Here is a 115,881-nt window from a genome sequence, read left to right on the forward strand (position 1 = left end):
TAAAATTTCAGAATAGCACCTATTAATCTTAAAGCTGTAGATCTGGTTATTGCCAAGTGAGCTCTCCAGGATAAAGGTTCACTGAAGGCAGGCCAGTAATCAGAAAATTCTAGTTGGGGGGGGGGGGAGCCGCACAGAAAAAAAATTGGGTGGAGGGCCCCCCCAGTGGCCCCTGCTCTCCCGCCGCCACTTTTCTCCCAGCTGCTCTGGTGGCCCCACCCCCTCCACGTGGCACCTCCCACACCCACCCACCCACTCACCAACCCAGTGAAACAGTAAAGAGCGGGCTCCTGGTGCTCTTTCAAGGTGCCCCTCCCTCCCCCGCTGATCACCTTATCAGTGGGAAAAGCTGCGCTGAGGCTGGCACTTCCTATGCTGCCTTTCCAGTGCGCTCAGCACGTTCAGCCTCAGTGAGGCTTTTCCCAGTGATCAGCAGGGGCGAGGGGCACCTTGAAAGAGCCCAAGGAGCCCGTGTTTTACTGTTTCACTGGGTTGGTGAGTGGGTGGGTGGGAGGGAGGGGGAGGTGCCATGCAGAGGAGGGTGGGGCCGCCAGAGCGGAAGAGAGATTGGGGCCACCAGAAGAGTGGCAGTGGAGAGAGTGGGGGCCAGGGAAAGGAGGAACCATAAATGTATAAGGGGGGTTGGGTGGGGGGGCTGTGCCCCCCTCTGGCTATGGGCCTGATTGAAGGTGACTGAAGAGTTACTGCCACCCAGGGAGCAGGCTGATTGAGACTGCCATTGGGGCCACCAGAAGAGTGGCGGTGGAGAGAGTGGGGGCCAGGGAAAGGAAGAACCATAAATGTATAAGGGGGGGTTGGGTGGGGGGGCTGTGCCCCCCTGTGGCTATGGGCCTGACTGAATGTGACCCCTAGATATTTGAAAGTGCTGCACTGATCTATGGCAGGGGCATCAAACTCATTTGTTATGAAGGCTGGATCTGACATAAATGAGACTTTGTTGGTCCAGGCCGTGTTGGGTCAGACTATGTGTGTGTGTCATGAGCCCTGACGAGGAGGAGCTGGAAGGGTTAACAGACCTGGAAGAGTTGCCAGCTAGTTCCTCAGCTGAACAAACAGCAGCTGGTCCATCAATCACTCTCCAGGCACCAGTGTCAGCTGTTGAGGATCAATCTCCTCCAAGCTCTCCTCCTCCCATCTCAAGAGTTCAAAGCAGGCTCCAGAAAGAACTTTCAGAGCGAAGACATGAGGTAGGCTGATGCTTCAGATCTCTCAATCCTGAGTTCTAGCAGAGTTACTGCCACCCAGGGAGCAGGCTGATTGAGACTGCCATATAGCTCCCACCCAGGACCTGGTAACCTTGTGGAAGCAACAAGTCTATTCTCTGGCTTGCATCCATGCTCCTTCCTGATCCTGACCTGCTTGATTTCCTTGGAACCCTGACCTGGCTTTTGGACATTGACTTCTGATTCCGGTTTATGATTCTGCATTGGTGACTTGGCTCCTGCTTGACTTCCTGGACTTTGACCTTGGATTGGCTTTCGACTCCTGCCTACCTGCACCCTGAGAACGTGACAGAGTGTACCTATCTAAGATTAGGCAGCAGAGATATAAACTTTTTAAAGGACACAGACAAACATGACTAGAGATTAAAAAAAAAAACTTAACACATGCTTAAAACATTAGCACTTGTTTATCTTAAAGGTGCTTTCTTTTTATTTCTCCCATGGGATCCAGGGAAGAGGGCAAAGGAAGCTCTGGCTCTTTCCCTCCCTCCCCAGGGGACCAGGTGGTGGAGGCAGGGCCAGTCAGCCCGCCCACTAGACAAACTAGGCATTTGCCTAGGGTGCCAGCAGGGCGGTGGCACCAAAATCAGCCCTCGCCCTCGGTCCCTAGGCAAATTCCTATTTGCCTCCCCCTCCCTCCCAATTTTAATGCCTGGGTGAAGCATGGTGAAGTGCTGCGCTCCCAGGACTCTTTCAAGTCCACCCCCCGCTGATCAGCTGCTTGACAGGTAATGCAGCATGGAGGATGGTGGCTTCTATGCTGGCCTTCCAGTGTGCTCACCAGGATCAGCGCTTGGGCAGCAGCGGCAGGAAGGACAAGGAGTCACTGAAAAAGCAGCCACTGCCTCCTCCCCACTTCCTCCCTGGATCGCGTGGGAAGGAAGTGGGGAGGAGCAGCACCGGCTGCCACTTTTTCAGCGGCTTGCGCATCCTTCCTGCCACTGCTGCCCCAGTGCTGATCCTGGTGAGTGCATAGGAACCGCTGGCCTCCACGCTGCTTTACCTGCTGTACAGCTGATTGGTGAGGGAGCAGCCTTGAAAGAGCCCAGGTTGCACAGCGCTTCACTGAGCTTCACCCAGGCATTAAAATTGGGAGGGTGGGAGGGAGAGAGAGGCACTGCAGAGGGGGGTGGGGGTGACGTAGGGCGGGGCGGTGGGCAGCAGGCTGCCTGGGGCACTATGCACCCTACGGCTGGCCCTGGGTGGAGGAGCCTCAACCAATTGAGAAAATAGAGGTTTTGCGCTGTAGCTCCTGTGCAATTGAACAAGCCTTGCAAAGCGAGCTGAGATGCAAAAGAAAGCAAGAGAGAGGGAGAAGGAAGCAGACAACAGCCAGTTGCTCAGGGGCCTGATAGGAGCCCTCTGGGGGCCTGATTCAGCCCCTGAGCTGCATATTTGACACCCCTGATCTATGGCGATTCTGTCTATGGTCCACTGAAATTTACAAGTCTTTTTTCCTAATGTCCATCAATTTGGTCTTGATGCAATTGATGTTTAAGGTCTCTTTAAAGAAATGACAACATTTTAAGTATCTGCTTTCATTTTTTTAAAGTAATTCTCTATTCCTTTTTGTTGCAAGAGTATTTTTTCAGCCCCCCTCCCCATATCTCCATAATGAAAAGGGGTTACTTAAAACAATAACAACACAAGCTGGTAATTCATTAATGCTAATAGAAAGTTAATTAGAATGTCATGATGCTATATGTCAATTGCCATGTTTAAAAAGCTGGGGGGAATCCTCTGGTGGTGGTGGGGATGACAGCTGAGGGAACCAAGGTATGGAAAGTGCTGTGCAAACTGCAATAGGGGTGCTCTGCTGACAGGTACATGGCTTCATTGCCATGTGGAAGTGACTCCTGAGTACATTTATGCCAGCAGTAAGTCTATTCATAGTCCTGATCTATCAGAGACCTCCTACTCCAGTGCATGGTTAATGCTCTTGTGGTGATAGCACTAGGCAGTATCTCATGCTGGCTCAATAAAGGGCAAATTTGGAAAGAAATGTGGATGTTCAAGGGATAGTAATCACACCAGTCAGAAGCAATCTACTACTAAGCTACAGAATCTAGTCACACAAAGTCACGGTTGTAGCACTGTGCTGATTGTGCAATGATATACTGCCAGCATATCTGCAGGCCCCTCCCCACATTTCTACACTGTATCTATATCCTGCCAGAAACTGTTGAGGGAGGCAGGACTTGAGACAATGTACAGAGGAGGTATGTGTAGGAGGCATGTGGAAGCAACTGCAGCAGTCCGAGACAGAGACTTTGTGGGGCAGATTGTCCTTACACTCTTTGTTGGAGGAGTGGAGGCTCTTCTTTCTTTGTCCCAAGGCAGAAAACTTATAATGGATCTGAGCAGAGCAATGTTAGCAATATGCAGCAATAATATATGTTTCCATCCTTGCTTGTTCGTGCAAAGTACGCTTTCTGTGGGGTTTCTCAAATATTTACCACTCCCTCCACTCTGAACATTGCCACTGCTGGTCAAATACTTTGCATAGCATAGACACATTCATGGAAGATAGGTCCATCAGCTGTCAGGAGCAAGGGGAACCTTCATGCTCAGAGGTAGCAAACCCTGAATACCAGTGCTAAGAAGTGGCATCAGTGGAAGGTCTTGGCTTCTACACCCAGTTTAATGGCTTTCCAAGGCAAATTGTTGGACTCTGTGTGAAACAGGATGTTAGACTAGAGGGACCACTGGGCTGATCCAGCAGGACTGTTATGTTCGTACGCTGAGCACATCTTGCTAAAGACTTCCAAAACCCAGGTCTAGTTCAGACTAAATAAAATAAATGAGACTGATTTGATATAAAAACATTGAATGAACAGAAGTCAAATGAGGAAACAACAACTTTAACACTAAGAATTGTGCTCTCCTACTAGCCTTCTGGTCAACATTTGTCAACTCCTTCTTGTACATTAACCCAGAGTTAACAAACTGGTTGAATTATAAATCTGCTTTGGTGAAAATAAAAAACCTTAAACAAACAAGGATGCCAGTTTTAAAGCCAAAAGGATAAAGTTCAGATGTGTGCAAGTATCTGGTCTTTACAAATTAAGAATTAGTGGCATAGGCTGAACAGAACACAAGATTTTGGCTCTTCCCTTCTCAGAATGTTATCCGATGGCCCACAAGACCTCTGCCAACATATTATTAGAGAGAAATATACCGGAGTTACACAGGAACATTGAAACCCAACATTATGACAGTCAAGTAATTAGTATAGATGCATATGCAAAACTAAGAACTATGAATCATAACCGAGATGAGTTTATCTGTCAGGCCACACCTATGTATGCATACCTCTAGTGATTCCTAGTTTCTGCACTTTTTTTGGGGGGGGGGCGGTATTAAGTCAAACCTTTAAAAGAAAAATTAAAAATACAAAACTAAAATGAACTAACACATATTACTAAAAGCAATATTTGTAGAGTACCTGCCAATAAAAGCACTGGAAGCATTTCACAATAAATTGAGATGACAACATTTTGCTTGCAAACACACAGTTAGCATTGTTTGGAAACAAAAAAAAAAGGCTTCTGCCATCTGCTTTACAATTTAAAAGTCAGAAAATTAAATAAGGAAAGGATACAGAAAGGAAAGGGAACAAAGGTGGAAAATCAGTAGATCAATACCAATGCAAAAAGTATGTTCCTTTTCAAACTGTCTTTGTGTTCCATTTCAGTAACAAGTTGCTAAGGGATTTTTTCCATCATTTCAGACAAACTCATTTTGGTATTGATTTGCACTTAACACATAGTACAACAAATGGGTCATTCATGACTTAACAGGTGTTATAACTACTGTCTACTGGTAAGAATTACTAGCGAAAAAGAGATCTGCCTACCAAGCACATCTTGCTCAGCCCTCCTGTCCCGGAAAAAAGCAATCTTTCACGCTGCATGTAGCATCCTCCAGCGCAAGCTTCGAGACATTCAGAACGAGTGGTGGACCAAGCTTGCAGAGAGAACCCAGCTGTGTGCAGACATTGGTGATTTAAGAGGGTTCTACGAAGCCCTGAAGGCAGTATATGGCCCATCATATCAGGCTCAGAGTCCCTTGTGTAGTGCAGACGGCCAAGTGCTCCTCACAGACAAGGCATCCATACTGAACCAGTGGTCGGAGTATTTTCAGGTTCTCTTCAGTGCCAACCGCGTAGTTCAAGATTCAGCAATCCACCTCACCCCACTTCAACCAGTGAAAACAGAGTTGGATGAGATCCCCACCCTAGAAGAGGCTGTTAAAGCCATCAAGCAACTGAAAAGTGGCAAGGCAGCGGGAGTTGATGGAATCCCACCAGAGATCTGGAAGCATGGGGGCACAGTACTACATAGCACACTTCACAAAGTACTTGTCACCTGCTGGGAACAAGGCAAACTACCACAGGACTTTCGCGATGCAATCATCATCACTCTACACAAGAACAAAGGGGAAAAGTCAGACTGCTCCAACTACCGGGGGATAACCCTGCTCTCCATCGCAGGCAAAATCCTTGCCAGAATACTCCTGAACAGACTGGTGCCCACCATTGCAGAAGAACTCCTCCCCGAGAGCCAGTGCAGGTTCAGAGCTAACAGGAGCACCACCGACATGGTATTTGTTCTCAGGCAGCTCCAAGAGAAATGCAGGGAACAGAACAAGGGTCTATATGTGACTTTTGTCGACCTTACCAAAGCTTTCAATACCGTTAGCAGGAAAGGCCTGTGGCAAATCTTGGAACGTTTAGGATGTCCCCCAAGGTTCCTCAGCATGATCATCCAGCTACATGAAGACCAGCGAGGCCAAGTCAGACACTGCAACGACCTCTCGGAGCCCTTCCCAATAGGCACAGGTGTAAAGCAAGGCTGCATTCTCACGCCAACTCTCTTTACGATCTTCTTTAGCATGATGCTTCAAAGAGCCGCAGTAGATCTAGATGATGACGATGGTGTCTACATCCGCTATCGCACTGATGGCAGCCTGTTCAACCTGAGGCGACTAAAGGCTCACTCCAAGACAATGGAAAAACTCATCCGAGAGCTACTGTTTGCTGATGATGCTGCACTCGTCTCCCACTCGGTATCAGCTCTGCAGCATATGACGTCCTGCTTTGCAGAGGCTGCCAAGCTATTCGGCCTAGAAGTTAGTCTGAAGAAGACAGATGTTCTCCACCAGCCTGCACCCCAGGAAGATTATCACCCTCCCTGCATCACTGTGGGTGAATCAGTTCTGAAGACAGTCCAGCAGTTCAGCTACCTGGGGTGCATCATCTCCTCAGATGCCAAGATCGACAAGGAGATTGACAACAGGCTGGCAAAGGCAAACCGTGCATTTGGCCGACTGAACAAAAGAGTGTGGAGCAACAAGCATCTGAAAAAAGGCACAAAGATCAATGTTTACAAAGCGGTTGTGATGACAACCCTCATCTACGGCTCCGAATCGTGGGTTTTATACAGTCATCACCCGCGACTCCTTGAGCGCTTTCATCAGTGCTGCCTTCGCACCATCCTCAACATCCACTGGAGTGACTTTGTGACCAACACTGAAGTCCTCAAGAGGGCGGAGGTTACAAGCATCGAGGCACTGCTGTTGAAGACGCAGCTGCGCTGGGCAGGGCATATTTCTAGGATGGAAAACCATCGCCTTCCCAAGATTGCTCTGTATGGCGAACTTTCCACTGGCCATCGAAATAGAGGGGCACCAAAAAAGAGGTACAAGGGCTCCTTGAAGAAATCCCTTGGCACCTGTCGCATCAACCATCACCAGTGGTCTGACCTAGCCTCAGATCGCAAAGCATGGAGGCACACCATCCACCAGGCTGTCTCTTCCTTTGAGAACGCACGCATAGCTGGTCTTGAGGACAAAAGGAGATTGAGGAAGAATCGCACTGCTACAGCACCAACCCCAAATCAGACTTTTCCCTGCAGCCACTGTGGCCGGATCTGCCTGTCCTGCATTGGTCTTGTCAGCCACCAGCGAGCCTGCAGCAGATGTGGACTACTGCACCCTTCTTAAATCTTCGTTCACGAAGTCAAGCCGAGAGAGAGAGAGAGACTGATAAGACCTCAAATACGGACATTCAGAGAAAAAATTAAATGTCCAAAATTCTTTTTTATCTCTTGCAGAGCAGCACTGGTCAAACTGCTAGTCAAATTTGTTCTACAAGAGATAAAAAGGATTTTTAAACATTTAATTGGTTCTCTGAATGTCAGTGTTTGCAGTCTTGCCAGTAGATATTAGTTATAACACCTGTTAAGTCATGAATGACCCATTTGTTATACCATGTGTTAAGTGCAAAGAATAGTAATTACATTTATATGCCTGCATTGGTATAGATTGTTATTGTTAATGTCATTAACAGTGCTTAACAGTGCTCTTTGGTTTTATTCACTCATTGCATTGTGCCCCTGTTGTTTGTATATGCCATTTTAGTTACTAGCTGCTAGTGGAATTTATTTATCTGTTAATACAAACCCACTTGTCTCGGGTTAGCAAAGCATGATTGAGACGCTTTTGAGGGAAACTGCTTTTTTTCAGCCCCTTCATGTTGCTTCTGAATCTCTGCGGTGTGCTCTTTAAAATATCCATAGCGCTTCCTACAGTGCCACTTTCCCCCTTGCCCTTTTTTGCTGTGCTATCTTCCTTGGACTTTAAAAAAATGTTCCAAGCTGAGCACTATAATGCAGCAAAAATATTGTGCAGCAAAAAAGGACAGGGGGAAGAAAGTGGCACTATTTGAAATTACCTTAGTGCAGAGGTCTCCAGACTTGCTTAACGTAAGAGCCACATAGAATAAATGTCAGATGTTTGAGAGCCACAAGACATGAATGTTGGATGTTTGAAAGCCACAAGACAGGAAGGAAGGCAGGGAGGGAAACAGATGGGAGAGGTGGAAAGAAAGCAACTTTAACTTTAAATGCATTCTCCAAGCCGCTGGCTTGGAGAAGTATTTAAAGAGGGAAATGCCTTCTCCAAGCTAGTCGAAGGGGTGGTGGGCTCTTCAAGAGCCACACAATATGTGTGAAAGAGCCACATGTGGCTCCCAAGCCACAGTTTGGCCACCAGCGCCTTAGTGCTTCAGAGACGGAAGGAAAGTCGGTGTATGAAACCCCCGTTCCTGTATCACTTTACTTGGTATTGGGCCAACAAAGTATAACATCCGGTTTAGAATGGTAATGTGAAATGGTCTGTGTCCTTGAACACTGCTTTGAAATTTATATTTGATTTCTTGATGCCCTTGTTATTTCTTGGCACCAGTAGTGAGAGCCCTGAGTGTTCCACAAACTCAAGTACCAGAGCAGCAGTTTACAGGATTGTGCCATAAATGTGAAATCTATCATCTCCGACACGCTGCTTGAACACTTTACCAAGTGACCCTGCATATGTTTGTTTTATCTGTACTTACAAAAGCCCAACCCTGCATTCTTTTCTATAATCTATCGTTACAACAGCCGAAACAAAAGGAGAAGTCAATGTCTATTTCACAATGAAATTGAAATGACAACATTTTCCAGGTAGCATACACTGTCGGTGTGGTTTGTAAACTTCAAAGAACGTAAGAAGAGCCCCATTGGATCAGACCAGTGGTTCATCTAGTCCAGCATCCTGTCTCACACAGTGGCCAGCAATTTACCCTGAAGGGCCAACATCAAGGCACAGAGGTTGAGGCCTTCCACTGTTGTCTCTGCTAGTCTATCTGCAGTATAAAAGAGGTTCTTAAGTTAAATGACTATATATATTTATGTGCTGGTGAGAAAAACAAAAACAAAGTTACCTTAGAACAAATCTGTAATGGATTTATTCTGATTTTCACCTTTCTAAACTAAGAGAAGCCTTGGCCCTTCTGAGAGAGAGCAATCTTAAGCCCTGACTTTTAATGGCTTAGAATGGCAACTAAGCACTATGCCTATGTAGGTGGGAAATACATGGGAGCACAGAAATAGGTGGTGTCATGGGTTTGTCAGGAAAGCAGAGAGACTTAACATAATATTAAATCCATAATATCCCTGGAGTAACAAAGGACCCTCCCAACTTCCCCCTAAACCCTGAATTCATGACATAGCTTAAGATACCAGCAAAGTCTTTAGTCAATCACAGCTGTTAAACACTATATAAATCCCACATAGGGCAGCCAGAGTTCAGATGATGGCATATGTGGCTCTTTCTCTAACTTCATGCCAGGCACACTTAGAACACAGGTGAAGGGATGTACACAGGTACATAGAACACAGGTAATGGGAACTCTAGAGGAAGGGTACATTGCTGCTGCTGGGCCTCTTGCTGGCCAAAGGCTGAGCTTTGTCTTCTTGCTGGTATGCCCCTTAGTAAAATTCAGGACCATGACTGATATATTGGTGCCTTTTCCCAGGAAACTTTTCTGGAGGGGAAGAAATGCCTTTGCAATTGGGCAATTGTGTGTTCTGCTGTTGCTGCTGCAGTCCCTGCACTCCCCTTGCCTGAGAAAAGGCTAGTGCACTTGAGCCCTGCCACCCCAAGACCTGAAGGAACTTGGGTGTTCTACTGGGGTTGCCACTTCTTAGTTAGATCCTGCAGTATGCAGATATTGTGCCTGGAGTGCATGGTTTTAGAAGAGGTCCCAAACTGGCATCTGAGGAGCTTCCTGGAATATATTCAGGCAACTCAGTAATGCCATACTGCTTCTTACAGGAGAAGGTGCTGTGCTTCCTTTGGTTCTTTTTGTCATCTGTATGTGGGCAGCAGTCAAGGTGTCAAGCTGTTCATAGCCGAATTTATATGGAAATACAAAAAAGCAAGATCCAGACTGCCAATTATTCACAGACCTAAGTTACATGGGGGCTTGGCTTACCCTGATATTATTTTATACTCTCTCTCTCTCGGCGTGACTTCGCGAACGAAGATTTAAGAAGGGTGCAGTAGTCCACGTCTGCTGCAGGCTCGCTGGTGGCTGACGAAACCAATGCGGGACAGGCAGATCCGGCCACAGTGGCTGCAGGGAAAAGTCTGATTTGGGGTTGGTGCTGTAGCAGTGCGATTCTTCCTCAATCTCCTTTTGTCCTCAAGACTAGCTATGCGTGCGTTCTCAAAGGAAGAGACAGCCTGGTGGATGGTGTGCCTCCATGCTTTGCGATCTGAGGCTAGGTCAGACCACTGGTGATGGTTGATGCGACAGGTGCCAAGGGATTTCTTCAAGGAGTCCTTGTACCTCTTCTTTGGTGCCCCTCTATTTTGATGGCCGGTGGAAAGTTCGCCATACAGAGCAATCTTGGGAAGGCGGTGGTTTTCCACCCTAGAAATATGCCCTGCCCAGTGCAGCTGCGTCTTTAACAGCAGTGCCTCGATGCTTGTAACCTCTGCCCTCTTGAGGACTTCAGTGTTGGTCACAAAGTCACTCCAGTGGATGTTGAGGATGGTGCGAAGGCAGCGCTATACTACAAAGCTACGATCTTGGCAAGTATGACCAAAACGTTTCACTTCAGGTCTTTTCCAGAGTGGGTTTCAATTGAAGAATCCTATTTCAAACCCTGTAAATATTATGAATTACTTTGGCTTAAACAATTACACAGACCTTATTGGCATTTAAAAAAAAAACTTTACTAGAGCTCTAATATCTACTTGGGATTTGGAAAGAAAAAAGCTGTCACCTGATATATCTCTGATTTCATCTTTTATGGGTCAACCATGGTTTCTCCCTGCCCAATCTTCAGACTCATTCCGAACTTGGAAAAGAGCTTCCTTGGCTTTCCTAATTGATGTTACCTCTAAGAAGAAAATCATTCTAAAATCTGAGCTGGACCAACAAACAATGACTCCAATACCATGGTTTGAACACCTCCAGGTTCAGCATTTATTAGATAACCCTAAAGTTAAAAAGGCTATTTCTAGGCCTCCAACAGATTTTGAATGTTTAGTTAGACACTTGAAGAAATCTGTTAAAGGTTTGATTTCCAATATTTACCATAATTTAATTTTATTGAATAGTACTATGCTTTTACACTATACTAATTAATGGCAGAAAGATTGTAATTTAACACTAAGGATAACTGGGAATCCATCTGGGCCTCTAAAGCATATAACAATCCATAAACATTTCCCGACAAAATTACAGAACAATATCGAGATGGTATTACACTCCATTAAGATTCTCACATCAGTAACAACTATTCTCTATTGCAGGGGTGGTCAACGGTAGCTCTCCAGATGTTTTTTGCCTACAACTCCCATCAGCCCCAGCCAGCATGGCCAATGGCTGGGGCTGATGGGAGTTGTAGGCAAAAAAACATCTGAGGAGCTACTGTTGGCCACCCCTGCTCTATTGTGCTGGGGAAACTGTGGCAAAACAGTTTCCTGTTTCCACTGTTGGTGGGATTGTGCTTTAGTTAAATCTTTTTTGTAAAAGACCTTACCAATGTTGTGATCCCAGAAAACCTGGAGTTAATCTTACTCAACCACTAGCATTCTATTATCACATCTTCACTGAAAAAATCTTTAATAACCATTTTCCTTACTGCTGCCAAAGCAGTAATCACTCAATATTGGAAAGATCCCGAAGTCCCATCTACTGAGATTTGGCTCAGTAAAATTTGGGACCATCTTATCATGGACAAGATCTCTTCAGGGCTGATCCACACTGATCCATACTTGGCATATCAACAGTTTGTTGCTAAGTGGTTCCCAATTTTAGAAAAATATTTACAATGATCTGGTTTATATAAACTCGTTCAACAGATGTAAAATCTATAAAGAAATTTTGCTTTATTGAACCATATCTAATAAAGGAACAGTGGCTCAGTGGTAGAGCATCTGATTGATAAGCAGAAGGTCCCAAGTTCAATCCCTGGCATCTCCAACTAAAAAGGGCCCAGGCAGATAGGCATGAAAAACCTCAGCTTGAGACCCTGGAGAACCACTGCCAGTCTGAGTAGACAATACTGACTTTGATGGACCGAAGGTCTGATCCAGTATAAGGCAGCTTCATATGTTCAAAGGTACCTTGGTATTGGATTCAACAGTTCCTCCTGGAAATCAGGATACATTCTATGTATCTATCTGATGCCCTTCATGTTATTAGTTGTGATTTATGCCTTGCTTTATTTATCATAACTGTAACCTGATAAGTTTCGATGTGATAACTGTAAGTTTCCATGGGATATGGATTTAACTGAAGATTGTAATGGGTGTTCCTGCCAGACTCATTGGAGCCAGATTAACCGAGCTTGGGGACTTGGGAACAATGGGCAACAGGATCCAAATCCCTGCTGCCCTGCACCAATCACAGTTCCCTGCTGGTTTAAAATGATCCAATAACGTGCTTGCGTGGGAACGCAGAGTTGTATATAGTTGGCCACACTGGCCCAGTTCAGCAGTCCTTAGCAGAGCAGCCTCCACCATGCTGTATCTAATAAAGAGCAGTCTGTCACTGATACCTTGTCTCATCTATGCATAGATGAGCCGCCCAGAGTCCGTATGTGGAGTGGGCAGCGTAAAAAGTAAATAAATAAATAAAATAAATAGAACCCACTATATTATATTATATGCCCTACCTTTTGTTCACTTCTATATGTACTGCTGACGTTGTTGGTTCTTTTTCTTTTGTTGCATTTGCTATACTTTGTATAAAAGACATGCAAGATCAACAAAAGGTGTTCATAGCTGCATCAGCACACACCATTTTGCTGATTCTGTCTGTGTGTCCTGGGGCCATTGTTAGGTACTTACATTGTTCTCCTCTCCATTTTATTCTCCCAACAACCCTGTGAAGTGGGTTAGGCTGGCCCAAGGTCACCCAGCAAACTTCCATGGCAGAGCAGAGATCTGAACCTGGGCCTTCCAAATCCTACTCTACTTTCACTACCAACTTATGTTGTATCTGTAAACATTAGGGGTTTTTTTTCCTTTGATAAATTAATTCTGTAAGATTATTTCAGTTTGCAGATGAAGGATGTCATTTTTGATTTTATGGGTTATGCTAATTTCCCCCTCTGCATTTCATTCTAAAACTGCATCTATTCTAAAACAATGGATCAAGATCTGTGGCTAATGCTCTGCATATCATTTTCATACACCGATATAATCCAAATGGAGATAATTTAAGGAATTTGGTTTATAGAGGTTATCTTGCATATCAGGGGCAAAGGCTCACAAAAATGTCGCCCCAATGTAATACTAAACACAATGTTTGGGGTGCCCGTCTTACAAAGACATTTTCATTGTATTTTATTATCTTGGCAAAAAAGTCCATCGTAGCCTTTCTTCCAGGGATTTAGGGCAGCAATAATCCCTATTTTTAATATCTCCATGAAGTGATAGCGAAGATATCAAAGTCACGCCGGTCAAGGTTTCCTGGTTCAACAGGGTTTCCCCTACAGTCCACTGACTACACTTCCGGCACCTCAAGCATCCAGAGCTTGGAAGGATTTGTAAAGCACCAGGAAACGTTTTAATTATATTTGATCTTGGAAGGATTTGTAAAGCACCAGGAAATGTTTTAATTACATTTGATCTGAGAGCAGTGTAGTTTTGGTGGTCAGAAAGAAAAGTCGCTATACTTGAATGCCTCCTTCTTCCCATGATAATGCCCACTTGCTTAAAACCATCGTTCTGTTTTCTTTCCTGTTCTTTGAAAACCGCGGAGTAGTCCTATTTCTAAAGCGCAATAAAATATGCAAATAAAAGCTGTAATCTTAAACCTACTCACCCGGAAGTTATGAACTAATCTACTTTTTATAAAGATGCTTAATAATCACGGCAGGGCTTCAAAAGCATGCATTAGTATAGCTCTTCTAATGCTTCTGCTCAAAAACAAATATTTGAATTATTTCAACAAGTGAAATGAAGATTACAAGAATGGAGCGGTAAAGAGTTTGTTAAACGTGGCAAAATACACGAACTAATAAAGCTGACCTAGAGGAGAAAACATATAAGGTGTAAACCACTTATTCCTTTCACACCCTTTATTATACATTCCGTATTGCAAGCAAATTATTTCGGTAGTACTTCATCTGAGCGCAATCGACACCACACTCTCCCTCTCCCGCCTACCAACTTCCCAGCTGCATTCTTCAGAAAGTCCAACCCCCCTGCTTGCTTACGTCTACATTCCACGTGATAATCGCATCCCAGAATCCTTCCGCCAATATGGCTGCCCCCAGTGATAGAGGCGCACGTTTTTGTGTGCTGCTTTGGTAAATTATCTATGTTCGGTAGCTGTCTGCTTAATATACATCTCTGTCTCTTACACACAAAGAGGTTGCTGTTCTCCAGATCCTCAGAAATATGAAGACCAAATCGTCTTCTCATAAGTCCGAGAACACGTACAGGGTAAGATACAGAAAGTTGCATTATGTCCTGATATGCTTGGGAGGTACTTAGATCTTCTGGAAATCAATTTACCACTATGGATCAAAAGATTAGTTTTTATTTTACCGAAGAGGCACCAATTTGATCCATGTCTCTAAAAATTACTTGAGATTGTTATTGAATCATAGAGGAGCAATGCAACTTTTAGCTTTCTTTTGAAATGAGTTGTAGGTGACTCTAGTGCTTGCAAAACAATGTTGTGCCAGGATTCCTCTGTTCCTAGTGTCAAAGGCCAGTCAAAAACTGTATGCCCCCTCCCCCCAAATTAGGTTCATTTCAGAGATCAATATAATCTCAGATGTGCAGCTGGTTAGGAGTCTTGATTTGTTTTACCCTGGTCCTTGGGATACAGAAGAATAAGATGGGATACAGAGAAATAAACTGAAATGAATGGAGAAGCTGTAGTGGGCAGAGCAGTTTAATTTGCTCAGAGAAGTTCCTGCACCCAGAAATGTTTGCTGAACTTAAGAGACTTTTTTGAGTATTATATATTGGGATGGGAAGGAAGGTACATCTTAGACTTAGGACATGTGATGTGGTACACTGTAACCTGGCTGTGAATACTGGATGCAGAAGGGCCTGTCACAGTACAAACAGTAGTACTAAATAACATTTCCAGAATCTCATTAATTTGATTCTCAGTTATTGTGAACAAAAGTTAAAACTATGTAGAATTTGACTACTTACCATTAGATGTGATACTGTGTTTCTCTTGCAGTTTCTCACCTTCTCAGAACGATTAAGCAATGTAAATATTGATATTATCCATCGCATTGACCGAACAGGAAGCTATGCTGAGGTAAGGAATTTCTGTTACTGTGCTCTAAGTAAAGATCATATGTATGTTAAGGTATTTCTAGCCACTGCCTTCCTTAGGGATGCATATGGGGGGGGGGGGGTGTCAGAGGGAATCCCTGATGGAAGAGGTGTTTGTTATGGGATGTGTTGCCCCCCCCCTCCTCATACTAGCAACAATTAGCCAATCTTTGGCTTATGCTTGCTTGTCATTTCAGTGTGCTAGTTGTTCACAATATAAGAAAATTGATAACCTTGATTTCTAAGGCATTTGCCCAAGATACAGGAGTCACCCCATATTTAATTTTTCTTTGGCTGATATCCTTATTCTGCTTTTCATGCTGTGGTATACAAGCACTATCACACAAACAGATGTGTTTGTAGCATTCATATCAGTTGATTATATGTAGTGGTTTCCCTTACATAGCTGGGGAAGTGCGATAGCAAGTTCCCATCAAGCCTCACCTCAAATTCAATTGAACATTTCATGCATAAAACTGCCTTAAGACTTGGGCTGCAGTTACAGTATTTTCTCATAAGTAAGGCAGCCTTGGATTTAAGATGACCTCCCCTCCTCCCAAAAAAGAGAAGGTTATACATAAAAGCAGATCACCTTGAATTTAAAATGATCCTTCCTTAAAAGGTAGCACTATAAACAAAGTTATTTGCTATGTAGAAATTAGGATATAAGAAATCATATAGACTACAGGAAAAAAATTCTACTTTTTGTGCCTCTTTGAGTGGTAACCATTCACATTACTAGATCATGCTATTTCATATTTTAAAAGGCAAGAGACCAGCTTTTAAAAATTTCCTCTCCCCTCAGATTTGAACTACTATGCAAAGACTTAGATAAACTGACCAACTGCTAAACAGAATTATGGCCTTCTAAAGCCATTATTTTAGTAAAACAATTGCTGTAAGGTAGTGGCTAAGAAACTGATAGTGCAAATCTAGAGTCACTTAAATTTAAGCCAATTGATTCCAGTGTGTTTAGAACAGAGTAACTTTGTGAACTGCATTGTGAATTACAAATCAGAAAGCTCCTATTTTGAATCTTATCTCTAGCTTGATGGCCTTTGGCAGCCCATTCTCTTTCATTCTCATTCTTAGAGTTCTCCTGCCGTTAGTGCAGTAATACCAACACTGATCTATTTTTACATGGCTGTAAGGATTATAAATTCAGAATCATCAATATATCTAATCCTTAGTGTGGCTTCTGTGTTTGGATACTTAAATCTGGAGACGGAAACCATGGACAAACAAGACAGATCTTTCTACAAACCTGAAAATTGCCCCAGGTTTGCAGAAAAGTATGATATCTCAAAATAAAAATGAGGGTAATTCCTCCAAATGATGAAAAGAATCCACTTTAAGAAATGGATGCCCTCAGTAACCATTGCTAGGCAGTCATAACAGTATAGCAAACCTTCAAGCCCTAGCTTCTGTAAGGAGAAGGCAGGGGGAGCAGTCAGGACCCTTTCTGTTTTGATCTTTGGGGAAGACTCACTGGGGCCAGGCCTGCCAGCAACCACCAAGCAACTTGCTTCTGCATGACTTGCATTACTCACTTGGGCTTGGCTCCTTGCTACTGTTTAACAGCAGCCACCCCATGAAAGCCACTGTGGTGTAATGGTTAAAGTTTCAAACTAGGATCTGGGAGACCCAGGTTGTAATCCCCACTCTGTTATGGAAGCTCACTCATTTACTTTGGACCAATCACACACTCATGAAGCTGCTTTATGTTGAATCAGAGCATTTGTCCATAATTTGGTATTTTTTTCTCAGACTGGCAGCAGCTCTCCAAGAAGTCAAGCAGAGGGCTTTCACATCACCTATCGCTTGGTCCTTTTAAGTGGAGATGCTGTGTATTGAACCTGGGGCCTTCTCCATGCCAAACAGATATTTTACCACTGAGCCACTGCCCCCCCCCCCCCTCGCAGCCTAATCTACCTCACAGTGTTGTTGTGAGAATAAAATGCAGAAGATAATGCAAGCTGCTTTGGACCCCTGTTGTGGAGAAAGCTGGGATATAAATGAAGTAAATAAATAAATATAGCTAAAGATTGGGGGGCAGATAAAAGGTGGGTGTGTGGGAGAGAAGGAAGCAGGGAGAAAAGGATGTGGGGCCTGCCAGGAAGAACAAAAGAAGAAATATTGTGGTGAGGGGATACAAGGGAAAGTGAGGTATCACCCACAAGTCCTTGTGGGTTCAGCTGGGCCCAGCTCAGCACTGTGCAATTTGGCTGGCAGGCCTGGAGAGAGGCTGCCAGTTCCAGGGGGCAGATAAAGGTAGATAGACTGGTGGATGAAAAGAAAGAAACAAGAAGGAGAAGGGGAGTCATTATGGGGGACTCCCGAGAAGATAAAGAGGAAATAGTGAAGTAGGGAAAAATGAGATGCCTCTTTAAGTTCTCGAAGATCCCCCCCACTTTTATTATTTGTTTGACTGCTAGAGAAGCATTCAAACATGCAGCTGCTCAGTTGCAACCCAAAGCAATACACTCCAGGAAAAGCTTTACTACTTGTTTATTTAAGACCAACTAAGCATACGAAAGCTTACATTCTGAATAAAACTTAGTTGGTCTTAAAGGTGCACTTGTTTACTGCTTTGTTCTGTTACTTCAGACCAACGCGGCTCCCTACTGGGATCTGTCTACTTGTTTATTTGTATAAATAGTTTTTAAATAACTAGATTAATATTTTGAAAAGTAATTTGTACACACCAGTTTCAGTTCAAGAAGTACAAGGAAGAGATCAGTGACCGAGCAGCAGCTTTGTGTCATTATTGAACAACTTCTCTGTTAACATTCCACTGCTGTTAGCTTATGGCCATCAGCAGTGACTGGTTGCAATCCGTATGACAGCTTGAGCCCTTTTTGAATTTTTTGGTGGGGTTATTTTTTGAGAAATGCTTCAGAGGGTTCTTATGTAAGCTTTTTTCTTTGGAGGATTTTGCCTGAGATGCTTTATGTGTATAATGTGAAATAAGACCCATTGTGAAGAAAAATACAATGAGCTCTAGAAAGAGACTCTGGGAGAGTGCCCCCCACCCTTGCTGTTTTCCCACACACTCAAGTGAAGGCATTCACTCCCCCTTCACTTCAAGGACAGCTGATCTCTGCCATCTGGAGAGCAGTTGTAATTCTGAGTGATCTCCAGCCCTCATCTGGAGATTCAAAAATACAAAATATTGTGCAAAAACAAACACTCTTGACTGGTGTATACAAAATTCTATTGTCATGAAATGAACAGCCTACAACAATGGGCATACATTCATACAGTATAAATAGACAACAAACGAAAGTCTCAAAACAATATTCCAAGGAGGACCCCACACAGTGTCTGAGTTTTCCAAATTGAGTACTAAGACTCAATAATAAAGTTCCACAGGAGTCCCTCCGTTGCTTGTTGACTTCTGAAGGAAAAATTCTAGCCTTCACGCAAACCCCGGCTTCAATGCGTGTTGAAACCCTCGCTGTCCCATTTAGCTATGGCTATATTGGTGAGATGGGATAGGGGAATCCTGATTATTATAAATGTATACCTCCCACCTCTAACAAAACAGACATCTATAGAAGAAAACTGGGCGTCACTAGACCAATTTATAATAAATCTTTCCCTGGAACACCCGGAAGCTCAAATCTTACTGGCAGGGGATTTCAATGCCCGTATGGGAATGAATGATGCCTTCTTAGCAAATAAATTTAATTCCCTACTAAATGAGCAGAAACAAGGCCAGAATGGACTTCCCTTCACAAGAGATTTTAAAGATTGTAAGGCAAACTTTGCCGGCCTATGTTTAGCTAAATTAGCAGGAAGAAGAGAGTTCCATATCCTAAATGGGGCATTCTATGGCGATCATCCTGGCGAATATACTTTTATGTCTGGGAATAGAATGAGCACTATTGATTATATGTTGGTATGCAATTCTCTATTACCTCTGATTAAAAATTTCCAAGTACTCCCATACTTGGAGGGTGACCATCTACCTCTATGTCTGCAGATAGCTCTCCCATTAAATCCTAACCAAAATGAGGTATGTTATACAACAAGGATAGGAATTATGGGGAAAAGAGTAAGGTGGGGTGGGGAATTGGATAAAAAAGTGAAAGAAATCTTAACTCCAGAAAATTTGCAGAAGCATGTGTTAGTGTTCACAGCTTTAGAGGAAAACCAAGACCCGTTAATAGTTTACCAAGATATAATCCAGGAGATTTACTCAATTATGACTGTGCCAGCAGGGAATAGATTACATCAGCATTATAGGAAAACAAAACGTTGGTTTGATTCTGAATGTGTCCAAGCAAAAAAAGAACTAAATCGTTTGTATCATCTTGCTATGAGAAGTAGCATAGAAAAAAGGGTAGAGACACAAAGTGCCCTAGTGAGCCATAAAAAAACGTATAAAGGCATTATTCAAAGGAAGAAGAAAGAGTATACTCGGAAACTATGGGAGGAACTTATACAGGCTGTAAAACTAAAAAATTCTGCACTTTTTTGGAAATTAACAAAGATTGGGGGGTTTAAGATAGCCTCTCCCCTGGACATGTTTATTCCGGCGGAAACATGGACTGTTTTCTTCCAGAATTTATATGATGACAATGTCCAACCCTCTTTTCCAGGTAACATAGAGAACTTCCCTCAGTGGCCACCAGTTAGTACGCAAGAAATAAAAGCCCATATAATGCAACTGGAAAATAGAAAGGCTCCAGGTATAGATGGCATACCAGCTGAGATGCTTAAAGAGAATGTAAATTGGTGGGCACAATTTCTGGCATCTTTTTTCACTTATGTTGATCAAACAGGCCGAATCCCAAAGCACTGGGGGACAGCTATAGTTGTCCCTATTTTTAAAAAAGGCAATCGAAATAATCCCGCCAATTATAGGCCCATAAGTCTTTTAAATATAATAAGTAAGATCTATACAAGACATCTTTTAGAAAAGCTAGAAATATGGATGGAACAAGAAGAAATTATTCCCCTGGAACAGGCTGGATTTAGGAAAGAAAGGTCGACAATCGAGCACTGCCTGATATTGCAACAGCTAATTGGGAAGTACTCTGCCAGAGGTACAACTGCTCTATATGCTGCTTTTATTGATTTAAAGGCAGCATTTGATTCCATTTCAAGGCAACGATTGTGGCAAAAACTAGCGGCTGCTAATATTGATAAAAGGCTGCTATTTCTTATTCGTGGACTCCATGAAGAATCATTTCTTAGAGTGAGATGTAATATGCAGGGATTACTTACAGAACCAATAAAAACTCAGAAGGGTGTAAGACAGGGTTGCCTTTTGGCCCCCATCCTATTTAACTACTATATCAGTGATATGGTGGAACATATGACTGATACTAAATTTCACCCCCCAAAGCTGGCTCTTCGCCATCTTTCAGTACTGCTATATGCAGACGATGTGGTACTGTTATCTAGAACACCTATTGGGTTGCGGAGAGCATTAGACAGCTTTGTTAAGTACTGCGAAAATGAACGGTTGGTAATAAACTTTGAAAAAACAAAAGTGATGGCATTTGGCAAAAAAGCCAAGAAGAGGTATTGGACTATGAAAGGGAAGAAAATAGAACAAGTAACAAAATTTACTTATTTGGGAATGGTAATTCAGAATACAGGTGCCTATACTGAACATTGTAATATGAGGGTGGAGAAAGCTGAGAAAACAATGTACGCTATCCTGAGATTTTTTCGCTCTAAGGGGGCCTTCTATGTTCCGGCAGCACTGAAACTGTTCCAATACAAAGTGTTAACACAATTGCTCTATGGTATTAACCTGGGCATTTCGGCTAAAAAACTGAAGGCTCTCGAGAAAGTGCAATCTAAATTTCTTCGTAACGTTTTGCAGCTTCCGCCAGGTGTGTCAAATGCCCTTTTGCGTTTAGAAACTGGGCAAATGAGAATTGAGGCCAGAATTATGTTATCTTCGGCATGTCAATGGCTAAGGATCCATAAAAACAAAAAAGGCCTCTTCCCTTTAATAACTCAAGACCCCTATAGGCCAAGGTGGCTGCAATTGGTCAGAAGCAACTTAGAAAGTATAGGATTCTCACTTGAAAACCTCTTGGCGCAGAGCTATGCCAAAGCAAAAAGTATTATCAAACAAAGAATCTGCGATATAGAGAGACAAAGGGATCTAGAACAGGCCCCCTCTTTTTTAGCAGCTACTGAGACCAAATATGTTATGAGGACGGCCAAGTACTTTTTTTATTTGGAGGTACCAGCCCACAGAAGAGCCTTTACGTTGGCTCGATGCGCAGCCATGCCCTCAAAGGTGCTAGAAGGGAAATATAGAAAAGTCCCGTATGAAGACCGACGCTGTCCTTGTGCTATGGGAGAGGTGGAGTCGATGACTCATATGTTTTTTCGATGCCCTTTCCACCAGGTACAGAGGGATAGGTTTGTTTCCCCGTTTGTAGTTAAACCAATGGCAGACGCGGACGAGGCATGTTTGGAGAAACTTTTGGTGGATGCAAGTCCAACTATCTCTAGACAGATAGCCAAATTTTGCCATTATCTTGTGAAGTTCCATACTAAGAAACAAGAAACTGCATGTCTTGTATGATCTCTTGGAATTTTAGTTTATAAATGTTTTTATATACTCTGATTTAAAGGATTTATATAAATTGGAACTGACTTGAATTTTAAAATTGGTTCAATTATATTTTAGTTATCTTGGATTGTATAGGTGGGGAAATGTTCATGTATTTTATTGTATTTTATGTTTTTTTGGGAGGGTATTTTATACTATCTTAGGTATTTTAGGAGGGTTTTATATGATGTGTTATAGTTTTTATATTGGTCTATGACTGTAATAAAGTTCATTCATTCATTCATTCATTCATTCATTCATTCAACCCCGGCTTTGATTGCGTTCCGCTGCTCCTCCAGCTTCCTCGTAAGTCAACTGTAAACAACAAAGCTGACCGATAAAAACCATCCTAAACCAAAGCAATCTTAACAAAAACATACAGAAACAGTTGATAAAACAACCTGAAACCTCCAGCCAAGTTCTCTCTCAAACGCCCATTTTGGTATCTTAATTTGCGGCTTGGGCTAACAGAGCCACGAATTACTGAGACTGATCATAACTTAGAAGCCTTAAAATTCTTTGTGATTCAGAAAATTGGTGAAATTTGTGAAAGTAGAGGTGGTGATTTACAAAGGACCATGTTACAAAAAGAGACACGGTGGATACATTGTTTAAACACTATTGAACCTTCTGGCCTTAATCAATACAATGATTTTTCTTGTTATATATAATGTATTTTGTTTCTTGGGTATGTTGTTAGATTGTGGTGAGGTCTCCTTTAAATGGTTGAGTAACAACAGCTGTGACCATCCTTTTTAAAAAAATCCGTGGGCTCTGTTAGCCCAAGCCGCAAATTAAGATACCAAAATGGGCGTTTGAGAGAGAACTTGGCTGGAGGTTTCAGGTTGTTTTATCAACTGTTTCTGTATGTTTTTGTTAAGATTGCTTTGGTTTAGGGTGGTTTTTATCGGTCAGCTTTGTTGTTTACAGTTGACTTACGAGGAAGCTGGAGGAGCAGCGGAACGCAATCAAAGCCGGGGTTTGCGTGAAGGCTAGAATTTTTCCTTCAGAAGTCAACAAGCAACGGAGGGACTCCTGTGGAACTTTATTATTGAGTCTTAGTACTCAGTTTGGAAAACTCAGACACTGTGTGGGGTCCTCCTTGGAATATTGTTTTGAGACTTTCGTTTGTTGTCTATTTATACTGTATGAATGCATGCCCACTGTTGTAGGCTGTTCATTTCATGACAATAGAATTTTGTATACACCAGTCAAGAGTGTTTGTTTTTGCACAATATTTTTGTATTTTACATATAGTGCTGCCACTGTTCTTTCTCATCTGGAGATTGGCAACAATGGTTCCCCAGGAGGAAATGGCTGGTTTGGAGGTTGGAGTGCATGGCATTGTACCTATATGAGGTCCAACCCCTGCCCAAACCTCACCCTCTCCAGGCTCCATCCCTTAAATCTCCAGGAATCTCCTACCTGGAGTATCTCCTTCCCTTTATCTGCCTTTCTAACTTCAGCTTTCCATTGCCTTCCTGCAACCTCTATATAGGAAAACGACACTCTTTCTCCATAGTGGTGAGGACCAATTTTGTTCTCATCTCCCCCTTGTGATCTTCACAACAATCCTGTGAGGTAGGTTAGGCTGAAAGTCTGTGACTGGTCCAAAATCACCCAGTCAGCTTCCACAGCAAGAACCTGGGTCTGGCAGCAAGAACCAGGGTCCACTCTGGTAATTTCCCACCAACCTGGAACTGGCAGCCCTAGTCAGAACTGGCCCCAATGAGTTCTCCCTCAGAGGCCTTTAGTGATACCTTTCAGACCAATATCTCTCTGATAATGTTGTTGGTCTTAAGCACAGGACTTCAGTCTCTCACGCTCTGTTTTGCTGTCCCTCCCTCCCTCTCTCCCTCCTTCTCTGGGAAGCAGTGCAACAGGCAGCTCAACCAATGGGAGGGTAAGGAGAGCCAGCAACTGCTGGAACCAACGTTGGTTGCCTTTTACTGACATAATCAGCTTGGCTGGCTAGCAGCAGCCACTCAGGCAGGAGAGAGGAGTGGATGCAACCAATGGCATGCAAGTACTCTTGATGGATGGTTTGACGGGCCAGAAGTTGATGCAGCACAACCCCAACCAGTGAGGGAGCTTGGTTTTGCTAAGATAAAACAGCTTTTCTATATATAGGATACATTGAATAATGTTCTTTCTATATCTTGATAGGAGGTTGAAACTTATTTTCATGAAGGACTTGAGAAATGGAGAGAGTTGAACCTCACTCGGCATTTTGGTATGTATATTTTCCTCCAAAGTGTTTGACGTGGATGTTTCTTCCTGTGAATTGTATAAATGTGGTACTTTTTTGAGTGCTTAAGTTTGAATGGGAAATGCATGTTGAGGCCAAGGGTTTGTTCTTCTTTCAGTCCAAATTAGCTGATGTCTCTCATATTGAAGCTAGCTGGAAAAAAGCATTGATATTTTCTGTTGTTTTCCACAGTGACATTCTATAGGGAAGTAGTCAACAAATGCCAGTCTTTCAACCAGCTAGTTTATTTTCAGAAGGATATTGTGCAGAGCCTGAAAACTCACATTCAGGTGAAAAACAGTCTTGCTCTTCAGCCCCTTTTGGAGTAAGTGTAAATGTTTAAAATACATTTTCCGGGTTGTTTGTAGGGACAGGAAAAGACCAATAATATATGTTCCAGTCATGCCTTGAGGAAAAGGAATATTGTATTTGTAATATTTGAAGTAATAATATTTGTGATATTATTTTTTAATATTCTAGAGTGCTTCTTATTGATCTTTTAAATCTGTATTTTTAGTCACACATGTTGCTTTAAAATATTTTTATTCTAAGATTTTATAGTAATCAAAGTTGCCCTGATTTGTAAGCCTTTATCATATGTTTCCAAATGGAAATTCATGCCTCGTACATTGTTGTAGGTGCCTCACAAAACTTGATTACATGGTATTGTCTGTGATTAACCCTAGAGATTGAGATAGTATTACAGTCTCTACACATTGTGAGACTTTAAGATGTATTTCTAGAGATGTTTGTAAGCACTGTTGAGTATGCATACTTAATTATGATGTGCTGTCACTGACATTTTCCTCCTATAGTTTGGTGGTTCAATTGGCACGTGACCTACAAACAGATTTCTATCCTCACTTTCAAGACTTTTTTTTGTGCATTACAAAATTATTGGATACTCAGGACACTGAACTGCTGGAATGGGCCTTCACCTCTCTTTCCTATCTTTACAAATACTTATGGAGGCTAATGGTCAAGGACATGTCCAACATTTATGGGTAAGCTTTGTCTATCTATCCAAAATAATATGTGTATGATGCTAAAGCAAAAGGCTTGTTAACCACCTGCTGTTTGCACACTTCTACTGGGGGTTGGAGTAGAAAGCATTTTTGGTCCCTTTATTATTTATTTTATTCATTAAAATGTACTATTTATTTAGAAAGTATTTATTTAGAATATTTTTGACATTTATTTAGAAAATGTCAACTTTGATTTTTTCAAATTAACGTGATAACTCATTTTCTTGATTTTTATGGATGTGTTAGCAATTTCGTAATTATAAATAGGCCAACAGAAAGGAATAAATTGCCTTCTTTTTTCTAGGAGGCTTTCTAAAGTAGGTAGGGAAGTCATCAGGCAGGGCTGCTTCTCTTTATGTCTTGTCTGGAAGTTAACTACCTGATAATTCATGTTGTCCCTTCCAGTTCATGTGTTACATGAATGAATATGGAATGGAGTTTCCAAGCTGAAAGAGGCTACAAGGTGACCAAGTCAGATGCTCTTTACTGGGGCAGGGTCACCAGCACCACAGGCAGACAACATAGTCTGTGTATAGACTGCTGAAGGATATTGGGAGTTTCAGATGGAGCCACCCCTCCCCTCCAGCCAGTGTATGCCATGGCTCCTTGCTCTATTTGTAATTGCACCTCTGCTCCAGCGTCCACTGAGGCGTCCTGGTTTGCCAGCACGAGCTGTTTTGCCCCGGGGCTCCATCTGTCTGATTCGCTGCTTTCCAGCCTCATCCCTCCCTTGCCTCAGACCAAGGATCACACTTTGCACATGCCCAGAGACACCCCACACTTCTCTCTCTCTGGCTTTGAGGTGGAGCTGCGGCAAGGGAAGGTCCTGTGTCCTGCCTCCCCTCACACTCCCCCATGCTTGGTCCTGGCAGACATGAGTGCACCATCCTGCTAGCCCAAGGGGGGGGGGAGCTGGAGAGACGCTGCCAAGCCCTGCTTGCCAGGAACAAGGACGGGGAGCCCCCCCAGCTGCATGGCTCCCCACCAACTGCTCATGGGACTTCCGGCTCTCTGGCTGCAAACAAGTGGGGAGGATGGTCTGGCAGACTGGAAGGCTTCTTTCCCCTGCCCGCCCACCTCTGTCGATTTCACATGACTTTCCTGCTTCTGACACCTCAGCTAAGCTTTCAGGCCCAGAAACTTCCCTTCCCGCTCTCCCCCAAAGAAAATCCTGGACAGGTGACGGCGCTGCTCCATGGAGCTATCTGGCCTCTGCCTCCTCTCCTGAGTTCTGGTTCAGAAAGTGAAAGGCATGAGAGCCAGTTTGGTGTAGTGGTTAAGTGCACAGACTCTTATCTGGGAGAACTGGGTTTGATTCCCCACTCCTCCACTTGCACCTGCTGGAATGGTCTTAGGTCAGCCATAGCTTTCGTAGGAGTTGTCCTTGAAAGGGCAGCTGCTGTAAGAGCTCTTTTAGCCCCACCTACCTCACAGGGTGTCTGTTGTGAGGGGGGAGGGTAAAAGGAGATTGTGACTGCTCTGAGACTCTGAGATTCAGAGTATAGGGCGGGATATAAATCCATAAATATAAATTATCTTCTTGTGTTTAAACAAATTTTATTAATCCGCAACATATTGTTACTATATTCTAACAGAAAAATAAAGACATTACGTTATAAAAACAATACATCGCACTTTCACACCTCCTCCTCTCCCCCCTTTTCTTGACCCCCGCCGGTGTTACTTAAAATTGTTAAAAAAAAATACAAGGTAATTTTATCAAATCAAAAATCTTCATTTTTAAAATAAAGTCTGTAAATCCATCTTTATTTTTTCTCCTTAAACCTTTAATTCTGAAAAGTTCTTTAAAAAATATTTAGTCCATTATTCCAATACAGTTCAACTATTATCAAAAATCACTAAATATCCCTTTACCTTCCAATGTTTTTCAACATAGTTTTGAAATTTCTCCCATTCCTTTCTGAATTTCTCCATATCATAGTCTTTTAAAATTCTTGTAAGTTTATCCATTTCACTCCACGAAATAGTTTTTAAAATCCAATCGCATTTTTCTGGTATTTTATCTTGCTTCCATAACTGTGCATATAATGTCCTTGCTGCTGAAAACAGATACCACACCAACGTTCTATCTTGTTTCGGAAAACTTTCCATTTGTAATCCCAACAAAAAAGAGTCTGGAGACCTCTTATTGTCATAGCCTAAAATTTTTGACACTTCTTGCTGGATCATTTGCCAAAATTGCTTTGCCTTTTCACAAGTCCACCACATATGGTAGAAAGATCCTTCATGTTTTTTACATTTCCAACACCTATCTGACACCTGATTGATCATTTTTGCCAGTTTTTTAGGTGTCATATACCATCTATATAGCATTTTGAAACAATTTTCTTTAATATTATAACATGTTGATATTTTCATAGAGTTCTTCCACAAGTACTCCCATAATTCCATTTGTATTTCTTTGTTAAAATTAATTGCCCATTTAATCATTTGAGATTTAACTACTTCATCTTCTATAGACCACTTCAATATTTATAAATTCTTGAAATCAATTTTTCATTTTCTCCCAACAGCATTTTTTCCAATTCTGTTTGCTCTTGTCTAATACCTTCACTTTTAATATCCTGTTCCACCAAACTCTTAATTTGTTGCAGTTGAAACCAATTATATTTATACTGTAATTCTTCAATTGATTTGAGTTCCACCTTTCCTCCCTGTATCTTTAATAGTTGATTGTACGTTAACCACATCCCTGCATCAGTTTCTGAAGATAATTTTATTACTTCTGTTGGCACAATCCATAACGGCTTTCTCTCATCACCATACTTTTTATATTTTACCCAAGTACTTAGCAAGTTCCTTCTTATATAACGATGTGAGAAAAAGCCATCCATCTTGTTTTTCCCGTAAAACATATATGCATGCCAACCGAAAATATTTCCATGACCTTCCAAAACCAGCAGTTTCTTATTTAATAACGTCATCCAATCTTTAATCCATACCAAAGATTCTGCATCATGATACAATTTTAAATCTGGCAATTGGAAACTTCCTCTTTCTTTTGCATCGGTTAAAATTTTCATTTTAATTCTTGGTTTCTTGCCCGCCCATACAAATTCTGAGATTTTTCTTTGCCATTTATTGAATTGTTTATTGTCCTTCACAATTGGAATTGTTTGAAATAGAAACATAATTCTTGGTAGAACATTCATTTTAATTGCAGCAATTCTGCCCAGCATAGACAAGTTCAATTTATGAAACCTTCATCAATTTTCCGCCAAAGCTTTTCATAATTATTTTTATACAAATCTATGTTTTTCATAGTAATTTCCACACCTAAATATCTTACTTTTGAAGCAACTTCACACTCTGTTACCCTTTGCAATTCTTCCTGTTGACTCTTTGTCATATTTTTACACAAAATTTTTGATTTTTCTTTATTTATATAAAGGCCTGCCAATTCTCCATACTCTTGAATTTGGTGTCACAAATAAGGGATTTTCATTGATAAACATTACATCATCAGCAAATGTTCTGTATTTGTAAAAAAAGCCTTTCAGTTTCAGCCCCTCTATTTCTTTATCTTCTTGTATTTGCATAAGCAAAATCTCTAGCGTCATTATGAATATCAATGGAGATAGAGGGCAACCTTGCCTTGTACCTTTGCTGATTATCATTTTCTCCGTCAAATCCGCATTTATACAGAGTCTTGCTTGTTGCTCAGTATATATCGCCTTAACCATTCGTATAAAGGCTTCTCCAAGTCCTAATTTCTCCATCACTGCAAACATAAAGTCCCAATTCACATTGTCAAAGGCCTTCTCTGCATCTGCAAAGAATAATGCCACCTCTTTTTCAAGATGCTTCTCATAATATTCAACAATATCTATGACAGTTCTAATATTATCTCTGATTTGTCTCCTGGGAAGAAATCCTGCTTGTTCCTCTTTAATAAAATTATTCAAATGCTGCTTGAGTTGTTCTGCTAGTATCCTAGCATATATTTTGTAATTGTTAAGTAATGAAATTGGTCTATAGTTTTTTACATTTGTGGTTTCTCTATCTTCTTTTGGTATCAACGAAATTATTGCTTCCTTCCATGTATTTGGTATTTTCCCATCAATCATAACATTCATCAATTTTTGAAGTTTTGGTACTAACACTTCTGCTAACAATTTTGCTGTAAAACCACCTGGGTCTGGTGCCTTTCCCATTTTTATTGAGTTTATTGCTGCTTCAACTTCAGTTTTTTCAATTGGTTCATTTAAGATCTTTTCCATATTTTCTGTTAAGGGACTTACTTGAATTTTTTGTAAATACACATCTATTTTTCTTTTCTCCACCTTTTGACCTTGAAATAACTTAGTATAGTATTTATAAAATTCCCTTTTAATTCCTGCTTGGTCAGCAATTTCTTTACCTTCCAATACAATTTTAGTAACAAATTTATTTTCCTTTTTTTTTTTTCATTTGCCAAGCCAGGTATTTTCCAGGTTTATTTGCTCCTTCAAAGGATTTCTGTTGTAGTCTCTTAAGGTTCCATTCTACCTCTTTATTTAACAAATATCTCAATTGTTTATGCAATATAGTAATTTCCCTTATTATTTTCTTTTTCCCCGGTCTTTTTTTGAGTTCCTTTTCTTTTTTTTCCAATCTCTTTTTGAATGTCCAGCATTTGTTTTTCTTTGTCTCTTTTATCTTTATTGTTCATTGTAATTAAAATACCTCTAATTACAGCTTTATACGCATCCCACACAGTTTGGAACTGAATGTCCTCATTTTCATTTGTTTGAAAAAACGCTTTAGTTTCTTTTTCTAGAGACACCACTATCTCTGTTTTCTGTAGCAAATCTTCATTTATTCTACATCTCCTAGTCTTTTTCACATTTTTGCCAACCACCTCAATGGATTGTGATCAGCCTTAACTTTAGGAAGAATCTCCATTTTTCTTGTCATAAGTCCAAGATCTTTTGTAGTCCATAGCATATCAATTATTGAGAAAGAGTTATGCCTTGCTGGAAAAAAAGTATAGTCACGTACCTTAGGATTAAATTTCCTCCATATATCTTCCAAACTTTCTTGTTTCACTAAATCAAAAAATGACTTTGGTAATTTCCCCTCCTTATTTCTTTTTCCTGATCTATCCAAATCATTTATAATTGTTTCATTGAAGTCTCCCATTATCATTATTTGTTCACTTGGTCTAATTGTTGCAAAATGTCTTTTTTAAAAGTCTTTTGCCCCATTTGGGGCATACATTCTCAACAACAGCGTCTTTTTATCATTTAACATCACTTCCACAGCTAGATATCTGCCGTCATTGTCCTTAAAAATCAATTTTGGATCTAGTTCTTGTTTAACATAAAAAATCACGCTCCTTAGTCAAGGAGAAAAATTCTTTACCCAATTGTTTATTCCATAAAAATTTGTAATCCAATTGTTTGATATGTACTTCTTGTAGACAAATTATATTACATTTTTGTTTCTTGATTTATTGAAATGTAGCCTTTCTTTTTCCCCGGTGAATTTAGTCCATTTACATTCCAAGATATTAATTTGTAATCCATAACGGTTCTTCTCTTTATTCTATATCCCCAAATCCCCTATTTTCTTCAAAAAACTTCCTCAGTTCCAGTACATTTGTAATTGTAATCCTTTTTCCTCCATGTTCAAAGCTTAGACCTTCTGGTAGTATCCATCTGTATCTCACTTCCATGTCCCGCAACTTGTCAGTTAACTTTTTTATAGTCTTCTGTCACTTATGACTTTTCTTGGCAACTCTTTCATGATTCTTACTCTACTTCCCTCAATTTCCAATATATTTTGAAACTGCTTTTTTAAGATCTTTCCCACCATGTCTCTTGTAATGAATTTAATTACCACATCTCTTGGTAATTTGTTTTTCTTGGCATACAGGGAATTAACCCTATATATATAATCATACAGGTAACTAGATTCATCGGCATCCATCTCCAAAAACTCAGCAATGATTCTTAAATCAGATCCTTCATCTTCAGGTACTCCTCTCAAACGAATCTGGTTTTCCATTAACTTGCAATCTTGCAGAGCTGCTTTCTCCTGCAATTTATTAATCATGGAATCTTGAACTTTCACCTTATTTTCAACCACATGTACTTTATTTAATAATGTTGTTTGTGAGTCCTTTCTGAGATCTTCAATTTCTTTTTTTATTTCTGACTTCACCACCTCTAGTTCTTTGACTACTTGCTTTTTATTCTCTGTTATTAACTCCTTCATCACTTTGATCAGTCTTGCCTCCATGGCATCTAGTATTTTAGGCATTTTCCCATCCTCAAGTGAAGCAGTCCTTGCACGTGTCTGTTTTGGCAGCCTCTGCTCTGACATTCCTCTCCCCTCACTGCCAAAATAAGCTTTCCAATTTATCTCTCCAAATTTAAAAAAACCCACTGAATCTTATAGTTTGGGAGATGCCCTTACAATGCTCCCAAAATTGCCGTTCTCAGAGCTTCCTAGCTCAAGATATTAATTTTTAAAGTCTTTAAAATAAATAAAATGGCACCTGCGATTTTTCTAACCTTTTTAAAATTCTCTTTTTGTCCAAAAGGCCACCAAAATTAACACTACATATATTCCAATATATTTCACTTCAAAATGATGATATCTGCCAGCTTTAATAACTTTTAAAGTCCCGTTTTTTTTCTTTCAATTTTCAAAATTATTTTTACCTTCCTTTAATGGCCACCGCACTTTTTCTATGATTTCCCAGTCCTAGAGAAGGCCAGGAGGTCTTTACATTCCCTTCTTCCAAGCTTTTCTTGCCACGAAGTCCCGTTCTCAATGGTTGAAAGATCTCGCGTTACAATTTCTGCGTCACTTCCTGTGAAGTCTTCCAGCTCAGCAACTCAGTGACGATGAGGGTTTTTTACAGAAACTTCAAGTGTTCCAAACATAAGTTGTTTTTCAGCTTTTAACTTTGCTTCTAAATCTCCAAAAAGTCTCAAAATTACCCCCTTTTCTTGTTTATAACTTTGGAATATAAGTCCAAATTTCAATCTTTATCTCATATAAAATTGATTTTAGTCCCGGAGTGAAAGATAAAGATCTCCTTACCTTGCAGCCAAATTTAACCTCAACACCGTTCTCTCCAAAGATGATTATTTAGAAATTGAAATAGTCCAAAGAAGGTTTGAATCTTGATGAGTTTAAGTCAATTTAATGACCACAGAGACCCTTTGTAGACGCTGGAATGCGATTCTTCAATGGGGACTCTTCAAAGCCTAAAAGGAACCCCACTGGGACTCCTCGTTAGCCAAAGTGAATCCCCTCAGAATTCTCCCATGCATGTCTTAGCCTTTTCCCTCACTGAGAAAAGTAGTAGCAGGTGTTGGGGTCGCCTTCTCTGCCCAGAACAAAGGCTCCGGTCCGCTCCCCTTTTGAGAAGCGGCTCAACTCTCCATGATCCAACCCCGGAAGTCCCAAATCCAATATCTTCTTTAAAGTTTGTGGTCCAGAAAGTGAAAGGCATGCCGTTTTTTAAAAGTTTGTGATGTCATTTTGTGCCCTGTGGCCCCCTCACCTAGCATTTTGTCTCTCCCCTCTCCCCCCCCCCCCCCCGCCGTCAAAAAATTTCTGGCTACAGGCCTGGGCAGATCTCATAGGAATGTCAGTGAATGGATAGTAGGCACTGCGCGGTCTGTAGAGAGGAACTCAGTTGATGTAACTGGAAGAGCAAGTTTTCATCAGGTGGAGGTCTTTAAACTGACCCAAGGTGCAAAAAAATAGTTAACGTTAGTTTCTCATCTGCATATCGTAACTTGCTATGATTTTTCCTAAACCAGAATAATAAATATGTGTTTAAGAGAGTTGCTTTGTGTAAAATGATGGATCCCAAGAAGTATCACTTAATTGTCTTTGTGTGACTTTTATTCTTATGTTAGTATGCTTAAAAATTGAGGCTTTCCCATTGTATTTACAGTTTGTACAGCACCCTGTTGGCCCACCACAAACAGCATATCAGGAACTTTGCAGCAGAAAGCTTCATTTTCCTGATGAGGAAGGTAAGGGCAGTGTGGGAACATGTGGACAAGGAGTAAGAGAGAGGATCCCTAATACATTCATGCATATGTCTATTGAGAAGTCTTACTGTGCTCTGTGCAGCTTACTTAATCTCAGTCTTGCTATGCTCTGTGGAACTCACTTATTCTCAGTAAGCGTGCCTAGGATTGCAGTTTATGTTTACTTTTCAGATTAAAGGTAATTATATAAAATTGGATTGCTGGGCACTCTGTTTTGTTGTAAAACATTTAGTGAGGTGAAGAAAGAGTTCTAGACCAGTAGTTCTTCATTTTTTGGTAGGAAATTTGATGAAATTTGATGAAAGCTATAGATACCCAAGAAAGCTATAGATACCCAAGAAAAATGAAGAAAATTGAAATAAATTGTGCAAATAAAACAAAAAATAAACTTTTGTTCTGCCTTAAAGTGAATTTCAGTAAAAGGGCTGCTGATGTTTGACTTGAATAAGGAGTTGAAATTGTGGAGTGGTTTTTGACATGGCATCGCTCATGTCAACTTTGACATCCCATCATTTTGTCTTTTGTTTTAATGGCAACCAGTGCTGAAAACCCAGACTCACAGGGGATGATTGTGTACCCTGTGTACCTGATTGTGTACAGTAGCATCCCATGCCTCCCTGTGCTTGTTTGGAGTGAAACAATGCCTTAATAACATAATTTAAACTAATTTTTAATGAACAGTTTTAAAGGAACAGAAAGGAAATTAGAAAATAATATTTAGTTTTCCTGGTTCACAAGCCTCTTAAAGCCCATCCATATACCCCCTAGGAGCACCTCTGTGCATGTTCAGCATAAATAGTAGCTAAGACTATCAAAAAAACAAAGTGATGCTGGATGGTCAAGGTAAGACAGAGCCAGTTTTCAGTGAAGGCCTGGCATGTTTTTACCAATCACTGCTGGATATCAGAAACCACTATGCAGGATTTCTGCAGAATATTATAGCACTAAGGTTCTTGAGTAAACTTTCAGTAGGCAAATCATTGCCTTAAATGTTACATCTGTTGACTTACTGCTATAAACAGAATGTGTACCATATAGAAGAAGAACCGGAAAAAACCAAACCTGGAAAATAACTTTCTGGCACTAGTTTACTAGTTAAATGTTGAATAATTTCTCCTGGAGGACAACACAAATATCCAAATTGTGCCAGGTAATCCAAGAAGCAATTTATGAATAGGTTCTTATGTATCCATTGGCTTTGTCTTTCCTGTTCATTTTCCCTCCTGGCCTATACCATTATTTAGCATTGGTATGTGAGCTACTGTGTACTGCTTCAAATTTTGATTCCTCAGCATTGGAGAGCTAAACTGTATGAGTACCTGGCTGTATGGGTGAAGGACTGCTTCTGTGGTTTAGGCTGAGAGAAGGCTAATTTTCTCTCAGCCTAACATTTGGGTTTCTGCAGCATTGGTTTTGGTTGGTTCAAACCACATAGACAGCCCTTCCTACAAGCCATTAATGGTATGGCCAGGCATCCATTCAGCTTTGTTTTTCTTTAGTGGTCATGTTCCAAATGTGATAATATGAACTAGGTTTGTCTCTCAGCCTAATGTTTGGATTATTTTTAATGGAAACATTAGCCAACCCCCGAGTTCAGAGGAGAAGAACAGAATAAATATGTAACTAGTGAGTTATGTTGCATAAAATTCTGACCCTCCCTCCCTGGGTCATTTATGTACATTGTAATCACAAGAAGTTAGGAATGTTGTGTGCAAAATTGAAATACCAATGGGATTTCTTACTTGTCTTCATACTTTTGGATTTTTTGTAGGTTTCTGATCAAAATGCTCTTTTAAATTTAATGTTCCTTGACCTTGGAGAGCACCCCGAAAAAATGGAAGGAGTGGGGCAGTTAATTTTTGCAATGTGCAAAGGTGTTAGAAACATGTTCCATTCCTGTGCAGAAAAGGTAAGCATTCTGAGTGTATGATGTAAATGGAAAATTTTAAACGAAGTTGGGTTGTATGCCCTAGTTGCTGACTTATGAAGAGCCTTGTGCGCTAAGGCCTTATATACTAAATAAGGTGACTTTCATTTTGCTGCATAGGATCAGGTTCTGACAAAACACCATCCCTAGGTGAATATAGGTGGAGCAATAGTATTTTCTGTTGGTTTGTGATTTTCTCTTTGTGTAGGAGGCTGAGGAGTGGAGCAGTTGAACAGATTGGGATTTCATTATTCAAATACTGCAGCAAACTACTGCAAATATGAATTGTTGCCATTTTAATGACCACTCACAAACCACATTATGTTGGGAAGCTAGCATTCAGACCTCACACAGATCCAAAGCATGGTTCTTATGGTTGTAGTCAATTTTACAGACTTACGTTACTTGTTAAAACCTATGTCTCTCTTTCCTTTAATTTTTAAAATGCTGGGCCACTTGTTTGTGTGAATTTTATCATATTTTTTTCTTGTGCTATTTAAAAGCCATTGTTCTATAAAGAGTTTTTGAATAAATGGAAAGGCATGTGTAATTTTTTCCACAGGTTATTCCATTGATTCTGAAAAAAATGGGGCCAGTTACAGAAACAGAAATTACACTCCCTTGGATCTCTGTTGGAGAAGCTTTCAAGTGCATGGTGAAGTCAGCTACTGGCTTTGTTTTCAAGGAGCATTTTGATATTTTATTCAGATGCTTGCAAGTAAGTTGTCATTGACAGGAATGCAAAGGGTTCTCTCCTCTCCCATCCCAAAGAGTTATGCTTGTAAGCTGAGAGAAAAAGCATCCAGGCCTGTCCTTCCAGGGTTGGAGACAGTGGAACAATCTATTCTGGTCAGTAGCCTAATGTATGCTGGGCAAGATCCACATTTATGTCACTTAATAATCCTGGGGAATAGATAGAAAAATACTGCTACATAGCCTCAGACAAAACTTGTTTATAGTTTTGGTATGTATTGTTTTAAAAAAATTTTTTGTAAAGCTACTTGTAGTCATAAATAAACATTTTTGTCCAAGATGCAGTAGTGGAGCCTACAAGCAAGTAGGAAAATAGCATTTTAAGAAATAATTGAATGTCAGACTTCTTGAAAATAGTTTTTGTACTTTTTAAAATCTGATGGTGGCTGATAGTTGGTTTATTGGTATTTCTTTTTATGTAAAACAGGAATCAGTGGTCAAACTGCAAGAGAAAATCACCAAGGACAACTGGTGTGAAGCTTCTGAACAGACTGAAAGAATATTACAAGTGTATTTGATCTTAGTAGAATATGCACATGGATCCAAAATACCTCAGCCTGAAGACGTTTGTAAGGTGGGCCAACTGGTTTCTCATGCTGGGTGAGGGTTAGATGTAGGAGAGGAGGCGAATTGGGATGGGCTGTAACATTGTATTTAATTTTCTCTTGCTGATTATATCAAAGTCCAAGAGCAGAGACGTTTGAACAAAAATGATGGTTATTATTTTCCACATCATGGGATGGATTCTCTAGACCTTGATAAATCCATCTTTCTACAGTAACACTGTTGCTTCTGTTAAATTGTTCTATTGCATCATATCATGCTCAAGAAGGAGTGGAACAAGGACAAAGGTGGAATGAACAGAAAGATTTAGAGATGTGCGTGTTTCTAAATGTAATTAAGTATTATATGGCAACAGAGCTGGCTATTTTCTGACTAATTCTCTCACACAAAAAAAATTCTAGCCCTCATGGTTTCAGAGAGTCATAGTACAATCCAAATTTGAAAAATGTACATGTGCTCCGCCCCCACTCCCCTGCCCCATCTTCTACCAAGTTATTGTGGAAACCAGTTTTGCATCAGAACATAGTATGGTATTCAAATAAACCTATGTGATTTTCCCAACGTTTTTATTTGTTTTCTAAACAATGGTTCACAGTTTTAAAAATGCAGGTGAAAGATCCTTTAAGGAAAAATCTGTTGTTTTACGGGTAGCTATAGGCCTTCAAACATTTAAGAATATTCTAGAATCTAGGAGTATTTTCTAGTATGAGTTTCATTATAAGGGAAATGAAGAAAAGGAGCGTCTCAAAGTACACAATTCCACAGATTTTTTTTCTGACAGAATTTTATAGTCTGCTTTTTAATAATACTTCCTCCTTTAATTCCACAGACATTCATACAATTGACAAGCACACTTGACCTCTCCGTTCCCTGCCGTAGTACTCTGCTCAGAGTCATTTCTGTCTTGCTCCTTGCTGAGAATGCCTCCCTATCTGTTTCTTTGACCAAAGAAACAGTGGAGAAGGTAACAAAGTCTACTCAGTGTTAAACCATTATGATCATGGTCTGGAAAATGTGGTTGCTCTTATTTTGGGGGGTGGGTGGGGAATAGAGTGGTGTTAAAAAATCTGGAATGGTTTTCTTAATGAGGCAATTTTGAGCTGTCACAGGAGGATGGAAGCTGGAGATCTGCCTGTGAAAAGATTAGTTCAGATCAGCTCCCTAACTTCCTAGTGCTGGGAGGGGGGCAGGGATCCCATTGTCTCTGTGTAAGGTTTTTGTTTGCTGTTTCTATAGGTCTTCAAAAGTGGATTTGACAGGCATTCTCTTTGGACTTTTTCAAAATCCATGTTTGTGATGAAACAATTTGAAAAGGTACATGAAGTTCTAATGTCTTCTTAAGCGACCTGTTGCAGGTGGGATCTTTCTGGATGGATATGGGTATGGAGAGAAAATGGTGTTTACAGGGATGCTTGAAATTACACTGCAGGAATTATATGTCTATAGATTTGATTCAACATTGCTTAGAATTGCCTTTTCTGAGTCAGGATAGCTACCAAACTGACAGCAAAAGCAAAATACTTGACTGGGTTGAAACCTTTATAGCTGTATAACATGGAAAGGCAGAATTCCACTCAGCAATTGCTACTGGATTTCTGGAGAGTGACTTGTATATCAATACACAAAATGAACTAGTGTGGGAGAGTGGCTAAGAAAATGAACTGTGATCCAGGAGTTCCCTGGTTCAGATCTCAACTCTGCTGCAAAGACAATAAAATGGCTTTAGGCAAGCCATTCTTGCTTTCATCCTCACAGCTGCCCCCCCACCCCCAATCTGCAATATGTGGATAATACTGGCCCACCTTACAGGGCTGTTGTTGCAATGATTACAGCAAGGTAATGGTTGTGAAGGATTTTGAGTGCTTTAAAGTGTTACACAAATGCTTAGCATTGTTCCTACTTGAACTTCTCTGCCTCTTCTTTGTATGTGGTGTCATTATCATTATCCTCCTACTGGGAAAGGGAAGTTGAAGTTACTGTAATTTTTCTTTTGTCAAAAACTGCCAGTTAGCTTTGCTAAAACATGAATTGAATTGTGAATTTCCTGTTTCACAGCATGTACACTACTGCTTTGTGTAAACTCTTGATACACATTTTGATACATGAATAGGTATTGTATGTATATATCTTCTAAACTTGATCAGATTCTCTGGAGAGGTAACATAGAGATTTTTCAAAATAAATAAATATTATATTCCTATCTTAAGGCTCAGCTCTTATTGCACGGTTCGTTTTTAAAAAATGTGAAAAATACTTATAAATGTAAACGGAATCTCAAGTACTTCCAATGCGTCAAGGGAGATGTGGAGGCAAAGCATGTATAAAATTGCTTGTATGAACTTAATCTTAGGTTTGAAGATAACAGAATCATGGTTTTGAGTCATAATTAGATAACCTATGGTACATTTTCAAAGTTTTCTTAGCTGTGCAGTGGAGGCCTTACCTCCAGTGCTCTGTATGAAAAGAAAGAATGTCTTTTATTGGGGGTTGTACAGGCAGTGAGAATGGTTGTACAGGCAGTGAGAATTCAGTTTGGTTGTATAGGCAGTGAGAATTCAGAGAAGTGGAACAGAGATGGGTTCATCCAAAGTAGGATGGAGGGGAGTGAACATAGAGTTCAGGGAAATTTTAAATTCATGTGGAGTACGTTGAAGTATGGCACAGAAGCCCTTGGATTATGTAATTGAGGGAGAATTGAGTGTAGTATTGTGGCTTCTTAGTTCAGTGCATACGTCTGATGCATTGAAAGTAAGATGCATCAGAATATTGAATCTTTGCTCCTCAGAGGATTCTGGCATTCCATGCTTAATTTAGCAAAGGAGCTAGAACTAAAAAAAGGGCCCTAGTATTGTGATAACTTAGTCCAAACACATCCTGCTTCCTTAGTTCTGGTACATTCCAGGTCTGCTACTTGTTTCCTTGGAAGTACCTGTTATGTTTTCTCTTCTCAGCAATTCCTTCCCAGCCTGCTTGAGTATACTGAGTATTGCATCAGTGGAGATGATCCTTTTGTTCAAGAGGAGGCATTGGCAGTTTTGGCTAAACTCATCCTGGAGAAAGCAGAACCTCCCACTGTGGGTTCAATGGCATTTGAAAAATATCCTCTCATCTTTATGGAATCACTTCAAGGGTATGTCTCTTGAGATTTCCATGGAAGCGTGTTAGTGCAGTGTTGCTGAGGAAGTTGTCAAAGCAGTTTAGTGGATATGGGTGGTAATTTGTTGATGGCTTAGCAGTAAGAACACGAATTCCCTGTATGCATTGGTCACATGTTCAAATGCGTGGGAACCAAAATGAAAAGAGGAACATGATTGTTAAAGGCTATGTCCATCAATCGAACTGTCCTGAAACCAGACTGGCCCATTGATATGAGGAATGTTTAGATTATTTCTCAGCTTTTACTAGTTGTCTGAGCCCAGTTTTTGAGAGAATGCTGTTGGATCAGTCCAGCAGTCCATCTGTTTCCAGCATCCTGTTTCACACAACAGCCAACTGCTTACCCTGGAGGGCAAACAGAGCATAAAGGGCCTCCCCTTCTGCTGCCTCACAGAATTGATATCCAGAGTCTTGCTGCCTCTGAATATGGAGGATCCATTCAGTCATGATGGCTAGTAGCCATTGATGGGCCTTTCCTCTATGAGTCTGACACCCTTTTAAACCTGTCTATGCTTGTGGCCACCACTACCTCCCCTGGTAGTGATCACACAGTTTAATTATTAATTGAGTCTGTTTTGAATCTGCTTCCCAACAATTTCATTGGGTGCCCTTAAGCTCTAGTATTATGGAAGGAGAAAAGGCTGGTTCTGTCAATTTTCTCCACCTCATGCATTATTTTATAAACATTTATATTGTCTCCCCTTAGATGCCTTTTTCTAGACTGAGAAGTCCCAGACTCCTCTAGCCTTTCCTCATAGGAAAGGTGCCCCAACCCATTAATAATCTTAGTTGCCCTCTTTTCTTGTTCTGCAATGTCCAGTTCTGTGTACAGTATGCTTAATGAGGCCACACCATTGCTCAGGAGTCCCCAGCTTGGTGCCCATGGAAGCTATGCTGCCTACCAACACCTTTGGTGTAGTGGTTAAGTGTGCAGACACTTGTCTGGGAGAACTGGGTTTGATTCCCCACTTGATTCCACTTGCACTGCTGGAATGGTCTTGGATTGGCCATAGTTCTTGCAAAAGCTGTCCTTGAAAGGGCAGTTTTCTGCGAGAGCAATCTCAGCCCCACCTACCTCACAGGGTGTCTTTTGTGGGAGAGGAGGAGATAAAGGAGATTGTGAGCTGCTCTGAGAGTCTGAGATTCAGAGTGAAGAGTGGGATATAAATCCAATATCATCATCATCTTCTTTCTGGCATCCTCCAAGTGCCTTAGAAAGTGGGTGGGGCTCGATGGGACTTTTCCCCAGCAGAGCTTCTGATTAGCTGTGCAAATTAAAAGATATCTTGTTAAACAGAACTTCTACCTGAACTATTGAAGGAGGTACATTTTGTGGCTAGCTCTGCCTCCTGTGGAAGCCATTTTGAGATTTGCTCTGCCTCCAGTGCCAGCCAGTTTGTTATTGTGCCCATCAACATATACTTGAAATTAGTTTTTTTCCTTGTGTGTCACCTTACACTTACCTACATTGAGCTTCATTTACCACATTTACCCACTCACCCAGTTTAGAGAGATCATCTATCTGCCTTCCTTTTCATCATTCTGAATAATTTGGTATCATTGGCATACTTGACTACTACACTGGTTCATCCATCTCACTTAAAGAATCAGACTTCAGTTACCTTCAGATGAATGAGCTGAATTTTGTTTGACTTCACTAAGGTTGAAATTACAGTCCATACAGATTTTGTAAGATTATTGTGAACTATCACCTTCAGTGATTGAGGAAAGTCTGATAACCAACTCTGCTAGAGGGGATAATAAGACATCCATAGAGAGTGGTGCAAATTTGTCTCTCATTTGAAAACCAAAAAGTGCATCCATTTTTTGACGTAATAGAGTAATTATAGATGCTTGGAGCTAACATGCTGTTCTTTTGAGATTGTATTTGAGAAAAAGAATCACCCATTGGGGTGGCTGAAATAACAATTAACAAATGTTAATTGAATGCATCATTTAAATGACTAAAATATTACCACTTTGCACAGTCATAAGAGAAAGCTGCAAGGAATTTTAATACAGCACAACTTCAATTTTTGTTTTAGGTCTAGTAGAAGACAGCTCAGAAGTAAGAAAACTGAAGAAAAAGAACAGAGGACTCTGCTGGATTACATTCTGTCTTGTCTTCATTTACCAGAAAATAGAAACATGCCTGACCTTTCACGAGCTTGGGCAGCTCTTGTTGTACTTCCACATATAAGGTAAATGAATAAACTACTACACTTTACAGTTAACCTGATTTAACAAATAGAGGCTGTGTGTATAGTCTCTGATTTGTAAATCCAAAGGGAAGTATTACTATTTCTCCTCAGAAATAGGACAGTTAGAACCATGACACCATATTTACTATCATTAGTTGACAGGTTTTGTGGGAATACTGAGGTTGAATCCTGTAGCTGCAGTCACATAGGTTGGAAAATAAGAGTCATAATCTTTTTCATGGTTTGAAGGGAAGAAGGAAGTAGTAATAAGAGGCAGTAAGAAAGACCTTTTGATGCGCTGACAGTGCAGTCCTAAGTAAAGTCACATCCTTCTTAGTCCATTGATTTAGAAAAAAGAATACATTAAAATATAGTGGAAGATGGGTTAGTATATGTAATGAGATACTCAAATAGGGATACTGGCTGTTTATGTCAATACAAAGAACATTATAATGATACACTATTCTAAAGGAGAAATACATTGGAATATTGTGGATATATAGCTATATCTGGTGAAAGTGCTTGGGCAGCCCAGTCCCAGGAACCTCTGTGTAGCTGTGCTTGTGTGTAGAACTAGCATAGGTGGCTGCAGTCAGCTCCCAAAGGGGAGACATTATGCCAGGCGGGGAGGGGGAGCACGGGCGGATGAGTGAGAGAGAAGCCGTCTCCGTGGTGATTCCACCCATGGCCATGCCCATGGCTATGCCAATGCAGGGGTTGGGGGAGGAACAGGGTTGCGTGGGACCATGGGTTTGGCCAGCCCGTAACATGTGACCGGAAGAGGGGGTGGAGCGCGTCACCAACATGCCTGTCCCTCGCTCTAAGTCCATGTAGCAGGGAGCTCCCCAGCAGAGTCCCTTGCCGCACGCGCCTGACCCTAACAACTGAGTTGTGAGAGGCCAGAGCAGAAGTATTTCTAGGAGGGGGGGAACGGCAGTTGGCTGTTGGGGAGGGGGTTTGTCAGCCTGGGGTGGGGGCAGCCTTCGTTTTCAGTTTAAATGAGTGCCTATAGGATATGCCGCTGTTTTTGCAGACGTAATTTTATTCCTCTCGGGGGGGGGCGTGTCATGGCCTGAACTCCTTAGGGAGCCACCTAAGCTTGGCTGCACCCCTGACTCCACCCCCTCCTATGCTGGAGTGCCTCTCTCCACCACACTTCCGCCAACGCTTGGGCACAGCCCTCAGGTGCTGCTGCTCTTGGGCGGGGCAGCGCTCCAGTGGCCCCACGCCAACGTAAGTCCGCTCTGCCGTGGCGCAGCTGCACTTACGCAGGCACAAATGGTACTTGCGCCAATGTAGTGGATCGTCTGCTCCCAACGCACTTTGGCCCCCTCCATAGGATTGTGCTCTTAGTATATATAATGAGATAAAAAACCAATATCCCTGTTCAGTCATGTAACACACATAAATATCATTCTTGTTTGCCATTAGAAAAAAAGCAGAATATATAGGAATATAGAGGAAGATGGGTTATAAATATCCCTTATTTGGGCATGTCAATACAAAAAACATTATTCTGATACACTTTTCTAAAAGTGAAATACATTGAATAATGCAAATTGTTATGCAGGGTAATTTGATAGTTGCTTTCCATCATCCTCTGCAGTATTGCAAAGGCTCCTGGGGTCTAGTTCTGGGATTATGTACTGGTTATTAAATATCTAGGAGGGGAAAGTCCCATTTGGTGAGAGGTTTTGGTATGCTTGATTTTTTCCCAGATCTCACCCAACCTTTTTAAACTGCAGCAACAGATTAAGTTGTACTTCTGTATTTGACAGACCAATGGTGAAGGAGCATATCCTGCCAGCAGTTACAAGTTTCACTGAATATCTCTTTGCTGCTGTTGACAAGGGACAGCCCAGCAAAGGTCAGTGCCTGTCTTCAATCATGACTATCTTGGTGAACAAAAGTGTGTCTCGTTAATTGTGTTGCAGTTGCAGAATTCATGGTGGTGGGGTGAAAGCAGACTCAGGTTGCTTATCTGTAACAACAGAAATGTAGAAATTTAGACATGTAGACATGTAGAAATTTATATATATATATGTATATAAACAGATATTCCTTTAAAGAGTCTATTTTTTTGCAATAAGGAAATGTATGAATACAATTTTCAAAACTACCTCCAGTATTTAATCTCAGGTGCCATTAACCGACTATAGCTGCAGATCTCAAACTCTAGTAAACCAAGGACCCCCATTTTGATATAAGCAATTTTGCCCAGAAGCCCTTTCCTGCTTTTTCACCGACATGCTAGACAACAACTTTCTAAAGTGTGTATGGAAAGCAGGTTTAAGAGAAATGTCTTTGTTGTCCATACAGAGCCTAAAAGGTCAGATCTCAGTGGGTAGTTGGTGTCTTGGACTGACTGACACCATAGGCTGACTTTCATGGAGCCTGAGTAGGTTGTAGCAGTGAAGTGGTCTCCCTGCGGGGAAATGGAGAGAGAGCAGAAGCCTTGTTCTTGGCAGGGGGCTATAGAACTTCTATGGACTTGGCAAGGTTGAAGCCGGTTCCTCGAGGTGGTCCAAGACCTGGGAACAGGAATCTCTGAAGAAACATGGTGCTAGAGGCTGGATCTCTCCTAACTAGATATGAGTGGCTAAATGGGAGCTTTTGAACCAGTAATGTGCCTATCCATCTGCAGGAATGCTGGGATCCTTTTCCTTACAACAGTCCTTTCTTCTCCTGGGAGAGGCTGAAATGAGAAAGGCCCTGGGTTGCCCTTTGTGTTTTTTCTCACTGGGTTCATGCCTTTCCCCTGAACATCCTCTGTCTTTGTTCCCAGTGTTCTGAGGAAGACTCTGGAGGCTCTGGGTTCTGGCTGGGTTCCTATTGTGGCTCCAAGTCAGCCAGAGAACCTGATGTGGGGCTGGTCTCTGCAAGAGGATCCTGCTTTGTTGAATCCCTGGAGACTGGAGCTGGGTCTGTTTTCTGGGGAAGAGCAATGGGGTCTGCCTGCAAAGCATTTAGAGAGGCCCTTGTTATGAATATCTCAGGGCCTGCAAGGGACCCTTTTATGTACGAGGTGACATTATGAGCAGAGCTGGGGCGAGTCATGACAGTTGGCTCTGTAGGGCCACAACTCAAAAGACCCTACCTCTGATCAGTCTCACCCCTTGGAAACTGATCAGTCTCATCCATTGGATTGTAGGGGATTTTGCATAAGAAATGGCAAGAAACTTCCTTGTTGGTCAGTAACTTCTAAATAGAGGTTGACTGAAAAAGGCTAAGAAGGGCCTAGAAATATGTTCAGAGCTGCCCACAGAAACAATAAACGACCAATATCACACAGAACCTAAAGTTTCAATATTCATTTGAAAATCACCATTAGCTGCTATTGTCTATGGATGCACCATGGCATTACTCCTGCTCCTTTCTGGTGAAGTCCTTTGCATTGGAAAACCGAATGAGGGCCAGTTCAGCTTTATGTTAGAATAATGGCTGCATTTGGACTGAGTATCTTGGTGCTGATCAGAGTTCACAAGGCTGTCCTTTTGGTTCCTAGCAACTAACATACTTTTCAGTTAATACTGTGGAGTGATCTGGAAAGTAGGTGATTGCCGATGGTGGTATCTTTGGGACCTCCATCCCTCCAAAGAGGGAGAAGCTGATTCTTTCCCCTTCCCACAAGATGAAGAGTTGTAACCCCCATTCCTGTAAAATTGAAAGGGCTCTGTTTTCACACTAGCCAGATGGAGAAGTATTCTTGCAAAAAAAAAAAAAAACCCCTCACAGACCCATAGGGGGGCTTTGGCTGCAGCTTGAAAATTGTTTGAATACTGCATCTAAATTCTGACTGGTTTTTCAGATTGAAAAATTGCTATGCTGCCACCTCTTCTGGAGTATTCTAAACTGATATTGCTCTGTAGTTTGAAACTACATAGATCTGTCTGGAATACCTATGATAAGGTGTTAAATTGGGGCTCTGGTATTGTTGATATGCACAAACGTACATGATGTATGCAAAAGTTGGCATCTGGCTATTACAAAAACAACTCTCCAGCACCATTGTGGAACTGTTCAGCTGGTTCATGTCCTGGCAAAATGAAGGGAGTGTTTTGCTCTGTACTTGAGATTATTTGTGCAGTTGAATGTTTAATTTCCTTCATGTACATTTGCAGCTCCTTATGTATCTGTTTTTCCATTACTAATAGTTGTGTTTTGTGTTCTGCAGAGTATCACTGTGAACCGTTTTGCATTTTGTGTAGCCTGCTTGTGTTTATTAATTAAATTTTTGGATCTGGGCTATGTACATCATTTCATTAAAAGAGCAGGATTATAAAACCACACACAGAAAAGTACTAGTATAAAACTCCTGAAAAGACAGATGGCAAAATTTATTTCAGTTTAACCTGAGACTCTCAAAGCACTTCTCAGTGTGAATTAATATACAATTTGTTTCTGTTCTCTTGTCCCCCCCAGGAATTTTGTTTGTGGCCTGCCAAGCTGTGAGTACACTGCTTAGTTTATCAGAATCGCTGGAAATTCTGCACTTGTTGCCGGTGGAACACGTAAAGAATTTGGTGTGGTATGTAGCAGAAAGGTGGATTTGACTTCTTTATATATCAGGAACATTTAACTGAACATTACTTGCTTTGTATTTTTTCATGTTAGGTTTTGGTAGCAGCCCTGTGGTGCAGAGTGGTAAAGCAGCAGTACTGCAGTACTGTGGTCTGAACTCTCTGCTCACAACCTGAATTCGATTCCGGCGGAAGCTGAATTCAGGTAGCCGGCCCAAGGTTGACTCAGCCTTCCATCCTTCCGAGGTTGGTAAAATGAGTACCCAGTTTGCTGGGGGGAAAGTGTAAAAGACTAGGGAAGGCAATGGCAAACCACCCCATAAAAAAAGTCTGCCGTGAAAATGTTGTGAAAGCAACGTCACCCCAGAGTCGGAAAACAACTGGTGCTTGCACAGGGGACCTTTCCTTTCCTTTCCTTTGGTAAATTGAGTGCATGGAGTTGAGTTTGAAGGGAAAAGGAGCTAGCCACATCCAATAAGCAGTTGTTGCTTGGCGGATTTACAAACACATCTCCACAGCAGAAGTTTGGTTCACTGGAAACAAACCTCTGTACTACATGGAGAACTGTATGGTGTGAGCATAGCCTTCTGCAGAAGTACTTGTTGGTTAGTTGTGCAGCAAAATTATTATGTGTGTTATACAGAGTAATGTTAGGCAGAGGTCAATGCACACTCCCAGAACTTACGGTCTAAATTGCTTCAGTGGTAGTGATTCTAGTGATGGCTCTGTGATAGGGGGCCCCATCACTATGAATTTTCCCCAGTCACTGTCTTAAGTGTGTTGCTTGAGGCAGCTGAGGCACTTCATATAAAACCTCTTACAACTATTGCAGGTTTGACTGCTGCAAATCAGGACTTGAATTGGGGCATGTGATTTGCTATAACAGCACATGAGCTTGTATTGTATTGTATTAAAATTTTAGTTAGTCTTTATTGTATTTGCTGCTAGTATTTATTGTGTTTTTTAAAAAGTTGATTTTCTGTGAGAAAGGCTGGAAGTATCAATGAGGCAAATAAATCAATAAATGCTCATTTTGAAGGCAGATATGCCTTTGTATGTGTGTAAAGTTGGTTTTTGCCAGGCTTGAAGGCTGCTTAATTGTATGATGATTAGTGAGTGCTCAGCTTTATCATACCCAGTGTCTGAAAGGTTTTGTATGTTATTGGTAATAGTGTTTCTTTTCCATCTGTTTGCTCTTGTATCTGATTTTGCCTCCCATTTTCCTGCCCAGCGCCTTTCCTTCAGAACCATCTGCCTTGCTTTTGGCTGATCTCTATTATACAAGATTAGGATTGTGTGGCTACCGGGAGCATTTGTCAGAAGAGAATCTGATGGAACTGTTTTCTAAATTGCAAAACAACATTTCAAACAATGTGTCCAAGGTAATTGTTGTATTATCCTCTTGTCAGTATTTCCTCTGTATTTCCTGTTTTGTGTGTGGGGGGGATTATTGTTGAGGTAGAATTCTTTAATTAAAAAGATAGCTGGTCTTTGTAATAAGACTTGCTGGAGTTTGACAAGCAAAAAAGAGAAAAAAATGTATTCATATATATTCTCGATTACATTTTTTACTTGCCACTTTTTACTTTGTTTCATTTTGCATCCTTTAACAATTAAAAGGGCTAAAGTGCTTCTTATTAAAAAAAAGAAAAATATATATTCTCAATTACATTTCTTTTCACTATACCTTGCATTTTTTTATAACAGGTACGACTATTAACAGTAAGGATTTTAAGTCATTTTGATGCCTTGCTTCCTACATCGACTGAGGTAATGTTTCAAATTGTGATTTAATGCATGAAGCTTCTGTGTGTTGATGTTGTGCTTATTGATGTTGTGCTTCTGTGTGTTGATGTGTGAGTGTGAAATACATGGTTCAGGTGGTACCTTAAAAGCTTACAGGAACAGTTAAAACATAAATCTTCAACATGGAGATCATTTCTATGTAATTTCAGTTAACATTTTAGTGATTCTGTACAAAGTTTAGGGGGAGTATATAGTTCAATATTGTACTATACCCCCTCTTTAATCAGTAACGAGTTTCTGTGAATGGCTCCCATTTAAATTAAGGGTAGTATTTTCCCCCTCCCAAGTGAAAACGTTTGGTTTCATGTATACAGCACTTGTCAGGTTTTTTGCCTTCCTTCCATTTCTCTCGTTTGTATCTGTCATGTTGGATTCTCTTGTTTTAGCAGCTTTTCTTCTCAGTGTAAGTTATGAATATACGTTGATTTGTTTGAAGACATCTTGTAACAGCAATTGTGTTTCTCTGGTCTGTGAAGGATGTGGGCTCAGGAGAGCTACAGTTTGTGTTTGCCATATTGCTTCAAGCTGAACTTGTGCCAGCGAGTGTCAATGATTATCGTGAGAAATTGCTCCACTTAAGGAAGCTGAGACATGACATGGTTCAGTCCATGATTCCGGAGGGACCTTTGCAGGAGGTAAATTTTCATTATTTAAAACGTTTATTAGTCTCTATTCTGCCTTGCAGAATTCAAGGCAGTTTGCAATGTAAATAAAACAGCAATTATGAAAAATACATAAAAGATCACAATTTAGGACAGCCAATAAAATAGAAAAACCTAACTAAATAAAATTTATCATTTATTTTTATTTATCAAATTTATATCCCGCCCTCCCCTGACAGGCTCATGGCGACTAAATGCAGTCCTAAATAAACCATCTTCAGAAGAAGATATTGGATTTACACCCTGCCCTCCACTCTGAATCTCAGAGTGGCTCACAATCCTTTATCTTCCTCCCCCACAACAAACACCTTGTGAGGTAGGTGGGACTGAGAGAGCTCTCACAGAAACTACCCTTTCAAGGACAAGCTCTGTGAGAGCTATGGCTGATCCAAGGCCATTCAGCTGCCTCCTAAAGATTTAAAGTAAGGTTCCCAGGTGCATCTCCCTGGGGAAGTTGTTGTTTCATAATTGTGGGGCTGCCACCAAAAAGGCCCTGTCTCTCTTGTAACCACCAGATGAGCTTCTTTTCTAAACAAGGCTGGCCTCAGGGGTCTGGTGAATTTCCCCCTGCATTGGAATAAATGGGAAAATATTATTATTATATACTTAGGTTTAGGGATTGTATTGATTTCTGACTCTATACATATAACCTGTTTAATGCTATATATTTTAATACAACATAGATATATAGCCTACCTAACTGCAGAGTTCATATCTCTCATCTCAGCTTCTGAATGTGTGAAATTGTAAGCATATTGAGTTAAATTTAAATTCCTGCAAAAGCGAATTGGGCTTGCAAGGTATGAACGGCTCTTAGTGACCCTGGAATGCTCCCCAGCAACCCCCTCTCTAAAGACATTTTCTTTCCCCTGCAATGATATACATGTGTAAGACTAATTGCAGTACAGCTTATGAGCTCCCCTTTGCTTGACAGTTTTCTGCAACCTGATCTTTGGTCATGTTGAAAGGTTTATTATATGGCATATTAATGACATCAGTAGTTTCATGTTGGATTTCTGATGCTTTAATTTTTTCTCCAACAAGTAACAGCTTACAGTGATTCTAGCTGGGGAGATAGAAAAGATGGAAGGTCCACAACAGGTTATGCTGTGTATGTGCATGGAGCATTTGTGTTGTGGAAATTTTTGAAACAAACACATGTCTCAACCAGTACTTGTGAAGCAGAGTATTCTGCATTAAGTGACACAGGGTGTCAAAATAAGAAGTAGACACATTAACATTCGCTATCAGAATGTCAGGGAGACTGTACATAGAGGTTTGATTATGTTACAGTACTGTTCTTCTGATGTAAATGTAGCAGACATGTTCACTAAATGTTTGAATTTGGACAAATCTGTAACTCTGAAACGAAGGCTGGGACTCACCGCCTGAGTCTTAGGGGGAGTGTCAGCATATGCTTGCTAGTAAGACTTCAGGCTGGAGTCTAATGCACATGATCTATGACCTTCCCTTAGCAGGTGCATACCGGTTCTGTCCATAGTACTTGTGCCTATGCAGAATGACTCAGCACTGTGTGCAGATTGGTGCTTGTATATAGCTATATGTATATAACTGGGAAGAGTCTAAGCAGTGTATCTCTGCTCTCAAACATGTTGTCTGAAGACTTCCGGTTTCGGCAACGCGCTGTTAGGAGCAGCTCGGACCGGCATGTCCAGAGCCGCTTCTAAATCTGACAGCAAAGCGGTCCCCTCTGAGGGGAGACTCAACTCTGGGACCCAGGAAGGGTCCTGGAAGGCAAGTAGCTCGAGTGGTTGAACAGGGGTGTCAGCGGAGGCGGCTGCCCCCAAATCCCAGCTCACTCCAAGCCTCACTGTCTCGATCACCATATTTAAATGGCTCGAGGGTCAACTGCCGGACTTCTATTTTTTCTCTTTTGATTTAAGCGACTCTGCATTAGTGGGACAAGCTGCATCACTACTATTAAGACTGTAAGTTTTCTTTTTTTCTTACTACTGAATCCTGAGGCATTGTCTTTGACAAGCAGGAAAAGCAGAGAACTGGGGCTGAAGCGGAATTCAGACAGAGGCAAAGGTAGAGAAGGGGACTCTCTCTCCTTCTCTTTCAAGGCTTTTAAAAGTTTCTGCCTAACCCAGTGATGCTTATAATCCCTGCATGAGAAATATGAATCACACTAATTTTTAAACATAGAAGAGACTTGATGGCTGAATTTAACTGGTTTGTTTTAAACTTCTTTCTGGAGAAAGATTTGACTTTGGGAAAGTTGTTTGCAAGCATATATGGATGAGAAGGACAGCTGACTTAAGAAGTAATTTGAAGCTTATGCTGAAGTGCTCTGAACAAATTTATGTGAGCTCCAACTAGACTCTTAAATCTTGGTGGCCATTGTATACTGGATTATAAAACATAACCTGATTGTTGGTTGAAGGAAGAATGCCTGTGCAAATTCTCAAAGTGGATTATAATTCTCTGATGGTGGATGTTATGGATATAACCCTTTAATTTTGTTTTTATTTTTTATATGGTTTAAATATTTTTGTATGGTCTGAATATTTTGACTTTTGATTCATTTTTCCATTTTCCCTGTTTTTTATATATCGTATGTGGAGTCTTTCTTATTTTTGTTACTATTTTTGAGGGAGTGTCTGGTCCAATTTGTGTTTTTCTTTTTCTCTTGGGTTGTTTGTTTAATTTTTAATTTTTTATCTCACTTGTGGATTATAAATAGGGCATTCAGCCCTGGATTACAAATTTATACCTTGAAGTAGTTGGATGATCTTGTTGTGACATGGATTTAATTGAACTATCATTGGTAGAAGACCTGTTATAGTGAATTGTTTCTGTTTTAGTGAGTTGAACTGTTTTGGCTAAGTGGTACTAAGGATGTTGTATTAAAAAGATTTTGTTTACTACTAGTCTTATTGTTTTGGGTCTGGCAAATTGTTGACAGAAGCTAGAAGACTTGTTTTTCTTTTAAAATCATTCTATAATACTGGCACTGCCTGGCAGAGATTAGCTTATCTACAATAAACAGGAATATTGAGTTTCAAAACAAACCCCTAAGAGGCAGCATACGAACCATGTGGCTGTGAGTGCAATTACTTTAATAAGGATGGAAAATAAAGCTGTGATTGGCTTTAAAGAAAGAAAATCGAGAAGGTAAACCACCAATATCTTCACCCAGCTCCTCATCTGGGCCAAGGAAATTTACGACCATGCATGGAGATATGAAAAAGATGCAAAATACCCTACTAACTGCCATAGCACAGCTGACTAGTAAAGTAGATAATATAGGAGGGCAGATGGCAGAGATCAAACAAGCTTCTGGAGAACAGCAAACAGACAGCAGAGACCAATAAAGCCTTAAAGGCATTAGATGCCCAGGTGTCAGATAATACACAAAAGGTGGAACAATTGGGAAAAGAACAGAACATACATGACTCCAGGGTAAAAGTCTTCAATCGTAATTGGAAATATACAAAGCTGCCTATATGCTGAGGTTCTAAAACATACCAGAAGAGAAAACTGAAGATTTACAGAAAATATTAAGTGAAGCCTTGGCTGACATTCTACAGGTGACTCCTCAAAGGATGGAAGAAGAGTTTGATCAAGTCAGATGAGTGCCATCAAGCTTTACGAGATGGAATAAACTGCCCAGTGAAGTTCACTTGAAGCTTACAAGAGAGAGGACCAGAGATGAGATTTTGAAGCAAGCAAGAGACAAACCTATGATGATAGCTGGAAATACGGTAAAAATTTTGAGAGAGGTACCATGGCCAGTGAGACAAAAGAGGAGAGAATACCAAGCTTTAACAAGCTTCCTGAGAGAAAGAGAAATACCCTATACATGGCTAATGTTGGAATGCCTTCTTTTTACTTACCAAAAGAATAGGTACAGGATAAACTCCATTTTCAAAGCCCAGAATTTTCTGAATAGAGTGAAGGAAAAAGAGGTGAAGGAAAAGAAGGACGACGAAGAGGAAGAAGAAAGCTCTGGTGAAGAGAATCCAAATGAACCATGGAAATACCTGACAAGACAGAAGACTAAAAAAGATAAAAAGATAGTGTTAAGAAAAATCCATAATGGCATCAATAATTTCTATTAATGTGAATGGACTCAATTCTCCTGTTAAAAGGAGGAAGACCAGATATCTGAAAAAATTGGAAATGGATATAATTTGTTTACAAGAACCCATATTTTAACTAAAGACCAACACTTTTGAAAAATAAGAAACTTGGTAGTTTATTTACAGCAACAGACATGTATAAAAAGAAAAGGGAGTGGCAATATATATTAAGGATAAATTTAACTCACAATTACAGTACGCCTCTGAAGATGGAAGAACCCTATTAGTGGAAATTACAGTGGACAATAAAAGAATCCTACTGGCAAATATTTATGCCCCAAATGATCATCAAGAGAAATTATTTCAAGATCTACATCTTAAATTATCAAATTTGGAATATGTGGAATACTGTATAATATGTTTTAATGCAGTTTCTGACAGACAACTAGACAAAAAAACACATTAACAGATTAAAAGTAAAAGTCTTCAATTGCCAATAAGCTTTTGGAAGCTAGCAGAGGAATTGGATCTTGTTAATGCATGGAGAACAAGATACTCAAATTCGAAAGACTTTACCTATTATTCTCCTAGTCATCAAACGTAGTCATGAATTGATATGTGTTGGCTCTCTACAAATTTGGTCAAAGATTTAGTTGAGACAGAAATTCAAACAAGAATCATATCAGATCATAGTCCTGTAATGATAAAGTTCAAAGGAACAAGAATGAGAAGATCATGGAGGTTAAATACCTCAATTCTGAAAGATAAAGATTTTCTTAAAGAATCTAAGGTTGAAATGGAATTCTTTTTCAAACAGAACATAACACAAGATGTAAAGATGCAAGTAGTTTGGGATACTGCTAAAGCATACTTCAGGGACCTCACAATTAGTGCCAAGAAAAAGAAAGAACTGAAAATTTTCAAAAACTTATGTTGCAAGCTGGAGAAGCTAAAAAGAACTTAAAAACGCAACCAACAAGACAGGAGTTCCAAAATAAGGTTAAAGAAACGCAACACCAATTGAACTTGTTGCTCATTAGGATAAAATTAAGATATGCCAGACAAAACGTTTTTGAGCATGCCAATAAGCCTGGAAGGTGGTTGGCCTGTAGAATGAGAAAAGAGAATGCCAAAAGAATAATATCGGTCTTGAAAGATGAGAATAATAAAGAGAAAGTTCAAAAACAGGAGATATGTCAAATCGTGGAACAATTCTATAAAAAGTTATATGAAGATAAACAAGTTCGCAAAACAGATTTAGAAGATTATGTTAACCAAAATAATCTTAATGAATTTACAGAACAACAAAAAAATTTAAATGAACCAATAACAATAAGGGAACTTGAAGACTTAATGGCATCTCAAAAAAATGGTAAAGCCCTGGGTCCAGATGGACTGCTTGCGGAATTCTACACAATTTATGAGGAGTCCTTATTGTTACCATTTAAACATCTCCTTGAAAAGATTCAAGAGGAAGGCCAAATACCAGCTTCATGGCAAGAAGTTACAATATCCTTAATCCCAAAAGAAGGTGTGGATTTGAAAGATATAAAAAACTATCATCCAATCTCTCTTTTAAATGTGGATTATAAAATCTTTGCTGCAATATTGGCACAACGTTTGAAGAAAGTTCTACAGTCTACAATACATCAAGACCAGGCTGGATTCCTTCCTTGAAGATACTTGAAAGATAATGTTAGAACAGTTTGTAATATCTTGGAATATTATGAGACTCACCCAGAGAAACAACTGGCACTAATTTGTTTGGATGCTGAGAAGGCCTTCAATAATGTTCATTGGCAATTTATGTTACAACAACTGAAAGGTATGGAATGTGGTGAAAATTTCTTGAGAGCTGTAGAATCAATATACTCTTTCCAAAGAGCAAGTGTGATGGTGAATGGTGAACTAACAGAAGCAATTAATATTCAAAAGAGTACAAGACAAGGTTGCCCACTGTCACCACTCCTTTTTATTTTATCTTTTGAGATATTGAAAAACCAGATAAGAGAAGACAAAAGTATCAAGGGAGCGATGGTAAAAGGTGAACAATACAAATTGAGAGCTTTCACAGATGATCTAATTTTTATATTAGTGCAACCAATAGACTCAATAGACTGTCTTATAAACAAGATCACTCAATTTGGTTAATGGGCAGGACTGAAGATCAACTACCAGAAAACAAAATTTTTGACAAAGAATATGACGATGGAACAAATTCATTCTCTTCAACAAAAATCAGGGGTTTTGTATGAGAAAAGAATCAAATATTTAGGTGTACTTATTTCAAATAAGTGCAGCAGTTTAAAAATTGACAATTATGATAAACTTAAAGAAATTTAAAAAGACCTGAAAAAATGGCATGATTTGAATTTATCCTTAATGGGAAGAATAGCCTCAATAAAGATTAATATCCTCCCAAGGTTATTATTTTTGTTTCAAACTATCTCAGTATTTTTAAATAGTGGGTTTTTTCAAGAATTGAATAAGAGGGTTTCTAATATATTTGGCAAGGTAAAAAACCAAGAATTAAACTAAAGATATTGCAAGACTCTAAATTGAGAGCAGGTATGGGTCTTCCAGATTTGCAGTTGTATTACAAAGCTTCTGTGCTCTTATGGGTAAGAGACTGGATACTATTGAATGATAAGAGGCAATTGCCTTTAGAGGGACATGATCTTACTCTGGGCTGGCATGCGTATCTATGGTATCAAAGACCTAAAGGACATTCCTATTTTAAGAACCATTGGTTTCAGTAATCTTTGTATCATGCATGGTCATGGTTAAAAATGAGAATTTATCAAAAAATTCCAAGATGGGTATCTCCAGTGGAAGCATTTACTCATCCAAATCTTTTAAAACCTAACCAGAGTTATAGATATGATGACCTGTTGGGAAAAGACAATCAACTGAAAACCAGAGAGGAGTTGAAAAGCATGGACATTAAAATGAATTGGTGGTTGAGAATGCAAGTTGAATCTAGGCACGTCAAAGACAAGACGATAGGCTTTAACACAGAACACTACCCATTTGATAAAATCTAGGCCCTCAAGAAAAGCTAATCTCTAAACTATATGCATACCTACTACAGATGAAGATGCAAGATGAAGTTGTAAAAGATTGTATGGTCCAATTGATGAAAAAATTGTGTCATAAAATTACATTAGAAGAATGGGAGAGATTGTGGAAGTTCAATATTAAATTAACCAGATCAGTAACTTTCAAAGAAAACTTGTATAAGATGTTTTACAGATGGTACATGACTCCACAGAAGTTGTGTAAGATGTATACTAATATGTCTTAACAAATGTTGGAAATGTGCTAAACAGGTGGGTTCTTTTTATCATATGTGGTGGACATGTGAGATGGTGAAGGACTACTGGAAAATGGTTCATGAATTATTACAGAAGATTATGAAGACGCAGATTCAATTTAAATCAGAACTATTTTTTATCGAACATATTTCCTGAGGACTATTCCAAAGAGATTAAACATTTGTTGGCGCATTTCAATACAGCAGCCAGGATTCTTTTGGCACAGAGATGGAAATCTCAGGAATTTCCCACAAGAATGGACTTGGTGGGAAAAATTCTGGAAACAGCAGAGCTGGACTTTTTATCCCAGCTGTTGGCTGGGAAATCTAAGGAAGAAGCAAGAAAATATTGGTTGAAATTCTATGCCTGGCTAGATACTCAAGACTCCGAAGATTCTCTGGTGTGAACTTATATCTCCTTTTTCCTGTATGCTGTATTACAAGATTGCCTTTATTGGAAATGTCAAATTCAATAGATACTTTAACAAAAAGATTTATAATACAAAATATCAAAATGTTGATGATGCAAAGTTTAGAGATAACAATATGTGACAATCTGTGTATTTTAAGAAAGTATAGCGGATGTAGACTTGTATTTTTTGAAAGTACTGTCTATGCAGATTAAGAATGATTTGTAATCTTTATTTCTTATCCCTCCTTATCCCCGATTCCTACCATATTTTTCGCACCATAAGACGCACCCCCCCCCCAAAAAAAAGTGGGGGGGAAGTGTGTGCGTCTTATGGAGAAAGGTACCGTACGTACCTTCCTCCGGGGGGGGGGGCGATCCGCTGCCTCCGTCCCGGCGCTTCCTCGCGCCTGCCAGCCTGGCTCCAGCTCTGACGCTTACAGCAAGCGCCAGGATCGCTCCCAGCGCTTGCTTTAAGCATCAGCGCTGAAGCCATGCAAACAGGCAGGGAGAAAGCACGCCGCCCCCTCCACAGCCGGCGCTCGTGAAGCGCTGGGTTTGCAGAGGGGGTGGGTGCTTCCTCTGTGCCTGTCTGCCTGGCTTCAGCTGCTGCTTATAGCAAGCACTGGGATCGGAGGGCGGAGAGAGCGATCCTGGCGCTTGCTGTAAGCAGCAGCTGAAGCCAGGCAGACAGGCACGGGGAAAGCACTCGCCCCCTCCGCAAACCTAGCGCTTCGCGAGCGCTGGCTGTGGAGGGGGCGGCATGCTTTCTCCGTGCCTGCGTGCCTGGCTGGGAGACGAGCAGCGAGATCGCTCCCTGCGAAGTGCTGGGTTTGCGATGGGGGCGGAGGGAGTGATCTCGCCGCTTGTCTCCCAGCCAGGCACGCAGGCGCGGGGGAAGCATGCTGCGCTTGCGTGCCTGGCTGGGAGACAAGCGGCGAGATCGCTCCCTCCGCCCCCATCGCAAACCCAGCACTTCGCAGGGAGCGATCTCGCTGCTTGTCTCCCAGCCAGGCATGCAGGCGCGGGGGAAGCACGCCGGCGCCTGCGTGCCTGGCTGGGAGACAAGCGGCGAGATCGCTCCCTGCGAAGTGCTGGGTTTGCGGTGGGGGCGGAGGGAGCGATCTCACCGCTTGTCTCCCAGCCAGGCACCTGCGTCTAATGGTCCGGAGCGTCCAATGGACCGAAAAATACGGTAATTCTTTGAAACTAATAAAAACATTTAAATGATAGTTCAAGCGAAGCACTTTGTCCGGTGTATACCAGAACAACTATAACTTGTAAATCTGTAAATAAACGTTTAGCACAAGTCAGTGTGCTGTCTATTCTTAAGCCTCACAAATCTAGAGCATACCAGCGAATACACCAACAAAAAAGTGCATTGGTAACTTTTCACTGTTATTTCTTCAAGTTAAAGAGGACCAGCTGGAAGCATAAAACAATGTGATTTTTTTTTTTAAATTTGGAAGATAGGCGTGAGCTGATGGAAGGAAGCACATCTATGAATGATCTGTATGTTGATCTTTTATAAATAGTAGTTCTGTTTCAATCTTTAAATAGAAATCTTTGAATCTTTTCTTAGGTACCTCTTCGTTATTTACTGGGAATGCTTTATATTAACTTCAGCCCTTTGTGGGATCCTGTGATTGAGCTCATAACGTGAGTAAATTTTTCTAGGGAAACATGCATATTTGAAAAAGTTAAATGTTTTTAGAAAGACAGGGGAAATAGTTCCATGTCCTAGTGAAGTGAATGGCACATTTCCACTTTAAATCCTGAGCATACTGTCCTACTAAAAAGTACATGGTTTCCATCCATGCAGACAGGCAAAATGCATTCTTTATTTTTCATAGAATTATAGAGTTGGAAGGGACATCCAGAGTCACCTAGTCCAACCCCCTGTACAATGCAGGAAATTCACAAATGCACCCCCCAAAACATTTGCAGTCTTCTCTTATACCTTCAGGCTGATACTAGATAGTGTTTCTTTAACTCATTTACAATAAGTTTGCCATTTTACGAATTCAGAATCAAAAGCGGCCTAGCCGACTTTTCTGCTGTAATAGTTGTCTGCTTGCTGAGAAATTTATGTGCAGAGGAATGTTTAGATTTCCCCCTTTGACCTCCAGTCTGAATTGTTACAGTCAAATCTACCATGTTGGACAGGGTTACTAACTGGGTTGGGAAATTTTTCATGATTTGGGAGTGACGTTTGGAGCAGGGAGGAACCTCAGCAGGGTATAATACTGCTCTTTAAGGCAGCCACCTTCTCCAGGGGAGCTAATCTCTGGAGATTAGGGATGGGCATGATTTGATTTATAAATCCCAGTTTGGTATGAACCAGGTTGGTTCTCAAAGCATGAACCAGGGATTTGGGAGGCCAGTTTGTCCCTGAACCCACCCGCAAACTTCTTCATGAAGGTTCATGCAGGCTTGAAAGTAAGCTCTAAAGGCATTTAAATGCCATTGGAGCCCACCTCCAGGTCTGGCCCGCCGGGCTGAGCTCGCTCTTGGCATCCCAACTTGAGTGAGCTCTGAAGGCTTTTATAGGCCTTATACGGGCAGGCTCCACCCAGAAGTGGGCTCCAATGACCTATAAAAGCCTTCAGAGCTCACTCAAGTCAGGCTGCCTGAGTTGACCAAGCTCCAGGCTGAGCTCTGAAGGCCTTTAAAGGTCACTCTCAGAGCTCAGTCATGCCCCCTCAACCCAGAGGTGGGGTTCACAGGCATTTAAATGCCTTTGGGGCTCCCTTCTGGTTGGGCAGTCTAACCAGGAAGTGGGCTCTGAAGGCATTTAAATGCCATGGGAGCTCACTTGAGTGAGGGTGGTGGGCTCTGATGACATATAAAGGTCTTTGGGGCTCACTTGCAGGTGGGGCCCTCCATGAACTTCCTGAAACACAAATCAGTTTGCGCAGTGGAGAAGGTTGTGGAAGTTTGTGCTTCAGGGTTCGTGAAAACCCCTGAAGACATGAGATGGGATAACGTTGAGTGATGACACATTTTCTCTGGTGGAGATCAGGGCCCTGCGGGACGTTATAGTTCTGCAGGCCTGTAAAATGGAGCTATTCTGCCAGGCTTCAGCTGAGGCAGCGGACGTCCAACCATCTCAGCCTCCCCTGCCCAGAGCACCAGCCCTACAGGCATTATGGATCACCTGATTGTTGTTTTTTAAGCTGGCATCTTGTTTTGTACTGTTTTAAATCTGGTTTTGGATCACATGTTTTTAACAATTGTTATATGTTACGACCGTTCTGAGCCCACTTGTGGGCTAGGGCAGGATATAAACCCAATAATATATAATAAAAATTTTAAAAGTCACCAAGCTTTTCTGAGGGAAGTCTTCTTGTAAATATATCAACATTCTGAAAATTAATTAAAACCCAAATGTTTTTCTTATCTGGGTAAACTAGAAAACTGCATTCACAAGGGAAGTTGTCTATGTGACCAGAAGACATGTCAGAATGTAGTGATTTTTTCCTGTCAAGTATGATTGAATGAGGCGGGGTGATCATTAGCATCCTCATCAAGCAAACCACTAAAGTTTGCACTTCTTGAGTGCATCTGATAATGATGGGCATTGAAATGCTGCTTGTCTTTAGCTGAATGAACACCAGCAGCCTAATTACATGCCCCAGGTTTAATATTCTGCTCTAATAACATTTTGCAAGGAATTTTAGAATCCTCTCTTGACTGTAAGACTACAAACAAAGCTGCAAATATCAGCTAGTGGGGTAGATCCAATCATCCTCCAAGTAGCCTTTTTCTAGCCAATGGAAGAGGCATTTACACTGATGGAAGTTTCCTTAGATTGGGGGAATGCTTCAAACTTGAGCCAAAAGTAAAGACAGGATAGAAATATTTTTAATAAATAAGTAAATAATGAACATTTGGTCAGTGGAGTGGTAGGTTGGGGTAGGATCCACCCTGGTTTATGGACCAAAGAGTATGCTAACATGTCAGTTATCAATTTTGTTTTTTCATTTTTAATTAGTTCCCATGCAAATGAAATGGAGAACAAGCAGTTCTGGAAAGTCTACTATGAGCATTTGGAAAAAGCTGCATCCTATGCTGGTAAGTCATGTTTTGTTGAGGTAAATAATGACAGCCAAGCTCAAAGCTGTTTATAAAAACAGATCTAGGGGTTCTGGTTAATTTTTTGGAGTTTTTCTCTTTGTTCTCTGGTCTCAGTGCTAGAATAGGAGGATTTGGAATCTCTCAGAATTTTTTGAGGCAAAAATAGAGGTGGTTCTTGGTCAGATGGCAAGCTTCTTTGAGTTGATTGGCCATTGTCATGGTGTGTAGCGGCTACATGTAATAGCGAGTGTGATTGTACCTTTCCATTTCTGTGCAAATGTTCCATCTGTGGAGGGGCCTTTAAGCAGGCCCAGTGAATAGAACATATGAACATATGAAGCTGCCTTATACTGAATCAGACCCTTGGTCCATCAAAGTCAGTATTGTCTGCTCAGACTGGCAGCGGCTCTCCAGGGTCTCAAGCTGAGGTTTTTCACACCTATTTGCCTGGACCCTTTTTAGTTGGAGATGCCGGAGATTGAACCTGGGACCTTCTGCTTACCAAGGAGATGCTCTACCACTGAGCATAATATGAAGCTTGTCCAAGCTGGATTGCTATTCTTGCATAGGATGTATCACATCCCCTTCTCCCAACACGTAGTCTTTCTGCACCTCTTGCCAAAATAATTGCAAATGTTAGCATTTCTGAGAAGAGGGAGTGGAATTAAGTAAGTTTCTGTCTGATTTTCATAGTTTTATTTTGACTCCTGAATTTTCATAGTTTTTATTTTGACTCCTGAATCTGCTTTGCAAGCTTTTGATGTAGAAATCCAGATAACTTACCAGTAGAGAGATATGCAGTTGAAACTTCAAATGAAGGCCAATTTTTCCCAAGTGGTTCTGTCTTTGCAAGTTCTCTAGTTTGTTTTAGAGGTATCTTGTTTAAGTGTCACTCGATCAGTTTGGTGTAGTGGTTAAGTGTGCGGACTCTTATCTGGGAGAACCGGGTTTGATTCCCCACTCCTCCACTTGCACCTGCTGGAATGGCCTTGGGTCAGCCATAGCTTTTGTAAGAGTTGTCCTTGAAAGGGCAGCTGCTGTGAGGGTCTTCTCAGCCCCACCCATCTCACAGGGTGTCTGTTGTGGGGGAGGAAGATAAAGGAGATTGTGAGCCACTCTGAGATTCGGAGTGGAGGGTGGGATATAAATCCAATATCTTCATCTTCTTCATCTTGCTGAAACCTTTTCTCAGTTCTTTTCTTCCCCTTTTCAAGTAGTGTAGCCTCTTGGAGGATCTCAACAATGCCATGCTGAAACAAAGCTCTAAAATTTTCATCGGTCCTTTATTAGCTTGGTGGCAATTGGGACATCAATGTAAATTTGTGGGATTCCTAAACTGAATACGTACCATTGTTCTTAGAAATAATGCAGAACTATTGAAGAGCTTCTTTCATAATTGTTTGTAACATAAGAATAATATTTTGCTTTTTCATAGAAAAGAAGTTATGTATGGAACTGGAAGAACAACAGGAAAATGTTATGGATACTGAAAAAGAGAAAGTTCAGGAAGGTGATGTCAGTGTCCTCTATCTTGAGCAGCTGAAGTGTCAGACGTGGTGCAGCGAGAGAATGGATCCTGCAAATTTTAGGTTTCTGCTTTGGAAAGCAATGTCAAAGTTTCCAGACAGAGTAGAGCCCAGATCAAGAGAACTTTCCCCACTTCTCTTAAGGTTTATTAAGTAAGTGATAATTCTCCCTGAGGATGAGTCACAGGACTGTAATTTAGGAGCACTGGTTATAAATGCTATTGAAAGTATTTTACTGCTTGTTATGCAACTAAAAGATGGTTTTAGCCTTCTGTTGTTGGAGGTGGGACTGCAGGCACTAAAATGAGATGGCTTATAATTGGAGGTTTCCTGGAATAAGTGAAGGGGAAATTATGAGAACTAAACCATCTTCTGTGCATGGTTGTTGTGAGGAAAGATGTGTTGAAGAAAGGAAGGCATGGCTTAGGAGACATTTGAGGCATAAGAAACAGCATGGCCAATGCCACAGAGGAAGCTTTGGGAGAACCAAACAAAAGGGTCTAGTTTATGTGGTTGGACTAAATAGAGTAGCTAATATTTGAAGTACATATAGTGAGAGAACATAACTGTATGTACCATAAAGTGGAGGTGTCTGTGTAAAATGACAGGGAGACTTGAAAGAGACTTGAAAGGAGAGAAAGTGGCAAGGTAACCATAGTAACATGAAAGAGATCATTTTTGCTGAAGCACTTGAATTACTTTCAGGGACAGTAAAAAGGAGCAAGACTAACAAAATCTGTAGCTGGGTATGAGCTTTTTGTGAGTCATTGCTTACTTCTTCAGATATGAGGGCCAGAACAGTCAGGAAGGTTAGCTAGGAAAAGGTAGCAGTAGTTTTAATCCATGATCTCTTCCCCTCTCTCTCGAAGCAATGAATATTATCCTGCAGATTCACTAGTAGCTCCAGCACAAAACCTTACAAAAAAAGACAGTGGTGGTGGTAGCAGTGGTGGTAGTGGAGGTGATGGCAGCAGCGGTGAGGGAGAAAAAGAATTGCCTTCTGAGGAAATAAACCAAACAATTATGGAAGAGGATGAGAAGGATGATGAAGGGGAAAAGAATCCAACCTCTGGAGAGCTTGTGATGGAAGGGATGCCAAAAAAGAAGACTAGAAGAGCTGCAGCAAAGTAAGGCTTGCAGGGAAGGAAAACAAATGTTTCACAAATATTAACGGTCACTGTTGACTATTGTTTGGCTTCACTTTGAATGTAATGTTGGTTTTATTTCTTTTTTTCCACTTCCACATTCCAGGCGATGGAATCTTGGTTGGTTCTGGTTGATCAGGAATGCAGTGTGCCAAGCCTGCTTTTATTCTAATAGGACACTTAGGTCTAGGTTCCCAGGGCCCATGCATGAAAGCAAGGCATTTCCAGATCGTGACAAACCTTTGGCTTCAAAATGTCCCTTTTGTTCACTGGGATTTTTTACATACTTGTAAAAGATTTGCTAGCAAGATGTTAATGAATTCTTTAGCAAAGGTTTTTCTCTTGACCTTGGGGGTCACAGTTTATCTGCCAGATTCATACTAGTGTTTTTATGTAGAGCATAAAAGTGAAAATGTTTTTTACATCCTGCTGTGGCTTTCTACCAGGAGGTCTGATTATGACAATAATGGTCAGCCCCATATTCTTAAGGACCTGTCTCTGGATAAATGGTCCAGAGGCTGGACTAGGTTGGGAGTAGTGAAGGTCTATGATAAAGTTGCCAACATCTTAGTAATAAGGGCTTCACAATTACGAAACACATGCAAATATACTATTATTTGCAAACAATTTTGGGCTGTGTTTAGGAAAAGTGAGATATAAATTTATTAAATTAGTATGTAGTTTAACACAGAGAGATATTAGTCAAGATAGCAAGATCAGATTCAGCAACTTCCTTCTGCAAAGTGAGGTGCTTCACCATTGGCTCTAATTTATGAGAGGTCATTCTACAAGGGATTGTTGGCTCTAATTTATGAGAGGTTATTGTATCAGGGTCATGACAATGGCCACATCTAGAAATCATGATTAAATCTCTGCTTCACTATGCCAGGCATCAATGCAATTTGCTGTTGTGCTTGTTTTTCTCCCCACTCCCTCCTACCCTTGTGCATGGAGTATCATTGAAAGCTTTTGTTTGGGAAGCACTGAATCAGCCTCCTGTTTGCTATGATGTCTGAATGCAGGTCTCCAGGCAAAATAGAGTCTTTTCAACCCCTCAAATTAGAATTCAAAACTTGGCTTAATCCTGGTTTATGAGGCTAAAAGAAACAAACACTAAGTTCTTCAGGTGCCTAGTGTTACCGCTGACAGAATTATAAATATTTGCCTTTGATCTTTTATTTGGGAAAAATTAGCTTTAAAAGGCAGAGCATAGTAAGAGGTGGGACAAAGCAAGATCTTATTGACGGAGATAGTCCCAAAAAGGCCTTCTTTTTAGAGGCAATGACTAGCCAAGTAATAAAATAAAATGAGTTTTATTTATTAAAAAAAATAAAATCTAAACATGCACACCTATCAGTGGGGTGGTTTACACCAGTGGTCCCCAACCTTTTTGGCACCAGGGACTGGTTTTGTGGAAGGCAATTTTCCACAGACCGGGGTTGGCGGCGGGGGGGGGGATAGTTTTGGGATGATACAATTGTGCACTCTATTTTGGTGTGGTGGTTAAGTGCACGGACTCTTACCTGGAAGAACTGGGTTTGATTCCCCACAATCCTAGTTAATGTCAAAAGGGAAATAGGAACAATCATAAAATTCATCCTCATAACAGGAGTGCAGCATATGGCAGCAGTATTCCAATTATTTGCTACCAAGATTACCAGTCAGCTTTTATATGCAGCTGTGGGGTTAAGTAAAGTTAATTCAGGGATTAAAGACTGTATAAAGGATATTGACTTTCTAGAAACATTGGCTAAAGGCTGCAGTGTCTGTTCTTCTCTACTGTTTGATAGCGCCATTGAACCCACAATAGTATTCACATTATCTACCAACATTAACTAAGATATCACCATGCATTTATGTGGGCTAGATTTAACATGCTATCATCTGTAATCTTGACAGGAAGATACAATAACATTTCATCTATCCGTGTTCTTCCAAATTGTTTGAAAGATTGGTTAACATATTTTTTCATGGTAGATTTTTATATACAGGCATGCTTGAATTTATTGGAGCCTATGTTATTTGATTAAAAAGTGTTCTCTGTGCAGAACACTCTCAAAATCATACTGTTGGAGTTGACCAAAGAACTGTTGTATCTTTGTTTAATTTTGTATTCTCAATAATAAAAATATGGACTGAGATAACATCCTGAATATAATCTACTCAGATGATAACCTGTTATTTTAAAGACATATTATGTATGCTGAGATTTTACATAGATATGTTGGGGTTTTTTCCTCCTTCTGAATGGCCTTTGGGTCATAATAAAAATGAACTAAACACAGAAGCCTGCAGTTGCACTCTGCACACAGGGAGGGTGGGATGGGAACATGAAGTAAAACAGCAAGCTATTTTTGTATCTATTGAGGCCAGAGGTTTATCATTTATACCAAACCACTTGGTTAGCAGCCCTTGGCAGTCTTTGCATTTGAAGAAATCACATTAATAAACTCATTCCTCCTTGTTTAGTTTTATCATTGTAGAATATCACAGAACAGGTATTTCCAGTGATACATTTTGTTTTTATTTTTTATTTCAGACAGCTGAAGGCCCACTTGGAAGTATTTGCCAAATTTTCAAATCCACGTGCCTTGCATTTAGAGCCAAAGTTAAATGAAATATACACTCAGGTGAATTTTATGAGCACTCTTTGTATTTAGTATGCATGTTTTGCTTAAATCTCAGTGAAAGCATAGTTAAGACAAAACAAAGGGCATCAGGTTTGGTTGCCTCTCTTCTGACACTACCCCAAACCAGGCAGATCAAAGAGAGATTGGGTTCACTTTGGCCCAGTGAGAATGTTGCTTTATTCATTGTGGAATAAATGCCCATGAGAAAAAGATTTCAGAGCATAACTGGTGATATTGGTGAGGGGTAACTCTTAGTACATAGCTATTTGGATGACACTGGGGAAGATGTTTTTGGGTCTGAGAGGTGCATATCGTTAGAACAATGATTTTAATAGATTGCAGCTGTACAGTAGAGAGTATAATTCAACATCCTTGTTATGTCCAGTCATTGACATCTCTAGTAACAAGAACTCAAGGAGCAGGGCTGCAATAGACCATGACCAGAGACCCTGAGGTGCTAGCGCTGCTTGTGGTTGTCATTTCCTGGGATGGTCATTAGGGAGCTAAATGGAGCAGCAGTCACTACGGGGCATTTCTTTATATGAGTTTGTCTGTCTACATGTATTATTGTGAGCCCTGAGGGAGCAGATAATTTACAACCTCTACTCTCCTGAGTATTTTCTAAGTGAAAAAGGGTTCTCTTTGGAATCCTGTTCATATGTCTGTTTATTGTTTTCTGTAGGAAAAGAAACAGTGTTATTTGGTTTAGCATGCTAAAAAGTATTTATTGAGTTGGAAACATATATAGTTTCTTCTGACTTTTAATATATTGCTTCAGCTTCTGTCCCATCAAGACCAGAATATACAAAAAATAGCTCTTGACTGTATTATGACCTACAAGCATCCACACCTGCTGCCATATAGGTAAGAGTTCTCTATTCTCATGTGGCTGCTCTAAATCTTATAGGAGAGATATTTTATGCACAAAAAGCCAAATATAGATGCACGAGTGTACATGCGTGTATGTAGTTGCTGTGCATTCTGTCTCTATGCATCATTTATTTTATTAGTGACGTCATCTTTTGTAGAAGAATTTTTCTCCTAAGGTATTGTATACTTACAGGGAGAACTTGCAGAGATTACTGGAAGACAAGAGCTTTAAAGAAGAAATAGTTCACTTCAGCATTTCTGAAGAAAACACCATTATCAAAACACAGCACCGACCAGAACTGGTTTCTGTTTTAATGAGGTGGGTTACTTGTTAAGAACTATTTATTAATTTGAAACTAAATCCATGCAGGTTGTTGTGAATCTTTTAAAATGAAGTACAAAAAAAAAAAAAGCAATCATGTGCCATTTCCAAAGAAGACGTTGAATTTTCTGGAACCATTTCCTAAATTTTGCCATTACACTGTTCTTTCCCTCCTTCTTTTATATACTGCTCTGTTAAAATAGCAAAAGAATGTTCCTTTTTTCATTACATATCTGTTATGAGACCTAGCCATATTTCTAATTAGATGGCTAGCACACACACCCTCTCCCAGGTCACGATCATCCAGATACATGACAGGTAGTTTCTAGATGGTGAGGTATTTCATGATAGTTTTTATTTTGAGTGAGCAGATAGATTGCAGTTTTGACAATATAGAAACATTACTTAAAACTGTGTAGTTCTTCATAACAGAAGTAATCATACTCAACAAATCAGGCCAGCTGTATTCAAGTGGGTAGCTTCTGAAAAGCTGATGTAATGACTGTTTTTATGTTTGAAGGATTTTATATGGACGAATGAGAAATAAAACTGGAAATAAAACACAAGGCAAATCAGCTGCAACAACCCGCATGGCTATTGTTTGGAGATTCCTCGCTGGCTCACTGCCTGAAGAGGTCAGAATGTTCCTGGATTTACTTTTTGAGCCTGTGAAACACTTCAGCAATGGTATGCTCATGGTTATATTATGAGAACCATAACCAGCACATTTTTTGAGAGTAAGAACTGGTGGTTGTTGGTTTTAGAAGAACAGTGCCAAGCAGCGCTTGCATAGGCTTCCTTAGGCAATTGATTTCTTTGCCTACCTGATTTGAATTAGTTCTTGAACTGGGTTGGAGATTTATAAAGTTATGTATTATAAGGAGAACGTATTTTCTTAGAATACTGGAACTCAGGAGCATCCAATGTAATTATTGAGAGGCAGATTGCAAACTTCTTCACACAATACATAGCTGGCTTATGGAAATCACCACAACAAGATGTAGTGGCCACTAGCTTAGATAGTTTTAAAAGGGGATCCAACAGATTTATAATATGGTTATGCCACTGACTATTAACTATGATGACTAAATGGGACCTCTGTGTTCAGATGTAGTGTGGCTTTGCATACTAGTTTCTAGGGGGCACCAACAATGGGAGGCTGTGGGTCTCTGTTTGCTTATGGGCCTTCTGCAAAGAAGTGAATAGTTGTTACTGAGCCATGCTCCTGTATCTGCACCCTGTGCTTTTACACACAGTAGCAGAAAAGAAAAAGGGTTCCTTGCCTTTTTGTGACATCCTTTAAAATATTTTTGAAGGTCATCCTGTACTTGCTCTTAATTTTGTTTTCTTCTAAGCTAAGGCACTTAGTTCCGGCAAATGGTCATTATAAAAGTTGCCTTGTGCACCCTGCATTGCTTACTGTACTCCTCTGTGAATTTGTCGTCAGGGTTTTTGCATCTTCCCTAAAACGTATTGCCTAAAACTGAATGTAGTTTTGCAGCTGAAGACCAAGAGTATTGATAAATTCTGTCTCTTAGGAGCAAGCTATCTGTATATAGTTGAACCTACCCAATACTGAACAGTACCTCCAGCAATTGCTATATTATACTAGTCATTACACATTTTCTTCCTTTTTGTAGGATGCTGCCACTCTGCAGTTCTTCGAGCAATGGAAGAACTGGATTTATCACAAGTCCTGCCTCTTGGCCGCCAGCATAGCCTTTTCAGCAGCCTGGATGTAGTCCTAAAAAACATGGGGCATCTGATCAGCCAGTACCTGCCAGAGATTTTTCAGATTTTACTGTGCATGACAGCAACTGTGTCCCACATTCTTCAGCAAAGGGAAAAGGTGAGAAGTGCTCTTCTGCAGATGCATCCTTGCCTTCTGGATCTTGAGTAATAAGAATGATGGTTAATAAGCTGTAAAATCACAATCTGAACTAAAGATCTGTTTGCTGGCATAGGAATGTCAAGTTCCTAAAATATTACACAATAAGTGGAAATTAGAATCCTGTTTTAATAACTTGGCAGTGTTTCTAGCCAGCAGTGTTTAAAGGAGAATATTAACTGCAAATATGTGTCTTTAAATTTAGACTGTGTTTGTTCAGACTTGAAACAATTTGTCAGATGTTTTACACACACACACACACATTGTAATTACGTTTTAACAGGCTAGTCAAAATTCTTGTGATGGTTGACTGAGCTCCATTCGTATAGAAATTATTATTTTTAATTTCAACCTCCAAACAGAAAAGAAATAGAAAATATAACAACAATGGTGGAAAATCCGTATTAAGATTAAAACTATGGGTGGAATTAATCTTACATTTCATTGACACACAAACTTCCTAATAATGGCAAGAGGCTTTCTCATCTTTGCCATTAATTTATACAGCACTTGATCTGTGCTTGGTGTTTTACAATCCTTATTTTCAGCAGTCACTTATGATTTTTGTACTAACCCAACAGAACAGACTCCACTTTGCCCTGCTAGAATCACCTCTTGCCAGGGCCTCTCAGACTGGTGTCTTGTTCTAGTAGCCTACAATAACGGATTAAACTGGTCCAAATTTAATGGTACCCATTAAGTGCTCATTTTCCATCAGTTACATTAAGCATGTTCTGAAAACAGAACATAGCAAAATGCCCTTTGGCTTCATTAGCCGATTGTCTGCAATCTAGCGCTCTTCATTGCGTGGACTTTAGTATGCTGTAGCCGCAGCCAGCATGTCTAAAATAAGGCAATTCCGGAAAAGCAGCCATGCGAGAACTGATTTGCATATCCATGTAGTACAGAACATGGGGAAAGCAGTTATTTGGAAAACAGCCTCTTTGTAAATGAAGTTATTCCACAACACAGAGATAAGCAGCAGTAATTCAATAACTTCTGTCTCTACAAATTCCTTCCTATGTTGTCATTTGTTAGACTTAATTTAACACATTAAATAATGGGTAATAAGGGTCATGGACATCTGTGAGAAACCTATTTATTATACTGGCTACTTTTCTCTATTAATTAGTCATTTATTGCAGAGTAATACTCCCAGAAGTGTTAAATTTTTACATTGTGTAATTTGAAACAGTGTTACAGGCTGACTTTTTCTTGCTGTTCTCACTTGTAGTTCAACCTTGTTTCCTCTGCACTCATTCTCTCAACAGGCATGTGGTTTTCTTTAGTGATATGCAAATAGATCTTGACATTTGTATTTGCTGTATGATTTTAGTGTTAGTTTTAGTAGGAAATTATTTGAAGAGCTGACAGAAGTTTTAAAGCCCTTGCTTGGAGGTTGCCAGAAAGCCCTTTTCCACCTGTGGCAGAAGGTATCCTAAGGTGGGTTAGTCCTCCCAGTCTGTCCCACAAGCAGGACTCTGCCTTACATTTCATTTGTTTGGTGGTGGCAGATCCCCAGAGCATGTCCTGCCTGCTTTGCAGAATTAGCATTTCTTTTGGAGCTCTGTGCTCTTTTCCTTTGTTGCAACTTCATGTACAAAATTTCCTTCCCATATGCATCATCCCAAATATTTGCAGTGGTTGTGCATTCTTGGTAGTGGCAGCACAAACATGCAGATATGCATGCAGTAGAAAGCACACAGTTTCTAAATTTGTGTTTCAATTATTGACCTTCTGCAAGAATGGGAAAAGGAAATGAAGAATAGCTGCCCCACAGTGCTTTGCTGTTCTTAAAACAAACACACACAAACAGGATTCCTCTTGATTTATTTTATAGATTCAGCTAAAGTTCATTAACCCACTGAAAAATTTAAGGAGGCTTGGACTCAAACTTATCGCAGACTTTTTCTCTGACTTTGAAGCATACAACTTCAGTGAGGAAGAAATGGATGCAGTCTTTCATGCAGTGGTGTGGCCCCAGGTAAGGGCTGTTTGAACCCTCTTGCTTCCATATGTGTGTCTCACTGTTTCAGGTGGAGCTGTGGCGGAGCAGCTGCTTTGCGTGCAGAAGATCCCAAACTCAGTTTTCAGCATCTTCAGTTAAACGGCTGAGGTAGTAGGTAATATAAAAGATCTCTACCTGAGAGCCTTTGCCAGTCAAAGCAAACAATACTCTAAGGAACCAGTGATCTGACTTCATGTGTTCATTGTTTAAACATTCGAAGGAAGTCAGAGATTGGTAGAACATTTGATTTTATCATGTGTTTAAGAACCTGGAACATACAAACTTAATCCTAATGTAATTTAAACAACATTTTAATCCCTTGACAGCTCTGGTATATACCCAGTTGGCAAAGACTGGTTTTATATTTGTGTCTGAGAAATGTAAAAACAATGGAATTAGTTCTTGGTGGTTGGTGTGTATATCTTCCTATGCTGACTACAGTTGCCCAGTCCTTTAGTGGCAGCCACATCCCCTCATTTGTCAGTCCCGTTGTCACTATAACACATCAGTGCACATACATGCCAGGGCAAGTGGACTGATCAGCCAGTCCATAGAACAGATCTGCCTCTTTTCACAGGAAGTCCTTCCTGCCATGGAAGTCTTAACATGATGAAGAATTTGAGCCAGCTGTACATAAATAGATTGGTGGCTAAACCTCACAAAAATATGCAACATAAAAAGAAGCACGGACTGTTTTTCTTTTTAAATAATCCTGGAAAGAAGTCTCCAATACTGAAATGTGATATATTTAACAGTAAACTGAAGCTGTGCTTTTTCCTAGTTAGGTGGGCTTCTGCTCTAATATTTGGAGATACTCTCTTGAAATTGATGGGAGATTCTATTTTGTTATGTTGTAGAGCAGCCCTAACTGGTGACATTTGTATTTCCACTGATCCACAGTAGATCTCTTTTCAATATATATGGAGGCAGAAGTGAATTATATTCTGCAAGCAAGTCATTGTTGTTTGATTTGTACTAATACCTCTTGCCTTTGTAGTCTCACTATTTTGCCCTGATTTGATCTCTCTTTGTTTTTCAGATAACTAGACTGGCCTCTGAGAGCCAATATTCTCCTACACTTTTACTCAAAATCATTCACATCTGGAGTAGAAATCCAAGGTACATTCTTCACTTCTTAGTTAAATATATGATTTGACTACGATTAGTCAAAAGTGTACATCTACATATGTGTGCTGATCTTGAAATCCACATATTGCCACAATGCCTTGTGTGTTTCAGCATAAACATGTGCATAGTTCTTAGCAGTAACTTTTAAATGGGTCAGTAATAAGTAAATAAATGTTAATGTTAAGGCTGAGCTAAAGCATGTGTGTTGCAAACTGTCCTCCCTCTGCAACAAATGAGCCATCTCTCCCGTTTTGATAATGTTTTCAACTGTGAATGGGGTGGAAATGCAAGACTATGAATTGTAGTAGTTTAATAAAGGGGCGCTAGATTAATTAAAGAATAATTCTCCCTCCTTATTCCTCTGTGCTTACAGCAAGGTCCTTTGTAATAGTATTTCTTGATTTAAAGTATAGTCAGCAGGTCAGGAATTTCTTCAACTTTTGGAGAATAGCATCAAGCCAGAATTTTGTGCCTCTGGTTGATGAAGACCTTAGAAGAGCCAGTTAGTGGTTAAGACTAGGGGACTTTAATCTGGAGAACCAGGTTTGATTCCCCACTCCTCTGCATGCAGCCAGCTGGGGGACCTTGGGCCAGTCACAGTTCTCTCAAAAGCAGTTCACCCAGAGCTCTCTCAGCCCCACCTACCTCACAGGTGTCTGTTGTGGGGAGAGGAAGGGAAGGAGATTGTAAGCCTCGCTGAGCAAAGGGCAAGGTATAAATCCTCCTCTTCTTTCTCTTCTTCTTCCTATTCCATTTAATGTTGTTTTCAGAGCAGCCTGTGAGAATTTGAGGGAAGTGCCTTGGCTTATCTTCTACAGGGGGCAATGAGAGACCCCTAGCTCTTGTCCAAGTCATTCCTGATAATGTGCAGGGAAGAACAAACTAAGATGGGTGCACATCTGTGCAAAGATATGAAGCCTGTCGATATCATTATGCAGTCTATTTTATCATTAAATATACTTTGTAAAGATAAGCATATATATTTTTTTAACTACCACAAGATATAGCAGTAACCCATAGCTTAACGTATATCAGACAGATTCATGGAGAATAAATATTGCTTTCAGCAATGGTAGTTCAGAGACTATGAATGAGAAAACAATTGTCTCTTACTCGATGTCTCTTACTCGATGTTCAGAGAACTGCTGAAGTTTACCACCATGAACATCTGTCTTTTTCTTCTACTTTGTAAAGTAGGGGTTTCAGGGGAAATGCAGGAAGTCATGTGAAATCTCCTTGTCTTGTTGGCTTAAAATACAATTAATTACAATTCTGCTCATAAGACCTTCCCTCACACCATAGTGTACAATTAGTTAAAAATAGTGAGGAGGGAAATGTGCTGATTTTAGTCAGTGTCTCTGGAGTCCATTGTTGGATTTTATTACTAAGATACCTGGAAACCCATGCTGTTTTTCTAAAGACATGCAAATGCTTGCATGCTTCCCATCACTGAATGTATCCCTTCATGGAAGAGGTTTTAAAAGATGTGACTTCTGTGGACAGAAACAACCATGAGTCATGATCAGTTTACTACTGGACTTACAAACATTTTTGCAGATGGATGGAAATAATCTATCTTGTTCTTCAACAGGAATTTTTCAATATTAAATTATTATTATCCTTCATTTGTCATTAATTGCTGGTAAGTTCTTCCCGGACTGTTGCCTTTCCTTCAGGTATTTCCCTTTGCTGGCCAAGCAGAAACCTGGACATCCAGAATGTGACATATTATCCAACGTGTTTGCTCTGCTCTCAGCCAAAAGCCTCTGTGAGGCAACTGCTGGGGTTGTGGTGGACGTGGCCGACAGCCTTCTCAATACTCCTGATTTTGAGCCTAGTGATCATTTGTGCACCTTGACTGTGACTGACGCTGTCTTTGTAGAAGTGGATGAAATGTCTGGAGGTAGGAATGTTCAGGAGTCTGACTGTTGCAGGCAGACATGCTAAGATTGTGGATGGGACAAGGGTGGACATGGGGCCAGAACTGGGGACTATTGTGTGCCTGGAAATATTCCCAGCAAAGCACATTTATCAGCTTGAACATCATATGTCAACTTTCAGGTTATAATTACATAGGTTAGTTTGCAAAAATCACTTCAGAGAAAAGGTGATAAGCAAATTCTGTGGATTGATTAGATGCTGTTGTCAGCTGTGTTTGTTTCTTATACTACAGTCTTTCTCAGCAATTCTGGTTAGTCCTATCTGTAGAAACTTCTGGAGCTTCCTAGGAAATGTCACTACTCCTATCCTGCATTTTCATAGCCTTTGGCCAGGGCTGTAGAGTTCCTGGAAGTCATGTGATAATCTCTTTTAACAAACTGTCACCAGCTTAAGCACAAACAATAACTCTGGTGTAGTGACACAAACATAGTGTCCATCATCCATCAACCTTTCTGACAAGATAAGCTTGGAATCTCTGGCCAGCATTGAGATGCTAAGCCAGGAGATCACATCAGACTTCAACATCAAATATAATATGAATATATAAACAAATGGATATGTGGGAGGTCTTACTCCAACTCAGACCAATGGTCTGTTAAGTTCAGTATTTTCTATTCTGATTGGCAGAGGAAGGTTTTCCCCAGTACTTGCTGCCTGAGATCCTTTAAGTGGAAATGCCAGGGACTGAACTTGGAACTTCCTCCATGCACAGCATGTGCTGTGTACCTCTGAACCACAACTGAGATAAATTTAGGCACATATTCCACTGTCTTCAGGACACAGCCTTGCTTGTCCAGGAACCCAGAGTGTCCTTTAATAAGCTGTAAGCATAGACATGTTTTTAAAATAAACATGAGTCCTTTTTTGTCACCTAATGCTTTTGTAGGTGGAAATATATATAGTTTGTTGGAATACAGAGCACTGTTAGCTGAAACTAATCTAACCGTGGATAACCCAGGTTAGCCTGATCTCATCAGATGCAGTGTGGGGCCTGGTTAGTACCTGGATGAGAGACTACCAAAGAAGTCCAGGGTTGCTATGCAGAGCCAGACACCAGCAGACCACCTTGGAAACTCTTAGAGAGGTTCCTGTGAGTCAGCTGTGACTTGAGGGCACTTTCTACTACCACTGTTGCTGTGCCAATGATTGGGCATTATTTGTCATTTTTCTTCTGAGAGGACTGCATTGCCCTTACACATTCCCTTCTGTTCAGAGAAACACGTTGATAACCTCTCCATTTCAGACCTTCCAAATGTGGGTACAAAGCTTGTTCTCCCTCATGTCCCTGCAATTCTCCAGTATCTCAGCAAAACTATGACGAATAAAGACAAGATGAAGAAGAGAAAGTACAGAGCCCAAGTCAGCAAAGAACTCAACATTCTTTCCAAGTAAGTGCATTCCTTAGCATTACTAAGAGTGCAGCTTTATAAAAGGGCCTTTAATGCTGTTTGCCCCCTCCCCCAGATCAGACTGTGTATTGAATAATAAAATACTATCATTACAGTTACAAAATAATCAGTAAGGTTGTAAGGAAACAATGAATTTCATTACTAGATTCAAACTAGGCTTATCTTTTTAATACAAAGAAAAATATGGTGTTAGTCATAGGTAGACATTTCTAACACTTAGTGATAAAGATGTATGAATTGGGAACTAATTAAAGGTTTTCCTTGCAGTTTGTCTGCTGAAACATCAAGCCAAGCCAATCAGCCAATCTGTCGCTTCTGGTAGCTGTTCTTAGTAGCTGCTTCTCAGAGCTGGGATTCCTGTAGTTAGGAAAGTTGTGTCCCACCCGGAGCCAGTCGGGCCTTGATGGGCTGCCCCCCCCCCTCCATCATAGTCACCTAAGCTGCCCTTGCCAAAGACCCTGACTTCAGTGCAAGGGCCTGCCACTTACCCACCTCCCGGGAGTGATCAAGGGCAGCCCAAGCCCCCAGAGATGGTGTTGGAGGAGCCCCTCCGGTGGAGGTCCCCCAGCCATGGTGTGGGTCGGGCCCGTGGCCGCTTGTGGGAGAAGTGGCAAGGCCCCTGGCAGCTGATGAGAGGAAGGAAGACAGCGAGCTGTCGCCCAGCTGACCTGGGGAGAAGTGGGGCCTAGGCACCTTGCCGCGGTGGCTGGCACCACTGTGTCTACAAGCAAGAACAGCCTGGAAATAGGGAACGATGCCCAGGCACTCATGTCTGGGCATCAGAGCTTAAAAGCAGAGGTGGGGCTGGGAGAGGGGGGAGGTTCAAGAGTGGGTGGGAGACCCAGGTGGGGAATAAAAGGAGGCCATCCCAGGAGGTTGGGGGAGGAAGGCTGGCAGGCAATAAGGGAGAGTCTGCCCAGCAGAGTGAGAAGAGAAGGGAGCCTCAATTGCTGAGCCGGGGGGGGGGTTCTTAAGGGTGAAGTAACCCGACCTCCCCCCCCCCACCTATTCTGAGACCTCCGACCACTCGGGGGGAGGGCCATGAGGAGCCTCAAGGCAACAGCGGCACCAGGACAACCTTGGGAGCCACAGGGGGAGCCCAACAAGTTGTTCAAGTCTTATGTTTAGAACCAGTCTGGAACATAGAGTTCTGAACTGGCACCTGGAGAACAGGGGTAAATAGTCATTTACTATTGTAGCAACCAAACAACTGACCCATTGCACTCCTTTTGCTGCCTTTATTACTACATTCTTGTGTCTTTTGTAAAAAGAACATCAATACAATGCACTTTATGAAAATATTCACTTAGAACATCATCTTGTAATCTAGATAGTAATTTCAGTATCTGCTGGAAGTGGGTTGGTGAGTACAAGAATAATGTCTTTGCTTCTGTTTCCTCTAGAATTAGCAGGTTTATAAAGGACGGAAGTCAGAGTTGCATCCTTATTAGCCTCCTGCTCCCTTTTCTTCACCAGACTAATATTTCACAGGTAGGTTTGGGTTTATTTCTGTGAATATGGGATTGGTTTCTGATGAAGTTTTTAAAATAAGTATCACAGTCTGCAGTGAAGTGGTAACCCTTCTGGCAGTGTTCTTAAATCTGTGTCTTTGGTATTGCTTAAAGTAGGGCTCATGTAGCATGATGGTTAAGAACGTAGTCTAGAACAGGGTTGGCCAAACCTGCTTAATGTAAGAACCACATAGAATATATGTCAGATGTTTGAGAGCCACAAGGCATTAACATCAGATGAAGGAAGGAAGGAAGGAGGGAGGGAAGGAGGGAAGGAAGGAAGGAAGGAGGGAGGGAGGGAGGGAGGGAGGGAGGGAGGGAGAAAGAGGTGAAAACTTTAACTTTAAATGCATTCTCCAAGCCATCGGCTGGCTTGGCTTGGAGAAGTGATTTGAAGAAATAAATGCATCTCCAAGCTGGTCAGCAGGCCAGAGCCACACAATGTGCGTGAAAGAACCAAATGTGGCTCCTGAGCCATCGTTTGGCCACCCCTGGTCTAGGAACTGAGATCTCAATACACTCCTGAACTTGGTGTGTAAACTTTGTAAGCTGTTGTCCTCCGCAAGAACATCTCCCCATTAACTGTAATAGTTCCTTTACAGTGTTGTTATATTGAAGCTTATTTAAACATGACATGGGCCAAGATGACAGCACAAGGATGACTCTACTCATTTTGCTGCCCCCAGGACCCTCCTTCAGTGCTGCTGCCAACACCACAACTCTGTGTGTGTGTGTGTGTGTGTGTGTGTGAGAGAGAGAGAGAGACTGAATCTCATTGAAGCTTCCAAACTGTGATCTTGGCTTAAAATTCCCTAGACTGCCATTCTATATTTGCCTTGGAATAAGAATGAAATGTCATTAGCCATATCTTATGTAAGATGGCACAAAAAGGAATGTCACAGAAAGATACAGAATCTTTGAAAGCGAGGATTTTTTTTAAAAAGTAACAATACAAAAAGAGTAATAGCTTTAAGGTGGGGAGATGGTCATATGTTTCTGAAGAAAAACTCCCTCATCCTCTTTGTTTTCCTGCCAGTAAGATCCATTGACTAGAGCATTCACAAATGCCTAATAAATGGTTTGTTGAAAACTGGAGCATTGGTCTGTCTGCAAACTGGGATGTTAAGCTTATTTAAGAAGATTGTGCAAGTATGAGCTCCTTTTTAACTGAAGGATTAGTGGAGCTTTGTTTTCCAAAGCTGTTCGTCTTGTTGATGTGTTCTTTTGCTTGTAGAACAATGTGATAAACATCTTCAGGCAGTTAACTGTCCACAGACAACTGAATGTCAATGTCTAGTTAAGTTATCATGTTTTTTTGAGGGTATTGGTAGTGGAAGTAAAGAAGGTGAATTCTGTACTTCCCACTCATTATTTCTTGCTTGATATCTGTGACATACACATTTTATATCAAAAGGCTCATCAAGAACTGCATAAAGGTCCTTCTTACAACATTAGCTTTACAACTTAACTGTTTCTTTCAGGATACAGAGATTGACATCTTGGAAACAGTACAGAATCTGCTGAAGCACTGTTTGAAACCAGCAGATTTTCTCAAACCTCTGGCAAAACTCTTTTCTGTTGTTCAGAACAAATTGTCTCGTCAGACACTCTGCAGAGTTTTCCAGGTATGTATATAAACTACATCTATAGTTTCCATTAATGATAGATCACCCCTCTCTCCTCACAGGCTCAATTTAAGTAATTCTGGGAGTCTGAAAGTGATTTGTTTATGTTCTGGTCCTATTTCTAGCTAAGGCCCTTTAACAAGGAGCACAGCAGGGCTTACAGGCCTTTTCAACCACCGTGTTCTCCCTCATGAATCTGCCCCCTTCCTTTTTCTCCTTCTTCCCATTCCTTTCTCTGGTTGAGCTGGTAAGGGCGGGGTTTTCAGAAGTTTTTTTCCCCTCAGGGATTCCAAACACCATGGGAAATAAAGTTTTCATAGCAGATAGTAAGGCATTCCAAAGAGATGTCACCAAAATTGATGGCTGAGCAACAAAGTAGCAGGTGACATTAAGTGGAGCACAGCTAGGACAAAAGAATGGTGTTTTCACATTTCACAAAATTGCTTGCTGACCAAAATGCAAAGCAGATGTTTGAGACAAACAAAAAAAAGAGCAGCCATAATGATTAGATAGATACAGCTTATGAAGAAAATTAAAAAAACAAACAGACGCTTAGGGAAAAGATGGTTCAGGAGGCGTAGGTTAATATTTATCTCAAAATATTTTAATACCCTGCAACCTGATTTTTATTTAGTGTAGGAAGGAGAAATTTAGATTTGCTGCTTTAAAATAACCAGTTTTTCCTAGATGGCTGTTTCTTCCATGAAGGGTATACAATTTGTACATCCTATGAAGTGCAGAGAATGCATGGGTTTCTATTCAGCCACAGTGTCTATTCCTCACATATTTGTGCTGTTTGTATTTCTTGCTTCTCATATGTGATTATTCAGGAAGCGACTTGTACATAAAGTAGCTGTTATTTTATGTTTGTTAAATATAACTTTAACTAAAGATCTTTCCTCCCATTTTTAAAGACTCTATCGGATTTGGAGAGTGATTTAAAATACATTACAGACACTGTTCAGGTATGTGATATTTTCCCTGATGTTTATGTACCATTTTTTATTTTGTAACTTTTTGATTCAGACCTTCTTAGTAGTTCTCCTGTCTATCTTATTAGTTGAATGCTTTCGATCCACGACATTTAGATGATATTGACTTCGACACCCGTCTGTCAGCGTTTCAAGCTGTTGCGTCTCATATCAAGGAAATGAGAACTGTGGATGTCTGCTACCTGATTCCAGTCATGCATAACTGTTTCTACACAATACAGGTGAGCAATGCCCACATGGAAACAAAATCTGCCCTTCCTTTTTTGATGACGCTCTTTAGAATCTGTTCTAGTTTTGCAGCTGCATCATTTTAGAAACAACTCAATGTTTATTTGCATGCAATCCCTGTATTATCAGAGTTAGCACACCCAGAAAGATCCCTATCTGTAGCCTTGGAGAACCCCTGTTAGTCATAGACAGTGTTGGCTTATATGGACTCTCTATAAGGCAGCTTCTTATGCCCCAGCTTTCTCCTAGAAATTCCCATTCATCCTATTACACTTCCTGTACAAAACAGCTGTTAACCTATCCTGGGCATATATTTTAATTTAAGCTTGCATGTTGTATCAAGTTTAGCATTTAGCTTGTGGCTTACTAGAGATTTCCTGTGAGCAATAGCTTGAAGTTTCTTATATCTGGAAACCAGGGAGTAACTCCATCTTACCTTTTATTGTGAAGTGGATGGCAATCATCCTGGGACTATTTGTCCAAACAAACACACCATAATGTATAGCACACTGTATGTGAATGGGAGTTGTAACTTTTGTCAGCCACTGCACAGTTCCATTCTATGTGCCTGCTAACAATGCAGCCCTGAAGACTGATGTTAAGTATTAAAGTTTGGCTACAAGTTGCCTTTCCAGCACGTGTCCTCGGGACTCCTCTAATTGTATAGCAACAAAGAAGACTCTCCATTGTTTATTTTTTCCTTCCCCTGATAGTCAAATGACTCCTAGGGAAAGTGCACTAAGCATCTGTTTTCATTTATTGTCTGCTTTCAGAGGGCATAGCAAGCCAGTGTTTGTTCCTTATGGGCAGCTGCACTACTTGTTGCCATACTTACTTACTTCCTCCCCATAACGGCATGTCTGAAGACTTCCTGATTTCAGAAGTCTTGACTCAAACTGCAGTTTGCATGCCATGATGTCCCATTTCCTGGTTTGTCGAGTGGAAACAAATCCCAGTTAGCCCAGACACCTGCATTTGGGATGGCACAGCAACTTAGACTTTGGTTCAAGGAACTGGGCATTTTTCCTTCCTCATGCAAGGGAAGTAAGGAGGGAGGGTGCACACATTGCTGATAAGCCAGGTTTCTGCCCATTCCAAAAACATCTAGAGATTTGATGGAGACATCAGAATATAGCTGTTGTGAGTGAGGTTTGGCTTGGGTTCTGGCTTTCTTCTTGGGAGGGAAAGGGAAGATGGTAGAAGATGTACAACGATGCTGTGGGTGAAAAACATTGACTTGGGATATGATCCTCATTGCAATTGTTTCATGTTGTTTGGGAGCTGGTTTGGGATTACTTAGTAACTATATTCATGCACACAATGACTATTCTGAATATTATATTTTATCCCTGTCCCTGTTGCTGTCCCTTGTGTTATAATACCCGTCTTCCTTCAGTTAGGGGAGATGTCTTTGAGTGACAGTGCCATCCTGTGCTTGAATGGCATTGTCAACTTGTTAGCTGAAATGGACCACAAGGAAGAGGAGTTCAAAGAAATAATCCAGTGCACTCTTCTGGAAGCTTTGAGGAAAGGGCTGAAGAGCAAGACTGAGGTAAATAGCCCAGCTCCGGATGCAAGAAGATTGCTTGTGTACTACACGGTGGGGTTTACTTCTGAGTGAACAGTCTGCAGTCACTTTCCACATTCCAGCTTCTTTGTAGATGAAAGTATCTAGCGCTATCCATCACTTCTGAAGGCTCTGATGAGGAAAAGAATGTTCATGTATAGTAGATCCTGAATGGATAGAACAGTGGCTTGGATCTCATAGAGTGAGGGGGGGGTCCCACACACAGTTGCTGTACTTAGCATATATGAACTGTAGAACAACCAGGAACATTCATTCTGGATTGGGTAGATGGAGCCTACACATGTACAGCTTGTGTGTGCATGGGTGCATTTGCATATGGCAAATACATATGGGAGAAGGTGGGGCTAGGATGCTTGCTTCTACTTCCTTTCTATGTGCATTGGTCCTGTATACCACTGTATCTTGTATGCAAGGGTTGGTTCTACATTAACTGCTATAAACAGGTGGAAAGTGGAAAGGAGCTGGAGTGCATTTTCTGGAAAAGAATCTACACAAGAATTCAATGTGGGCTTCAGAGGAAGCCCATCACCATCAGATTAACACTAAATTAATAGACTGTCTCTGTTTCTGCTGTCTTAATTGTTTTAACTATTGTAAATTATTGAATATGTATTTTAATAATTATTAATTTTATTCTATGTTTATGTGTTGTAAGCTGCCTTGAGCCCGCCTCGGTGAGGAGGGAGGGATATAAATCAAATAAATATGTAGGAAAGTTTAGCATGTTCAGATCTCAGTTTATGTCTTGTATTGTTATTTCTCCTGAATGCTTGGCTTCTTTTCCCCATTCCTTACAGAGTATTCAGCAGGATTACACATCATTGCTCTCCTGCTTGATTCGAGCATTCTCCAAACACCCAGAGTTTCAGGACTTGGTCCAGCTGACTGACTGCCGTGATCCAGAAATGGACTTCTTTGAAAATATGAAGCATATTCAGGTAAAAGGCAATGCCCTTCCCTACACAGTCTTCTGTTAACATCTTTAGTTATGATGATAGTGAAAACGCAATACTTTGTATCATATACATATATGAAGATCCAAAATCTCTACCTTGTACAACAAATGCTACTATAAGTTTTACTATGGTACCCAAACTCACCAGAATCATGTTCACAAGTCCCATGGAAAGGAATACAAACAGCATATGTCCATTCCCACATCTTTGCAGATTCTGTGGAGTTTTGCAGAAGTTCTTCCCAGTAAATTGTACCCAGGGCTTTGTGAGTGGAAATCAGTGCAAATGCTGTCTTGTTCTCAACAACAGCACATTAAAGGTTGCTGATCATTATTAGCCCTATCTGATTGTGTTGCATAAAAAGATGCATTGTCATTTTAAATATGGTTTGTGCTAAAGAGATTCTCGGTGCTGCTTTCAAAAAGCAGTGACTCAGGATTGCTTATGTAATCTGTGTCTGACCGATCCTCTTATTCAAACCATCCATTTTGATGAATAGAGCCTAGATTGAGTGAGATACGTGAAGTAATTTATCCTGGAGGAGTCTAGTGATGAAACAAGCAGGGTGCCCACCAGGACTCAAGGGGGAGGGACACTCCATTTCCCCTTAACTGCTAGTTCTTTAGGCCCCACCTTTGACAAGTAGCAGCTTGGGGGGTGGAATGCATGCACGGTGCATGTTCCACTCCAAGGCTTCCCTGCCACTGTTGGCCAGCTGACTGGGGATCTGGGCTTTGTGCAGAAAGTATGCTGCTTTCCTATCCAGGCCCCTCATCAACCCAGGAGTGGTGGCTGCAGCTTTGCTGCCTTTGGAAACCCTTTTGAACCTGCCCACATCGTATAGATTCTTTGATCCATAATTTGAGGCCAAGCTCAAAATTAGATAGGCACTGGTAATATGAACTCAGTAATCAGTTGTCTTTGTTTCAGGCCTTTAATAGTTGACTAAATGTTTAATGGAATGCTTTTGTATCTCAGATCCACAGAAGAGCGCGAGCCTTGAAGAAACTGGCTAAGCAGATAACTGAAGGGAAAATTATCTTGTCCTCCAAATCTCTTCAGAACTACTTTATGCCTTATGCAACAACCACCATTTTTGATGAGAAAATGCTCAAGGTGAGATTTTTAATATAATGGAAGGAAGCTAAATTGTCCTTAGAGACCTATTTCTGCCAGCATTGTAGGTGATTTTTATGTAACAGGAGAACTTAACCTACTTAAAGGGAAAAACTGGACACTGGCATGTATTTCAGATTAATTCTTACGATATCTTTAGTACATTCAGTATCTCTTAGAATTCAGTTGTTTGCATTAAGCCCTTTTCCTACAAGGAACTTTCTAATTTGTGAAGTAGTGTTAAATTTGACAGTTAAAAATGTTGACTTACTTTGAACTGCCTTTTTAATGAGGTTTGAATGGAGCATAACCTTTTTTAGGAACTGGACTTGGCAGTACTGCAATACTTTATCAAGTAACTTCAGAATCTAAAGATGAACCAAAGAAAAGCTCTGAGAATTGTTGGCATGTTGCTTATATGTGATGTCTGGAGTGTGAAACGGTGTTAGGCTGGATGGATTTTTAGCATCAACCTTATACATTTTAATATTTAGCATTTATACAACACTTTTAAATATTCAAAGTGTTTCATAATGTTACCTTGCTGTAGTTATCACAACAGATCATCAGTGTTGGCTAGTTTACTTGTCCCCAGATTGTCCATGAAAAGAAAAGGTTACAAGAGAGTGACAGCTGAGTTTGTGGCAGAGGTGACAGTTGTACCAGATTGCTCCTAGATCACAGTGGAGCCCTGAACAGAATTGTGCCCTTCTCATCCCACTGACTTCAGTAGCATTAGGAGGATGTAACTCTGCTTAGGATAGTTCAGTTAGTCACTATTCTACACCCAGTATGCTTTGCTGGCTTAGGCAGATTACTGCATAACTTGAAGCTGAGAAGACTTTTGTTTTTTTGTTCGATAGCATGAAAACATGATAACTGCATCGGTTGAAGTGGTAGGAGCTGTTTGCAGACATCTTTCTTGGTCAGCATACCTGTATCATTTGAAACATTTCATACATGTCTTGCAGACAGGACAGATCAATCAGAAACTGGGCGTCAGGTAAAGGTCACTTTTAGTTTTGTGTGGTCTTAATTTCCCTTGGCCAAGATTCAAAATGCTTCTTCAGGCTTGGGTGAATTCAATTTGGGTCTCTTTGAACTGCAAGCTCTTGTTCTGCATTACAGTTTGTCTTTGAGAGTACCCTGAAGTTTAATTTTAATTTTTTTCTGTAAGGTGAACTGTTTGAGAAGAACAAGTCCCAAACCCTCTTGGGTATGCAGAACAAGTTGGGCCATTCTTTAGTGACTTGCTGTTGCGGGTGATTTTTTTTGCCTCAGGCTGCATCTGCATTAGCCATAATAGCACATCCTGTACACTTCCTTATTTGTTGAATCCAAAGAATGGGTAATTGTAGCAATTTCTCTGGCCTTTGCAGTGTATACACTACCCAGCTGTTGCTCTGCTTGTTCAGTTTTTTTAAAAATACTTTTGTGCCGTTGAGTATTTGCACAATAATTAAACCACATGATTGTGCAAGCAGGAACAGATACCCCACAGATTGGCACAAGTAGGCACAAAGAAATTATCACTTTCCTTGTCCCAAAATACATCTGGTGACAGTGGCCTAGAGTTTGTGACATTTCAGTTCCCGGTTAGTCAGGGAGAGGTGGTGTGTCAGCATGAGAATGTTGGCTGACCTTTTGTTGGCAGCACAAGTCGTATATGTGTAAATTTACATCAATTTGAGATAAGAGTACATTGTAAACAAGATAAATGAAATTATGCTGAAAAGTACAGAATGGGTTTCCATGTCTTTTTAGTCCATTCTTCATTATCTGTTTTAAAAGTTGGAAACTTTGAATAAAACATGTTGTTTTTACTCCCACTCTTTTTGACAGTGTGTTAGTTACGGTGCTGGAAGCATTTCATTTTGACCATGATACTCTTGAAAAACAGCTCAAGATGATTGAGAATAAAGGTAAACTTCTCATTTATGTATCTGATGAAATGGAGTACTAACTCACAAACACTGTGCCAGTGATTTCTGCTGACATGCTTGGGTGGGGAGGTGTTATCCACACCTTTTAGTTGTTCCATTTATGTCTGACAAGGCTTAATATACTAAATAAGGACTATAAAATGGGGTCATATAGCTGAAAGTTACAAATCTTTCATTAGCCTTTGGCACAGTTAGTGATGGCCATTGTGACATCTCTGTGAAGAACTTTCTAATTCCAAAACAATCACAGGTTTTTTAAGTATGTGAAGCTGTCTTATACTAAGTAAAACCATTGGTCCCTGTAGCTCAGTACTCTGACTGCCAGCTGCTTTTCAGGGTCTTCCAAAACATCTACCAGAGATCTTTTGAACGCATGAGGTTCCAGGTTAAAACCTAGCGTCTCCAGTTGAACTTTGCACTCATTTAATGGGCTATGCTCTCCTCATCTTCCCAGCAGATGTCGAAGTCATGGATGCTCAGACTGAAGTGGAAAATGAAGCTATGGAGGTGGAACTGAGTGATGGAGAAGGTCAAGACATTAGCAGGAACTTTTCAGAGGATGCTGATAAGCAGAAGGAGCTCAGTGGTTCTCTGCCTAATCAGTTTGGTAACAGAGAAAATGAGGACTGTGGGAAAACTACAAAAGCAATTTCCCATCTACTTAGGAGTAAGGAAGAGTTGGAGTGTCTGATTAAACATATTCAAGAAACAGTAACTGGGAACATCTTGCCGAAATTGCAAAGATGTCTCACTGCAAAGGTGAATTTCTAGGCACTTTGATGTGATTTGAGTATATCTTGACTTTAAGTGGCTGTCTGGGCCTCGGCGAGCCAGGACTCTCACTGGAGCTGCCTGGAGCTGTTGAAAGAAAGAAAATGTCACCCAAACTCCTGGCGCCCCCTTCTCAAGCCGAGAAGCCCTGGGTGACAGCTGGCCAGCCAAACTGTCCCCACCCCAAAGACTACCTACCTGCAAGGGCAGAGGGGAGCAGCCGGCAGCAGAACAATGGTCAAGTAGGCTTGACCTAGGAGGCGGGAAGGTGGAGGAACAAGGCAGAGGAGGTGATGTTCGGGCAGTCCCCTAAATTTGCACCCAATGGAGAGGCATGGGCAAGGCCAGACCAGGGAGTTGGAGTGAAGCAAAGCCCTGTAGCTGGCCCAGCAGTCTCAGCTTTGCTGAAGTGCCGGGAGGAAGATCCCACACTGGGATTTGCTGTGGCTAGGTGCTTACCAGGCACCACCTGGCATCTGAGGATTAATGGAGGGGCAGGGCATCTGGAGAGAGGAAACTAGAGAAGAGGATGGAATGAGGGATGAGATAAAAAGGAGGTATGCAGTGTCAGTGAGAAGGACTGGAAAATCTTCCAAGGAACACAGAGAGTGTTGGAAGCTCCAGAGGGATCAGGAGGAGGGAAGGTGAAGTAACCCTTAATCCCTGGAGGAGGCAAACCAAAGGTGGCCAGGAAATGAGAGGTCATGTTTCCATCATGGCAACAGAAGGTGGGGCAGGGGAAACCCACAATGGACTTGACAGTGGCTGAAGCTCTGGTGGCTTCTCCCTTCCCCCCTCCCCCCGCCCCACAAACTCACTAGGAAGTGTGACTTGAAGGACAGGCTGTTAGCTTTTGTTTAAAGCTTGCCACAACTATTTATCTGTATTTTGGTGAATAATAGCCAGCTATCAATCCACTCAGCAGCAGCTGAAGCCCACAAAGTAGCCGTAGCTGCAAGCCAGCAATGTCATTTCTGGGAGTGGAACTTGCACATCTTCTCAGAAGGGAGGTGCAGAGAATTCCCACTTTGCACAATATCAAAATGAAAAAAACTGGTTATTCACACCCTTTCCTATTGTATATTTTCACTTTTGCTGTGGGTGTGTATAAAGAAAATGCCATTTGAGCCTTCAGAATAAGGACGAGACACATTGTACTGGCTGGCATTCTGAATATGGACAGCTGAGCTGAGAATCCCACAAAAGAAAAAAAATGTCTTGTATGGTAATCCTTACGATCAAAAAGAGTGGCCTTCCTTGACTTCCTACTAACTTCCTCTTACTATACAAAATAAAGTTAAATTACCCTCTCTAGTTCAAGATGATTTCTCCCACATATGCATAAACATTACTGTTCACAGGAGCAACTCCATTTGTCTAACCAGAGCCAACTAATTCTGCCTAGCAACCATTAGCAGTCTTGGTGATTAGGAGAAATGGGGGGCAGTGCTTTCAGCAATGGTGTGAACATCACTTCTGTGAAAAGCCCAGAAGTGATGTCAACTCTCTCTAGGAATTGCTGGGAACTCTGTGGCTTTACCATAGAGCCTCCATGGTTCTGATGTCCACCCAGACTTATTAACAGAAGAATCTGTTACTAAAAAATTGTCAAGCAGCTAGCACAGCTTTTCTATTTGGCCGTAGATCTAAGTCTGCTGTGCAACATAGAGCACATGTTCTTTAGTTGCCCACATTATAAGGGGGCTTGTTTGGAGTTTATTACCCTGCTGGATAAGATTCCTGGTTATAAATAAAGCCAGGCTTGATTACCTTTTATCTGATAAGAATCCCAAGATCACTTATCAAGGAACTTAGGTTGTGAAAAACTGCATTTTAACTACGTTCCAATTTTAACTGTTTATTTCATATATCTTGTATTCTGTAAACATTTTTTTTAAATTATGACTATATGGACATGGCTGGTCTAATGATCCTCCCTCCCCTCCCCTCCTAACAAGAGGGATTGATCAGATTCTCTAATGGTTGATTTTGAGGAGGGTCTGTCTTTGTATCTTGCAGGTAAAAAGAGATGAAGAGCACAAGCTTGTTAAATCCAAAGTTGTGAATGATGAAGAGGTGGTTCGGGTGCCACTGGCATTTGCAATGGTCAAGCTGATGCAGTCTCTTCCAAAACATATAATGGAAGAAAATTTGCCAAGGTACACACCTCTCTCAAGAATGTTAATTTTGTTGCAGTTAAACAGTAGATATATAGCATACTGTTAATTTGCTGGAGAGCATCCGTAGAGTAATCCTGAACAGCAGCTTTACCCAGTTAAACATATATTGGCCTGATCTAACATGGCTTCTCTTATGTTCTTATGTGCATTTTTCTGCTGGTTGACTTCTCTGGTGATTTTTGCCCTTCTTTGTTTCCAGCATTGTCTTGAAAGTCTGTTCTCTTCTGAGAAACAGAGCGCAGGAGATCCGAGATATTGCGCGTAACACCCTGATGAAAATGATGGAGGCTTTGGGAGCACACTACTTCCAGTATGTCTTAAAAGAAATGCAGTCAATCCTTGTCCATGGTTACCAGGTAAAGTCATAGTTTTCTTCTTCCTTGTATTTTTTGATCAGAGAGGGAGGAATTTACAGGACAAATAAAAACTGTTGCTTCCTTAGCTGTGCTCAGTGGCTAGATTATATCACCAGTTCTCGCACTGTAGAGTTGGGTAAAGAATCCTGAAAGGGGGTAGGAAAAGTGTATGCAGAGATACGATCCTAAGGTAGTTGGAGCCTTCCTTCTGTGGCCATCAAAACACAGTTCATTTGAACACCTTTTAGCAGAGGACTATCTTCAGGCCTAATTGTCCTCTAGTTTGACCCATCATGCACACCAGATCTAGGAATGCCGTGTTTCCTGTATGGGCCTTAGGAAGCAGATTAGAGATAACTTCTATTCCCCTTTGTAATGGCAATCTCAGTTTAGTGACCCAGCCCACAGATCTTTGTGCGCAGTTCACAAGGATCTTTACACACTCTGCCATGGGACAGGTGTTAGTACTGAGTTGGAAGGCAGAGTAAGTTTAGGAATCAGAGGGGGCCAGAAGTTTGAGAAATGCTGGATTATACTGCAGGTTTACTTCATAGTTAGGGGTACTAAAGTTGCTCAGAATTATGTAGCTATCATCTGTATTCCATTCAAGTGATGTTTCTGTGCTATCCTTCCACTGAACAGCTAGAAAGTAATTTGATTTCTTTTCTTTGCATAGGTTCATGTGCTGACATTCACTGTCCACCTCTTGCTGAAAGGCCTTGCCAGTAATAGGCTTCATGTTGGTGATTTAGATCCTTGCTTAGACCTTATGATTGAAGTAAGTTACTTGAAACTGGTGTTTGTCTGCTGTGTCAGGCACTAAAGGAGTGTTGGTTTTGGTGATGTGACTGCAGGCTTGAGTTTACGACTACAGGTTTCTTGATGTGGGGGATTCTTTTTTGCTTTGGATTGGGTGAGATCATCCTTCATAAAGGAGCCCAAATAAGTAACAAGCCATTTTGCAAGAAAAAAAGGAACAGGTGGAATGTTCTTCACTTTCAAACTAAGTTTTGCATTTTGGTTCTGCTGATCAGGGTTTTGGGTGGAATTCTTGATTGTTAGCTGCCCAAAGTCTGCTTGCAGAGAGGGTGGGATATAAATGTAAGATAAATAAAAAATTAAATAAAGGTGCCCTTTTGCATGTTGAATATGACTTCCACTTGTGGAATGGCTCTTCAGTGCCTTGTCCTGGAACACTACCTAAGCAAAGCAAAAGTAAACCCCGAGACAATCTGTTTGCATAAGAGCTTGCGTAACTTCTGGCACAGGTCTGAGAACTGCTACAGAGACTACTTAATTATAGCCCTGTGTGAACTTGTGTGCAAGTGATTGCAGAACAGCACCAGCAGATATTTTTCTTCCTCTCACGGTTCTTTCGGCCCATCCCTCTGCTGTTGAATTAATTGGGGTGGATTGGGATAGTTACAGCTGTACTTACCAATGGCATTTTTAAAATCTTGCCCTCCTTCCAAGAGGCTTTTAAGGTATGTGGTTTTTTCCTCTTCATCCTGGGAGGTACATTAAGATGGGGAGATGTAACTGACCCAAGGTTAGCCACTGAGCTTCATGGCTTAGGATTTGGACCCATATCTCCTCCGCCCCAGTTTGACTCTGAAATATGTACCACACTAACTATTGGCCTTCTGCAAAATCATCAGATATCCTGGTTCAGGAGCTGACCAGCTTCATCATGTCCCCCCCCCCACTCCCCGCCCACCTTTTCAGATCTTTTGTTCCTTTAGTGGGAGTAAGTCTAGATCAAAACATTCTTTTGGTGCTAATGGCCTATATCCAGCCTCATAGTTCCGAAGCCTCAAGGGTGCTTACAGTTTTTGAGAAGGTGGTGTGATTTCTACTGATTCTCCTCTCCTGCTTTAACCACTGGATCCTTCCTGAGGCTCAGTGGACCCTCAGGAAGTACACAGGAGGCAAAATGGAGGGGGCGGCATAGTGGGAATCAGAAGAAATTGCTGTCCTCTCTTCCCAAGAAAGTACCCTTAAGATTTCAGAGCGTGTGACTGGATTACAGACATACGTTTAGCTATGGATATGAGGAAATAATCAATGTCCTGCTATAGCTAACTGTTCCATATCTTTTGAAAAGATTTTCAATCAAGAACTGTTTGGGGAAGTTGCTGAAGAGAAGGAAGTGAAAGGCATAGTTTCCAAAGCAATGGAAGCTCGCAGAAGCAAGAGTTACGATTCCTATGAAATTCTTGCCAAGTATGTTGGAAAGGACAATGTGACTAAGCTTATTCTTCCATTAAAAGAGGTAAGAGAGTGCAGTTAATTTTCAGTGGGATGCCAGAATGTGTTGTGCTATGGATAAGGGAATCTAATGTTTCTGGTGAGCATACACTGTAAGTCCCCCTTATGTTAATAGCATCAGAGCTTCTGCAGTGAGTGTCCCTTGTTGCTCTGGCAGCTCAGAAATTTAGAGATCAGCGCTGTGATCTCATAGCCTAGAGTGCTTCTTATGGGATTGGCCAATGGTCCAAAAAAGAGCCAGCTATCAGTACCGCTTTCCAAACACCTCTCTGTTGTGTAAAAGAGTTCCCTGTCCCACACCTATTCATCTTTCTATATATGAACAGTCTATGGTTACTCAACAGTACTCTTGCCTTGGTTGCTAACATAATTGACATTACCATCACTTATTCACGAAATTAAGGGGAAACAATTCATTTTGAATTGCAGTTTCTCATGTGATTCCCTGCTTGCTGCTGTTCATCTTTTCATGAATGATCTCAGCATGAGCTGGCCTATAATATTCCAGTGACAGCAGGCAATGAAGGGCTTTTAATGGGGTTGGTGGCCTTCCAGGCTTTGGTTAAAGGCAACAATACAAAAAGAAACTCCTGAGTATAGAAAGAGCAGTCTGTGGCACAATAGGTTATGTGACTCTTTTTATGGGAGGAGGCTCCTAGTAATGTGGAAGCAGATGTGGTTTTTATGTGTGGCCTTTATTTATTTAAAATGTTTTATATGCCATTTCTTCAGAGATCTGAGGTGGCCCTCAAAATAAAAAGGAGGGAAATGTTGTTACTGGAAATACTGGGGGTCTCCTCTTTTATGGGGGAATTAGCAGAGGTAGCCCTGGGCAGAGCATTTTAAAGCAGGGATCTTTTACACTGATAATATGAAAGTCCAGTTTCAGGAAGAAAAGACTCCAAATATATTTTATAACGTTTATTAGAAAATTATGTAAAAAGGTATAGTCAATACAATATACGCAATCAAGAGGCTATGAAAATAGAGGTGAGAGATAGGGGCTTTTAGGGTTTCTTATAAAGGTAATACTATCTGTCCAGATGTGCAGAGGTCCATTTGGAAATTAAAGATGGAGACATGCACTGCCATCGTGCCACGTTTGAGGGTCCCCTTACTTAGAATGATGGAGGGAACAATCTGTCTTTATGTGCTCGGACTGAACAAGGAGGTGTGGCTTGCTCGCATGTTTTATAAGGTTTGGAGGGTTGAAGACCCTCCCAGAGGTTTGATTGCTCCTTAATGAAGAAGAAGACTGCAGATTTATACCCTGCCCTTCTCTCTGAATCAGAGTCAGAGAGGTTTACAATCTCATACATCGTCTCCCCCCACAACAGGCACCCTGTGAGGTGGGTGGGGCTGAGAGGGCTCTCACAGCTGCCCTTTCAAGGACAACTCCTGTGAGAGCTATGGCTGATCCAAGCAAATTCCAGCAGGTGCAAATGGAGGAGTGGGGAATCAATCCCGGTTCTCCCAGATAAGAGTCCACACAGTTAACCACTACACCAAACTGGCTCTGGGTGCTGATGTGTCTTTCCTGGTGTCTGAATGGATTTCCAGATTGAAACAGTAGGTGAGGCTAACTCAGTAATGTTTGTCAGTATGGGTTAGAATGGGTCTGAATGGTTCAAGCGATCTAGCAGAGATACATATGAACGCATGAAGCTACCTTATACTAAATCAGACCCTTGGTCCATCAAAGTCAGTATTGTCTACTCAGACTGGCAGAGGCTCTCCAGAGTCTCAAGCTGAGGTTTTTCACAACTATTTGCCTGGATCCTTTTTAGTTGGAGATGCGGGGATTGAACCTGAGACCTTCTGCTTACCAAGTAGATGCTCTACCACTGAGCCACCATCCCTCCTCCAAAGGAGGAGTAAGCACAGAAGACAAAGGATTTGTCCAGGTGTCAGACATTACCATAGCATTAAACAAAAGAGAAGCTGAGTTGCAGTAAAGAGGCAAGGAGATGGCCAATTAATCAGTTGGCTGAGGAGTATGACAGAGACACTAACCTGTTGAACCCATAATAATCTCATCATTCCAAGGGGAGAGGAAGAGTAGCCAGACAAGGAAGACGCCTATAATGTAATCAGAACTAGCCCCCACATATTCCTCTGCTATTTTGCAAAGAGTGTGTTTGCTTGGCCTGGCTCGGACAAGAATCCATTTTGTTTCCTTAGCTTGGGGTCCCCTATTCAGGTGGAGTACCCCTGCAGGAGTGGGGAACCTTTTTTTCTGCCAAAGGCCATTTGGATATTTATAACCTCATTTGCGGGCCATACAAAATTATCAAGTTAAAAAACAGTGCTCCGCTGAGGAAGAATGATTCAGGCCAGCAAAATTAATGTAAATAATTGTTTTTCTATTTGAAGTCATGTGGGGAGAGGCTAATTTGGTACACACACCTCAACCCGCCACCCTAGGCAAATGCCTAGGTCCAGGGGTTTTTTTTGTAGAAAAAGCCCAGCAGGAACTCATTAGCATATTAGACCACTCCCCCTAATATTAGCATATTAGGTCACACACTCATTAGCAAATTAAGCCACACCATCTGGGATAATCAAGTGCAAGTTGAACTGGTGGTAGCTGGCTCCCACCCCTCACACCTCCTTCCTTCATGTGGAAACTGCAGGTGCTCCCATCAGACCTTTAAAGGCACTCACATACCCAGGCAGCAGTCTTTCATAATGGCCACCACACAGGCTCCATGGGGGTGGGGGGGAATAAAGGGGAGAAGAAATGGAAAGGGAAATAAAGAAATGGGGGGAAGAAAGGGAAATAAAGAAATGAGGGGGAAACTTACCTGAATGGTGACAGTGACTTTTCCAGGCCCTGTAGCGATCCTGGCTGGCTAGGCAGGCCCCAGGGGCTGCTGTACAACGCTGCTGGGCCCTGTGATCCCTGCCAGCCAGCAAGGCCCAGGGAGGCCACCGTGTTGCTCGGCTTAGCCCAGCAATCCCCGAGGGCCAGCTGAAGCGATCTCAAGAGCCGTAGACAGCCCTTGGGGCGGATGTTCCCCACCCCTGCTGTAGAGGCTGGCAGCTCCTCCTGGCCACAGTGTAATACTGTGCCTTTTCAGAACATGCAGTGGTGGGCAAACTAGGTGTGTCCTACAATGTCCTCCAAGGCGTTCAAAGTGGTTTAGATTCTCCCCCCACCCTTCCCTATTTTGCCCTCACAACAATCCTATGAGATAGGTTAGGTGGAGAGATAGTGACTGTCCCAAGGTTATCTATTGAGGTTCATGATTGAGTGGGGTTTTGAACTTTGATCTCACCAGTCCAACACTGTTCCTCCCCGTTACTTCCTTATAACCAAATCATATGATCTAAAGAGAATCTGTACATTTGGACTCTTGACTGTTAAGGTGATTTTTGTGACTTGCAGATTTTAGAGAATACCACAAGTCTAAAGAAGTCCCGGAAGGTGCATGAGACTCTACGTCGCATTGTATCTGGATTCATAATGAATACAGCAATGACTGCTGAATGTGTTCTTCTGCTGAGCCATGGCCTAATTAGTGAAAATCTGCCATTAATGACAGAGAAAGCAAGGCAAGTCTATCAGGAATTACGAATTTGTCTATAAAATCAAACTTAATTTGCTTGCTTGAACCACTGCTTAAATTGTGATTTGGTGCCTTTAAATATATGTTGATGAACAGAAAAAAGAGGAATCTATTTGTTAGTTCATAAGTACAACCATCATGGTAAAACCCATGGATAGGAACCTCCCCCCACCCCCATTTTACTTCTGTTACTTCCAGTGAAGCCATGTTAAAGCTAGATCAGCGCTGGGTTACTTTTTCCTAGGGTAAATGAGTAGTACTCTGATGAATCTCAGTGCGCAAGACAAATAGGCCTGATTCAGACATGTGAGTCATGTTCTTCTGTTCCTTCCTTCCCTCAGGCACTGGTTCCTTTTCTTGCTTCCTAGTTCAAGTAAATAATAGTTTGCTGTGATGGGCAAACAGTTGTGTATGCAAATTATGGTTTACCTTTAAACCAGAATCCATGGTTTGCTTGATTTTGACATATGGCAAACTGTGGTTTGCTGAACCAGGAAGCAAGAGAGGAAATCTAAACAGACAAGGGGAGGAAGAGGGAGGAGGCTGCACGCAAGCATAAAGCTCAGGCCTTAGTGTGAGCGTCAGAGTTTCTCCTTGGCCACAAAGGGTGCCATTTATAAATTCTTAATCCAATGCGGTGTTACTGAAGTCACTGAGATTACCTGAAAATAATCAGTCAGGCTCATTCTCAGGCATTTATGAGAAGTTCAGCCTTGATTTCCCCCCCTTTCTTAGTTCAAAGTAATATAGCAAGTATTTGCTTTACCTTTCCTTATCAATGTGTGTTTTCAGAACAAAAGCCCCAACTCCTCCAGATCCTCGTTTGCAACCAGAGAGCTGCCTCTTACTTCCACCAACCCCAGTTCGAGGAGGGCAAAAAGCACCAGTGAGCAGCCGGACAAACATGCACATTTTGGTTGAGTCAGGGCTACGGGTAAGAAGCATGCCGGGCGTTTTTAATGTAATGTAGGCCGACTATTGCACTCTGGTTTATGGGTTGGATTTTGCAATCCGTTCTGCTAGTGAAGGTGCTTTCCTCTGGCAGAGGGAACCTTCTCCTCTCAGATGCTCTTCCAAGTCAGGGAATTGGAGGAAAGCACCTCTGGTACTGGGATACATCCCTGTTCCTTGTTATTTTTCTAATAACCTGATAGGTGGTAGCATGGGGTTGGAGATGAACTGTACCCCCTTGGCCCCCATAGCTGTGTCCTACTTCACTGCATAATCTACTCTGTAAGGTGGCTGTGCTGTTGTGACCTCTCATTCTTCATCCCCACATCTGAGGTAGTAAGCATTTTAGAGTAGAGTAGTGTGGGGATATTCATCATTTTTGTAAAAGTTATTTCTCCCCTGGTGGTCTGTTTGTGGCTTCTTTTTAAGTGGACAGAGAGGAATGCGTAAGCAGTACCAGGCTGAGGTTGTACATATGTGTGTAAGGACTGTATCCATTTAGTAGTTGTAACCTGAAAGTTTCCCTTATTTTAATTTGAGTACTGGAATGCTTCTTTGTGTGTGTAATGCCTTGGCTTTCTTTGCTGTGCAGTTGCTCCACGTGAGCTTGAAGAGGTCCAAAATAAATTCTTCGGATGGGCATGTTTTAGAAATGCTGGATCCTTTTGTACAGCTGCTGATCAGCTGCCTTCAGTCCACAGATGTTAAGGTAGGATTCTGAAGTTAGGTGGAACTGGTCTTCTGCAGTACAAAGGCTGAAGTTCTCCCAGGCCCTTTTCTTTATGCTGCCACTAAAATAAATAAAGAAGCTGGAAGAATCCCCACTTTTTGCCTACTGATTGCTTAGATGCCAGTTTAGATAAGAGAATAAGTCTGAATCTGCTGCCTTTCTGGCTGCATTTACGTATGTTTCTAACCCTTATGGCTGTTGAGAAGAGCTCAGAAGATGAAGTCATTGGTCCATTTCTACCTGGTAACCAGAGTCCTTTCCTCTGCATCTGGAAATAATGGCACTTCTGTTTCAAGATCTTCATCTTTACATTGTTCACTTAGGTGCAGACACTCTGATATAAACTGCATTTTAGGCAGCAATAATGAATCAAAATGATTGCTGTTGCATCAAAATGGTTGGTGTTCCCTGCAATATACATGGAAATGTGAGAGTGGGGAAGGATTGGATCATGTGTATGTGTGTATGGAGGGCAGGGGTGGAAATGCAGGCTTTTTGAATGCACTTGCTCATAATTGATTCATTTCCACAAATATTTTGGCCTTGAGTATTTGTGCTAGAATACAAAAAGTCATGTGAATTGGCCCTCAAAGAACATTTCAGGAAGAGTTAAACTTTGACATTGATAAGCATCAGACCACTCTTGAGTTCTTCTTCCACCTTCTTGTGTAGCGCCACATTGGGACTGCACCTATGCAGGCCATCCACAGACATTTTCTTTCTAGTTAAAAAACTCCTAAGAGGGGATGCCTTGCCGATTTCGGAGCCAGCGCACGTACAGGATTCCCACCAAACATACCACATGCTCTGTGGGCAGGTTCTTCCCTCCCTCAGTTCCCTTCTCACCACCATGAGGATAGGAAGCTTTCTAATGCACTCTATTGGTTTTTTGCTTCATCATCTTTTGGATGAGAGAAATTCTTTGTTCATCAAGAACTGGTTTTTTTTTTTTTTAACATTTAAACATTTTATTGAGGCATAAAAGTAGCTTACAATCCATAACGCAAGAAGTTTACCGTGAAGGTTAACAGAAATAACATCGTAAGCTTAATAGACAGAATACAGAGCAAAAACAACATTTAAAAACAAAATAAACAAAATACAAACTGAAGGTAATAATAATTATAGTTATTATAACACAGTATTTAAAAATAAAATAAGATCAGGGAAAGGAAAAAGGAAGATATAATACACTTTAAATAACTTGAAATTAACTTGTTAAAAAATTTTATAGCAAAAGGAAATCCTTATACATTTTATTTTTAGAATAAGAGTTAGCATAAAATGGGTCGGTGTCAAGCTTTTCTAGAATGGGAAGCCAAGTTGCCAGATATTTAGCATAGGCTTGGTATGGGTCTTTGTGGTCTATGGCTGCCTGAATTTTATCCATTACAATGTGTTCCCAGACTTTAAGTAGCCAGTTGTCAAGTGGCAAATTCAATGAGTTTTTCCAGGACTGCGCGATCGTGGTTTTAGCAGCTGTCAGGAGTTTAACTATCAAGGATTTTTTAGAAGATGAGAGACGGGTATCAGACCAATGATTGAGAAGTATCCTTGTTGGGTCATCTGGGATCAAGACCCCAGTTAGGGAGAAGAGATGGGCACAAATTGAGGTCCAGAATGGTCTGATTTTGGGGCAGTCCCACCAGCAGTGAACTCAGTTGTTGAACTCAGTTGAGAGTCTACTTTGTTGGAGGCAAGCCCCTTTGGTGGGTAACCCCTGAGAAGATGGAAGATGAAAACAGAGTTGCAAAGTTGGACTATTGTTCATTGACGTCTTCTGTGCAGACACACATTTCCCCTTCCTGCCCTGCTGTGAGCTCTCACAGGGCCTGTTGTGCCATCAAAAGGGAGGGGGGCTTGTGGCAGCTTACTGGGAACTGAGGGAAGGGGGCGCCTGCCTATGGAGCATGTGGTGTGGGAATCCCACACATGTTCTGGCTATGCAAGGGGTGGGGTGCTCCCCTTTGGAGTTTTTTAGCTAGAAAGAAAATGTCCACAGCCAACCTTCACAAATGCAGTCCCAGTGTGTGTCTGCACAGAAGACATTGATGAACAAGTTATAGGTAAGTGTAACTCTGTTAGCCATGTATGTTTTGGCACTATGTGCTTAGGTATTTATTTATTCATTTAGTTAGTTTATACCTCACCTTCTTCCCTGGTGAGGACCCAAAGTAGTTTACATTATTGTCCTCTCCTTCATTTTATCATGAGGTAGGCTACCGTGAGGTAGGTTAGGCTGAGTGTGTGTTACAGGCCCACGATCACTCAGCAAGCTTCTGTGGCAGACTGGGGATTTGAACCTGAGTCTCCCAGGTTAGAGACTGTAACCACTGTACCCCACTGCCTCTTAAAGCTTCGAAATCCAGCTCATATCCATGACTTTGGCAGAACCGTGTTGAGAAATATATAAGTCCTGATCTGGACATGCTATACAGCAGCCTTGGTGAAGTTAAGCAGGTCTAGGCCTGGTTGGCCAGCTACCCGAAAATCCCAAGGACTTCACTGTGAATTCTGTGGGAATGAAAGCAGAAAGTAGATATAAATCCCTCCACAGAAACATGGGTTCTTCTTTAAGTCAGTCATTCTTGTCAGGGCCTTGTGGCTGCTGCCTAACCTGTCTGACCCACACAGGTTTTCTCCCCCCCCCCCCACCGCACCCTCCTTCTTTCCTAGGTGGTCACTGGTGCTTTACAGTCCCTTTTATGGATCTTAAAGTTTCCTCTGCCAGCTGTAGAAGCAAACATGGAACAGCTGATCAAGCAACTGTTCCTTCTGCTAAAGGACTTCGCCAAACCAGGAGCAGCTAAAGGCCAGAATTTCCATTTGGTCGTAAATTCTTTCAAAGTAAGTTATAATCAAAGTCACAACTCTAGTGTTAATCCTCTGAGATGCTCTATCCAAATCCATTTGCCTGCAAGAAGTGACAGGAGTGTGGATAATCTGTGTGGCAGAAGAGGCTTCAGTTTTCTTTTGAAAACAGCTGAGAATGAGTATGCCTGTGTTGCCCAGTCATGTTGAAAAAAAATCTTGTTATTCAGCTAGTGGTTTCAGGAGCTGTTCTCAACTTTTTGCCTAGTAGTGAGACAGCTTATGTCAGGCCCTGAGCCCTGTCAGTCAACAGAAGTTGGGAACTTCTGCACGGGATACCAAAGAGGGTGGGTGAAGAAGGCCCATTGTCTGTTGGCTTGATCCAGAATACTTTAGAGCAGGGATCCACATGGTGATGGTGAGCACCTGGGTGCCTGCCGACACCTTTTCTTGTACCCACCAAATGTTTTTAGAAAATGGGTGGGGCTTTTGCACAACTTCTAATTGGCCATTGGAGATTTGATTTTAACAATGTTGCACAGGGATCTTCATTGTATGACTGAAGGTAAGCTGTGGCAGCCATTTTGTTGTTGGCTCTACCTCCTGTAGTAGTTGTTTTGTGGTTGCATCCACCATGCTTTATTAGAATTCCAAAGATGTCTACATGTTCAAAAAGGTGGGGACCCCTGCTGCAGGGTGTGTGTGTGTATCTATTTCTATCTATCTATCCATCTATCGATCGATCGATCGATCTAATTTTGAGCAACAGAAATTTCTAGATATTCTATTTGGAACCAAGAGTTAAAAGGACTGATATATATTTAGCCACACCCAATATAATTTTCAGGTCATTATTTTTGAGAAAGAAGAGAGCATTTCCCAGAACATAGGGAGGTAAGTGGTTGCTTAACAGGGGCATAATATAGTGGTCACAAACATAGGGCACTCCTGAGAGTCACAAACATAGGGCACTCCAGCAAAAATTGGAAATATTTATCATTTGCAAGCCTCAAGGGCAGATTCTGTTAAAATATACTTTGCCAGCAACTCTGCCCTATAAAACATTGAAAGGAATGACATTCAATCTTGCAAACAAGATGGTGAAACTGAAATATAATAGAAATAAGAAAATACTGCATTACAGGAGGGATGCCATAAAACAAAGAAGAAAAAACACAGTGGCTTCTCACAGTGATGGTCAGTCTCCAAGACATATTTCCTAATCAAGAGAATCATGCTTTCCCAAACCAATATATTTTGGGAGGTCATATTAATTAATAATAGTTTATTGTGCACCATTTTCAGCTATGTAGATTTTAGTCTTTTTGCAGAAGAGCAAGTAGACTGTCTTCAAAAAACAATTTTTAAATCCTCTGCTTAAAAACAAGGAACCTCTCTAGGCACTAGACCAGGAGTGGCCAAACTGTGGCTCAGGAGCCACATGTGGCCCTTTCACATATATTGTGTGGCTCTCAAAGCACCCACCGCCCCATTGGCCAGCTTGGAGAAGGCATTTGTCTCTTTAAATCACTTCTCCAAGCCAAGCCAAAATTTGTCAAAATTTAAAGCAAGAGGATTTAAATATAAATTGAACAGCAGTGGAGCCATTGAACAACTGTCTCTAACTCCTGTATTCAAATTAAATGCATTTGATAAATGACCCTCAATTCCACAGTGGACTTAGGCAGTTGGATCAGAATACAAGTGTTGAATGAGGCCTTGTAATATTTTATCTATGGTGATTTCCCCAACTTTTCCCACAGTTTAATGCAGCTGATCAGAGTCAAATGCTCCCTTAAAGGTCCCTAAAACCTGCATGCAATCATATCTCCCTTCTTAGCTGTGTATTTATCAGCTGGATTATATGAAATCTGACAGTGGTCTAAGGTTGAACAGCCCCTCCTGGACTGGATTTGCTCATTCCCTAAAATGGTCTCAGACTCAACCCAAAGGAAGAATATAATTTACCCCACGAGGGAAGCAAACTCATTTGACCATAACAGCATGGGCCTAATTGATTCCATTTTTTGAAAATTGGAACAATAATAGCATCCCTCCAGGGTCTGGGGATGAAGTCAGAGGAATTAGTAGAGGTAAAGACCAGTGCTAAAGCCTTGGTCCACCAACAAGGGGTTGTGTTAAAATATCCATTAGGGATTAAGTCAGGCCCTGGAGCTTTGCCTGGATGGAAAGCTCAACTTCATTATTAGAAATGCCAGGCCTAGAGGGAACTGTGTCAAGAGGAACAGTAGAGGAAGGTGTAATAATTGCTTTAACTTCTGAAAATAGTACTTTAAAATGATTTTCCCAGACATGTGGGGCAATGCAGGAGGGAACTTTAGATTGTGGATTGATGGCAGAGTTAACAGTTGACCAAATGGTTATGTTGTCATTGTTATTAACTCCTGCAAATATAAGATGACTCCATTCTCTAGCCAGAGACTTCTGTTTGTTTACTTTAATTAAATCTGTGTTGCTCTTTTTAAGGTTAAGCAGCTTCATCAGTATTGTGATGTGTGTGTGAGATTTCTTTTCAATTCTCAGTGTTTCCACTAGATCTGCCTTTTAAGTAATCCACAGTCTCTGTTAAACCACGTGTTTTGCTTCGACTCCCTGTTCTGATCCAATAGAATATCCTTGACATAGAGAGACTTGAATGATTCAGGAATCCTGGACAAAATTTATATTGGCCAAGTTGGATGAGGAAAAAAATAGTTAGCCAGACTTTCGGGGTGGGGGGAGACTTCATAATAGCACTGTGTTTATTTTGTAGTTCTGCACAGTCACTTGAAACTTGGGAACAGAAGAAAGTAGAGTCCTGCACCTCATTGTTGTTTAGACTTAAAATTATATATTTGCAAAGTTTGTGAACCACTTTATTCTGAGGTCTTCAAATAGTTCTCAGTAAAATTCATAATGCCCAGTTAAAGCAATCTCATAGAACTGTCCATCATAAAAAAATAGTTCATAGACAGAGTTTTAAAAAACAAACAAACTAAACTTATCACAGAACCTGGGGCAATGGAAAACATTTCCCTTTAAAAAGTATATAGGGATCAGTTGCATGAATAATGTTCTTTGACATTAGGTGTCATAAGGCTGAAGACACCATAGCATTTCCTCAGGTTTTTCACCAATATCAATAACTAGAAGGATCTTCTGTAGAGAGCCCCACCTTCAACTTTGAGAATTGTGTCTCTAATAGAACATTACATGTTCAGAATTGAACTTTTTTTATTTGCAGTGTGTGTCGCTGCTTGTGAGGAACCCAAAGAGTCACATAACAGATAAGCAGCTTCAAGTATTGCTTGGATATGCAGAAGAAGATATCTATGACTCTTTACGACAAACCACTGCTTTTGGGCTCTTAAAGGTATTACACCATACTAAATCTTAATATTTGTTTCTTAAATTTGAAACGAAGCAATTTTTCATTAGAGCTGAGTGCTGTCCTCTAAATACAGCTTAGATATATATCTTTTTAATGTGCATTATGAGTTTAAATTGCCTGTAGTTGAGAATTACCTTGACTCAGATTTCTTTTCCTTTTTTTTCAAGGCTATATTATCCAGAAAATTGATTGTGCCTGAAATTGATGGTGTCATGCAGAAGGTTGCAAACTTTGCCATCACAGGTCAAAGTGAACAAGTTCGAATCCAGTGCAGACAGGTTTGTAGAAATTAAAGTTTATTTTCCCACTGTTATTTTTATTCTTACAACTGTTCCTAAAACTCCCTTAGTAGTAGTAAAGTTAGCAGCAGTGCATATCATTCTGGCACTTAACAGATTTCCTTCTGTCACGGCTGTGGAGAGTTCATTGCAGGAACTGGTTAAGATACTGCACTTGGTTTAGTGTTTACTTAGTTCCAGTTGTGTCAATGGAGTTAACTTGGTTTACACCCAGATAAACTACTTTTAACTTGGATTGGGACAGAAGGCCAGAAAACAGCATTTGATATTGAACACAGTGAATGCCTCCTCCTTTTGATTGTCCGGATGGGCTTGTGATTTTTCTGGAGGGTTTTGGCAGACTTTCAGTTACCAAGGGTTTGACTTCCAGCACCACCTAGTTTGTTCTCACTCCTTATGATTGACAGAATATAGTCTCCTAAATAAGCCAACGTGTGAATGTTCTTAACTGATACAATGCAGATTGCAGACTTTGGTCTGAGCTCCACATGATTATGGCAAGCAAAAAGAACTCACTTGTGTGATTCTGTACATGCCTAACATCTCAGCCCCTACATATGGGCCTTCAGCTGCCTTATATATGCTGTTACCTCTTGAGGGTATTGTCACTGGAAAGCTAATGGAGCACTGATCATCCTGTTATTGAAGTGGGGCTTATGCAACATCACATGGGTGAATTCTGTCCCACCAATGTTGCATTTAAATTTGGCCAATTTTTTTCTTGGCTCAGAATTTTGTCTTGGAAGACCCAGAGCCTTTTTCCATGACTCTGAGAAACATATTCTACAAAACCACAGTATTCTGTATTTTGAATCTGTCTTCTCTATTGAGGTTGCCTTCTCTTATTAAGTGCTCTCCAAAGTGCTTAATTTGAAATGGAACTAAACCTGAGCCACAGAGGCAAAAAGCCATAAATATCTTCCTGGAAGTTAAACTCACCTTTTCACTGTGCTGCAGTGATATAATTATATTGCCCTGTTCAGATAGTGTTCTGGGTTGTGAGAGTAAGAGGGCAGGCAACCTTGTAAAACAATCCAAGGCACTGGTATATGCTGGCCCAAAGTATGGGAGAGGGAGAAAGGGGCTAGAAATAGAAAACTAGATTGAGGAGGTAGACTGAAGCAGAGGAGGCAAGGTTTGCACACATCAGGTTCCTGCTTAATTTCTGGCAACTTCCATTAAAGGATCTCAGAAAACTGGGCTGGGAAACTACTGGAGATACTGAAAAGTGGCTGCCAGCCAAGTTTGACAGCACTAGGTGAGCTGATTTACTCTTGCCCAATATGAGTATGCTCATGTTCCTTTTCACCACCTTTATGTGCATTTGGTAGAAGATTGGGGAAGGCAATAGCAGAAGCCTTAGGCTTGATCTGGCACTGTAGTTGAAGCACATGAGTCACATCCACAAAGATGTGTAGCATCCTGTTGGCAAGAGCAGTCTTGCAAGCTGAGCTGGGAATTGCTTCAGCATTTTATGGGCATGGCTGGGAGCCAGCTGTGGCTGTTTCTCATTCAAAACATGATCTTTGAACATTTGACTGACAGGTTGTCCATTCTAGGTGTTTAACTTTTGTTGTATCTTTTTGATGTTATAGTTATCTGGACTTCAAAAATGATAGTGGCATCATAGTTGCTTTAGCTGGTCCTCCAGAGTGTAGGAAATGTATATGGATTCCCTTTGAAGCAGTGGCTCTTAGGGTAACTAGTGGCAATTGGCTGTCTAGCATAGTGGCCTACAGTGCACAGGTTAGAAGTCTTGGATGGGCCTGCTTGGTCATGTGTCTCCTGTAGCTGTCAGTTTTTGAAGTTACTTGGTGGCAGGGAGGGTTCTGCTGGGACTCTTTGCTTGTCCCTTGCTTTGGTGCATCTCTTGGTACTTGTCCTGTGTTTTCTGATCTGGTCCTCGCTTTGATGGTGGTGAGGTCATAATTCTGACTCACCTTCCTGTCACTTGAGTTTTGATGTCTCATCCTTGCAGTTCAATGAGTCCCATGCCCACAGCCAGGGAGTTAAAGGTGGGTCCAACCTGTGGAAAGGTTGAAAATCACTGCTGTAACATAGTCGCCTTCCTGTGTGTAGTGAAGCCTCCCTGTCAAAGAGAGATGCTTCACTGCTACATTGCTGTGATTTAGACAGCTATCTAGAGATGTTTGTCTTTTGCAGCAGGATGCTCACTTCTGGAACCCAGTGTAGCATGGTGGTTAAAAGAACGAGCAGTGATCTGGGAATTAACTGGTTCAAATGCGGCCTCAGCCACAAAGTAATTAGATGATGTTAGGCAAGACACTTGCTTTCTCACTTCTGGTCTACCTTGTAGGGTTGTTGTACAAATTTGAATGATGTGGATGAGGTGCTTTAATCACTTAGAGCTAGAGAAATGTCATATATATATAAATTTTCACAGAAATAATATTTTTCTTGTTTGCTTTTCTCCTACCAGATTTACCTGAAATATATTATTGATTATCCCCTTGGTAAAAAATTGAAACCCAGCTTAGAGTACATCTTTGCTCAGCTCAAGTAAGTACACAGAGATCACTGAATGTGTAATTCTCATGAGTGTGTGCAAAGCGGACACTTTCTCACTGACTTGGGTGGGGTTGTCTTCTGAGTATGGACTATTTGAGATCAAGACCTCAAAACAACCCCCCGACAATATTGGAAGCAAATGAAAATGCCTAAACACTGTGCCCTTTCTTTCTGCGTAAACAAATGGAGACACTGGGGTCAGATTCAGAGTTTCATTTCAGAAGATATTTCCACTTATAGAAGGGAATTTTCCTGTCTCCCTCCTTCCACTGGAGAGCCCTTGGAGCTCTCCAAAATGGTGCTCTGAGAAGAAAGGGTGATCTATAAGGACATGACAGGCAGATTAGGCTTTTGCAATGAGAGAAAGAAATAGGGGGAAATCAACCCCATTTCCCTTTTCTGCTTACGGAAACTGGATCCAGCCCATGAACTCTGCCAAGACTGCCACATCTACTTGAGTGTGAGCATCAGGAGCTGCTCCCTTTCATCCACAGAATTTTCTGTGGAGCAGAGGAAAAATAAATATGGCTTTTTTGTACCCACTGCTCTCCTTTGTAAATATCTTCACAGTTTATATCTTTTGTCTGCTATGAGGTTCTTGCATGACAGTTCAGAGCCAAGCTGCATGTGTTCAGCTTTCCCTTCCAGTATCACTGTTGAAAGAGACAAGAAGATCCTTTCAAGGCCTGCACTGACACTTTGCTAAAGAAGGATACCAAAGTTGTTTTTTAAAAAAAGGGTGTCTTGTTCTATGGCTTTGATGTTTAAGGTACTATAGTTAAAATTTATGTATTTCTGATATTCTTGAAGATACTAACCAACCTGTACTATTAATTATCTCACCATAGTTATGAATATGAGACTGGAAGAGAATCTGCACTGGAAATGATTGCTTCCATCTTTGAAATGTTCCCTCAGGTAGTACTGCTTTTAAACCCACGCATGTGGTGTTTAATACCTGACCTACTTAGGAGTTATTCCTGTTGAGCTAAGTAAGAGTTACAACTGAGTAAACGTGTAAGATTCATACGCTGTAATGGGGGTGAGGGGATTTGGGTAATGGGTTGCATGTAAAGAATAGTTCTTCATTAATTATGTATGTATCCATCCCTCCAGCTCATTAGTAGTGGATGAGAGTTTATATTCTCAAGCCCAGATCCCTGACTTGATACCTTTGGCCCATGAGCTGTGAGGTTCAGCCTCTCCGTTTCTGCTTCAGCCCGGGCAGGCAACTCCATATTACAGCCTTAATCATTTATGGGTTGAGAACATTTCCTTGGATCCCACTGAACTTGGTGAGATTCATTTCTAAGTCCTGGTGTCACTGCCCAGAGACTATCAGTGAGGGAGGGTGTTAACATATTTTTTCCTTCCCTGCATCTTATGCTTCATGCTCTTATTTCCAATGTTGTTCTACCCTTCAGGGCTTATTGCATCAGTATTGTGGACTGTTCTTTGTGCCGCTTTCTATGATGATAGTCAATGATGACTCAGCCAAGTGTAAGAAGATGGCAGCCCTGGCAATCAAATCTCTGCTTCACAAGATCAACCCTGAGAAAAGAGATCTGATGTTCTCACTGATTGCCTCATGGTTCAAGAGTGAGAAGGTATTTTTGGGGGGGTCACCTTTCATCTTATCAGGGGCAATTATGTCAGCTCAGGTTTTCAGCATGTGCCAGACCTTTGTGGCTTGTCTTCAGGCAGTTGTTTTCACTCACAGCAAGGATACTAACAACCTTGCAGGTCTGGTTCCAGGCCTGGGATGTGCTTAGCAAGATATTGGCCAGTGGGTCCCCTCTTAGGCACAGCCCTGGTATCCATAAAGATGGAGTAGTGGTGGCTGCTCCTGTTCATTATTGCTTTTTGTTTGTCCACACGAGTGAGGAACTGCTGCTCCTTCTGGCTGCCTTATTTCCCAGCAGCCATTGCTGCCTGTCCTTTGCCTAGCAGAGAAGGAGAGAGAAGCCATTACCCTCTCCAGCAGTGGGCCCATTGGTGTGAGGGGGCAGAGGAGAAGTGGGAAGCCCCAGTGCTTGGGTGGGGGGAGACATCACTATAATTGCCCAGAAGAGAAAGGGAACAGTTGTGACGGCAGCACAGCAACAATAATTCCCAAAGGGCCTTGTTCGGGTCATGGGGACACTGACTTTCCATTGTCCTGGTTGCCAACAGTAATGGCTAACCCCAGAAATAATGAAATACTGGCCTATGACTAGGTTGGCAGATGGACACCCCCCCCACGTTGGCCATGCCCTCTAAACCCTCGCTGTGCTGCACTTCTCTTAAGTCCCCTACCTTGTTCATGATGCAAAGAAAAATGCTAAATCTGTAAAGCTGCAGGTCTTGCCTCTGCTCCTTCTGTCTTCTTAACCTGACATTGCATAAAGCAATTTGCTTTATCTTTAAGTTTCATAAGAGGTTCATCCTGCCAGAAAATTTCAGTCCGTTTGAGTAGCTCCTGTACTTTCAGGAGTCCTTGAACAAAAGTGGCCCATAATGCCTAAGGGGCATTTACAGGTGGGTCCACTTTTCAAGAGTGTCATTCAAAAACTTTTGTAAGACGTTCCATAAATTCACCTGGAGATTCATCTTTGTTTTTTTACAAGCATTAATTTTAGTTCAATCTGTTTTAGGGCAAATTTTAAATAATGCTTCCACCAATTTTTATCTTGCTTCTGGAAGTTGATCACAGGGAATAGGTTGTCCTAGCCAGATAGCTTTTTCTTTTGTTTCAACTTATCTAAAGCAAGATAACTCTCAGCAGTTCACAATCCTGCCGGTTAGGTTGTAACAACTGAACACCATCTCCGGCTTTCTTAAGGAGTTCATGTCCAGGAGGAAATGATACATGAAGCAGAAAGGAATGCTGAAGGTGGAGATGTTCTGTTCTGTTGGAGGGTTGCTAAATGGAATATATTCTATTTTAGTCTTCAGTAAGACTAAAATGTAACTGATTGTAATCAGTATAATCATGTTGCTGACCATCAAATGACAATGATATGTGTGCTTGATGCCTCATTTATAATGACTGTAACTGATAAGATTTCAAGATGTGTATTATTGGAACAATAATCTGTGTAATGAACATGTCTAAATTAGAGATGGTCAAAGGGTAAAATTAGAACTTGTCAGAACATAGCTTTTGGCAACTTCTCCTGCAATTGCTGGTTAATAACTCTTTTCAGCCAGATACTAATTGAACTGATTATTCAGCAGCCTAAAAGCTGCTCAGTTATGTCAACCCCTGTAGTGTTGGCCAGGGAAGCCCTGGCTGCTGCAGCAGGGACCTATAACTCTTGCACATCTGGCTTTGTCTTGGATGAATCACCACACTTTACTCTCCCCCTCCCACCCCATACCAATACTAAATTGTGCTAGCTGGGAGTTGCATGTGTGTATGTGTGTGTGTTTTAATCCTGCACTAATGCAATATTGTCTTTATTGACAGAGTGTGCACAAGAGGCTAGCTGCTCACACTAGTGGTGTGTTTGTTGAAGCTGAGGGAATGGAATTTGAAAAAAGGCTTGGAATGCTTCTCCCAATTATCGAGAGAGAAATACATCCTTCGAATTTTGAAGATGTAAGTCATTTAACCAGCAGCAACCTTTGTAGGAGAGGAGGAAAGCTGAAGTGACACTAAGAAAATGAGGCCCATTGAGGGGATTTATTACTTTGACTAACTTACTAAAGTAAGAAGTGCCCATCTGTTCCTGAAAGGAGGCTACTGAAACAGTCTAACAAAATATTACATTACATGCAATCTTCCAAAGAAGTACTTACGTAGAGCAACTGGAATATTATGCATAATTCTTTTATGAAACTGAGACTATATTTGTATTCCCTTGACAGATGTCATCTATGCAGTTTCCCCAAAACAGCTTATGGGAAGTGAGGAGGGAAGATGATGTGCGTCTTTTATCCAATATATTTACAACCATTTGCATCCTTAGGATTGCAGCTTAAGTAATATTTGTCTCAATGTGGCAACTTCTCTAAGCCTCAGCTTCTTGACTGTCATTTCTTAATAAAGTTTTCTGTGTTTTAAAGGTTAGAGATGAGGCTGAAGAAAAGGCTGCAGACCGATTGCTGTTCAGTTTCCTTAACTTGTTCATTAAACTGATCAAGGAGTGCAATATTCTTGAATTAAGTAAACATAATGAGATTCTGAACAACATCTGGGGTAAGCATCAAAAGTTCATGCTGTAATATAGCTGTTGGGATTGTTAGCATGAAGTATATTTCTTGGAAAGTTAGTTTGCTTGGAATGTTTGCATAAAATGGACTTTCTGTTTGTAGTCTTGTGTGTGAATGGTTACAGTTTAAATACATCCCATTTCTCCGCTTTTTGCAGGCCATGTCCAGTCCCATTTATGGTTTCCTCACAGTTGGGTGTGGCTGACCTGTTCTCAGATTTTTGGGTTGTTGTTTGCTTCCCACAAGCCAGAGGAATTTGTCAGTAAATGGAACAAAAGAAATCTGGAAAAGAGCCAAGGGGCTGCTGGGAGGCCATCCGCCATCAACTTCTTAACAGGAGAACTAGACACAAAGGTCAGCGTTACTCTCCATAAATGGCCTTTCTTATATGCTGCAAAATTCAGTCTCCCAGTAGGTGGCAGAAATGAGCATTCATTTCCAGGTTATTTGCCTTGTATTAGACACTCAGCTAGACCAAAACATTTCATTACTGTCTTCCTATATTCTTCCATTCATTATTTGAGAAACAATACATTCCTCTTGTGTTACAGTCTCACATGAAGCTGCCTTATACTGAGTCAGACCACTGCCCAGTCAAGTACTGTCTACTCTGACTGGCAGTTTTTCAGTAGCATATTAGGTAGAGGCCTTCCACATCACATACTACCTGATCCTTGCACCTAGAGACACTGGGAATTGAATTTGAGACTTTCTGCATACCAAGCATGCAGAAAACTCTACAACTGAGTCATCCCCCCACCATCCATGTCTTGTATGCTTGGGAAGGAACTTCACTCTCTTTTATCTTTACAGATGAAAAAACTTGCTTTGGCTTTCTGCCACCAGCTGAAGTCCAAATTTCTGGATCCATCCCTTGGAGAACAGGTGAGGATTTAAGCAATTTATTGTGTATTTCAAAATGGGTTAAAATAATCCAAAATTGACAGAGACAGCTTTTGGACAGAGAATATTCATGTTGTACCTCCAGTGGTGGTAATAACAGACTAATAAACTAAACATTTGATAATTTGCTGCCTTTTGTTTGTACACCAAACAATCTGTTCCCTGAGGTGGGCCAGTTCATTTTGTCTAATGTTAAGGCTGGCCTTATTTTGTGTGTAAGAGAAAAGCACTAGCACAGGGACATGCTAGTCACAAATACACTCACATTAAGTTCAAGCATTGACCTAGTGTCAGATAGAGTCTGAGCCATATATTTTATTTTATCAAATTTATATCCCGCTATAACTGTGCGCCTCGCGGTATCACTGGATCGCTTCTATATGCGGCTTATGGCTACCCCAGCCCCTCTTCCGCCTCAGTTCTTCCTTTTGAATTTTACCTCACGGCTATGGAACTCGAGGGGTGGGTGTAATATGGATTTCTCAATACTAGTCTCTTCGGGGTTTTTGTTTTGCTTTCAGCTGTCTAAATAAAGTGAACAGTAAGCTTTGCTTCTCTCAAAGACTCTTCTCAGCTCCTTCTCAGATCAACTGCTCTCTTCAGCAGTCTCCCTCAGACTCTGTCTGACACTAACTGCTCTCCTCAGCTGTTAGCTGTCAATCACCTCTGAGAGTTCCGAGCACTCTGGCCCCCACCCTCAGGTCATCTGACGCAGGCTCTATGCATCCTTAGTTTTCTTGTTAACCCGTTCATTACCGTCACACCCGCCCTCCCCTAATGGGCTCAGGGTGGCTGAGTATTCACTTTAGGGGTCAGTACAGACACTTGGTGGGAAGCTTGTACTAAGTGAAGAAAGCAGTGATTCTTTTTCCCCACCCCTTGACCTCAGCCATCCTGTGACACGAATCACGTTTCCCTCTCTGTCACAGACTGGAGATTCACCTTGGCTTGAGACAGTAATGCATACCCAAAGCACTCCCAGATTTTGGGAGCCATAAAAACTGTATCCTCTAGAACTGCACCCCAGAGTCAGAAACGACTGGTGCTTGCACTGGGGACTACCTTAGAACTGCAGAGGAGTTTTGGGCATCAGAATCGAGGAGGGGAAAAAAGCTGGTCCACCAGACCAGTTAAGTAGATGTGAAGGACCATTATTTTCTGTGGAGGTAGAGAGTCCCAAAATTTTGGGATGATGAAAAGCATTCCCTCCCCAAATCTCGGTCTAAAATTAATCTGAAAATGTTTGATGTGCACCCCCCTAAGTAGCACTGAGTGTTTCTCTTTCTAGGCTTGGACTGTTCCTTATGGAGGCCATGCTAGCCATGCCAAGGTGTCTAATAAGTCCACCTTTGGCTGCTGCAAATATTGGTTCTTGGGTGCCTGACCACAAGACATGGTTGGTGTCCTATGGAAGTTTAATTAGATTTGGCCTTATGTTGATATTCTAGAAAAGGTCAGTCTGACTCACCCCTCTTTCTGTTTAAGGTTGTCAAGAATTTACTGTTTGTAGCCAAAGTACTGTACCTTCTGGCTCCTGATCCAGACAAAGACAGTGATATTAATGAGGAAGTATGCTGTGAAGCAGGGAGTCAGGATGCTTTTGTGGGTGAAGATGATAATGAAACTTCAGCTATGGAGGAAAGAGAGGATGAAGAGGCAGAAGAGAAAAGCAGGCCAGCCACTTTATTGTGGGTGATGAAGAGACTCTCTGTAATGGCAAAACGAGAAGCTGCATATTCACCCAAAGACCCTTTAAAGGTTTGTATTTCTCATTCAGGGAAGAATTATACTTGTAGCCTTGCAGTTCTCCAATAATTTTACACTCCTGTACCTACAAGTTCAAAACTAGTGCAAATAAGGTACAAATATGGTTTATGTACAAGAAGATGATGATGATATTGGATTTATATCCCGCCCTCCACTCCGAAGAGTCTAAGAGTGGCTCACAATCTCCTTTACCTTCCTCCCCCACAACAGACACCCTGTGAGGTGGGTGGGGCTGCAGAGGGCTCTCATAGCAGCTGCCCTTTCAAGGACAACCTCTGCCAGAGCTATGGCTGACCCAAGGCCATGCTAGCAGGTACAAGTGGAGGAATGGGGAATCAAACCCGGTTTTCCCAGATAAGAGTCCGCATACTTAACCACTACACCAAACTGGCTCTCCAGATCTGTCTTAAACAGATCACCAGTTTAAATGGAACAAGGTCCATCTATCTCTTTATTCCTTTCTCCTAAGCCCATATACAAGAACTAATGACAGAGATGGACCTTCTTAGAGCAGCTGGGTGGGAGATGTGGAGCACAGAGGGGGGGGGTGTTGCCTAATCATTCCTCCTCCTCCAATTACTTTTCCATTTTATATGGTTCTATCCCAAAGCTTCTTTTCTTTTTGAAAGGCCATTGAGGCTGTTTATGTATGTAACCTAAATAACACAATTAGGCATTTACAGTATTGTTTTGCTTTCAAAGCCAGTGTCTTGACAGACCATGTTTGTCTTTCCAGAGGACTTGCATCTTTAAGTTCCTTGGTGCCATTGCAGTTGATCTTGGCAAAGACAGGGTGAAACCGTACCTCCCAATAATCATAGCCCCTCTTTATAGAGAGCTCAGCAGCACCTATGCAGAACAAGGTAAGCAGTGTTTTGCTTGCAAGTGTTTCTCAAGACACTTTTTAACAAGAGGCTGCTTTTGAGTGGCAGGGCCTGGCAGAATGTTTTAAAATAAGGGGGAAGCATCTGCCTTGCATAGCAAGTCCAGAAACCTCTTCATTTTTCTCTACAGAAAGGTTAACACAGAGATAACTTCAGTAAGCGCTCAATAACAATATCTGGTCAGTTGTACCGTTTAGAAACCCTCATTCAATTCAAATACTTGAAGCCAATCTTTATATAAAATGTTAATTTCCTTTCTCATTTAATTGGGCCTTTGATCTTTGCTTCTTAAAAAAACCCTCACACTTAAAAGTGTAACTGTTTGCCTTGTATTCATTAATGGACTATCACAATAAAAGGAGGGCAGGTTGCATGTTTGGTAGAAATGTGTAAAACAGGCAGTGGAGCAGCTTGCCTATCTCCTGATCTAGCAAGCACCAAAATAGTTCCCAGGAAGCTGTTTATTTGTAATGGAAAAGAGCAACATCCTTTAGTTGTTTGGGGTTGATTTGCATACATACATGATTGCTCCTTGACTGCTTGGAACATTGCACTCCCTATAATCTGCATTCACACTTTCAGCTGTCAGTTATCTATTTATATTAAATTAATCTCAATCTTTAATAGATCCAACTCTGAAGAACCTGTCCCAGGAAATTATAGAGCTACTGAAGAAACTAGTTGGACTGGAACCCTTTTCGGTTGCATTTGCTTCTGTGCAAAAGCAGGCCAATCAAAAGAGAGCTGTTCGGAAAAAGCAGAGAGCCCTGGAGGTCAGTATGGGGAAAATGAACTGGAGTCCAACTGCTTAGAAATAAAGAACTCCCTTGCTATAAGAATTTGTATTTAAATTGAATTACTTCAGAACACTTAGACAAGATGTGAACCAACAAATTTGTGATTTTTTATTTTTTGTCTTCTGGATAGGCTGTGTGTAATCCTGACATAGCTGCCAAAAAGAAGTTGAAGAGACACAAGAATAAAATTGAAGCAAAGAAGAGAAAAATAGAATTCCTGCGGCCTGGTTACAAAGCCAAAAGACCAAGAAGCCATGCATTAAAAGACTTGGCAATGGTGGAGTGAAACACCATTGCTAGAGAATAATGTATTTATAATTGCAGGTTTTTTCATGGCAGGCATACTGCTCGACAGAGACAAAAAAAACATTGCAGCTGTAATGTAGGTAGATATTCAGTTTTAAAATATTGTAAAATTATAGGTTCTGATCACAGTGGGGCCTTGTTTTCAAAACTTGCATAGAAGACAGATGTTTTGTATATACAAAATAATGTAACTAGATTATGAAATATTTTTGCAATCTATATAATTCTGTTCAACTGATACATTTTGAACTTCATTTCAATGAAGCATCTACTTAAGGGTGACTTCAGATTTCACTATATTGATAATATACAGATTGTGGTAATGCCTTTTGTCTGTCTTAACAAAAGTGCTTGAAGCATCTTAAACATCTATATTATCTTTTTTTAAAAATTTTAACAAGTCAAATGGAAGCCAAAGTGTAACTGGTCTGAGCACTGAGAACCCCTTCCCCCCATGTCTTCTGCCTCGCCTCTCATTCCAGACCTTTTTAGACTCCAGAAGTTGAGGCACCTTTCTGTCCTTAAGTTCTGGGAATCAGCTCTGCTCTCCTCTCACCCTACTTACTTCGGCTACTCCACCCAGGTGTGTGTGAGAGAGTAGATGTTGCCAGTTAAACTAGAATGCTAGTTGGATACTTCTTGCAAAGGCTACAAGGGAACTATAACTTACCCCTTCTGCTAAGCAGTCAGCCACAGACTACCCTAAATGGATTTTTCTAAGGACAAAAACCATCAGCCTTCACCATCCCTTTACTGGAGTATTTTGGAAACGTCACCCACAAGCATTGGAGCATCCACTCCAGCAGCAGCTGTCAATTCTATACAAAAACCACTAAGCATGGACACACCGTGAACAGTGCTGCTTTTAAGGATTTATTGAAAACAATTCAATCTTTTGGAGAGGGTCTGTGACTCATAACACAGATTGCATTCAAGACTCCATTCAGTCCCTGGAATCTCCTGTTAAATTATCCAAGGAAGCAGAATATAGGAAAGACCTTCCTGCAATGGGAAAGTAAGCTAGAAAGATCAGTGGTCTGAATCTGTATGAGGCAGTTTCGTAAGGCAGTTGAAAACTTGCTTTGGTCTGTCTTTGTCAAGATTCCTAGCTATGGGCCAGGGACTTTTCCATAACTTTCCTCTACCTGAGGACAATGTTCCCTTTAAGCTGCAGTCTCGTGAGCAAAAATTCTACTTTGTGCGCTACTGGCATTAAAGTTGTGAGCTACTGCATAAATTATTGTGCTCTGGGGCCATTTTTCCTGAACTACGACAAAAATGTGCAAGCTGGAGGCTAAAAATCTGTGAGCTAGCTCATGCTAACTCAGAGGGAACACTTCCTGAGGAGCACGTGAATTAAAAGTAGCTGTATTCCTGGGAGATTCTAGTTTAGACTGCATGCAATTCCCAGTTTAACCACTGAAACGTGGATGTATCCTTCACCTACAACCTCACTCTAGAAAACTGCAAGAAGCCAGTTTTAGATGACATTAGGAAAAAAAGACATGCCCTGAGCCTTTGGAGGAGGCAGGGTAAAGATTTACAAATATGCTTCCCTGTGCTAGCAAAGTTTATATGGATGGGAAAAATTGCCTTTCTGTTCTCATAATCAGGTTGTGCAGGGTTGTGTTCAGGTCCTCATGCTAGAAGGCAGG

At 41.1% G+C, this 115,881-nt stretch overlaps 1 protein-coding gene across 1 annotated transcript; it reads left to right on the top strand.

Moving 5' to 3' along the window:
- The first annotated feature begins 14,334 nt into the window (after nt 1–14,334).
- Nucleotides 14,335–114,550, top strand: UTP20 (UTP20 small subunit processome component). The gene is made up of 62 exons (XM_060245253.1): nt 14,335–14,531; nt 15,289–15,369; nt 24,136–24,202; nt 24,410–24,542; nt 25,033–25,221; nt 33,161–33,242; nt 35,032–35,169; nt 35,750–35,905; nt 36,368–36,514; nt 37,334–37,468; nt 37,741–37,818; nt 39,456–39,634; nt 41,706–41,861; nt 43,640–43,728; nt 46,284–46,389; nt 47,613–47,763; nt 48,089–48,151; nt 48,664–48,822; nt 58,200–58,276; nt 60,612–60,691; nt 62,130–62,373; nt 63,090–63,347; nt 65,905–65,995; nt 66,774–66,859; nt 67,059–67,184; nt 67,708–67,874; nt 68,828–69,036; nt 70,916–71,059; nt 72,123–72,202; nt 73,888–74,114; nt 75,396–75,540; nt 76,965–77,052; nt 78,554–78,697; nt 79,612–79,662; nt 79,758–79,910; nt 81,314–81,469; nt 82,303–82,443; nt 83,440–83,577; nt 84,441–84,580; nt 85,420–85,499; nt 85,978–86,279; nt 88,311–88,450; nt 88,671–88,827; nt 89,504–89,605; nt 90,932–91,099; nt 94,484–94,650; nt 95,457–95,598; nt 96,208–96,324; nt 99,022–99,192; nt 102,401–102,529; nt 102,715–102,825; nt 105,287–105,366; nt 106,224–106,293; nt 106,800–106,982; nt 108,824–108,955; nt 109,423–109,555; nt 109,727–109,923; nt 110,383–110,454; nt 111,958–112,230; nt 112,976–113,102; nt 113,751–113,896; nt 114,051–114,550. The coding sequence occupies exons 1-62, from the start codon at nt 14,487–14,489 to the stop codon at nt 114,204–114,206; spliced, it is 8,454 nt and encodes a 2,817-aa protein (XP_060101236.1). The 5' UTR covers nt 14,335–14,486; the 3' UTR covers nt 114,207–114,550.
- The last annotated feature ends 1,331 nt before the right edge of the window (nt 114,551–115,881 follow it).

Source organism: Heteronotia binoei, chromosome 8 (genome assembly GCF_032191835.1).
Source record: "Heteronotia binoei isolate CCM8104 ecotype False Entrance Well chromosome 8, APGP_CSIRO_Hbin_v1, whole genome shotgun sequence".
NCBI classification, from domain to species: Eukaryota; Metazoa; Chordata; class Lepidosauria; order Squamata; family Gekkonidae; genus Heteronotia; species Heteronotia binoei.

Bases quoted from the DNA above. Each gene is read 5' to 3' on its own strand.
- UTP20 (XM_060245253.1), top strand. From the start codon at position 14,487: ATGAAGACCAAATCGTCTTCTCATAAGTCCGAGAACACGTACAGG. The intron at 47,764-48,088 runs GTAATTGTTGTA...TTTTTATAACAG, and splicing joins TTTCAAACAATGTGTCCAAG to GTACGACTATTAACAGTAAG. The intron at 79,911-81,313 runs GTGAGCAATGCC...GTCTTCCTTCAG, and splicing joins ACTGTTTCTACACAATACAG to TTAGGGGAGATGTCTTTGAG.